Source organism: Perissodus microlepis, chromosome 18 (assembly GCF_051167445.1).
Source record: "Perissodus microlepis isolate ML-2025 ecotype Zambia chromosome 18, ASM5116744v1, whole genome shotgun sequence".
In the NCBI taxonomy this organism is placed as follows: domain Eukaryota; kingdom Metazoa; phylum Chordata; class Actinopteri; order Cichliformes; family Cichlidae; genus Perissodus; species Perissodus microlepis.
The window spans coordinates 36,031,737-36,160,087 of record NC_140478.1 but is presented as its reverse complement, the minus strand read 5'-3'; the positions used below and the strand labels follow the sequence as shown (position 1 = coordinate 36,160,087).

The window sequence follows — 128,351 nt, the reverse complement described above, 5'->3', positions numbered from 1 at the left end:
GGGACTGCAATGGCCTTAAAAACCCTACACATATCTTCCCTACTTAAGTGCAGCCTTTTTTCTAATGGAATTACAATATCGGCATCTGGTCTCTGACTTCTCATCAATTGTGTGGGCGTCCTTTAGAGGACATTTCATCGGAATAAAGGCAAATACGGTGGTGCCTTTATCTGCAGAAATATGTGGCCTGTAGCCAGTGGGTGGGGCACCACATGCTCGCTCTCACTGTTAGATTGGATAGAAAAGTCTGCAGCAGGACAAGCGAATATTAATGACGTTTCTGAGTGTTTCGATTCCATCAAGAACAAAAACAAATCTTAGCTAACCAACACTCACTGGGTTTTAGTGGATTACTATATTTCACAGAAATATTACAGAAACAGTTTCTTTGGTACAATAATCCAGCTGTGCAGAAATCAGGGAGTCGGGAAGAAGCAGCTCATTAAATTCTGTGCTTGTTTAAGACTGAAGCACATATTATATTATCATAATACCAGAGCTGAACTGGATGACTCATTCCTCATTAAATTACTTCAGATGTTATTTAAAAAATATGTATATTTTATGCAAGTGAAGCTGCTTGTGCTGCCACCTAAACCAATCATAACGTGGCCTCAAATGTTAAAGTAACCTTATGAGCAGAATCTGATATAAGAGACTATCAGTTATGGAGACAAAGATAAAGGCAAAAAAAAAAAACTGTATTTAAATTAAATAAGCAAACTGATATGAATGAACCTTACATTTAGATAATACAAATCATCAGCAAGAATAATAAAAAACAAGCAAAAACAAATAATAAAACAAACCTCAGCTAACGTGGAAGCTACACTGCAAGGTGGTCTGTTTAATAAATAAAATCTGACAGGTCACATACAGGACCATTAACATCTCTGTAAACAGAACTCAGCTCCCACAAAGCTCCAAATGAAGAAAAACTGCCTCTGCATGCAGAGAACTGTTTGTGGAGACATCCAGCATGTCGACGCACAGTGAGTGAATGATGAAGAACAAACCATAATGAGGGGCAGGGCTACTACACTGCATTGTGTCTATCAGGTAAAAAAAAAAAGAAATCTGTTGGCTAATCTACACCATATCAATAACAGCTTCCTTAAGGTTTTAAAATGCACTGCAGCTGCATTTTAAAACATATCTACAAGCAATGCCAAAGAAACACACAGGTATGAGTACAGAGGTACTATGAAGGTAGCTCACTTCTTACTGGAGTATATCACCATAGTGACTTAAACTGTAGAGCAAACCTGCTTCAGAGCAGGTTGTGTTTGAGATTACGGATCAACAAGTATGAAATCACCACTTAGCTACCAATCAGTTCTCTGGAAAACTGCTTTACAACAAGTACCTGAAAGATCCCTATGGACTGCTGTGCCATGGATAGTGGGAGGATCTTTCCATTGATGAGCATCAGTAGTCTAATCAGTTTAGATTCTTAAATTCAACTTCATTCTTTGACTTTTCCCATTTGTCTGCAGAACAATTTCACAACATTTTGAATTCCTCTATAAACATTAATCTCGTTTTTTTCTTTTGTCTGCAACGCTTGTCCCTAGCATGTCCTCGTCCATGAAAGCATTTAATCTTATCTGAGCAATTCCTCTTGGTCTCCTGTATCACTGCTCATCATTCGACATGCTTTTCCCAGTATATCCACGGCCATTTTTGTATTTATGCTTGTATTTTCTCCCAGACTGGTAAACATCAACAGAGCTCAGCAAAAGAACTTTTAGTTCCTATTTGAACTTTATTAATACAAGTGTTTAACCTTTTCATGTTTATAGTTTTATCTTTCTTTGTAAAGTCAGCTGTTCTGCTGCTCTGTATGTGATTGGTCAGATGCCCCCAACGCCACCCCTTTCATGTAAACAGGCTAGTAGCTAAAATGGGAAACCCTGGGTTACCTTATAGAGTTGATAACTAGCGTCATGTGATCACTTAGTCTGATTGACAATGTTGGGATAAGTTAATCAAGATAACAGAAAGATTTCTTGAATATGATGAACAATGAATTTAACTCCTAAATATGACTTCCTAACACAGAATGTGATGACGTCATACGCTTTGTACTTTGATGTGTGGTGATTGGAAGTGTCTGTGTGGTGCAGCCTGGACAGACCAGACCAGCTGCACCACACAGACACTTCAAACCTCACCCGAGGACAAAAAGCACAAGAACAACAACAAAAAAAGAAAGAAAACAAACCTTAGAAACATGCAGGGTTACAGGAGAAGCCAGTCGTGCAGAGGTGAGCCTGTGCGAGTCTGAATTTAACTCCTATTTATGACTTCCTACCAAAGAATGATGATGGGAGAATTTGGATTTATTTATTAACAGATTTATTACGCATTAGTTTTATGGGTCTGTTCCACTTAAGGTCAGATTGGTGTCTATGAACCAAAATGAGTTTCACACCAAGACTAAACTCGTGTCATGGTTTGCATTATGCAGTGGTTACAGTGGTGACACTTATTAGACTCTGAAGTCTGTGCACCAGTTTTTCAGGGTCCTATAGGTGCAATTGTTGCGACCACTGTAAATGTGACACCATCACAGAAAAATTGTATAAAATCAGAAGAAGAAAGAGAACTCTAATATGATGGCTGCACACCAGCTGGATCATTATAACAACATCACATCACATGAGTAACTTCAACATGACGAGACTTCAAGGACTCCAACAATGTTCATACAGTGAGGATAAATAATGTTTTTTATTATTTATTATAAAAAGGACACAATATAGATATATAAAATGCAGCCAGAACTCCAATAACTAACATGTCCATTAATTTGACACGTTGGTTTATATATAATTTCTTTTTCTCTCTTAGCTTTTCAGCTCCACATTTTTGCCATTTCTTCCACACTCAACTCTTTTCTACAAGCTGAGCACACAGTGAAGGTAGGGGAGGGCTGGTGGCATTAAGAGATTTGATTGGGCAATCTAGGGGCCAGTTAGTTCTTTCCTTTGGTGAAAGTTGGGCTCTTCAATTCAGCATGGTACAACTCCAAAGATTCTGCAACATCAAACCCTCTGTCTGCTAATATTACATCCAGTTACAAGATGAGCTTCCCGACCCCCTGAACTACGGATGCCCTACATGACTGTTAGGACAACTTATGTATTGCAAGTATGCAGTACTAAGAATAACTTGATGTTTCTGACTTTGCATTATGAATTGTTTACCCACTGACAAACATTTCAAGTTCTACTAAATTAAAAAACAATTTGTGGTAACCTGATTATGATTCAAAAAGAATAATTAACAACACTTCTTGTAATGGTGTTAAAATCAGCCCAGCTTTTATTTTCATATGCAAAAAGTAAAAGAAAATCAGCCAACATACTGGACACATATAATTGTCAATATAATTGTTTATTGTTCAACACAATAAACAATTGTACTGTCACCATGGTTACTGGTATTGAAAGCTTATTGATAATTTGTCCAAGTAAAGAATGCCCTCTCACAAATGTCATGTGACCACCTCATTGGCTTACAGAATCGTGATGTCACACACATTTAGAATCTTACCACCACTGTGATCCTTTGATCCTTTGATCCTAAAACCCTTAAATAGGGGTGAGACGCAAGAACTTTCAGTCCGTTATTCGCAGCATTTATGTGTGCAGCATTTAAACGTTCGCCAGAGAAGCCTTTTTTTTGGATCCTTTTCAGAGTCACTGTTAACAGATTCCAACATGTCTCCAAGAAAACAGAAAAAAAGAGAAAACGTAAAGCCCAGCGCTCCTCTTTGCAATCGAGAAGACGATACTCAACTGCAGAAGATGTGCTCGGAAGAAATGCATGAGCAAAATCTCATGAGCAATCACAATACGCGACACCCGCCCCAGCCAGAGTACACCAGTTACATCTGGGAAAGTTTTTTTAAACAACGAGCGGAGATTATCAAACTGAGAGAGCACTGTGAGAGAAGGACCGCCGAAGTAGATAGACTGTTCAAACAGCTTCTTGATAAGGAGGATATTCAAAAGGAGAAAGAAATGGAACTCCTAGATATGCGGGGGAGGAACTTTGAGCTCCAAGCGAAGCTTAATAAAGTACAAGAAAAACCAACAGAAGAAATCCTCCAACAGAAGAAAAACGAGAAAGAGAGGGAAAAAAAGATTCAGGAGCTGCAAGTAAAGCTGGATGAAGCTCTGCAAAAAAATCAAGAACTCCTCCAAGAGAAGAAACAACTGGTCATAAAACTCCAAGGCACTGAGATAAATCAAAAAGTGCTGAAAGGAAGGGTTGAGTTTCTTCAAAAGAAAGCGCAACAGACCATGAAAAAGGAAGATATGGATTGCAAGCTTCAGGACAGCGAGAAACACAAGGAAGCCTTGCAAATAAAGCTTGATGAAGCTCTGCAAAAAAATCAAGAACTCCTCCAAGAAAAAGAACAAATGGACATAAAGCAGCGCAAACTGCAAGGCATGGAGGAAAAGCACAAAGGACTTCAGGCAAAGCTTGAAAAAACACTGAACAAAAATAAAGAGTTGCTTCAAGAAAAAAAGCAACTAGAAATTAAACAGAAAGAAACGGACTCCAAGCTTGAAGGTGTGGAGGAAAAATACACCGCGCTGAAAATAAAGCTTGATAAAACAGTGCAAAGAAATAAGGATTTCCTAAAAGACAAAGAACAGCATGACACGAAACAGAAAGATCTGGATTGTGAGCTTCAGAACATCAAGAAACACAACCAAGGTTTGCAAGTAATGCTTGATGAAGCTCTGCAAAAAAATAAAGAAATCCTTGAAGAGAAAGAAAAACTGGACATAAACCAGAGAGGCATGCAGGAAAAATACGGAGCGCAGCAGGTAAAGCTTGATGAAACGCTGCACAAATATCAAGAGCTGCTTCAAGACAAAGAACAACGGGAAATAAAGCAGAAAAAAGATAAACAAATTCTCCAGAACTTTGAGAGGAAAAACCAACAACTGCAAGACCGTTATAACAAACTGAACTCCAAAACAACTGAGCTGGAGGGGGAAAAGAAAAAAGTGCAAAAACAATGCTCAGAGATGCAGAGTAAGCTCAGTGACATGCTGAGAAAAAACACAGAACTGGAGAAACTTTCCAACAACTTGAAGTGCAAAAACACTGAGGTGCAGATGTTAAAGCAGCAACTAGAGAAAACAAGCAAAGACCTGCAGTGTACACTTCAAGAACTCGAGAGAAGTCAGCAGCTACAAGACGCACACAACAAATTACAACACAGTTATACAGAGATGCACGAGGCAAAGCTTATGCAGGAGGCCAAATGTAAAGAACTGAAAGAAAGGCTCGAAGAAAAACAAGCCAAATTAGAAGAAGTGGAGACAACATGCAGGAAACTCGAGAAGGAAAATACACAAACAATTGATGAGTTACGAACCCTCATCCTAGAGAAAAAAGTGCTCGTGGAAAAGATGATGGAAAAGAAGAAAAAACGCTTCCGCTTCTTCTGGAGAAAGAGCACTCCTGCTTTTTCTACTTTTTCTACTTTTCCTTCTGCTGATGTCACCCCGTCTTCCTCCTCCACCGTTGCATCGTAATTTTCACCTTAACTCCTAACACCTGTCCCATCTTCCCCCCCAACCCCCTCTTTCTCTTTCACCCTCACCCCCCAACCAGTCCCGACAGTTGACTGCCCCCTCTAGAGCCTGGTTCTGTCATAGGTTTCTTCCTTTAAAGGGAGTTGTTCCTATCCACTGTCGCACCCAGTGCTTGCTCAGAGGGCATAGTTGGGGTTCTCTCTCCTCTATCTCTTTCCTCCTTTCTATCCCTTTCCTTTACCCTCTTCTTTACCCCCCACCCCTCCCCCCTTTTCTATTCCCCCGCTTTTCTATTTCCTTAATAATTTAATAATAAACACAATTGGCTACATTTTAAATGTGTCTGATCAACGTCTTCATTCAAGAATGAATTGTCTTTCTCACGGAGTCATGTGTATTTTGTGTTTTCCTCGGGCTGGTGATCCCCGCGGTCGTTCAGCCCCGGAGTCCAGAGTTTTAGTGTTTTAATCACATTTAGTGTTACATTTCAGATCACCACAATAGGATATCCATAATTTAGGATTCAGGCATTTGTTTTAGTTCAATATCGTAATCATTCTATGACTGAGTAGTTTACAGAACCTTCAGTCTGCAGCAATAACTTCTGTTGGAGCTATTTGTTCTTATTTTTTATTATTTTGAAATTAGTTAAAGTTTGTTGTTAGTTTACTTATATTTTGGGGTTTATTTACAAGTTTATTTGTAGGTTAATATTTCTTTCAATGTTTTGTTTGTTTGATGTTACCTTGTTAAATTAGTCAGTAAAAGCTGTAGGGCCATTTTGTTTCTATAAATAAAGACACTGGTATAGGACCAGCATGCACTGGGGTGAGCCTATGGTTTTTTACTAGAGCAGGAGAAGCAGCAGGAAGTAACTAAAAATGGATCTTGTTATTGCTTGCCAAACTGGATAAAATAAACCATAAAAACGCAACTTTAAAGTTTGGACAGTGGACTTCTTTTGCCTGCGTACGAAATATTATCTCAGTGCAGCAGTGGCTTGTGGACCTTTAACTGTGGGATGTTTGGTTTGTCAAACAAAAGGAATTGCCACTACAAAAAGTAAAAAACCTGCCCGTGGACAAAGGAATAATCCTTCATTAATGGATATGTTGGATATATGGATTTCAAGGATCACCGTCGAACTCGAATAAAAGTTACTGGATCGTCTGTAAGTACTCCAGACGGATTTGATGTTGAAGCCTGGATCAACATGTCACTCGTTCATCAAAGCTGGTGAGTGATAATATTGTTTAAGCCGTAAAGGAAAACGGTGAAGCTATTGGAGTTTAAAGACATTATTTCACTACAAAGACTGATGAACTGAGTTTTGATGTACTAAATTTGTGCATAATAGGATCACTAATTGAAACATGCCAACGCCCTCTGTGGAAATGTTTGTTCACTGCAATCATGTTTGCGCTTTATGCTATGGATTCTCAGTGTGCTGTGCATCTTTATAATGTTTGAAATAATCCAAGAGGACAATAAAAATGTCGGATATTAAGAGTAAACAAGAGAGTAAACAAGAGGATGACACTCAGATGCAAGCAGAGAAAAGAAGCATCAAATTTACGCCAAAAGGTTTGGATTTGTATATAAAGACATGCCAAGAAAAGCGGAGTTCAATGTGTAAGCAAGCATCTAAGTACATGGGGAAAATTTCTGCTTTAATGACCTCACATGAGAAGGTTAAGGAAGTGTCTTCTGAATTTGGGAAGTTTATTAAATGCTATCAAGATGCAAACGCTTTGCAAGAATCCTTTTTAAGTTTGCCACTGCCAGAAGATGAAGTGAAAAGGCAAAGCGCACATTTTCAGTCTAAGGTGACAGCATTCTCTGTTTTTATGGACAAAGTAAAGGTTTGGTTGCAGCAAGCAGGCGAGCCGTATACTGAACAAAGCAATACTGCTCTTAATGATCAAGCTGTTGAAAGTTTGGATGAAATAAATCCTGAAGACAGTGTCTCTAATATCTCAAGTGTAAAGCCACCTTCGAAAACATTGTCACAGCAAAGTCGAATTTCATCAACATCTTCCGCACGCATTAAAGCTGCGGCTGACAAGGCAGCGCTCATGGAGCGACTCGCTGCATTAAAGAAAAACATTCTATTGAAGCGCAAGAGGAAAAACTGAGAAAAGAAAAGGAGAAATTATCCTTGGAAACAGAGTTGGCAGCAACTAAGGCAAAGCTTCGTGTCTTAAAAATAAACTCAGTTTGTAGCTCTGAGCGTTCTGATGGAATGAACTCTTATTTTGAAAGAGGGCACGTACAAGAAGCGCCTAATTTAAATCCTTGTGCTGATACATTTGTTCCGGCAGAAAGAGATTACTCTGGTACAAATTCTGCATCTGAATCACAAGTAATCATACCTAGACAAAGTCAAAACCAACATCAGGTGGATGAGGTGATGGTAAAAGTTGATGATTCAGCTCAAGTGACGCAGCAAACACAGCCTCAGTCTCCTACTTTGACTGAGAATTGCACGAAGGAGATTGTCAATATTATGCAAAAACAAAATGACATCACTACTTTGCTTGTAAAACAAAACTTATCTTCTGTCCTTCCAGCTAGAAACATCCCTATGTTTGATGGAGACCCTTTACAGTACAGATCATTTATGAATGCCTTTGAAAATGGAGTGGAAGCTAAAACTGATAACTGGAGCGACTGTTTGCATTTTTTAGAGCAGTTCACTAGGGGGCAGCCTAAAGACTTGGTGCATAGTTGTCAGCATTTACCTCCTGAGCAGGGCTATTCCACAGCCAAATATCTTCTTGAAGAACATTTTGGGAACGGAAATAAAATTGCCTCTGCATATATGGAGAGGATTGTGAGTTGGGCACCTATTAAAAGTGAGGATGTGAAAGGTCTACAGTCATTCTCTCTTTTTCTTCAAGGATGTTCGAATCTAACACAGCAAGTTGTTTATATGAAGGAGTTGGATTTGCCCTCAAATATGAGAATGATTGTTATGAAACTTCCATACAAATTGAGGGAAAAATGGAGAGTTGTTGCCTATGAACTGCAGGAACAAAATGGTCACAGAGCAGTGTTCACTGATCTGGTTGCCTTCATAATAAAACAGGTGAAAGTAGCATAAGATCCAGTGTTTGGCAACATCCAAGACTCACAATCTGGAAGCAGCTTTAAAGTTTCAAGTTCCACCAAGCAAAGAAAAAAGGGAAGTAGTTTTGCCACTAATGTCAGTACGGTTCCAGGAGTCGAAACTCAATCAACTGGAAGCAGAACAAATTCCACTGTTCTGCATAGTTGTTTGTTTTGTTCACACAGCAGTCATTTACTAGAGAATTGTAAGCAGTTTAAAGCTAAAATGCATCGAGATAAGCTGACTTTTATCAAGGAAAGGGGAATTTGTTTTGGTTGTTTAAAAGTTGGTCACATAAGCAAAGACTGTAGGAGTCGTTTGAGACACAGCAGCTGAGCAAATGATCATTTCATGCTGAAGACATCCTCAGACAGAATTAAACACATACATAAACACAGCCTGGTGCCAATAACACAGCTAATGACACTGCTGTATCACTGGCTTTACTGATTAAAGACCATATCTGAAGGAAATCTTTGAACACAACAGAAAGTGACCTTTTAAACCTGCGACACTGATGCTGCATTCAAGGACCATTAAAAACATCTGAAAGGACTTAAGAACATCAAGAAAATGTGACTTGTTTCTCTGTAATGAAGCTGTTTTAGTGAAGAAAGTTGAAAGGTCACAGAGCGACTGCTGAATCTTCTGCTCTAAACATGAACTCTGAACTTTGTGATGCTTCAGGAGGAAAACTGCTTCAGTTATTCTCTCAGATTAGTTTCATATTTTCTGCATCAGATTTGAGTGAGATCCTGGAATGAAGACAGAAGAAAAGACTTTGTTCAAAGTTTGATTTATAGTCAAACCTTCCAGTTTATTCACACAATAAAACATCAACACAATATATGAATTCATTCATTAAAATCACAGTTTTTCCTCATTTGTTTGATGATTTTGACAAAAACAAACACAAACACACACACATGGTCTGCCATACTCATAAAGAGAAATGTTGACATTTTTCAATACAAATATTCCAGAAACATTTAGAGGATAGAGAAGTTTACATTTTCATGTGGAGAAATATTTTAGTAAATCAAAATGATGATGAGCAGTGATAGCCTCCATAAACAGTCACAGGAAAGATCTCCTTTAAAAACTCAGAAACATCAAGAGAACAACTAGAAGATGTGGAGGTACCACCCATAATGTTTGACTGACAGCTGATCTCTGTGCAGAAATGATGGAGAGAAAATAAAATGAAACTAAAATACAGATTTAAACCCACAATATGAAAGACTTCAGTCTATTTCACTTTAATCAACTCAGCTGTGTCTCCATAATTTTGAAGCCAAAGTCCAGCATAGAGCGGCTGAGTGAATGTGGTCTGGACTCTGTGGAGGAGAGTCATGGTTTCAGAGACGCTGTAGAAGGACAAAATACCTGCTCTGTGATCCAGGTACACTCCTACTCTGGAGGAACGAGGACCTGAGACAGGAGTTTCAATGTTGTTGTACCGAAATGTATAACTGTTGTTGTTACAATCTAATGACCAAGATTTGGCATTATGTCCAAACCAGCATTCATTACCCCCTCCTTTTCTGCTGATATTCTTGTATGCGACTGCTACATCAACTCCTTCCCCTCTCCACTCCACCTCCCAGTAACAAGTCCAGTCCAACATGTTCTCACTCCCAACTCGTCAAACGTGTGACGCATGGCCAGGCTCCCTCTGCTTCACTTATGGACGCGCAGGGTACCCCCCTCGCGTCGGGAATTGACGTGAAGGGTCCTCCGATTGAAGAGATTGCCGCGGAAGTGCCTGTTGTCGGTATATTTAGACATTTTCCAAATCACATTGTAGTGACGTATACAGAACACAATAAATTATATAATGTAAACAACTACCTGAAAAACCGGTAGAACGATACTTTTGTATCGTTTATTGCATTTATGGAGGGAGTGGTGTATGCTGGGTAATGGCACAGCTAGCTACTGGGTGACTTTATTCACCCGCTTCGACCACCACTGAACAAGACACACAAGCTGAAACGTCAAGACTGGGCCAAGAAATATCTCAAGACTGATTTTTCTAAGGTTTTATGGACTGATGAAATGAGAGTGAGTCTTGATGGGCCAGATGGATGGGCCCGTGGCTGGATTGGTAAAGGCAGAGAGCTCCAGTCCGACTCAGACGCCAGCAAGGTGGAGGTGGAGTACTGGTTTGGGCTGGTATCATCAAAGATGAGCTTGTGGGGCCTTTTCAGGTTGAGGATGGAGTCAAGCTCAACTCCCAGTCCTACTGCCAGTTTCTGGAAGACACCTTCTTCAAGCAGTGGTACAGGAAGAAGTCTGCATCCTTCAAGAAAAACATGATTTTCATGCAGGACAATGCTCCATCACACGCGTCCAAGTACTCCACAGCGTGGCTGGCAAGAAAGGGTATAAAAGAAGAAAAACTAATGACATGGCCACCTTGTTCACCTGATCTGAACCCCATTGAGAACCTGTGGTCCATCATCAAATGTGAGATTTACAAGGAGGGAAAACAGTACACCTCTCTGAACGGTGTCTGGGAGGCTGTGGTTGCTGCTGCACGCAATGTTGATGGTGAACAGATCAAAACACTGACAGAATCCATGGATGGCAGGCTTTTGAGTGTCCTTGCAAAGAAAGGTGGCTATATTGGTCGCTGATTTGTTTTTGTTTTGTTTTTGAATGTCAGAAATGTATATTTGTGAATGTGGAGATGTTATATTGGTTTCACTGGTGAAAATAAATAATTGAAATGGGTATATATTTGTTTTTTGTTAAGTTGCCTAATAATTATACACAGTAATAGTCACCTGCACACACAGATATCCCCCTAAAATAGCTAAAACTAAAAACAAACTAAAAACTACTTCCAAAAACATTCAGCTTTGATATTAATGAGTTTTTTGGGTTCATTGAGAACATGGTTGTTGTTCAATAATAAAATTATTCCTCAAAAATACAACTTGCCTAATAATTCTGCACTCCCTGTATGTGTATATGTGTATATATGGTGTATTTATGGTTATATCCTTACTCTCATTCCCCTTAATGTATCTGTAACATGCTACTTCTTTCAGTGCTTTGCTACTGGAAACTGAATTTCCCGGAGGAACCCACCCAAGGGATTAATAAAGTTTCATCTCATCTAATCTAATCTAATCTAATCTAATCTAATCTAATCTAATCTAATCTAATACCAATTCTATGTGCAATAACTCAACTGTATATACATAACACTATTTATTACATATTACTTACGGCTTGTATATTGTACATTTTATATATATATATGTTTTTCCCTATGTTAATACTGTCCATATGTACATAGCGCTGCAGAACTGTACCCCCCCCAGCATGTTTACACTGAGTAGGAGATGCTCTGTATGTCATTGTACAACTGTATAGTGACAATAAAGGCATTCTATTCTATTCTATTCTATATTTTAAAAAAAACAACTATCTATCATGTACAAACTCTTTACAGGAATAAACCTGAAACCAATTGTTCTGCTGGGGAAGTTTTGTAAGCGGTACGAAGTTTAAAAAACAACATTCACCTGAGGGAGGCCCCCAGGAGCTCAGGTCTGACTGGTTTCAGCGACCAGAAACTGGAATGTACGGTGAGCAAACTGTGTTAAAATGCAGTGACTGATAAAAGACGGATGAGCACCATCACCATCACAATTAGTTGATCAATATTCTCAATAATTTAAAAAAAAAGGCTTTCTCACAGACTGTATTATAATACAAATACAAACCACACATGGATTATTGCATGGTCCTGAAGCCAGCAGCGCCCTTGGTCATGAGATTTGTTTTAAATGTTTGCTGTATTATTGTTTTTAAATCATTGGAGTATACAGATTTTAAAAGTGTTTTATGATTACAATAGTTCGTAAAGTAGCAGAAGTATTCACACATCACAGTGACGGAGGTTAAAGGTTAATTATCAACCTTCTGTGGAGGAAATAAGGTGCTTGTTGTGCATTACGTTCAACATTTTCCTAATGTACCTTCAAACAGCTAATACCGCTTGAGCATTCCTGTCTGTGCCTAATGTCAAGTCATAGTCATGTAGTTTCTCTTTTCAAGTTCTTCTTGATGAAAATCACACTTTAACCTTTGACTTTCATAAATGATGTGACAGACTTAACACCATGTTAAGTCTATTTGGCAAATTCTGATCAATTATGAAGGATTATCCAGAATATTCTGACCGGCTACCTTTGATAACGCAGAAACAGAAATCTTGAGTTGTGGTATCAGGGTGCTCAGCCCACAGATATTGAACTTCACATACCCCATCTGCCTCCATTTGGGACTGCAATGGCCTTAAAAACCCTACACATATCTTCCCTACTTAAGTGCAGCCTTTTTTCTAATGGAATTACAATATCGGCATCTGGTCTCTGACTTCTCATCAATTGTGTGGGCGTCCTTTAGAGGACATTTCATCGGAATAAAGGCAAATACGGTGGTGCCTTTATCTGCAGAAATATGTGGCCTGTAGCCAGTGGGTGGGGCACCACATGCTCGCTCTCACTGTTAGATTGGATAGAAAAGTCTGCAGCAGGACAAGCGAATATTAATGACGTTTCTGAGTGTTTCGATTCCATCAAGAACAAAAACAAATCTTAGCTAACCAACACTCACTGGGTTTTAGTGGATTACTATATTTCACAGAAATATTACAGAAACAGTTTCTTTGGTACAATAATCCAGCTGTGCAGAAATCAGGGAGTCGGGAAGAAGCAGCTCATTAAATTCTGTGCTTGTTTAAGACTGAAGCACATATTATATTATCATAATACCAGAGCTGAACTGGATGACTCATTCCTCATTAAATTACTTCAGATGTTATTTAAAAAATATGTATATTTTATGCAAGTGAAGCTGCTTGTGCTGCCACCTAAACCAATCATAACGTGGCCTCAAATGTTAAAGTAACCTTATGAGCAGAATCTGATATAAGAGACTATCAGTTATGGAGACAAAGATAAAGGCAAAAAAAAACAAACTGTATTTAAATTAAATAAGCAAACTGATATGAATGAACCTTACATTTAGATAATACAAATCATCAGCAAGAATAATAAAAAACAAGCAAAAACAAATAATAAAACAAACCTCAGCTAACGTGGAAGCTACACTGCAAGGTGGTCTGTTTAATAAATAAAATCTGACAGGTCACATACAGGACCATTAACATCTCTGTAAACAGAACTCAGCTCCCACAAAGCTCCAAATGAAGAAAAACTGCCTCTGCATGCAGAGAACTGTTTGTGGAGACATCCAGCATGTCGACGCACAGTGAGTGAATGATGAAGAACAAACCATAACGAGGGGCAGGGCTACTACACTGCATTGTGTCCATCAGGTAAAAAAAAAAAAGAAATCTGTTGGCTAATCTACACCATATCAATAACAGCTTCCTTAAGGTTTTAAAATGCACTGCAGCTGCATTTTAAAACATATCTACAAGCAATGCCAAAGAAACACACAGGTATGAGTACAGAGGTACTATGAAGGTAGCTCACTTCTTACTGGAGTATATCACCATAGTGACTTAAACTGTAGAGCAAACCTGCTTCAGAGCAGGTTGTGTTTGAGATTACGGATCAACAAGTATGAAATCACCACTTAGCTACCAATCAGTTCTCTGGAAAACTGCTTTACAACAAGTACCTGAAAGATCCCTTTGGACTGCTGTGCCATGGATAGTGGGAGGATCTTTCCATTGATGAGCATCAGTAGTCTAATCAGTTTAGATTCTTAAATTCAACTTCATTCTTTGACTTTTCCCATTTGTCTGCAGAACAATTTCACAACATTTTGAATTCCTCTATAAACATTAATCTCGTTTTTTTCTTTTGTCTGCAACGCTTGTCCCTAGCATGTCCTCGTCCATGAAAGCATTTAATCTTATCTGAGCAATTCCTCTTGGTCTCCTGTATCACTGCTCATCATTCGACATGCTTTTCCCAGTATATCCACTGCCATTTTTGTATTTATGCTTGTATTTTCTCCCAGACTGGTAAACATCAACAGAGCTCAGCAAAAGAACTTTTAGTTCCTATTTGAACTTTATTAATACAAGTGTTTAACCTTTTCATGTTTATAGTTTTATCTTTCTTTGTAAAGTCAGCTGTTCTGCTGCTCTGTATGTGATCGGTCAGATGCCCCCAACGCCACCCCTTTCATGTAAACAGGCTAGTAGCTAAAATGGGAAACCCTGGGTTACCTTATAGAGTTGATAACTAGCGTCATGTGATCACTTAGTCTGATTGACAATGTTGGGATAAGTTAATCAAGATAACAGAAAGATTTCTTGAGTATGATGAACAATGAATTTAACTCCTAAATATGACTTCCTAACACAGAATGTGATGACGTCATACGCTTTGTACTTTGATGTGTGGTGATTGGAAGTGTCTGTGTGGTGCAGCCTGGACAGACCAGACCAGCTGCACCACACAGACACTTCAAACCTCACCCGAGGACAAAAAGCACAAGAACAACAACAAAAAAAGAAAGAAAACAAACCTTAGAAACATGCAGGGTTACAGGAGAAGCCAGTCGTGCAGAGGTGAGCCTGTGCGAGTCTGAATTTAACTCCTATTTATGACTTCCTACCAAAGAATGATGATGGGAGAATTTGGATTTATTTATTAACAGATTTATTACGCATTAGTTTTATGGGTCTGTTCCACTTAAGGTCAGATTGGTGTCTATGAACCAAAATGAGTTTCACACCAAGACTAAACTCGTGTCATGGTTTGCATTATGCAGTGGTTACAGTGGTGACACTTATTAGACTCTGAAGTCTGTGCACCAGTTTTTCAGGGTCCTATAGGTGCAATTGTTGCGACCACTGTAAATGTGACACCATCACAGAAAAATTGTATAAAATCAGAAGAAGAAAGAGAACTCTAATATGATGGCTGCACACCAGCTGGATCATTATAACAACATCACATCACATGAGTAACTTCAACATGACGAGACTTCAAGGACTCCAACAATGTTCATACAGTGAGGATAAATAATGTTTTTTATTATTTATTATAAAAAGGACACAATATAGATATATAAAATGCAGCCAGAACTCCAATAACTAACATGTCCATTAATTTGACACGTTGGTTTATATATAATTTCTTTTTCTCTCTTAGCTTTTCAGCTCCACATTTTTGCCATTTCTTCCACACTCAACTCTTTTCTACAAGCTGAGCACACAGTGAAGGTAGGGGAGGGCTGGTGGCATTAAGAGATTTGATTGGGCAATCTAGGGGCCAGTTAGTTCTTTCCTTTGGTGAAAGTTGGGCTCTTCAATTCAGCATGGTACAACTCCAAAGATTCTGCAACATCAAACCCTCTGTCTGCTAATATTACATCCAGTTACAAGATGAGCTTCCCGACCCCCTGAACTACGGATGCCCTACATGACTGTTAGGACAACTTATGTATTGCAAGTATGCAGTACTAAGAATAACTTGATGTTTCTGACTTTGCATTATGAATTGTTTACCCACTGACAAACATTTCAAGTTCTACTAAATTAAAAAACAATTTGTGGTAACCTGATTATGATTCAAAAAGAATAATTAACAACACTTCTTGTAATGGTGTTAAAATCAGCCCAGCTTTTATTTTCATATGCAAAAAGTAAAAGAAAATCAGCCAACATACTGGACACATATAATTGTCAATATAATTGTTTATTGTTCAACACAATAAACAATTATACTGTCACCATGGTTACTGGTATTGAAAGCTTATTGATAATTTGTCCAAGTAAAGAATGCCCTCTCACAAATGTCATGTGACCACCTCATTGGCTTACAGAATCGTGATGTCACACACATTTAGAATCTTACCACCACTGTGATCCTTTGATCCTTTGATCCTAAAACCCTTAAATAGGGGTGAGACGCAAGAACTTTCAGTCCGTTATTCGCAGCATTTATGTGTGCAGCATTTAAACGTTCGCCAGAGAAGCCTTTTTTTGGGATCCTTTTCAGAGTCACTGTTAACAGATTCCAACATGTCTCCAAGAAAACAGAAAAAAAGAGAAAACGTAAAGCCCAGCGCTCCTCTTTGCAATCGAGAAGACGATACTCAACTGCAGAAGATGTGCTCGGAAGAAATGCATGAGCAAAATCTCATGAGCAATCACAATACGCGACACCCGCCCCAGCCAGAGTACACCAATTACATCTGGGAAAGTTTTTTTAAACAACGAGCGGAGATTATCAAACTGAGAGAGCACTGTGAGAGAAGGACCGCCGAAGTAGATAGACTGTTCAAACAGCTTCTTGATAAGGAGGATATTCAAAAGGAGAAAGAAATGGAACTCCTAGATATGCGGGGGAGGAACTTTGAGCTCCAAGCAAAGCTTAATAAAGTACAAGAAAAACCAACAGAAGAAATCCTCCAACAGAAGAAAAACGAGAAAGAGAGGGAAAAAAAGATTCAGGAGCTGCAAGTAAAGCTGGATGAAGCTCTGCAAAAAAATCAAGAACTCCTCCAAGAGAAGAAACAACTGGTCATAAAACTCCAAGGCACTGAGATAAATCAAAAAGTGCTGAAAGGAAGGGTTGAGTTTCTTCAAAAGAAAGCGCAACAGACCATGAAAAAGGAAGATATGGATTGCAAGCTTCAGGACAGCGAGAAACACAAGGAAGCCTTGCAAATAAAGCTTGATGAAGCTCTGCAAAAAAATCAAGAACTCCTCCAAGAAAAAGAACAAATGGACATAAAGCAGCGCAAACTGCAAGGCATGGAGGAAAAGCACAAAGGACTTCAGGCAAAGCTTGAAAAAACACTGAACAAAAATAAAGAGTTGCTTCAAGAAAAAAAGCAACTAGAAATTAAAAAGAAAGAAACGGACTCCAAGCTTGAAGGCGTGGAGGAAAAATACACCGCGCTGAAAATAAAGCTTGATAAAACAGTGCAAAGAAATAAGGATTTCCTACAAGACAAAGAACAGCATGACACGAAACAGAAAGATCTGGATTGTGAGCTTCAGAACATCAAGAAACACAACCAAGGTTTGCAAGTAATGCTTGATGAAGCTCTGCAAAAAAATAAAGAAATCCTTGAAGAGAAAGAAAAACTGGACATAAACCAGAGAGGCATGCAGGAAAAATACGGAGCGCAGCAGGTAAAGCTTGATGAAACGCTGCACAAATATCAAGAGCTGCTTCAAGACAAAGAACAACGGGAAATAAAGCAGAAAAAAGATAAACAAATTCTCCAGAACTTTGAGAGGAAAAACCAACAACTGCAAGACCGTTATAACAAACTGAACTCCAAAACAACTGAGCTGGAGGGGGAAAAGAAAAAAGTGCAAAAACAATGCTCAGAGATGCAGAGTAAGCTCAGTGACATGCTGAGAAAAAACACAGAACTGGAGAAACTTTCCAACAACTTGAAGTGCAAAAACACTGAGGTGCAGATGTTAAAGCAGCAACTAGAGAAAACAAGCAAAGACCTGCAGTGTACACTTCAAGAACTCGAGAGAAGTCAGCAGCTACAAGACGCACACAACAAATTACAACACAGTTATACAGAGATGCACGAGGCAAAGCTTATGCAGGAGGCCAAATGTAAAGAACTGAAAGAAAGGCTCGAAGAAAAACAAGCCAAATTAGAAGAAGTGGAGACAACATGCAGGAAACTCGAGAAGGAAAATACACAAACAATTGATGAGTTACGAACCCTCATCCTAGAGAAAAAAGTGCTCGTGGAAAAGATGATGGAAAAGAAGAAAAAACGCTTCCGCTTCTTCTGGAGAAAGAGCACTCCTGCTTTTTCTACTTTTTCTACTTTTCCTTCTGCTGATGTCACCCCGTCTTCCTCCTCCACCGTTGCATCGTAATTTTCACCTTAACTCCTAACACCTGTCCCATCTCCCCCCCCCCCCCCCCCCCCCCCACCCCCCCTTTCTCTTTCACCCTCACCCCCCAACCAGTCCCGACAGTTGACTGCCCCCTCTAGAGCCTGGTTCTGTCATAGGTTTCTTCCTTTAAAGGGAGTTGTTCCTATCCACTGTCGCACCCAGTGCTTGCTCAGAGGGCATAGTTGGGGTTCTCTCTCCTCTATCTCTTTCCTCCTTTCTATCCCTTTCCTTTACCCTCTTCTTTACCCCCCACCCCTCCCCCCTTTTCTATTCCCCCGCTTTTCTATTTCCTTAATAATTTAATAATAAACACAATTGGCTACATTTTAAATGTGTCTGATCAACGTCTTCATTCAAGAATGAATTGTCTTTCTCACGGAGTCATGTGTATTTTGTGTTTTCCTCGGGCTGGTGATCCCCGCGGTCGTTCAGCCCCGGAGTCCAGAGTTTTAGTGTTTTAATCACATTTAGTGTTACATTTCAGATCACCACAATAGGATATCCATAATTTAGGATTCAGGCATTTGTTTTAGTTCAATATCGTAATCATTCTATGACTGAGTAGTTTACAGAACCTTCAGTCTGCAGCAATAACTTCTGTTGGAGCTATTTGTTCTTATTTTTTATTATTTTGAAATTAGTTAAAGTTTGTTGTTAGTTTACTTATATTTTGGGGTTTATTTACAAGTTTATTTGTAGGTTAATATTTCTTTCAATGTTTTGTTTGTTTGATGTTACCTTGTTAAATTAGTCAGTAAAAGCTGTAGGGCCATTTTGTTTCTATAAATAAAGACACTGGTATAGGACCAGCATGCACTGGGGTGAGCCTATGGTTTTTTACTAGAGCAGGAGAAGCAGCAGGAAGTAACTAAAAATGGATCTTGTTATTGCTTGCCAAACTGGATAAAATAAACCATAAAAACGCAACTTTAAAGTTTGGACAGTGGACTTCTTTTGCCTGCGTACGAAATATTATCTCAGTGCAGCAGTGGCTTGTGGACCTTTAACTGTGGGATGTTTGGTTTGTCAAACAAAAGGAATTGCCACTACAAAAAGTAAAAAACCTGCCCGTGGACAAAGGAATAATCCTTCATTAATGGATATGTTGGATATATGGATTTCAAGCATCACCGTCGAACTCGAATAAAAGTTACTGGATCGTCTGTAAGTACTCCAGACGGATTTGATGTTGAAGCCTGGATCAACATGTCACTCGTTCATCAAAGCTGGTGAGTGATAATATTGTTTAAGCCGTAAAGGAAAACGGTGAAGCTATTGGAGTTTAAAGACATTATTTCACTACAAAGACTGATGAACTGAGTTTTGATGTACTAAATTTGTGCATAATAGGATCACTAATTGAAACATGCCAACGCCCTCTGTGGAAATGTTTGTTCACTGCAATCATGTTTGCGCTTTATGCTATGGATTCTCAGTGTGCTGTGCATCTTTATAATGTTTGAAATAATCCAAGAGGACAATAAAAATGTCGGATATTAAGAGTAAACAAGAGAGTAAACAAGAGGATGACACTCAGATGCAAGCAGAGAAAAGAAGCATCAAATTTACGCCAAAAGGTTTGGATTTGTATATAAAGACATGCCAAGAAAAGCGGAGTTCAATGTGTAAGCAAGCATCTAAGTACATGGGGAAAATTTCTGCTTTAATGACCTCACATGAGAAGGTTAAGGAAGTGTCTTCTGAATTTGGGAAGTTTATTAAATGCTATCAAGATGCAAACGCTTTGCAAGAATCCTTTTTAAGTTTGCCACTGCCAGAAGATGAAGTGAAAAGGCAAAGCGCACATTTTCAGTCTAAGGTGACAGCATTCTCTGTTTTTATGGACAAAGTAAAAGTTTGGTTGCAGCAAGCAGGCGAGCCGTATACTGAACAAAGCAATACTGCTCTTAATGATCAAGCTGTTGAAAGTTTGGATGAAATAAATCCTGAAGACAGTGTCTCTAATATCTCAAGTGTAAAGCCACCTTCGAAAACATTGTCACAGCAAAGTCGAATTTCATCAACATCTTCCGCACGCATTAAAGCTGCGGCTGACAAGGCAGCGCTCATGGAGCGACTCGCTAAATTAAAGAAAAACATTCTATTGAAGCGCAAGAGGAAAAACTGAGAAAAGAAAAGGAGAAATTATCCTTGGAAACAGAGTTGGCAGCAACTAAGGCAAAGCTTCGTGTCTTAAAAATAAACTCAGTTTGTAGCTCTGAGCGTTCTGATGGAATGAACTCTTATTTTGAAAGAGGGCACGTACAAGAAGCGCCTAATTTAAATCCTTGTGCTGATACATTTGTTCCGGCAGAAAGAGATTACTCTGGTACAAATTCTGCATCTGAATCACAAGTAATCATACCTAGACAAAGTCAAAACCAACATCAGGTGGATGAGGTGATGGTAAAAGTTGATGATTCAGCTCAAGTGACGCAGCAAACACAGCCTCAGTCTCCTACTTTGACTGAGAATTGCACGAAGGAGATTGTCAATATTATGCAAAAACAAAATGACATCACTACTTTGCTTGTAAAACAAAACTTATCTTCTGTCCTTCCAGCTAGAAACATCCCTATGTTTGATGGAGACCCTTTACAGTACAGATCATTTATGAATGCCTTTGAAAATGGAGTGGAAGCTAAAACTGATAACTGGAGCGACTGTTTGCATTTTTTAGAGCAGTTCACTAGGGGGCAGCCTAAAGACTTGGTGCATAGTTGTCAGCATTTACCTCCTGAGCAGGGCTATTCCACAGACAAATATCTTCTTGAAGAACATTTTGGGAACGGAAATAAAATTGCCTCTGCATAGATGGAGAGGATTGTGAGTTGGGCACCTATTAAAAGTGAGGATGTGAAAGGTCTACAGTCATTCTCTCTTTTTCTTCAAGGATGTTCGAATCTAACACAGCAAGTTGTTTATATGAAGGAGTTGGATTTGCCCTCAAATATGAGAATGATTGTTATGAAACTTCCATACAAATTGAGGGAAAAATGGAGAGTTGTTGCCTATGAACTGCAGGAACAAAATGGTCACAGAGCAGTGTTCACTGATCTGGTTGCCTTCATAATAAAACAGGTGAAAGTAGCATAAGATCCAGTGTTTGGCAACATCCAAGACTCACAATCTGGAAGCAGCTTTAAAGTTTCAAGTTCCACCAAGCAAATTAAAAAGGGAAGTAGTTTTGCCACTAATGTCAGTACGGTTCCAGGAGTCAAAACTCAATCAACTGGAAGCAGAACAAATTCCATTGTTCTGCATAGTTGTTTGTTTTGTTCACACAGCAGTCATTTACTAGAGAATTGTAAGCAGTTTAAAGCTAAAATGCATCGAGATAAGCTGACTTTTATCAAGGAAAGGGGAATTTGTTTTGGTTGTTTAAAAGTTGGTCACATAAGCAAAGACTGTAGGAGTCGTTTGAGACACAGCAGCTGAGCAAATGATCATTTCATGCTGAAGACATCCTCAGACAGAATTAAATACATACATAAACACAGCCTGGTGCCAATAACACAGCTAATGACACTGCTGTATCACTGGCTTTACTGATTAAAGACCATATCTGAAGGAAATCTTTGAACACAACAGAAAGTGACCTTTTAAACCTGCGACACTGATGCTGCATTCAAGGACCATTAAAAACATCTGAAAGGACTTAAGAACATCAAGAAAATGTGACTTGTTTCTCTGTAATGAAGCTGTTTTAGTGAAGAAAGTTGAAAGGTCACAGAGCGACTGCTGAATCTTCTGCTCTAAACATGAACTCTGAACTTTGTGATGCTTCAGGAGGAAAACTGCTTCAGTTATTCTCTCAGATTAGTTTCATATTTTCTGCATCAGATTTGAGTGAGATCCTGGAATGAAGACAGAAGAAAAGACTTTGTTCAAAGTTTGATTTATAGTCAAACCTTCCAGTTTATTCACACAATAAAACATCAACACAATATATGAATTCATTCATTAAAATCACAGTTTTTCCTCATTTGTTTGATGATTTTGACAAAAACAAACACAAACACACACACATGGTCTGCCATACTCATGAAGAGAAATGTCGACATTTTTCAATACAAATATTCCAGAAACATTTAGAGGATAGAGAAGTTTACATTTTCATGTGGAGAAATATTTTAGTAAATCAAAATGATGATGAGCAGTGATAGCCTCCATAAACAGTCACAGGAAAGATCTCCTTTAAAAACTCAGAAACATCAAGAGAACAACTAGAAGATGTGGAGGTACCACCCATAATGTTTGACTGACAGCTGATCTCTGTGCAGAAATGATGGAGAGAAAATAAAATGAAACTAAAATACAGATTTAAACCCACAATATGAAAGACTTCAGTCTATTTCACTTTAATCAACTCAGCTGTGTCTCCATAATTTTGAAGCCAAAGTCCAGCATAGAGCGGCTGAGTGAATGTGGTCTGGACTCTGTGGAGGAGAGTCATGGTTTCAGAGACGCTGTAGAAGGACAAAATACCTGCTCTGTGATCCAGGTACACTCCTACTCTGGAGGAACGAGGACCTGAGACAGGAGTTTCAATGTTGTTGTACCGAAATGTATAACTGTTGTTGTTACAATCTAATGACCAAGATTTGGCATTATGTCCAAACCAGCATTCATTACCCCATCCTTTTCTGCTGATATTCTTGTATGCGACTGCTACATCAACTCCTTCCCCTCTCCACTCCACCTCCCAGTAACAAGTCCAGTCCAACACGTTCTCACTCCCAACTCGTCAAACGTGTGACGCATGGCCAGGCTCCCTCTGCTTCACTTATGGACGCGCAGGGTACCCCCCTCGCGTCGGGAATTGACGTGAAGGGTCCTCCGATTGAAGAGATTGCCGCGGAAGTGCCTGTTGTCGGTATATTTAGACATTTTCCAAATCACATTGTAGTGACGTATACAGAACACAATAAATTATATAATGTAAACAACTACCTGAAAAACCGGTAGAACGATACTTTTGTATCGTTTATTGCATTTATGGAGGGAGTGGTGTATGCTGGGTAATGGCACAGCTAGCTACTGGGTGACTTTATTCACCCGCTTCGACCACCACTGAACAAGACACACAAGCTGAAACGTCAAGACTGGGCCAAGAAATATCTCAAGACTGATTTTTCTAAGGTTTTATGGACTGATGAAATGAGAGTGAGTCTTGATGGGCCAGATGGATGGGCCCGTGGCTGGATTGGTAAAGGGCAGAGAGCTCCAGTCCGACTCAGACGCCAGCAAGGTGGAGGTGGAGTACTGGTTTGGGCTGGTATCATCAAAGATGAGCTTGTGGGGCCTTTTCAGGTTGAGGATGGAGTCAAGCTCAACTCCCAGTCCTACTGCCAGTTTCTGGAAGACACCTTCTTCAAGCAGTGGTACAGGAAGAAGTCTGCATCCTTCAAGAAAAACATGATTTTCATGCAGGACAATGCTCCATCACACGCGTCCAAGTACTCCACAGCGTGGCTGGCAAGAAAGGGTATAAAAGAAGAAAAACTAATGACATGGCCACCTTGTTCACCTGATCTGAACCCCATTGAGAACCTGTGGTCCATCATCAAATGTGAGATTTACAAGGAGGGAAAACAGTACACCTCTCTGAACGGTGTCTGGGAGGCTGTGGTTGCTGCTGCACGCAATGTTGATGGTGAACAGATCAAAACACTGACAGAATCCATGGATGGCAGGCTTTTGAGTGTCCTTGCAAAGAAAGGTGGCTATATTGGTCGCTGATTTGTTTTTGTTTTGTTTTTGAATGTCAGAAATGTATATTTGTGAATGTGGAGATGTTATATTGGTTTCACTGGTGAAAATAAATAATTGAAATGGGTATATATTTGTTTTTTGTTAAGTTGCCTAATAATTATACACAGTAATAGTCACCTGCACACACAGATATCCCCCTAAAATAGCTAAAACTAAAAACAAACTAAAAACTACTTCCAAAAACATTCAGCTTTGATATTAATGAGTTTTTTGGGTTCATTGAGAACATGGTTGTTGTTCAATAATAAAATTATTCCTCAAAAATACAACTTGCCTAATAATTCTGCACTCCCTGTATGTGTATATGTGTACATATGGTGTATTTATGGTTATATCCTTACTCTCATTCCCCTTAATGTATCTGTAACATGCTACTTCTTTCAGTGCTTTGCTACTGGAAACTGAATTTCCCGGAGGAACCCACCCAAGGGATTAATAAAGTTTCATCTAATCTAATCTAATCTAATCTAATCTAATCTAATCTAATCTAATCTAATCTAATCTAATCTAATCTAATACCAATTCTATGTGCAATAACTCAACTGTATATACATAACACTATTTATTACATATTACTTACGGCTTGTATATTGTACATTTTATATATATATATGTTTTTCCCTATGTTAATACTGTCCATATGTACATAGCGCTGCAGAACTGTACCCCCCCCAGCATGTTTACACTGAGTAGGAGATGCTCTGTATGTCATTGTACAACTGTATAGTGACAATAAAGGCATTCTATTCTATTCTATTCTATATTTTAAAAAAAACAACTATCTATCATGTACAAACTCTTTACAGGAATAAACCTGAAACCAATTGTTCTGCTGGGGAAGTTTCGTAAGCGGCACGAAGTTTAAAAAACAACATTCACCTGAGGGAGGCCCCCAGGAGCTCAGGTCTGACTGGTTTCAGCGACCAGAAACTGGAATGTACGGTGAGCAAACTGTGTTAAAATGCAGTGACTGATAAAAGACGGATGAGCACCATCACCATCACAATTAGTTGATCAATATTCTCAATAATATAAAAAAAAAGGCTTTCTCACAGACTGTATTATAATACAAATACAAACCACACATGGATTATTGCATGGTCCTGAAGCCAGCAGCGCCCTTGGTCATGAGATTTGTTTTAAATGTTTGCTGTATTATTGTTTTTAAATCATTGGAGTATACAGATTTTAAAAGTGTTTTATGATTACAATAGTTCGTAAAGTAGCAGAAGTATTCACACATCACAGTGACGGAGGTTAAAGGTTAATTATCAACCTTCTGTGGAGGAAATAAGGTGCTTGTTGTGCATTACGTTCAACATTTTCCTAATGTACCTTCAAACAGCTAATACCGCTTGAGCATTCCTGTCTGTGCCTAATGTCAAGTCATAGTCATGTAGTTTCTCTTTTCAAGTTCTTCTTGATGAAAATCACACTTTAACCTTTGACTTTCATAAATGATGTGACAGACTTAACACCATGTTAAGTCTATTTGGCAAATTCTGATCAATTATGAAGGATTATCCAGAATATTCTGACCGGCTACCTTTGATAACGCAGAAACAGAAATCTTGAGTTGTGGTATCAGGGTGCTCAGCCCACAGATATTGAACTTCACATACCCCATCTGCCTCCATTTGGGACTGCAATGGCCTTAAAAACCCTACACATATCTTCCCTACTTAAGTGCAGCCTTTTTTCTAATGGAATTACAATATCGGCATCTGGTCTCTGACTTCTCATCAATTGTGTGGGCGTCCTTTAGAGGACATTTCATCGGAATAAAGGCAAATACGGTGGTGCCTTTATCTGCAGAAATATGTGGCCTGTAGCCAGTGGGTGGGGCACCACATGCTCGCTCTCACTGTTAGATTGGATAGAAAAGTCTGCAGCAGGACAAGCGAATATTAATGACGTTTCTGAGTGTTTCGATTCCATCAAGAACAAAAACAAATCTTAGCTAACCAACACTCACTGGGTTTTAGTGGATTACTATATTTCACAGAAATATTACAGAAACAGTTTCTTTGGTACAATAATCCAGCTGTGCAGAAATCAGGGAGTCGGGAAGAAGCAGCTCATTAAATTCTGTGCTTGTTTAAGACTGAAGCACATATTATATTATCATAATACCAGAGCTGAACTGGATGACTCATTCCTCATTAAATTACTTCAGATGTTATTTAAAAAATATGTATATTTTATGCAAGTGAAGCTGCTTGTGCTGCCACCTAAACCAATCATAACGTGGCCTCAAATGTTAAAGTAACCTTATGAGCAGAATCTGATATAAGAGACTATCAGTTATGGAGACAAAGATAAAGGCAAAAAAAAAAAACTGTATTTAAATTAAATAAGCAAACTGATATGAATGAACCTTACATTTAGATAATACAAATCATCAGCAAGAATAATAAAAAACAAGCAAAAACAAATAATAAAACAAACCTCAGCTAACGTGGAAGCTACACTGCAAGGTGGTCTGTTTAATAAATAAAATCTGACAGGTCACATACAGGACCATTAACATCTCTGTAAACAGAACTCAGCTCCCACAAAGCTCCAAATGAAGAAAAACTGCCTCTGCATGCAGAGAACTGTTTGTGGAGACATCCAGCATGTCGACGCACAGTGAGTGAATGATGAAGAACAAACCATAACGAGGGGCAGGGCTACTACACTGCATTGTGTCCATCAGGTAAAAAAAAAAAAGAAATCTGTTGGCTAATCTACACCATATCAATAACAGCTTCCTTAAGGTTTTAAAATGCACTGCAGCTGCATTTTAAAACATATCTACAAGCAATGCCAAAGAAACACACAGGTATGAGTACAGAGGTACTATGAAGGTAGCTCACTTCTTACTGGAGTATATCACCATAGTGACTTAAACTGTAGAGCAAACCTGCTTCAGAGCAGGTTGTGTTTGAGATTACGGATCAACAAGTATGAAATCACCACTTAGCTACCAATCAGTTCTCTGGAAAACTGCTTTACAACAAGTACCTGAAAGATCCCTTTGGACTGCTGTGCCATGGATAGTGGGAGGATCTTTCCATTGATGAGCATCAGTAGTCTAATCAGTTTAGATTCTTAAATTCAACTTCATTCTTTGACTTTTCCCATTTGTCTGCAGAACAATTTCACAACATTTTGAATTCCTCTATAAACATTAATCTCGTTTTTTTCTTTTGTCTGCAACGCTTGTCCCTAGCATGTCCTCGTCCATGAAAGCATTTAATCTTATCTGAGCAATTCCTCTTGGTCTCCTGTATCACTGCACATCATTCGACATGCTTTTCCCAGTATATCCACGGCCATTTTTGTATTTATGCTTGTATTTTCTCCCAGACTGGTAAACATCAACAGAGCTCAGCAAAAGAACTTTTAGTTCCTATTTGAACTTTATTAATACAAGTGTTTAACCTTTTCATGTTTATAGTTTTATCTTTCTTTGTAAAGTCAGCTGTTCTGCTGCTCTGTATGTGATTGGTCAGATGCCCCCAACGCCACCCCTTTCATGTAAACAGGCTAGTAGCTAAAATGGGAAACCCTGGGTTACCTTATAGAGTTGATAACTAGCGTCATGTGATCACTTAGTCTGATTGACAATGTTGGGATAAGTTAATCAAGATAACAGAAAGATTTCTTGAGTATGATGAACAATGAATTTAACTCCTAAATATGACTTCCTAACACAGAATGTGATGACATCATACGCTTTGTACTTTGATGTGTGGTGATTGGAAGTGTCTGTGTGGTGCAGCCTGGACAGACCAGACCAGCTGCACCACACAGACACTTCAAACCTCACCCGAGGACAAAAAGCACAAGAACAACAACAAAAAAAGAAAGAAAACAAACCTTAGAAACATGCAGGGTTACAGGAGAAGCCAGTCGTGCAGAGGTGAGCCTGTGCGAGTCTGAATTTAACTCCTATTTATGACTTCCTACCAAAGAATGATGATGGGAGAATTTGGATTTATTTATTAACAGATTTATTACGCATTAGTTTTATGGGTCTGTTCCACTTAAGGTCAGATTGGTGTCTATGAACCAAAATGAGTTTCACACCAAGACTAAACTCGTGTCATGGTTTGCATTATGCAGTGGTTACAGTGGTGACACTTATTAGACTCTGAAGTCTGTGCACCAGTTTTTCAGGGTCCTATAGGTGCAATTGTTGCGACCACTGTAAATGTGACACCATCACAGAAAAATTGTATAAAATCAGAAGAAGAAAGAGAACTCTAATATGATGGCTGCACACCAGCTGGATCATTATAACAACATCACATCACATGAGTAACTTCAACATGACGAGACTTCAAGGACTCCAACAATGTTCATACAGTGAGGATAAATAATGTTTTTTATTATTTATTATAAAAAGGACACAATATAGATATATAAAATGCAGCCAGAACTCCAATAACTAACATGTCCATTAATTTGACACGTTGGTTTATATATAATTTCTTTTTCTCTCTTAGCTTTTCAGCTCCACATTTTTGCCATTTCTTCCACACTCAACTCTTTTCTACAAGCTGAGCACACAGTGAAGGTAGGGGAGGGCTGGTGGCATTAAGAGATTTGATTGGGCAATCTAGGGGCCAGTTAGTTCTTTCCTTTGGTGAAAGTTGGGCTCTTCAATTCAGCATGGTACAACTCCAAAGATTCTGCAACATCAAACCCTCTGTCTGCTAATATTACATCCAGTTACAAGATGAGCTTCCCGACCCCCTGAACTACGGATGCCCTACATGACTGTTAGGACAACTTATGTATTGCAAGTATGCAGTACTAAGAATAACTTGATGTTTCTGACTTTGCATTATGAATTGTTTACCCACTGACAAACATTTCAAGTTCTACTAAATTAAAAAACAATTTGTGGTAACCTGATTATGATTCAAAAAGAATAATTAACAACACTTCTTGTAATGGTGTTAAAATCAGCCCAGCTTTTATTTTCATATGCAAAAAGTAAAAGAAAATCAGCCAACATACTGGACACATATAATTGTCAATATAATTGTTTATTGTTCAACACAATAAACAATTATACTGTCACCATGGTTACTGGTATTGGAAGCTTATTGATAATTTGTCCAAGTAAAGAATGCCCTCTCACAAATGTCATGTGACCACCTCATTGGCTTACAGAATCGTGATGTCACACACATTTAGAATCTTACCACCACTGTGATCCTTTGATCCTTTGATCCTAAAACCCTTAAATAGGGGTGAGACGCAAGAACTTTCAGTCCGTTATTCGCAGCATTTATGTGTGCAGCATTTAAACGTTCGCCAGAGAAGCCTTTTTTTTGGATCCTTTTCAGAGTCACTGTTAACAGATTCCAACATGTCTCCAAGAAAACAGAAAAAAAGAGAAAACGTAAAGCCCAGCGCTCCTCTTTGCAATCGAGAAGACGATACTCAACTGCAGAAGATGTGCTCGGAAGAAATGCATGAGCAAAATCTCATGAGCAATCACAATACGCGACACCCGCCCCAGCCAGAGTACACCAGTTACATCTGGGAAAGTTTTTTTAAACAACGAGCGGAGATTATCAAACTGAGAGAGCACTGTGAGAGAAGGACCGCCGAAGTAGATAGACTGTTCAAACAGCTTCTTGATAAGGAGGATATTCAAAAGGAGAAAGAAATGGAACTCCTAGATATGCGGGGGAGGAACTTTGAGCTCCAAGCAAAGCTTAATAAAGTACAAGAAAAACCAACAGAAGAAATCCTCCAACAGAAGAAAAACGAGAAAGAGAGGGAAAAAAAGATTCAGGAGCTGCAAGTAAAGCTGGATGAAGCTCTGCAAAAAAATCAAGAACTCCTCCAAGAGAAGAAACAACTGGTCATAAAACTCCAAGGCACTGAGATAAATCAAAAAGTGCTGAAAGGAAGGGTTGAGTTTCTTCAAAAGAAAGCGCAACAGACCATGAAAAAGGAAGATATGGATTGCAAGCTTCAGGACAGCGAGAAACACAAGGAAGCCTTGCAAATAAAGCTTGATGAAGCTCTGCAAAAAAATCAAGAACTCCTCCAAGAAAAAGAACAAATGGACATAAAGCAGCGCAAACTGCAAGGCATGGAGGAAAAGCACAAAGGACTTCAGGCAAAGCTTGAAAAAACACTGAACAAAAATAAAGAGTTGCTTCAAGAAAAAAAGCAACTAGAAATTAAAAAGAAAGAAACGGACTCCAAGCTTGAAGGCGTGGAGGAAAAATACACCGCGCTGAAAATAAAGCTTGATAAAACAGTGCAAAGAAATAAGGATTTCCTACAAGACAAAGAACAGCATGACACGAAACAGAAAGATCTGGATTGTGAGCTTCAGAACATCAAGAAACACAACCAAGGTTTGCAAGTAATGCTTGATGAAGCTCTGCAAAAAAATAAAGAAATCCTTGAAGAGAAAGAAAAACTGGACATAAACCAGAGAGGCATGCAGGAAAAATACGGAGCGCAGCAGGTAAAGCTTGATGAAACGCTGCACAAATATCAAGAGCTGCTTCAAGACAAAGAACAACGGGAAATAAAGCAGAAAAAAGATAAACAAATTCTCCAGAACTTTGAGAGGAAAAACCAACAACTGCAAGACCGTTATAACAAACTGAACTCCAAAACAACTGAGCTGGAGGGGGAAAAGAAAAAAGTGCAAAAACAATGCTCAGAGATGCAGAGTAAGCTCAGTGACATGCTGAGAAAAAACACAGAACTGGAGAAACTTTCCAACAACTTGAAGTGCAAAAACACTGAGGTGCAGATGTTAAAGCAGCAACTAGAGAAAACAAGCAAAGACCTGCAGTGTACACTTCAAGAACTCGAGAGAAGTCAGCAGCTACAAGACGCACACAACAAATTACAACACAGTTATACAGAGATGCACGAGGCAAAGCTTATGCAGGAGGCCAAATGTAAAGAACTGAAAGAAAGGCTCGAAGAAAAACAAGCCAAATTAGAAGAAGTGGAGACAACATGCAGGAAACTCGAGAAGGAAAATACACAAACAATTGATGAGTTACGAACCCTCATCCTAGAGAAAAAAGTGCTCGTGGAAAAGATGATGGAAAAGAAGAAAAAACGCTTCCGCTTCTTCTGGAGAAAGAGCACTCCTGCTTTTTCTACTTTTTCTACTTTTCCTTCTGCTGATGTCACCCCGTCTTCCTCCTCCACCGTTGCATCGTAATTTTCACCTTAACTCCTAACACCTGTCCCATCTCCCCCCCCACCCCCCCTTTCTCTTTCACCCTCACCCCCCAACCAGTCCCGACAGTTGACTGCCCCCTCTAGAGCCTGGTTCTGTCATAGGTTTCTTCCTTTAAAGGGAGTTGTTCCTATCCACTGTCGCACCCAGTGCTTGCTCAGAGGGCATAGTTGGGGTTCTCTCTCCTCTATCTCTTTCCTCCTTTCTATCCCTTTCCTTTACCCTCTTCTTTACCCCCCACCCCTCCCCCCTTTTCTATTCCCCCGCTTTTCTATTTCCTTAATAATTTAATAATAAACACAATTGGCTACATTTTAAATGTGTCTGATCAACGTCTTCATTCAAGAATGAATTGTCTTTCTCACGGAGTCATGTGTATTTTGTGTTTTCCTCGGGCTGGTGATCCCCGCGGTCGTTCAGCCCCGGAGTCCAGAGTTTTAGTGTTTTAATCACATTTAGTGTTACATTTCAGATCACCACAATAGGATATCCATAATTTAGGATTCAGGCATTTGTTTTAGTTCAATATCGTAATCATTCTATGACTGAGTAGTTTACAGAACCTTCAGTCTGCAGCAATAACTTCTGATGGAGCTATTTGTTCTTATTTTTTATTATTTTGAAATTAGTTAAAGTTTGTTGTTAGTTTACTTATATTTTGGGGTTTATTTACAAGTTTATTTGTAGGTTAATATTTCTTTCAATGTTTTGTTTGTTTGATGTTACCTTGTTAAATTAGTCAGTAAAAGCTGTAGGGCCATTTTGTTTCTATAAATAAAGACACTGGTATAGGACCAGCATGCACTGGGGTGAGCCTATGGTTTTTTACTAGAGCAGGAGAAGCAGCAGGAAGTAACTAAAAATGGATCTTGTTATTGCTTGCCAAACTGGATAAAATAAACCATAAAAACGCAACTTTAAAGTTTGGACAGTGGACTTCTTTTGCCTGCGTACGAAATATTATCTCAGTGCAGCAGTGGCTTGTGGACCTTTAACTGTGGGATGTTTGGTTTGTCAAACAAAAGGAATTGCCACTACAAAAAGTAAAAAACCTGCCCGTGGACAAAGGAATAATCCTTCATTAATGGATATGTTGGATATATGGATTTCAAGGATCACCGTCGAACTCGAATAAAAGTTACTGGATCGTCTGTAAGTACTCCAGACGGATTTGATGTTGAAGCCTGGATCAACATGTCACTCGTTCATCAAAGCTGGTGAGTGATAATATTGTTTAAGCCGTAAAGGAAAACGGTGAAGCTATTGGAGTTTAAAGACATTATTTCACTACAAAGACTGATGAACTGAGTTTTGATGTACTAAATTTGTGCATAATAGGATCACTAATTGAAACATGCCAACGCCCTCTGTGGAAATGTTTGTTCACTGCAATCATGTTTGCGCTTTATGCTATGGATTCTCAGTGTGCTGTGCATCTTTATAATGTTTGAAATAATCCAAGAGGACAATAAAAATGTCGGATATTAAGAGTAAACAAGAGAGTAAACAAGAGGATGACACTCAGATGCAAGCAGAGAAAAGAAGCATCAAATTTACGCCAAAAGGTTTGGATTTGTATATAAAGACATGCCAAGAAAAGCGGAGTTCAATGTGTAAGCAAGCATCTAAGTACATGGGGAAAATTTCTGCTTTAATGACCTCACATGAGAAGGTTAAGGAAGTGTCTTCTGAATTTGGGAAGTTTATTAAATGCTATCAAGATGCAAACGCTTTGCAAGAATCCTTTTTAAGTTTGCCACTGCCAGAAGATGAAGTGAAAAGGCAAAGCGCACATTTTCAGTCTAAGGTGACAGCATTCTCTGTTTTTATGGACAAAGTAAAGGTTTGGTTGCAGCAAGCAGGCGAGCCGTATACTGAACAAAGCAATACTGCTCTTAATGATCAAGCTGTTGAAAGTTTGGATGAAATAAATCCTGAAGACAGTGTCTCTAATATCTCAAGTGTAAAGCCACCTTCGAAAACATTGTCACAGCAAAGTCGAATTTCATCAACATCTTCCGCACGCATTAAAGCTGCGGCTGACAAGGCAGCGCTCATGGAGCGACTCGCTGCATTAAAGAAAAACATTCTATTGAAGCGCAAGAGGAAAAACTGAGAAAAGAAAAGGAGAAATTATCCTTGGAAACAGAGTTGGCAGCAACTAAGGCAAAGCTTCGTGTCTTAAAAATAAACTCAGTTTGTAGCTCTGAGCGTTCTGATGGAATGAACTCTTATTTTGAAAGAGGGCACGTACAAGAAGCGCCTGATTTAAATCCTTGTGCTGATACATTTGTTCCGGCAGAAAGAGATTACTCTGGTACAAATTCTGCATCTGAATCACAAGTAATCACACCTAGACAAAGTCAAAACCAACATCAGGTGGATGAGGTGATGGTAAAAGTTGATGATTCAGCTCAAGTGACGCAGCAAACACAGCCTCAGTCTCCTACTTTGACTGAGAATTGCACGAAGGAGATTGTCAATATTATGCAAAAACAAAATGACATCACTACTTTGCTTGTAAAACAAAACTTATCTTCTGTCCTTCCAGCTAGAAACATCCCTATGTTTGATGGAGACCCTTTACAGTACAGATCATTTATGAATGCCTTTGAAAATGGAGTGGAAGCTAAAACTGATAACTGGAGCGACTGTTTGCATTTTTTAGAGCAGTTCACTAGGGGGCAGCCTAAAGACTTGGTGCATAGTTGTCAGCATTTACCTCCTGAGCAGGGCTATTCCACAGACAAATATCTTCTTGAAGAACATTTTGGGAACGGAAATAAAATTGCCTCTGCATAGATGGAGAGGATTGTGAGTTGGGCACCTATTAAAAGTGAGGATGTGAAAGGTCTACAGTCATTCTCTCTTTTTCTTCAAGGATGTTCGAATCTAACACAGCAAGTTGTTTATATGAAGGAGTTGGATTTGCCCTCAAATATGAGAATGATTGTTATGAAACTTCCATACAAATTGAGGGAAAAATGGAGAGTTGTTGCCTATGAACTGCAGGAACAAAATGGTCACAGAGCAGTGTTCACTGATCTGGTTGCCTTCATAATAAAACAGGTGAAAGTAGCATAAGATCCAGTGTTTGGCAACATCCAAGACTCACAATCTGGAAGCAGCTTTAAAGTTTCAAGTTCCACCAAGCAAAGAAAAAAAGGAAGTAGTTTTGCCACTAATGTCAGTACGGTTCCAGGAGTCGAAACTCAATCAACTGGAAGCAGAACAAATTCCACTGTTCTGCATAGTTGTTTGTTTTGTTCACACAGCAATCATTTACTAGAGAATTGTAAGAAGTTTAAAGCTAAAATGCATCGAGATAAGTTGAATTTTAACAAGGAAAGGGGAATTTGTTTTGGTTGTTTAAAAGTTGGTCACATAAGCAAAGACTGTAGGAGTCATTTGAGACACAGCAGCTGAGCAAATGATCATTTCATGCTGAAGACATCCTCAGACAGAATTAAATACATACATAAACACAGCCTGGTGCCAATAACACAGCTAATGACACTGCTGTATCACTGGCTTTACTGATTAAAAACCATATCTGAAGGAAATCTTTGAACACAACAGAAAGTGACCTTTTAAACCTGCGACACTGATGCTGCATTCAAGGACCATTAAAAACATCTGAAAGGACTTAAGAACATCAAGAAAATGTGACTTGTTTCTCTGTAATGAAGCTGTTTTAGTGAAGAAAGTTGAAAGGTCACAGAGCGACTGCTGAATCTTCTGCTCTAAACATGAACTCTGAACTTTGTGATGCTTCAGGAGGAAAACTGCTTCAGTTATTCTCTCAGATTAGTTTCATATTTTCTGCATCAGATTTGAGTGAGATCCTGGAATGAAGACAGAAGAAAAGACTTTGTTCAAAGTTTGATTTATAGTCAAACCTTCCAGTTTATTCACACAATAAAACATCAACACAATATATGAATTCATTCATTAAAATCACAGTTTTTCCTCATTTGTTTGATGATTTTGACAAAAACAAACACAAACACACACACATGGTCTGCCATACTCATAAAGAGAAATGTCGACATTTTTCAATACAAATATTCCAGAAACATTTAGAGGATAGAGAAGTTTACATTTTCATGTGGAGAAATATTTTAGTAAATCAAAATGATGATGAGCAGTGATAGCCTCCATAAACAGTCACAGGAAAGCTCTCCTTTAAAAACTCAGAAACATCAAGAGAACAACTAGAAGATGTGGAGGTACCACCCATAATGTTTGACTGACAGCTGATCTCTGTGCAGAAATGATGGAGAGAAAATAAAATGAAACTAAAACACAGATTTAAACCCACAATATGAAAGACTTCAGTCTATTTCACTTTAATCAACTCAGCAGTGACTCCATAATCATAAAACAAAAGTCCAGCATAGAGCGGCTGAGTGAATGTGGTCTGGACTCTGTGGAGGAGAGTCATGGTTTCAGAGACGCTGTAGAAGGACAAAATACCTGCTCTGTGATCCAGGTACACTCCTACTCTGGAGGAACGAGGACCTGAGACACCAGTTCGGATGTTGTTGTACATAAATGTATAACTGTAGTTGATACAATCTAATGACCAAGATTTGTCATTACGTCCAAATAAACATTCATTACCCCCTCCTTTTCTGCTGATATTCTTGTATGCGACTGCTACATAAGCTCCTCCCCCTCTCCACTCCACCTCCCAGTAACAACGTCCAGTCAGACTCTCTCTACTCAGGATCTGCCACGATCCAGTGAATCTGTCTGGATGATCAGAATAAGACTGTTGTTTCATTACTGTTACTTTTCTGTTCCCCTCTGATAATAACAGCCAGTTGAATGCTGTGTTTGGATCCAGTGTGATTTCACATGAATATTTTAAGAATCCAGCTCTGGTCTTTGGCTACTGGTGGATCTGACAGTAAAACATCCACTTCAGTGACTGTCAGTGAGATGTTTGTCCATTCCTCTCTCAGAATGTCCTGTAGTTTATCTCTGACCTCTGACACAGCTGCTGTCACATCCTCAAAGTAGCTCAGAGGACGGATATTGATGCTGGATGAGTCTGTAGACTCACTGAGTGCTGACAGTGAGGGGTAGTTGTGTAGAAACTGGATGTGATCCTCTGTGTGTGAGAGCTGCTTCAGCTCAGCATCTTTCCTCTTCAGCTCAGTGATCTCCTGCTCCAGCTTCTCCTGAAGCTCTTTGACTCGACTCACTTCAGTTTCCTGCTGGGATCTGATCTGCTGCTTCACATCAGAGCTTCTTTTCTGGATGAGATGGATCAGCTCAGTGAAGATCTTCTCACTGTGCTCCACTGTTTGATCAGCAGACTGATTGATGGCCTCCACCTCCTGTTGAAGCAGCTTCACATCTTTCTCTCTGTCCTGGATTCTCTGCTGGATGTTTTGTCGACTCACCTCCAGCTCTCTCTGCCTCTCAGTCCTTTCTGCTGCAGCTGAGACTGTGTCGTGGCCTTTATGTTCATCCACAGAGCAGAGATAACAGATACTCTGCTGATCAGTACGACAGAACATCTTCATCACCTCATCATGACGAGAGCAGATGTTCTCCTGGAGCTTCTTGGAGGGCTCCACCAGCTTGTGTTTCTTTAATGGAGCCGCATCATAATGAGGCTGAAGGTGTTTCTCACAGTAAGATGCCAGACAGACTAAACAGGACTTGAAGGCTTTCATTTTTCTTCCAGTGCAGACATCACAGGCCACATCTTCAGGTCCAGCATAGCAGTGATCAGCAGGAGCAGCTTGGAGTCCAGTCTTCTTCAGCTCCTCCACTAAATCTGCTAACATGGTGTTTTTCTCCAGGACAGGCCTCGCTTTGAAAGTCCTCCGGCACTGAGGGCAGCTGTAGATTTTCTTCTTTTCCTCTTCATCCCAGAAGCTTTTAATACAGTTCATGCAGTAGCTGTGTCCACAGGGAATAGTCACCGGATCCTTCAGTAGATCCAAACAGACTGAACAGCAGAATTTTGTTTGGTCCATTTGATTCATGTGCTGTGCCGTTTCACCGTCTCTCAGTGACTGTCAGACAGTTTCACTTCCTCTGAACAGAAACAACCTCTGTGCTCTGAAGGGAAACAGATCTCTGCTCTTGTTCACCTCCTACAGGAAATGAGGCTCACCAGCAACTGCATTTACACCATGTTGTTTAGACCCATCCTGATACAGACACATCTGTGAAGGGAGGCACTAAAGAAATATTCTTACAGAGCGACCAAGAGCCAATCACATGATGCAGGGTGTGGTATGTTTGGTTACATCATGCAGTAACAAGTCTGACCCAGTTAAAGTTTAATAGTTTATCTTTACTTGGTGTTTTGAAATGTGACAGTCAACAATCAGCGAGTTAATTTTATATTTCTAAAAGTTCAGCAAAGTTTAGGATGCTGTGATGAATAAAAATAAATGACACTTTATATTTTGACATTTTCTAATCTTAGTTCATTCTCACACTTACAGAATGATGCATGGGAACAACTGACTCCACTAAATCAAACCTATGTTCAAATGAGATTATGATCATTAAATAGTAACAAATAGATGTTCTCCTGGAGCTTCTTGGAGGGCTCCACCAGCTTGTGTTTCTTTAATGGAGCCGCATCATAATGAGGCTGAAGGTGTTTCTCACAGTAAGATGCCAGACACACCTGACACGATTTCACAGCTTTTAGCTTCATGCCAGAGCACAGATCACAGGCCACATCTTCAGGTCCAGCATAGCAGTGATCAGCAGGAGCAGCTTGGAGTCCAGTCTTCTTCAGCTCCTCTACTAAATCTGCTAACATGGTGTTTTTCACCAGGACAGGCCTCGCTGTGAAAGTCTGTCTGCACTGAGGGCAGCTGTAGATTTTCTTCTCTTCCTCTTCATCCCAGAAGCTTTTAATACAGTTCATGCAGTAGCTGTGTCCACAGGGAATAGTCACCGGATCCTTCAGTAGATCCAAACAGACTGAACAGCAGAATTTTGTTTGGTCCATTTGATTCATGTGCTGTGCCGTTTCACCGTCTCTCAGTGACTGTCAGACAGTTTCACTTCCTCTGAACAGAAACAACCTCTGTGCTCTGAAGGGAAACAGATCTCTGCTCTTGTTCACCTCCTACAGGAAATGAGGCTCACCAGCAACTGCATTTACACCATGTTGTTTAGACCCATCCTGATACAGACACATCTGTGAAGGGAGGCGCTAAAGAAATATTCTTACAGAGCGACCAAGAGCCATTCACATGATGCAGGGTGTGGTATGTTTGGTTACAGCATGCAGTAACAAGTCTGACCCAGTTAAAGTTTAATAGTTTATCTTTACTTGGATGTTTTAAATTTGACAGTCAACACCCAGAAATTTCATTTTATATTTTAAAAAGTTCAGCAAAGTTTAGGATGCTGTGATGAATAAAAATAAATGACACTTTATATTTTGACATTTTCTAATCTTCGTTCATTCTCACACTTACAGAATGATGCATGGGAACAACTGACTCCACTAAATCAAACCTATGTTCAAATGAGATTATGATCATTAAATAGTAACAAATATTTAAATTTAGCAATAACAAATGCAGATCGGTCCACAGTGTTTACAAAAACAAACAAACAAACATCTTTTTGCAGTCTTTCCTGTGTACACAGTCACAGTGGATTTTAAAAGAAAATATCAAGATGTGCTTGAAATTCAAACTTTCAAGTTGAATTCAAGGTTTTAGTAAAATTTTGCCTGAACTGTTTAGTAATTTTTCACAAAGTGTCCATGTCAGTAATTCATTCAAATGTATTTTGGTCTTAAACTGATCCAGTAAATGTAACTTTTTCTCACCTACTTAATCGAGTATTTTAGTTGTTTAACTGTCATTATAACTAAACTGAGCATCCAAAGCTTTTCTCACTGCAGTTTTGTTGTGCAGTTATAGCAGCACTTTGAATCATCCACAGTTTTATAGAACTGTCTGTTGAATTGTTGTTTTGTTTGGTGCGATGCTTGCTTTTATTTAAATATTGATGATAATTTGATATATTTGATTATTTATTACTGGTGCAAACAATTCATTTATTCATGGTGCAAATATATAGTAGACTCAGGAGTTTAACTCAGTTTTCTTGGCCTTTGTTTATCGTTCATTTAAAATCTTAATGGGTAAATCAGAATCAGAATCAGAATACTTTATTAATCCCGAAGGAAATTAGGGTTACAGCAGGCAGCACGCTAATGGTGCATGCGCACTTGCAAAGGAACCTTCTGACCAACTTTACACAAACATCACATTGGGGAGACATGTCAGAAAGGTAGGCTGATAGGAAAAAAACAACGAAAATACATAACATGAGGTAAGAGGAGGAGAAAAAAACCTCCACTCAGACTGAGCTCCTAGTGGGAGAACAGTTTGATAACAGAAAAAACACCTCAGCACAAAAAGCACATGACTATCAATACACCATAGAAACACAAGACAGGCAACAGGGGCGGGTAAAGGGTGAATGAGAGCCGGTGTAGACAGCGCATCCGGTCCTGCAGCATGTCTGCGCTGGTCCAGTCGACTGCCATCTGCCCCAGTAGGGCACAAGCATCGAAGGCGTTTGGAAAGGGAGGGGGGATCAGTGTGTGCATATCAGTGTATGTGTGTGTGTGTGTGTGTGTGTGTGTGTGTGTGTGTGTGTGTGTGTGTGTGTGTGTGTGTGTGTGTGTGTCCAGAGTTCAGCGGAGACAGTGTCCTTCGCCCTGCTAGGCTAAGTAAACAGTCTTCCAGCCAACCCAGGTGGCCTTGCATGGAATGGGGGGAACAGTCTAAACAGTCGTTATCAGGGTGTTTTGTTCAGCTCCAGCCTTGAGACTGCAGCTGGCGCCGAAGGGGTCTCCGCATGAAGTGATGATGGTTTTTACTTTAGTGCGAACAACTCATATGAATTTCAAAGCTGTTCTAACAGTCCAACACTGGTCTCTCAATCTCCCGTTGGAGAGCCGCGAGCTTCTCCATGATGTTATCCAAACTTACGTTTCGTGATGTTGTCATTCTTTTTGCTCAAAGAGCAGGTTCTGAGAACTCATGACTGCAGTGCACTTCCCCAAGATGTGATCAATTTGCGCTCAAAGGTGTTAGTCGAGCTAGCCCCTCCAGATGTAATCCAGTTTTCCACTCAGAGGTCTTGTTCTGAGTATTCACGGCAGCCGTGCGTTCTCCAAGATCTTCTCCGTGCTGCACTCAATGAGCCCATTTTGAGAAACTCACGCCTCGTCCCATCATTTCAATCCCAGCGGGCAGCCTTGTGGGGGTTTGAACAGCCGGTTCCGCTTCCTTAATTCTTCGATAAGCCAGGGCCAAGCCAGCTCCGATCAGCAAGAACCCTGTTATTATGGTTCCGAATAGGTAGATATCTTCAGCAGTCAGGCTCACCCGAGCCCAGACTTCTCGTTGAGAAGGGGTGTCAATTGCATTCAGAGACCAGTTGATCAAATCCATAATTCCTCTTTTAGGTTTTAGAGAACAGACTGTGAGAGAGTGTTCCAGGGAGAAGTAAGTAAAAACACAAGACAAGACAAGGACATAAGAAGCTAAGTAGGGAAGATAAGGGAGAGGAGAGGAGAAAAGTGCGACCGCCTTCGCTGAGAGCCCTGTAAGTCTCTCTAAAGATCATCATAATTACATATGAAATTATATGTACAAATTATATGTTCCATTACACTATTAACAGCACAGATTATACAGCAAACATCAGATTCATGGATGGAGCCAGAGGCTGAATGACTGTTCAGTCCTCTTTAGGAAACGATCTTCATATGACGACAAACACGACAACAATCAGCTGTCAAACTGTACAAGAAGTTCACAGTAATGTAAAAGAAGTTATATCACTTTATTTTTAAATGTACGCACTCAGGGTCAGGACTGAAGACACTGATCGAGAAAATACTCTAAATATAAATATTCACCTAAACATTCAAAATTATTCAATTGCATGAAAAGAAATATGAACTCTCTACAATACTGGCTTCTGATTGGTTGAAAAAGCAGGTGCTGAACTTCAGAAGAGCTAAACCTGCAAAACTGTGTAAAACCAGAGTGGATGCTGCCCTCTGACCTTTCAGAAGTACGATCTTTTTATGAAGACACAGAGGCAGAGTTATTATTCATCACTTTAAAGATGATATTCGTTATCTGTTCTTCACTCGTTGTCTAGTAAAGTCCAGAGCAGGGGTCCCCAAACTTTTTCCTTCTCTGATGGGGGGCCAGGGTCAGTTTGTAACAGAAAAAGTGTGACGATCGCAGGTTTGCCGAAATGTAAACATTTATTGTTTTCCAGAAAGCCACACATAACCAAATATTAATAACCCTTTCCGAGATCAAATAACCCTCTCTGGGTTCTTAACAGAAAAAATTAACTTAGGAAATACTTAATAACACTATTTATGACATCAATAAATAATCAAATAACCCTCTCTGGGTTCTTCACAGAAAGAAAGTTTCTGTTGTGCCGTGCACAATCTTACGCTTCAGTTGTCAGAGCAGAATCTCTTAAATGACTCATATGAGCAGTCTCTCAAAGTTCTTGTGTTCTTTCCTTATAATCCAGTTTTGTAGGTTCCAGTAGGGTAGCCTAGTAGACACCACTGTTTGCTCTCTCTCACCAACTTCCCTCTGAAAACCACAAAGCAAGCAGGCTGAGAAACCGAACTAAGTGATACAGCACCTACACAGCACAAAACATTTTCACAAGCTTTTTTCAATGGTTGTGGAGATGGATTTTATCCCAGTAGATTTTATTATGATTCTATTTGTTTATACTCAGAATAACTCATTCAAGTCACAAAAGTGAGCTTACCTATGTACTGTATGTTCATCAGTGTGAACTGTGGGCCTGCATCTGGCCGGTGAGAAGTTGAGTGTCCGGTTCCATTCTAGTCACAGCCAGTCTCAAACACTGATGCAGATGTTCATCTGTCAATCTTGATCTCATCGGAGTTTTCATGAGTTTCATGCGTGAAAAGGTTTGCTCGCAGATATACGTGCTGCCAAAAAGTGTGGACATCTTCATTGCGTGTTTTTTATGTTAGGGTACGTGTCATTTGGGAGGGCGGCATAGAAGTCAAGGAGACTGTTGGGCTTGAATGCGTCTTTCAGAACATCAGAGTTCTGTAACTCGGCCAGCTCAAACTGATAAAAAGTAGGGTTGGGTATCGTCACTGATTTCTAGAATCGATTCAATTCCGATTCACAAGGTCCCGAATCGATTCGATCCCCAATTCGATTTGATTCTATTCGATTCAATTCGATTTGAATCTGGGAAATTTTGACAGTCAGAAATATTATAATTCAGATCAGTACATTTACATATTTTTGTATCTATAGGAAGGAAGCTGACACTTTCCAGACTTTATCAAAGGTGTGAGCATCACAGCAGATGCCTTTGTGTCAAAGTAGCTGAAGATAAAACACAGAAAAACATGAAGGTGATTTTCCTGGCCTGGGATTTTATAAAAATATTCTGCAGTACATCAAAAACGAAAGAAAACCATTAATCAACATATGAACATCACCTCTGAAGTTACAGAGGTTTTATTAGAGACACGCTAAGCGTTTTGCATTTTGCATAATTTTAAGTTTAAGTTTGTTCAGTATTGAACGGCAGAAATTAGGTTTTCTTTTCGGAAGTATGTAAAACGAAAAAAAAAAAAACAGCGTCCGACAGCGCTGTAAACAACGGTAGATTCGTGCCTAACAAGCAAGCGAATAATGAAGAAAACAGATTTTTAGGGGAAACTTTTCTTGAAGTACAGAGACAGAGAGAGAGAGCTGTGTATGAGGTGTGATTTTATTGTGGTGGAAGCAAAACAGTAAAAGTCAGAGTGAATTCATGACGATGTTTATGTGAAGCGTAGTTTGGATCTTCTTTTACTGCTGGTTCGGTCAATATTGTTTGGAGAGAGATAAAACTAACAGCTTCAGAATCAGCGCAAAAAGGGCGTAAACACAAAGCGCGGACCGCCGAAACGTCAGAATCAGCAAGCTGTCGGCTTTCAGCCCTGACCGTGTCCGTGCAGTCGGTGAGAAAGGCGACATCTCACTGATTCTGATCCGACGGCGGGTCCGAGTTTTGTGTTTACGTCTTTGTGCAGAATCCGTGTTCTTGCTCTCATTTACTGTCTTAGCTGTTTGGTGGTTGTTGAAATTTTGTGAGGTTTCACCTGAGATTCTGGAATTTCGGGCAAAATAAATTTATATTGAAAAATCGATTCAGGATTTTAATGAATCGATTTCACGTTATCCAAGTCAGAATCGATTTTAATCGATAAATCGATTATAAAAACCCACCCCTAATAAAAAGGCTGGGCTTCATCGATGTCGGCAACAAAGGGGTTTTGGAAAAGACGGATTTCTTTTGCATGAACATGTAGTTGACGGAATCGCACACTGACCTCCGCCTTCAGCATTTCCAGTGCTTCCACACACTTTTCAGCTGGGAACAGGACCGCTGGGTTCTCTGCAGAAAGGTTTTGGGTAGCAGGGAGATGGGTGAAGTTGTGCTTTTTCACTTGTTCCAAAAGCAGCGCTAGTTTCAACTCAAATGCTTTTATGTGGGAATACATGTCGCAAATGAGTTTCCCCTGGCCTTGTAGCTGCAAATTAAGGCCGTTCAGCATTTCCGTCACGTCTGTTAGAAATGCGAGGTGCCACTTCCATTCTGGGTCGATCAGCTCTGGGACCGTTTTGCCTTTTGAATGAAGAAATGCGTTAATTTCGGGTAGCAGTTCGTAAAAACGCCTCAAAACTCTGCCGCGGCTCAACCATCGGACCTCTGTGTAGTGCAGCACATCTCCGTACGCAGATTCCAGTTCAGACAGGAATTGTTGGAACTGCCTGTGTTTAAGTCCATTTGCTCTGATGAAGTTTATGCATGATACCACAGCCTTCATGACAGAATCCCACTTCCACACTTTGCAGCAAAGCGCTTGCTGGTGAATTATGCAGTGGACTTGTAGAGGGGCGGTGAGACCCCGTTCTTCCATCTCGCGGTTCATGCGTCCTATTAGGCCCCGAGATGCGCCCACCATACAAGGAGCCCCGTCAGTCGTGATGCTAGCAAGCTTTGCCCAGTCCAGATCCAACTCTTCCATTGTTTGACATACTTTGTCGAAAATATCCTCCCCCGTCGTAGTGCCTTTCAGACTTTGGAGGGCTGCCAGCTCCTCACACATGTCAAAGTTTGCGCTAACTCCACGAACAAAAATAAGAAGCTGCGCTGTGTCCTGCACGTCCGTGCTCTCATCCAGTGCTAATGAAAAAAAGTCAAATTCTTTCGTCTTTTGCTGCAGCTGGGCATATACATTACCCCCTATTTCTTCCACGCCTCTGGTGATTGTGCTCGCCGATAGACTCACAGCATTAACGACATCTTTCTTATCGGGACACACCTCCTCCACAACAACATTCAAACATTTCTTGACAAACTCTCCCTCAGTGAAAGGTTTACCGTAGCTTGCTATCAGTTGAGCAACACGAAAGCTGGCCCGAACTGATGACTGGTTCAGCTGAGTTTGGCGTACAAATGCAGTCTGCTGAGCTAACAGTCCACTTTTTAGCTTTGAGATTTTGTCTGTTCGCATTTGGCCTTGCAAGCTATCATACTTGTCTTTGTGAGGGCATTCATAATGTCGGCGCAGATTGTATTCTCTGAATACCGCCACGTGTTGGATGAGACAAACAGCCTTTTCTTTGCATTGAACAAAAAAATAATCGTGTGTCCACTGCAGGTTAAATACCCTGCATTCTGAAGCAATTTTTCTCTTACCTAACATTATTGCGTTCTGGGGGGGGGGGGTCACGTTCACGTTCTGGGCAAAGTGAGGTCATAATAGCAGAAAAATTTTTTTGGTGTGGTTCACAATTCAAATCAAATGAGCTTTATTAACATGAAGAAACATTTCCAGAGATTCAGTCGGTCAGGCCCACTACACCCCAGTGTGCTATGGGTGCATTAGTGTCGATCACGTGGCCAGACTGAAAAAGTAATAATGCATCTCTAATATTGTTCAGGGGGCTGGGTCAAATGTGGAGGCCGTAGTTTGGGGACCACTGGTCCAGAGAATGAGACACATAATTTCAAAACATACAGCTGCATGTTAGAGATCACAGAGTTCTTCAGTCTCATGAGAACTCATGGAGACTAAATGTCAGACACATCAACAGTAAATGTCGTTCCTCCCCCCGTGAGTTTGTGTCCTCCACACTTGTTTACACAAACATCTGAGGTTTGAACAGTGTGCAAAACCACATGTTACAAAGCTGCTGAGCTACTGAATACTGGAATATTTCATTCAATATCACCATCTGACCAAAGGACAAACACAGAGAGGATTAGAGCGCCAAACTTTGTTTCAAACTGTTTCAGATTTTAGAGGCAAAAAGCAGAATTTCTACCTGGACAAAGAAATCAAAGCAGGAGAAAAACAAGCTTTTTACATTTATTCAAAGGCATTATGTGAATGTACTCTGAGCAAAAGCCTCCTAAAGTAAAGACATTTTATCATCTAAACCAGACAGAGTCATGTTTTCAGCAGTGTCTGTATCCTCCATATAGACCATGCCATGGTCCACCTAGGGTGACCAGGTGTCTGGCTTTATGTGGGACTACACAGCGCTCAGTCCTTGTTTCCCTGTGCCACACACACATTGAGCCAATGTCCAGTTTTTTTATTGACTCTAGTTTCTGTCGATCGGTAGGCCCACAAAAAAACCCTGTACAGGAAGTAGATTTCACCTCTCTGATAAAAGGAGTTCTAATCCCTGATCCTATGAGTCTGACCCAGTAGATAATATTTATATGATCATATTTATGCCTTTGTTGTTTCACAAAGGGTTAAAAACGTTCACAGGTTGGACTGTGGTTCTCCTTTTAGCGTCTCTGCTGGAATTTGAACTGTGAACCTCTTAGATCCAAACTTCTGAACTGCTCATCTCACAGAGGACAAAAGGGAAGAACCCCGAATCTCTTCTTCACCTCACTTTTATACCTGCTCACCCTTTCTCCCCCCTTCCCTCACTGGACGTCACATCTTCACACTTGGGCCAATCAGGTTGTTGACATTTGATCATCTGATCTCTCTCTCTCAAAAAATGTGTCAAAAAATCAACACACTGCTTCAGAAACGCTGTGCTGAGGCTTGGTTTGACCGAACAGAGTCACGTGATCAATGACGTCTGAAGCTTCATTCAGCACGTCACTGCTTCAGTACCTGATTCAATGATTTATAAGGAATTGAACCATTGGTGGGATTTGTGCTGTGTTTTGGTGATTTTGTGAGAGCGAATCAGTGTGTGACATAATTATAGACATGGAGCCAGGAAGAGAGGACGCTCTGCCTGTTCCTGAATAAAAACCAGTTCATCAGCATTTCTGCTCCCAGGTCTAAAATGTACATAAGAAATATGATATACACATAATTATAATGATATAACTTATAGTATATTATATATAAACGTACCAGTCTGCTGGTTAATTACATAATCAGGTGGAGGCAGTGACCTCACAACCTCCTATAAGCTTTAAGTTAAGGTTACTTTATTTATACCCACAGGTAAATTTGCTTTACAGAACAATGATAGCATTTGGCCTCCCTTCACAAACACACACACCTAATGAAACCTGACAAAACACATATTTAGTAATTAAACAAAATGAATCAAATCAAAAACAATTCTTATTGAGTTCAGTGACAGCAGCAGGGACAAAGCTGTTTTTATAATGCTTTGTCCTGCATCTTGGAACTAGAAACCTCCGTCCTGAAGAAAGAAGCTAAATCCACCCCGTAGAGGATGGGAACCATTTTTAAGGATTGATTAAGCCATCTGTGGGACCTGTTTAGAGTACAGGGAGTCTAAACAGGCCTGTGACTCATCTATCAGACGACTGGACCATCTCACTAACTAATTCAGTCAATTTTTCTCTGTGACAGAGGTCTGACTGAACCATGCCACCAAACAAAAAGATAAAACAGACTCAATAAAAGAACAATAAAACAAAGTTAAAATCTTTCGGTCAATGTGGAAATGAGCAAGTTTCCTGAGGCAGTAAAGGCACTGGTGACCCTTTTTACAGACCGATTTGCAATAAAAGTTCAGTTTTTCATTGATTATGGTCCCAAGATATTTCTATGATTGCACTTGCTCTATTTTCTGACCTTTAATTAAAGTGACTCTGTGCCCATTTTGTTGTTTCCTAAAATCAATAACCATATCTTTTGTTTTAGATATGTTCAATTGGAGATAAGACTCCTCCCACCACTGAACAAAGTCATCAATGATTGGACCGTGGTGAGTTTCACCCTCTTTCAGTAAGCTGACAATAACAAAGTCATCTGTAAATTTAATGATGGCCCTGTTTTCATATCTGCTCTGACACATGTTTGTAAAGAGAATGAATAATAAGGGCGATAAGAGACACCCTGGAGGAGAAGCTGTGGAGGAGAACACTGGGTCAGACAGAACCCCATTTATTCTCACTCTTTGTGACCTGTCAGTTAAAAGATCTAAAATCCAGCAAACCAGGTTTTTCCTGATTTCAAACTCTTCTAAAAGTCTTTTCATTAAAATATGGGGCTGTATTGTATTAAAAGCTGAAGAAAAATCAATGAAAAGAAGTCTTGCAAAAGTCCCTTTACTCTCTACATGTTTAAGAATCAGATTTAGTCGAGTCAAAAGCGCGTCCTGCACTCCTCTGTTGGGCCTGTACGCAAATTGCATTGGATCCAGCTGATATTCAATCTCTTCCATAATCACATTTCTGATGATGTTTTCAAAGACTTTCATGACAACTCAGGTGAGGCAACAGGCCTGAAGTCATTCAGGACGTTTGGACGACTAGATTTAGGGACATGAACGACGACAGCTTCCTTCCAAAGCGAGGGCACATTTTGTATTTGAAAGGATTTATTAAAAATAACCTGAAATTTAGGACTGAGCTCTTTATCGCAAGATTTAATTAGGTGGCACTAATGTTATCAGGGCCCTGGCTCTTGTTCACATTAACTGTATGAAAGGCCTTTTGGACATCGCTGAGTTCAGTGATGAAGTGTTGAGTATCTTTCAGTTTCTGTTTCAGTTCAGAAGAACTAAAACGAGCATAAAGCATATTCAAATCTCTGTCTGACTTAAAACCGTCTACAATGATCTGACTGCTGCTCTGGGGATTTTGAAACCCTGATATGGTTTTCATACAAGTCCAGGGAGACCCAATTTTTGCAGCAAATTTGTTTGATGTTTCACCTCTCATCTGAGAAGCTTCTTCAGTTCAGAATTTCTTCAGAGAACTGAAGAAGCTTCTTGAATGAGAGGTGAAACGCTCTTCAAGAAACTTAAAGAAGTCCAGATGCTTTTCTTTCCAAGCTCCTTAGACTACGATGACCTGAACGACTGAGAACCTTAACAGACAGTTCTTCCCTTCATTCATCATGCCTGATTTCAAAACACCAAGATGGCAGTCGTGAAAACACTCATCTTGAGTCTTCATGGGACTACGGTGAGATCAGTTATGCCTCTTATGATGCTGTCCCAGACTTCAAAGCAGTATAAAACATGTTTGCATCCTGTAACAACTCCAACTTCCCTCATTACCTTCTGTGTATTTATGTCAGAGTGTCCCTTTGTTCTGTGTTGCGTCGTCCCTCTAGGTTGTGTGCATTTCCCGTGTCTTCCCAGCGCCTCAGCTTTAGTTTCTCCCAGTATAGTTTTGTATGACTTCTTATGTTCCTGTTAATAAAGACCTGCCTTTGAGTTCATTCCCGTGTGTCTAGAGCCGTGCATTTGGGTCCTCTCTTGCCTTCACACAGCCGCCGCATGACAGTTAATACTTCTCATGGATATATCAGATCTCCATCACAAATAAAATAATAAAGGGCCATAATAAGAGTTAGAAATCCATTGTTACAGCTCAAGCTCCAGTCTGGCCCTCTCCTCCTCCAGCCGAGCCTGGATCTCCATATTAAGGGCAACTTCCAGCTGCTGCTGTGTCAGCTCCAGCTCCCTGATCCTCTTCTTCTGTTGTTCAGCCTCCTTTTCCTTCACCTGCATCTCAGCCTGCATGCTGTCTTTTATCTATGCACACACACAGCTACATAAACAGATGCACCAACAGAGCGGTATAAACTGACCTATTCCTGAATCACCTTTTCCTGGACTGTCATAACCATTTTTCCAAATCATTAAAGACTAGGTGTGAATTTTATGACAGTCAACATTTTGCTGCAGTTCTCAAAGATCAAAGTCAAGGAGAAAAGACTCTGTACATAATTGGTGTCAAGTGGAAAACTTTTTTTTTACCATCTCAGCCTCTTTCAGCTGTCTTTCCAGTTCCATCTGCACCTCCCTCTGCTTCCTCCGCTCTCTCTCCTCTGCCTCCCTTCGGCGAGTTTCCAGTTCCCGTGCATGCTGTGAAACAGATGAAAGAGCCATTGTTTGGTTTGTGTTTTCACCTCTATCCAGCAGGTGACACTAGGCCATCAGCTTCGAGGTTCAACGTATTGTGCTTTCAGCGGTGCTCTTCTTGATAACTTGGTTGAAGTAAGTGGGTATTTGAGTTCATGTTGCTTTCCTTACAGCTGTAAATAATCTGCTCATTCCGCTTTTGATCTTTGGCACCAACAAGTGATTTTTTCCCAGAGAAGTGCTGCTCACAGGAGATTTCCTCCATTTCAGACCATTTTCTATAAACTGGTTAGATGGTTGTACAGTTTCTGAAATACTCAGACAAGCCTGTCCGACACAAACAACAATGCATGTTCAAAGTCATTTAAATCCCCTTTGACCTTTGACCTTCAGCAGGTCGTCTTATTAACGTATACATGCCTAAATGCACTGAGCTGCTGCCATGTGATAGGCTGATTAGGTATTTGACCTAATGAGCAGCTCAACAGGTGTATCTAACAAAAATGTGGCCAGTGAGTGTACATGGTACTTTTTAAATGGACAAAATGAACTGCACTGGCAGCTGCCCAGTGCCACTATGAATTAGTTAAATAATCACTACCATGGATAGTTTGGTGCATGATGTAATTAAATAAATATTACAAAAAAAGATTCTTATAGCCCTCACTTACCTTGATAATGTTTTCAATCTCTAAGTCCTGTTTGTCTTTCTCTTTTTCTGTCTTCTCCGTCTCATGGATAGTCAAGTCATCAGATTGGCTGCCCCTGCTGCTGCAGCTGCTGCGGGCGCTCCGGCTGCGTTCCCGCTGACTGTTTTCCCGCTGGATCCGTCTCTTCAGTTTGAGTTCATGGTGAAGGGAAGACTTTCCCTCACTCTGAAGATGGAGGGCAGTTTGAATGGCTGAATACCAGATGTAAAATCTTGGGTGTACTTTCCATTTAACTTTCCGAGTCAGACTGAATAGGATGGGTTATCTTAAAAAAATGAGGACTGGTGTAGCTTTACAGAGTAACTGAATGCATGTTTCAGAAAATATGTTAATCCCTTTTGGATAAAGTGGCTGACTGACCTCCACCTGCCGGAGCACCTCTCTGAGGGGTTCAGTAGCCGATGCCATCAGCTCAGTGTGGAACGCACCACTGACTGGGAGAGTTTTGGTCCGCATGAACTTTAGGCGCCGAGAGTTTTCCTGGAGGAAATCCAGAGCCTGAGAAGTCAAAGAAGACAGCAGAAATGACAAGAGCAGCTCTAACAACTTTTTTGATGGTTGAGAGAAGACAGAAAAGAGAACACAATAGATTCACGGTATATTAAAGCAGCAAGAATATATGAATGCATTACCTGCTGGTGCCCTGCAATAACCCTGCCATCTGGAAACAGGTAGTTGGCCACAGAGCACACAGGATTCTCCATCCCCAGACTCTTGCAGTGCTCTTTTGCCTGCAGACAGGCATAATTATACTGAGCCTGAGGTCTACCAATGACTGACAGCATCCCACTGGGAACCAGTTCTGAGGCCTTCTGCATAGTCTCCGCTCGCACCTTCACTGCATACAAAGCTAGAAGATGCATAAGGAGTAAATACAGAATATTAACCAAAGTTGTGATTAAAACACCTTTTACAAATGCACAAAAAAACCCAAAAAAGAAATCTTTCTACCTTCTGCAAAGTTCATCGCCCCAGAAAAGACAAGAGCAGCAAATTCTCTGACACTGAAACCTGCAGCAGCGAAACACATCTCAATGGCCTGTGTACAGCAGGAAACAAGTCAAAAAAAAATAAAAATGAAAATGTAACAGCCTCCCAATTATGACCGATATATCATTTACGTCACTGATACATCCGTAACTGAAATTAACTCAGAACAATTTGTTTATTTTTTTAAATGGTCATTCAGAATCCGAAGATTATTTACGGTGATGTTTTTGGTGGGAGTGAAACAACAATCTACTGATAAAAACAATAAAAACAAGATGTGATAATAAGAAATAACCACTGTTGGAAGCCTTATTTACTCTATCGCCTTAATCAGGTGCAGTAATTAAAGTTGAAATTAGAAACTTTGCATTTGAAAGATGCAAAGTAAAAAAGTAAAAAAAAACTTCCTTGCTGTACTTAATTTTTACTCCCTACATTTTTAAACAAATATCTGTAGTTTCCTCTCCGTATATTTTCAAAACAAACTCGTTACTTTGGGTTTAACGCATTTGGGGGAAGTTAATATTTCAAGTCACTGCAGGCCTTCAAACAATGAGATTTGAGCCTAAACAGTGACACATGAAAGGCAGTCGCGTTTTAATCAGTAGAGATGAAAGAGCAAACCATGTACCGTAGTTTTGATTTATTTATTTTTAGCACAACACCAGAACAACCCCACGTGCCCATAATTTGCGGTACTTCAGAAAAAAAGGAGTGAACATAAAAGGGAGTAAAATGTTGTGTCAGGTAATTTCAAATGCAGCATTTCTATCACCTCAACAAACACTAACTGTGTCACAGTGTGTTGCTAGCTAAAGCTCCACTTGCTGTATTTCACAGGAAGAGAAAGAGTGAGAGCTAACTTCACTCAGAGATATAGAAAGAAAGAGAAAGAAACCAGGCTGTATTTAAAGGTAAGGACTGCTTAGTGATATTTGATAAAATGTAATTGTATTTTAACAGGGACATAAAGTGCTTGTCTTACTCCCTTCTTCTAGCTCGAAATTACTTGCCAAGTGGTAAGGACCGTTCATGGTCACACGGTGAGAACATTGGTGTTGACTATGAAGAGATATGGTCAGACAGGGGAGGGGCCAGTCAGATTTATCAACTCAACCTCCTTAAAGCATGGAGAGAGGCTGAAACCAATCTCTGGTGAGCCCGGTTAAGGAAAGAGATGAGTTGGTGCCTGAGATGCCAAATTCCAACATCCTCATTCCCGCCATTGAGATAACACTCTCACACAGGCCCAGAGAGCAGATGTTGCTGCATTGCAGATGTGTTATACCCCCTGCCCAGCCGAATGACTCTCAAAAAGAAAATTTTGCAGAAAATCAATGTGATCGCTTGGATCACTGGAATTATCATCTCGATATCTCTTGTCCTTCTTTCATTTCAGACGTCTTGAAAACAAGTTTTAACAAAGTCCTGGAGAAGTGCCCAATGCTGGAGGACCTCCTGCTTTACCCCTGGCTCAGATAAACTCCTCTCTGACACAAACACACACGCATACTGAATTCACATCTTGCCATACAAATGTGATACAGTAACCAACTTTCTTTCTTTCAGAAAAAAAGAAAATTGGGAGATTCAAAATTTTCCTCACAGTAATGTTTGCATCAGTCTATCAGATGAATCCCCTCCAAGTCCAATATTTACATCAGTTACAGTGATAATGCTTGGTGTCTACTTTCAGCCACCGCAGTAGAATGCCAGGAATGAATCTCATTGAAATTGTAGTTGCATTTGCTATTTAATTTAATTGTCATGGATGATACACAGACAACTCAACAGCAAACAGAGGAAAACAATGGGCTTAAATACACAGAGGGATAAATGAGGGAATAAGACACAGGATGAGAGCACAGCTGCGAGAAATCACAAACAACAAGACCATGGGGAAGGAAAACTGAAAACACTAACATAGTCTAAGGAGCTTAGAAAGAAAACGTCTGGACTTCTTTAAGTTGCTTGAAGACGTTGAAGCAAAGTTTAAGTTCTTTTCATCTGAGAAGGTGAAACATCTTCAAGCAACTTCAAGTCCAGACGCTTTCTTTCCAAACTCCTTAGACTACGATGACCTAGATGACTGAGAACCTTCACAGACATGAAAACACTAACATAGCACACAAGACCATCAAAGTAAAACAGCAAACAAGAGACTTTTACAAAGACACAGAGTTGACACAGAGACATGACTGACTGGGGAGAAATTGGGGAACATGGAAAGAAGAGTGACTAGACATGACACGTGGGACACAGGGGCAAGGCAAAGTAACAGAAACCTAAAGCCTAAGAATATAACACAAGAAGAAAACAATAAAGAGAACCAAAAACATACATAAGAATAATCAATGAATATAAATGAACAAACACAAAACACTGGGTCACAGACTCAGTACCATGACAGTTAAATGTACATAATAAATACTTTAAATCAGATGACAATGTAGCTGACACTGTGTTTATTAGTGTGTGGTCAACCACAAATCTTCATACTGTCATCCATACATGAGGTCTTTATACAAACGATGAAAGATAATGAAAGAAACTGTTTAATTGATATGAAATGATTGAATTATATGAAATATTATGGCTTTGTCTGCCAGAGTGTTTTTCTGTGAACTACTTTGAACTACTGGCAGTCAGTGAAGTCACTGAAAGGCAAGATTCTATGTTGTGTTGCCGTAGTTTCCAGAGTTTACTTATAAAGCTCACTTACAGAATTCAGTTAGAAAAGTCAAGCATTTGAAGGGCGCACATTTGAAGGAATATTAACTCAATATTAACTCATTACGGTTTACATTTTCGAGTTTAAAAGTTCTCCGAAATTACAATGAAAAAGGAAACAAGAAAAATTACCACTCCAGCCGATAAGAAAGATTCAGGAGATCAAGGTAAGTAAAATAATAAAATCAAATCCTGGTAAAATCCAAATCCTAGAAATGTTGACACTGTGTGAATCATTTTTGGAGCAATTGAATCATATGTTTGATTGAAAATAGCTTTAATACAAGATGTCTAATCAAAGAAAGGTTACCGGTCTTTTGGTAAAATAATGTAATAAGTTTATTCTTGGACTCAACAGTAAAAACAGACCAACAAGTGTCATCAAGATCTAAGACTTAGTAAACCTAGTATCAATTCGCACTGGTCAGTTTTTTTATCCCAAGAATAAACTTGTGATAATTTAAGCAAAAGCAATTTCAAATTCTTTGCCAAACTGCTTCCAGTCCTGATGTCGGGGACTCTTTTTCACCACTGTGTTGTTGTCGTTTATAGATTGTAAGAGCAGGACTGCTAAAAGAAAGGCCAGTCCTGAAAAGAAGACCCCAATAAAAAGGAGGAGGGTCGCTGAGCAGGCTGGTCCTTCCACCAGCTCAGATGTGGTCAGAGGAGTGAAGCGCAAGGTTGTGCAAGATGAAGAGGGCACAACAAAGAAAGCAAAGAAGGCTAAACTTCTCGACCATATGAGGGGTGACAAGGAGCAAGCATCCTCCTCGTTGGACTCTGGTAAAGGTAGGCTAATTAGTTGAATAAGGGGGTAGATTAAGTGTGCTTGCTAGGTTTAAGATATTAGTGTTTAGTGTTTGTGTCTATCATCCAGTGAGCTGATGTGCTTTTGGTGTTTTCCACATCTCCAGACTTGAACAACAAACAGGTGTGCGCAAAAAATGGCAAAAGAAAGGCCGCGGGAGACAACAGAGAGTCACCCAAGAAAAAAAAAAGGAATGTGGACCAGGACAAAAAATCAGTGGCAGACCAAAAACGTAAGTAGCAAGCAGCTTGGGTTTTATATTCAGGGGAAGGGCAAAAGGAACATTTAGGCTACAGAGGAGAGTAATTTGTGTCACAGCTGTAATAAAACAAGATTTGTTGTTTTGTCTGTTCAGGTGAATTCCAAGCCAGATATGTGGAGGAGCACCAGCTCGGAGAAGGAGGCTGCGGAGCAGTGTTTGCTGGCTACCGGATAGAAGATCGTTTTCCAGTAAGTGTTCAGATGATGGTAGTAAGACAGGCAGTAACGCAGATAATGGATAATATCGTAAACTGAGACGTCTGCTGTGTTTCCACCTTTCATTATGTCATACTGAGGAAATGCTCACCAATGCTCTGTGTCTTCTAGGTTGCCATCAAACACATTCCCAAAAATAAAGTCTACTGCAAAGTGGCGGTAAGCGTCCAACACTTGAATTAGTTTTACATTACTGGATTGAATGCGGCGTTCCTCATCATCCACTTTGTTGTAATATTTCAGGATGAAAGCGGGAAGAAGCTCTCAGTGGAAGTGGCCATTATGGTTAAACTTGCAGGTGAAGCAGAAGGGTCAGTGGGAATATCTGCACCTGTGTCCTTGCTGGAGTGGTTCAACCTTGGCAAAGAGCTGATCCTGGTGCTGGAGAGACCTGTCCCCGCTGTGGACCTGCAAAAATACAAAGCAGAAAATGGAAGAACTTTACCAGAGGACAAGGCCAAGGTAGGTTGACTGGGAGAACCTTAGACTGTACAGCATTCAATCAAGGCAGAAAAGCATTAACTCATTATTGTGTTTTTCATCTTTTCCAGGTCATTCTGAAGCAACTAGTTGATGCTGTAAAGGAACTTGAGGATAAACACATCTTTCATCGGGACATCAAGGGAGAAAACATTCTGATTGAGACCGGCTCAGATGTGCCTCGAGTTCGCATCATTGACTTTGGACTGAGCTGCTTTGTTAAGCAGCGATCTCTGTATCGCATCTTCTATGGTAACATATTCTGCTCCTGCTTTTCACAGATGTAACAATTTGTGTCTTTTGTTTTAGAAGAAATTGCAATTGTGTCTGTTTGTTAGGCACGCCTCTTCACACCCCTCCCGAGTGGTACAGGAGGAGCTGCTACAGGTGTGGACCCACCACGGTGTGGCAAATGGGAGTGGTGTTGTATGAAGCGCTTCATGCACGGGACTTTAGTACCGAGAGGTTCCTCACAAAGAAACTGAGCATCAAAAAGCGTCTGTCCACAGGTAAGAAAACTTCACACTTCCAGATTCACTGATGCCTTGGATCACTAGAACTATCATCTTCATCTTTTTGATCTTTTCTTTCTTTCAAGAATGCCGGAATTTCTTGGACGCATGTTTAACTACAGTCCCGGAGAAGCGCCCAACACTGGAGGAGCTCCAGCTTCACCCCTGGCTAAGATAACACACACAAACACACAATTCACACCTTATCATATAAGTATGATACATTGTAGTAACTTCCTTTCTTTTTTCTGTTGGACAGGAATAGATAGAATGGGTCAATCTTAAAAAATAAATAAATAAAAATTTAGCTTTTTTGGAGTTCCTGTAACCCCCCCAGCCATCCCAGGAAAGGGGATCTCTCTTTGAATGGGCTTTCCCGAGGTTTCTTCCCATCGATCTGGCCCCCTGGGGAGTTTTTCCTCGTCTTCATAGAGAGCTTGGGCTGGGTCAGGAGCTCCATCAAAACTGTCTTTATTTGATGACTTTAATGTCATCAAATAAAGATGTGTTTTACTTAAAGTAAAATTTGATCAAAATAAAACTTGTTTAATTCATCTTTGCTGAGGATTCTCCTTCATTACTATTTTGTTTTGTTTTTTTGTTTTGTTTTTTTTTTACCCATGGTGCATTTTGACAAATAAGAAAACTGAATCAGGTTAAAGTGTGCACAAAGACAGTCACACTGCAAATGATCTGAAGACTTGCATCTGTTGCTCTAACCCCCAACTAGTTTAGACAGATTTCCTGGTTCTACCAGAGGTTTTTTCCTTCAAGAAGGGAGTTTTTCCTTCCCACTGTTGCTGAGTGTTTGCTCATAGTGGGTTGTAAAAGCATAAAAGTTAATAAGAGGCATTCATAGCAGAGTTATCACAGCGGGAACTATATAGCTTAAATGTACAATTTCTACAGGACGAATTATAACTTCATTATGTATAAAAGCTCCTGTGGATAATTACTCCTATTTGTAACTTTACACAAGAGAAAGTTTGCTGTCACACTATTTATAACAGGTTGGATTTTGTCCTCTGAGTTGAGCCTTTGGTTGCAGTTTATTGAAGAATTTCCTCTAAAGTAGCTGTTGATAAAGATTTAAAGTCCTGTTTATATACAGAAATATGCTTTAGTTCATGTTTTTTTACATGTCTGCCTCAGTGGATCAGTAGAAGATCTGGCACAGGAAACTAGATGATGAAAAAAGGGTACGAATACACATATATATCTATATCTATATAGATACAGATATATATACACACACACACACACAGGTTGCAACGTAGTATTTTTATTTTTTCTTAGCATTTCTTTAACGTCTTGGTGCAAAAGAATACCTGCATTTGTGTGTAAAGAAATGTTACATATATACTAAAAACAGTTGGAAAAAAGAACTACAAATTTGGAAAGGAATTTATTCATGTTCTTACTCATAGATGGAGTACATGGTTTAAAAAACACTGAGGAAACAGATATGAGGCGGCTGTATCAACATAAAAACATTAATACAGTTAAAAATGAATAAAAATTTGCACGCTTAAACTTATTTCTCTACAGTTTGTACAATTAATCCATGTAACAATAGGTTCTCTCTTAATATAGTAGTTAATTAAAATATCTTTACATAAAAATACATTTTTAAGTACTCTCCGGTGGAAGTCTGTTGTGGCTTATGTTTCTAAATGACACAACCATAAAGCAGCCCACAGAATATACAAATATGTCTTTGATAAGTGAATGGTGGCTCCCACAATGGCCTGTTAAGTTATTGCAAAAATAATTTACTGCATAATATGTCAGATTAGAACATGTTATAAGCACAAAACTGAAGGGGAAACAATAAAAACAAAAATTAAAAAACAAATACTAAATTAAGTTAAAGGATATTTCTTACTATACTATATAATTGTATAATGTTGCGTTTGATTGCAAAAGAAAACCCACCAAGAAAAAAAGAAAGAAAGAAAAAGAGAGAATAGAGTTTGATTTATTCAAAACACATTCTTTTCTTTTATTTAAGCTGTAGCGAGATTCAAATGGACAAAAGAGAAAGAAAAATATTACAGATTTGTTTTATTAATCATGAATAAACTTTATTATACACAACTCTAAATTTCAGTTGGTCTTAGTCAGATGTGTTTTTAATTAAATCCTGCAACACTGTGCTCGCTGCCATCACTTTATATCTTAGTGTGCAATTCAAATATATACTTATTACAATATTTTTCCCCCTTAACTCTCAACTCGCGTTTTTAAAATGTCTGTGATCATATTTGTCCGTTGACTTCTGTCTGGGCCTCGAACGATTCATCAGACAGGTTGGCAGCCTCCAGCTGATGCTCCAGACTTTCATCATCGCCTCTATTCTGATCAACTCTTATCTTAAACTTAGTGATGAACTCATTACTGGCCAGCGCGCCCTCCTTTTTAGGGCACGTGGGCTTTGATAACAGCCGGCTTTCCAGTCGCTCTGCAAAGAAAATTCACAACACATTTCTTATTTGGTAAGCTTGTTAACAAATTTTAGTTCAGTTTTGCTGAAAGTTATAGCATGCATCAGGTAAGAAGCAATTGGTTTTTAAAAAGCATATACATTCCCCAAAACATTTTTATTATGTGCATTTTGGAGAATAAAAGATTGTACACAATTTCCCTTTTTAAAGTAAAAAGATTATTAAGTCTAATTCTTACTTATTCAGTAGATTAAAGTATTGAAACATCATTATTCATAAAATATGCACATTACAAAATTAAAGTTATTCAAAAATTACTCAAGTACTTACTCCAATACTCACATTATTCAAGTAAATTTAATTTTTGCCAATGTAATGTCACATAAAATCTTAATCTGAATAAGGGATTTGAACCCCACTGTCACGGCCAGGGGATCAGCAGGCCGCTGACTAGTAGTGTTCTCTCTCTTGCTCTCTCTCTCTCTCTCTCTCTTGCTCTCTCTCTCGCTCTCTCGCCAGGGCGGAACTCATGGTGGGTTCACGCCCTCGGCCCACGCCCCTCTGAAGAGGAAACACCTGGGCCTCATCAGTGCAGCCAGCATTTAAGCCAGGGAGTGGCTTCTACTCATCGCTGGATCGTTGTGTGTGACTCGCGTCAGTGCAGCCCGGCTCTGAGCAAGTTCTCTTTTGCTTCCCTGTGCAAAACCTCTAACGTGTGTTTCCTTCTGTACATAGATGCCCTGGACCCGACTCTGCATTCCCCGAGCGGATTCCCTTTTTGTGTGAGTGTTTGGAGAGAGAGTCAGAAGAGGAGCAAGTGTCTTTTCCCTACCTGGATTTCCCCGGAGCCTTTTCCCTGTCACCGCTTTGTATATAGCACTATCCCCTGCACTGTTTGTATATACACCTGGTGGAACTGTAATAAATACTGACTGTGCCTCTGAGTCCTGCGTGTGAGTCCTCAAGCGAACCGTGACACCCACACAGATGAGAGCTTAGCAGTGAAGCTCTCTCTTAAAATTTGAGTTATAAAGTCAGAAGTTATCACTGACAGAGATCCATGTTCTTTTAACATAAGAAAGAATATTTGCTGTATTGACATTAATCCAAGCCCTTAAAACGCCATTTTGGATTAAGCATTTCCTTTTAGAAAAGTCTTCAATGAGCAGGAAGCTCCAGTACTGAAAAAAGAAGCCAACATCAACTGCTAAACGTGCTAAAAGTAAGTAAGTCCCCGTAGACTCCTATGATCAAAACACATACAGTATAAAAGTTATAGGTTACAGATCTGAAAAGTAAAACAAATGTCAAAGTGCAAAAAGACTTATGGTCCCATAGAAGTCTATTCCATTTGCCTGGAATTAGGTGAACACCTTTGTGACAAATTTAATGGCTCAGTCATTTGTTTCATGTCATATTTAATAAAAGACTGACATGGTGGCATGTTGAATTGTCCATTTTGCACATATTTGGTCATTCTAAGCGTCAGAAGGGGAAAGATCATTCTGGGAATGCCTACTGGCGAAGGACGTGTGACTGACAAGTCCAGTGTGTGAAGTTTAACTACAGTCTAAGGAGCTTGGAAAGAAAAGCATCTGGACTTCTTTAAGTTTCTTGAAGATGTTTCACCTCTCATCTGAGAAGCTTCTTCAGTTCAGAATTTCTTCAGAGAACTGAAGAAGCTTCTTGAATGAGAGGTGAAACGCTCTTCAAGAAACTTAAAGAAGTCCAGATGCTTTTCTTTCCAAGCTCCTTAGACTACGATGACCTGAACGACTGAGAACCTTAACAGACAGTTCTTCCCTTCATTCATCATGCCTGATTTCAAAACACCAAGATGGCAGTCGTGAAAACACTCATCTTGAGTCTTCATGGGACTACGGTGAGATCAGTTATGCCTCTTATGATGCTGTCTCAGACTTCAAAGCAGTATAAAACATGTTTGCAGCCTGTAACAACTGTGCATGCGGTTATTTTTCGTTTTAAGATTTCCGTGTTTAAATCATAATAAGATTTAGTTTTCATTTTAATTAACTTGAGGTGAGTCAGATTCTTTCATTCAAGTCACTGAATGAATCTCTTGACATGTTTGGGGGTAGGTGCCTTTTGTAGCATTTTAATGCAATTATCTGACAGATTATATGGTCTACACTGTTATTAACTATACTAACACTCTGTTCCAGAAGTCTGTGCTGCAAAGAGGCAAAGTGAATACGGCACCTGCAGGAGTAATGGGGGTCATCAGTCGGTTCAGCTGGATGTTCCAGTGCCGTACATGTTGACTGGCATTCCTCAGCCTCTCCTGAACCTCCTGGAAACAAAAATCATGCAGGCATCCTCATCAGTGTTGTTTTAGAAGAGCACTAAATACGATGCTGCTCACAAAGCCAGTCAAAACAAACTTGTTCACCTCCAGACGCTGGTGGCTTCTTTGGCGAGATGCCTGCAGATCCTGGAGCTCCTGAGAGGCAGAGTTGAGGGCTGAGGGGGTGTCCTCATCGGGACTGCCATCTGACAGCTCCTGTATGGGGCTGAGGTTTTGCATTGTACGTTGCTGCTCCTGGAGGAGCTGGAAATGTTTCTTCTTTTCATCTTCAGCCTGCAGCAACCTGAAGGAGGGGAAAAAGGGAAGAAGCAACTGAAAATTTTAATACTTCTCATGGATATATCAGATCTCCATCACAAATAAAATAAGTTAGAAATCCATTGTTACCGCTCAAGCTCCAGTCTGGCCCTCTCCTCCTCCAGCCGAGCCTGGATCTCCATATTAAGGGCAACTTCCAGCTGCTGCTGTGTCAGCTCCAGCTCCCTGATCCTCTTCTTCTGTTGTTCAGCCTCCTTTTCCTTCACCTGCATCTCAGCCTGCATGCTGTCTTTTATCTATGCACACACACAGCTACATAAACAGATGCACCAACAGAGCGGTATAAACTGACCTATTCCTGAATCACCTTTTCCTGGACTGTCATAACCATTTTTCCAAATCATTAAAGACTAGGTGTGAATTTTATAATGACAGTCAACATTTTGCTGCAGTTCTCAAAGATCAAAGTCAAGGAGAAAAGACTCTGTACATAATTGGTGTCAAGTGGAAAACTTTTTTTTTACCATCTCAGCCTCTTTCAGCTGTCTTTCCAGTTCCATCTGCACCTCCCTCTGCTTCCTCCGCTCTCTCTCCTCTGCCTCCCTTCGGCGAGTTTCCAGTTCCCGTGCATGCTGTGAAACAGATGAAAGAGCCATTGTTTGGTTTGTGTTTTCACCTCTATCCAGCAGGTACACCAACAGTCCAGCATAGAGCGGCTGAGTGAATGTGGTCTGGACTCTGTGGAGGAGAGTCATGGTTTCAGAGACGCTGTAGAACATAGGTGTCAAACTCTGGCCCGTGGGCCAAATTTGGCCCGCAGCCTACTTACATTTGGCCCGCGAATACATACCAAATTACTATCAGAGCTGGCCTACTGGTATTATACAGCTAATATATATATTGTTTAGTATTAAGCTTTGCTTGTTCCATATTCAGTTTTTCAGCAAAACGTGTTTGAGTCCATAAGAAAAGATTCATTCTTATATCTGGAGGAATAAATATATTTCAATAAATATTAACGTTAGCCCGCGACTTTGTTCCAGTTTTGAATTTTGGCCCACTGTGTATTTGAGTTTGACACCCCTGCTCTAAAAGAACAATAAATGTTTTTCCACAAAAAAGCAAAACCAAAGGCTCTGAGCCTGGCCTTTTAACGGCTTCACCTACTTTGGAGTTTTTTAAAAACTTCAATACTAGCGTTTTATCTTTCCTGACTTTGTTTAACTTTACTTTTAAATAACCCTTTAATCTCTGGGAAATAATAAAATCATCTTCAGTTTTAGTTTTTTCTTGAGCAAAATACATAGAAGACAGCAGATGCATCCAATAAATTTCTCCCGAGTAGGCTGGCTCAGTCAAAAAGGCTCACTGTCTGGTGATATATCTTAATCTCGTGTGGTTTTACATTGCTGTAAAAACTTTATTACTACAGATATCTAATAAAAAAACAAAACTGCTGTCACAGCCACTACAAACACAGACTTACATTGAGTTCTATGATCCAGAGCATGGTGATGAACAAGAGGTCAAAGGTGACAAAGAGGCAGAAAGTCCTCCTCACATCCGAGATGCATTTCTTCTCTCCGATGTCGTACGCCTCCAATCTCACAGAAACGGCCGGGGAGTTGACAGACCCCATGCCTGTTCTGACAGGGATCTGTGAGTAGCTACCGCTGCTGCTGCCTCCACCACGTCGGCCTTCCATCGCTGGCCACCCCACCTGGGCAGGGCTGGCCCCACCTACTGGTCAATTTTAGGAAAGAGTCAGAGGTGGAAGATCATTGGAGCTGGAAGCGAGGCTGGTGTTGGTGATGTGGAGTCACTGTGTGGAGGTTAAAAGCATCACTGCATCTGTAGAAAAGAAGATGAAGAAGGTAAAGAAATGGCAATCTCCTCTCAGGGAGTAAACCTCAGCGATTTTCTAAAGCATCTAAGTCTTTGTAGACATAATAAAAATTCTGACAATCGTCTGCTTCTTTTTTTGAACAACATAGTAAAGCAGAATAAGCTCCATCAGGCTGTGGATTTACATTGTTGAGTTAGATTTTATAACGATTTGTTCATAATACAAAGCTTTTAGAGATCTTTGGGCTTTGCAGTGCTAAGAGTGTTTATGTTTCTGGTTGCTGAGAGCAGAGCTAAAAACAAAACAAAACAAAACACAAAACAAACAAAAAAACAAGCACAACACAACCCCCCCCAAAATCTAATTCAAACCACTAGTCATGCACAAAACCAACCATATATATGCAAAGTTGTTGATGCTCTCTGTATGGTTGCCACTCAAACTCTTCACCGTATCTCAAAGACTGAACCCTTCAGGAGAAACTCATTTCTGCTGCTTGCGTCTGTGATTTCTTCACTACTCAACGGTTCTGAGATCTGGAATGCAGATCGACTAGTAAATCAAAACGTTCACCTTCTGGCTCAGTTCTCCCGTCACCACCACAGTCTAGTGCAACACCTGAGGTGTCGGATGTCATCCCAGCCTGTTCACATCCAGCAGTAAACTCTCTACTACATGGTGATTGTTCGGATGAAGCCAACAGAAACACAATGTCTGAAAAAAACGTTGTATTACATCTTTTTCTTCATGTAAACGAACGAAACTTCTCTCAAATCCATCAGTCTTTTCACTTACTCTTGAGTTAATTAATCAATGTTTGCATTTCTTACCATTTCCTGCATGAAGAGATTACAACAGCTGCAACTCATTATTTTACAGTACTGAAGTGAGCAGCTTCAAATTGCTCTTTCACTTATAACTGAGCTTAAATTGGACTTTTCTACTAAAAAAACCCTGTAAAAATCACTGTCACATGACCCAGAAAAAGATTTCCGTTATCATCTAGCTTCAATGACTTTTGGACCTCATACCATTAAACACTGTTTACACTGTCTTTGTTTTAAGGAACTGAAACCAGTTGTGCTTTTGCTTTAACTGTCAGCTGCTCTGATACACAGAAAAAAAAGGCAGGATGGAAACGTGATTTGTACAGTCTGGTCCCAGCAGGTTTTCTCTGGTGATGTGGTTTCACAGTCTTGTGACTTTCATGTTTTACATGAATTAGTCTTTTTGGTTCACAAAATGCATCTATTTTAGGGCTTTAGTCAGGTTTAAATGACTGTTAATTACCTGAAAAATAAATCTGTTAAAAGAACCATTCAGTCACTTTGTAATGGGACGTATCTTCAGCACAATCGTATGTACTGTGCACCTGAAACTAATATCGTTCACCATTTGGCGCTTCCTTCTCACATGCCAGAGAGCTATTACAGTTACACCGCAGATGGTGTCTAAAACAATTTCACCCTCAACTTCCTAGCAGTTGCATCATTACATTATTTCAGCATTTGCAGTTATTCCAACTGTTTTATTAATCCTTAACATACTTTTCATTTACTTGTTCAACTTTACAAAATGCCAGTCAAAAAAAAAAAAAACCCAGAAAGTATACGGGACATTGACTGTCATTCAAACCTGAACTTTACCCAGTATTTTCCACATAAATCAGCTAGCACCAACATTAAAACCAATTACATTTGCCATGCTGCAATGGATCCTGGTTTTTATGTGGATGTTGTTTTCACACAGACTGCCCTACTTAAACATTATTACAGCCAAATTACACCTCCCATATGGCAATGGCACTCCCTGACAGCTGCAGCTTCCCTTGGAAGTCTAATGCGTCAGACCGGAGCTTAATTACTCAGGAACAACAACAACAACAACAACAAAAGATAAATCCACATATATATTAGCGTCTGAGTTGCAAGGGCCAGCAGTCAAAGCAATTTTAAATGACATTTTATTTAAACATATGGGATCCCAGCACCACCCTCTCCCCAGCCACCTACTCCACCTCTTCCAAAGTGAAGGTGTGGTATCAGGGTGCTCAGCCCCGCCGTGAGATGTAATGTCTCCAGCACGTCCTGGGTCTGCACCAGCTTACAAAACAAAGAAACAGATTAGAGCTGGGGACCTGTCGCTGTTCTAAATGTCTTTGAGTGGTTACAATTTCCACTGCTTCAAATCTGTTAACTAACACGTTTTCATTTAAATATGTGTATGAGACTCCAACGTATTTACAAGTAGTAACCTCCAGGTCTGAAAAATTAATCCAGAATGGAAGTGCAAACAACTAACAGGAGCAGTTCCTCTGAAAGACACCAAGGCTGGTGCCAATTCCCGCAGTTAGAGCAACAAATACTGAGGCAGCAGTTTGAACAGGCTTGCCAAAGCTGGACACAGCGGAAGACTGAAAAGATGTTGCTGGTCTGATGACTGCTGTGACATTCAAATGGTAGGGTTAGAATTTGGTGTAAACGACATAAAAGAATGAACATCTTGCCTTGTATTAACATTTCAAGTTGCTGATAGCGGTGTGAGAGTGTGGAGAATATTTTCTAGGCATACTTTGAGCCAATTAGTACCAGCTTAGCATTGTTTAACCACCACAGCCCAGCTAATGCTGACCATGTCTATCACTTTATAACCACACTGTACCCATTTTTTGATGGCTGCTTCCAGCTCAAATCATCTCAAACTGGTTTCTTGAACATGAAGATGAGTTCACTGTACTCCAATAGAGCATCTTTGGGATGAGGTGGAACGGCAGATTCAAGTCAACAATTAATGAACATGACTTCATGACGCAGTTCTGTCAGCAACAGGGGTCATACCTGCTATAAACAAGGTGTACCTAACAAAGTGGCCAGTAATTGCATATATGCTGTTATGATGGATGTTTATAATAAATATTAACTGAGAGAGAAAAGATACACCAAAGCTACTCTAGGGTAATAACAAAACGAGGGAAATTAACAAACTACATCTAACTGTTTTGGATTCAGAACAATTATTTTCAGCCTTTTATAAGGATTAAAATTTATTTCTGGATTAATTTTGGCAGCTTGAACTAGTTAAAGAAGATGCTGCCTATCCTGACATTTACATGAAAAGTCAAAACTACTATTTAAACACAATGACGACAGACTCTAGGCAGACAATCCTGTAAAACATGGAAATATGAAGCATCTCTGATGGCTCAACACAGTAAGAAGAAGGGATGGAAATGATGTATAACTAGTTGAATACTGGAATCAGTGTTTTAAGCTGTGATGTAATAAACTAGTGCTGGGAAAATGAAAAAGAAAGATATTTTTTTTTGATATTGAACTTCACATACCCCATCTGCCTCCATTTGGGACTGCAATGGCCTTAAAAACCCTACACATATCTTCCCTACTTAAGTGCAGCCTTTTTTCTAATGGAATTACAATATCGGCATCTGGTCTCTGACTTCTCATCAATTGTGTGGGCGTCCTTTAGAGGACATTTCATCGGAATAAAGGCAAATACGGTGGTGCCTTTATCTGCAGAAATATGTGGCCTGTAGCCAGTGGGTGGGGCACCACATGCTCGCTCTCACTGTTAGATTGGATAGAAAAGTCTGCAGCAGGACAAGCGAATATTAATGACGTTTCTGAGTGTTTCGATTCCATCAAGAACAAAAACAAATCTTAGCTAACCAACACTCACTGGGTTTTAGTGGATTACTATATTTCACAGAAATATTACAGAAACAGTTTCTTTGGTACAATAATCCAGCTGTGCAGAAATCAGGGAGTCGGGAAGAAGCAGCTCATTAAATTCTGTGCTTGTTTAAGACTGAAGCACATATTATATTATCATAATACCAGAGCTGAACTGGATGACTCATTCCTCATTAAATTACTTCAGATGTTATTTAAAAAATATATATATTTTATGCAAGTGAAGCTGCTTGTGCTGCCACCTAAACCAATCATAACGTGGCCTCAAATGTTAAAGTAACCTTATGAGCAGAATCTGATATAAGAGACTATCAGTTATGGAGACAAAGATAAAGGCAAAAAAAAAAAACCTGTATTTAAATTAAATAAGCAAACTGATATGAATGAACCTTACATTTAGATAATACAAATCATCAGCAAGAATAATAAAAAACAAGCAAAAACAAATAATAAAACAAACCTCAGCTAACGTGGAAGCTACACTGCAAGGTGGTCTGTTTAATAAATAAAATCTGACAGGTCACATACAGGACCATTAACATCTCTGTAAACAGAACTCAGCTCCCACAAAGCTCCAAATGAAGAAAAACTGCATCTGCATGCAGAGAACTGTTTGTGGAGACATCCAGCATGTCGACGCACAGTGAGTGAATGATGAAGAACAAACCATAACGAGGGGCAGGGCTACTACACTGCATTGTGTCCATCAGGTAAAAAAAAAAAAGAAATCTGTTGGCTAATCTACACCATATCAATAACAGCTTCCTTAAGGTTTTAAAATGCACTGCAGCTGCATTTTAAAACATATCTACAAGCAATGCCAAAGAAACACGCAGGTATGAGTACAGAGGTACTATGAAGGTAGCTCACTTCTTACTGGAGTATATCACCATAGTGACTTAAACTGTAGAGCAAACCTGCTTCAGAGCAGGTTGTGTTTGAGATTACGGATCAACAAGTATGAAATCACCACTTAGCTACCAATCAGTTCTCTGGAAAACTGCTTTACAACAAGTACCTGAAAGATCCCTTTGGACTGCTGTGCCATGGATAGTGGGAGGATCTTTCCATTGATGAGCATCAGTAGTCTAATCAGTTTAGATTCTTAAATTCAACTTCATTCTTTGACTTTTCCCATTTGTCTGCAGAACAATTTCACAACATTTTGAATTCCTCTATAAACATTAATCTCGTTTTATTCTTTTGTCTGCAACGCTTGTCCCTAGCATGTCCTCATCCATGAAAGCATTTAATCTTATCTGAGCAATTCCTCTTGGTCTCCTGTATCACTGCTCATCATTCGACATGCTTTTCCCAGTATATCCACGGCCATTTTTGTATTTATGCTTGTATTTTCTCCCAGACTGGTAAACATCAACAGAGCTCAGCAAAAGAACTTTTAGTTCCTATTTGAACTTTATTAATACAAGTGTTTAACCTTTTCATGTTTATAGTTTTATCTTTCTTTGTAAAGTCAGCTGTTCTGCTGCTCTGTATGTGATTGGTCAGATGCCCCCAACGCCACCCCTTTCATGTAAACAGGCTAGTAGCTAAAATGGGAAACCCTGGGTTACCTTATAGAGTTGATAACTAGCGTCATGTGATCACTTAGTCTGATTGACAATGTTGGGATAAGTTAATCAAGATAACAGAAAGATTTCTTGAGTATGATGAACAATGAATTTAACTCCTAAATATGACTTCCTAACACAGAATGTGATGACGTCATACGCTTTGTACTTTGATGTGTGGTGATTGGAAGTGTCTGTGTGGTGCAGCCTGGACAGACCAGACCAGCTGCACCACACAGACACTTCAAACCTCACCCGAGGACAAAAAGCACAAGAACAACAACAAAAAAAGAAAGAAAACAAACCTTAGAAACATGCAGGGTTACAGGAGAAGCTAGTCGTGCAGAGGTGAGCCTGTGCGAGTCTGAATTTAACTCCTATTTATGACTTCCTACCAAAGAATGATGATGGGAGAATTTGGATTTATTTATTAACAGATTTATTACGCATTAGTTTTATGGGTCTGTTCCACTTAAGGTCAGATTGGTGTCTATGAACCAAAATGAGTTTCACACCAAGACTAAACTCGTGTCATGGTTTGCATTATGCAGTGGTTACAGTGGTGACACTTATTAGACTCTGAAGTCTGTGCACCAGTTTTTCAGGGTCCTATAGGTGCAATTGTTGCGACCACTGTAAATGTGACACCATCACAGAAAAATTGTATAAAATCAGAAGAAGAAAGAGAACTCTAATATGATGGCTGCACACCAGCTGGATCATTATAACAACATCACATCACATGAGTAACTTCAACATGACGAGACTTCAAGGACTCCAACAATGTTCATACAGTGAGGATAAATAATGTTTTTTATTATTTATTATAAAAAGGACACAATATAGATATATAAAATGCAACCAGAACTCCAATAACTAACATGTCCATTAATTTGACACGTTGGTTTATATATAATTTCTTTTTCTCTCTTAGCTTTTCAGCTCCACATTTTTGCCATTTCTTCCACACTCAACTCTTTTCTACAAGCTGAGCACACAGTGAAGGTAGGGGAGGGCTGGTGGCATTAAGAGATTTGATTGGGCAATCTAGGGGCCAGTTAGTTCTTTCCTTTGGTGAAAGTTGGGCTCTTCAATTCAGCATGGTACAACTCCAAAGATTCTGCAACATCAAACCCTCTGTCTGCTAATATTACATCCAGTTACAAGATGAGCTTCCCGACCCCCTGAACTACGGATGCCCTACATGACTGTTAGGACAACTTATGTATTGCAAGTATGCAGTACTAAGAATAACTTGATGTTTCTGACTTTGCATTATGAATTGTTTACCCACTGACAAACATTTCAAGTTCTACTAAATTAAAAAACAATTTGTGGTAACCTGATTATGATTCAAAAAGAATAATTAACAACACTTCTTGTAATGGTGTTAAAATCAGCCCAGCTTTTATTTTCATATGCAAAAAGTAAAAGGAAATCAGCCAACATACTGGACACACATAATTGTCAATATAATTGTTTATTGTTCAACACAATAAACAATTATACTGTCACCATGGTTACTGGTATTGAAAGCTTATTGATAATTTGTCCAAGTAAAGAATGCCCTCTCACAAATGTCATGTGACCACCTCATTGGCTTACAGAATCGTGATGTCACACACATTTAGAATCTTACCACCACTGTGATCCTTTGATCCTTTGATCCTAAAACCCTTAAATAGGGGTGAGACGCAAGAACTTTCAGTCCGTTATTCGCAGCATTTATGTGTGCAGCATTTAAACGTTCGCCAGAGAAGCCTTTTTTTTGGATCCTTTTCAGAGTCACTGTTAACAGATTCCAACATGTCTCCAAGAAAACAGAAAAAAAGAGAAAACGTAAAGCCCAGCGCTCCTCTTTGCAATCGAGAAGACGATACTCAACTGCAGAAGATGTGCTCGGAAGAAATGCATGAGCAAAATCTCATGAGCAATCACAATACGCGACACCCGCCCCAGTCAGAGTACACCAGTTACATCTGGGAAAGTTTTTTTAAACAACGAGCGGAGATTATCAAACTGAGAGAGCACTGTGAGAGAAGGACCGCCGAAGTAGATAGACTGTTCAAACAGCTTCTCGATAAGGAGGATATTCAAAAGGAGAAAGAAATGGAACTCCTAGATATGCGGGGGAGGAACTTTGAGCTCCAAGCAAAGCTTAATAAAGTACAAGAAAAACCAACAGAAGAAATCCTCCAACAGAAGAAAAACGAGAAAGAGAGGGAAAAAAAGATTCAGGAGCTGCAAGTAAAGCTGGATGAAGCTCTGCAAAAAAATCAAGAACTCCTCCAAGAGAAGAAACAACTGGTCATAAAACTCCAAGGCACTGAGATAAATCAAAAAGTGCTGAAAGGAAGGGTTGAGTTTCTTCAAAAGAAAGCGCAACAGACCATGAAAAAGGAAGATATGGATTGCAAGCTTCAGGACAGCGAGAAACACAAGGAAGCCTTGCAAATAAAGCTTGATGAAGCTCTGCAAAAAAATCAAGAACTCCTCCAAGAAAAAGAACAAATGGACATAAAGCAGCGCAAACTGCAAGGCATGGAGGAAAAGCACAAAGGACTTCAGGCAAAGCTTGAAAAAACACTGAACAAAAATAAAGAGTTGCTTCAAGAAAAAAAGCAACTAGAAATTAAACAGAAAGAAACGGACTCCAAGCTTGAAGGCGTGGAGGAAAAATACACCGCGCTGAAAATAAAGCTTGATAAAACAGTGCAAAGAAATAAGGATTTCCTACAAGACAAAGAACAGCATGACACGAAACAGAAAGATCTGGATTGTGAGCTGCAGAACATCAAGAAACACAACCAAGGTTTGCAAGTAATGCTTGATGAAGCTCTGCAAAAAAATAAAGAAATCCTTGAAGAGAAAGAAAAACTGGACATAAACCAGAGAGGCATGCAGGAAAAATACGGAGCGCAGCAGGTAAAGCTTGATGAAACGCTGCACAAATATCAAGAGCTGCTTCAAGACAAAGAACAACGGGAAATAAAGCAGAAAAAAGATAAACAAATTCTCCAGAACTTTGAGAGGAAAAACCAACAACTGCAAGACCGTTATAACAAACTGAACTCCAAAACAACTGAGCTGGAGGGGGAAAAGAAAAAAGTGCAAAAACAATGCTCAGAGATGCAGAGTAAGCTCAGTGACATGCTGAGAAAAAACACAGAACTGGAGAAACTTTCCAACAACTTGAAGTGCAAAAACACTGAGGTGCAGATGTTAAAGCAGCAACTAGAGAAAACAAGCAAAGACCTGCAGTGTACACTTCAAGAACTCGAGAGAAGTCAGCAGCTACAAGACGCACACAACAAATTACAACACAGTTATACAGAGATGCACGAGGCAAAGCTTATGCAGGAGGCCAAATGTAAAGAACTGAAAGAAAGGCTCGAAGAAAAACAAGCCAAATTAGAAGAAGTGGAGACAACATGCAGGAAACTCGAGAAGGAAAATACACAAACAATTGATGAGTTACGAACCCTCATCCTAGAGAAAAAAGTGCTCGTGGAAAAGATGATGGAAAAGAAGAAAAAACGCTTCCGCTTCTTCTGGAGAAAGAGCACTCCTGCTTTTTCTACTTTTTCTACTTTTCCTTCTGCTGATGTCACCCCGTCTTCCTCCTCCACCGTTGCATCGTAATTTTCACCTTAACTCCTAACACCTGTCCCATCTCCCCCCCCCCCACCCCCCCCCCCCCCTTTCTCTTTCACCCTCACCCCCCAACCAGTCCCGACAGTTGACTGCCCCCTCTAGAGCCTGGTTCTGTCATAGGTTTCTTCCTTTAAAGGGAGTTGTTCCTATCCACTGTCGCACCCAGTGCTTGCTCAGAGGGCATAGTTGGGGTTCTCTCTCCTCTATCTCTTTCCTCCTTTCTATCCCTTTCCTTTACCCTCTTCTTTACCCCCCACCCCTCCCCCCTTTTCTATTCCCCCGCTTTTCTATTTCCTTAATAATTTAATAATAAACACAATTGGCTACATTTTAAATGTGTCTGATCAACGTCTTCATTCAAGAATGAATTGTCTTTCTCACGGAGTCATGTGTATTTTGTGTTTTCCTCGGGCTGGTGATCCCCGCGGTCGTTCAGCCCCGGAGTCCAGAGTTTTAGTGTTTTAATCACATTTAGTGTTACATTTCAGATCACCACAATAGGATATCCATAATTTAGGATTCAGGCATTTGTTTTAGTTCAATATCGTAATCATTCTATGACTGAGTAGTTTACAGAACCTTCAGTCTGCAGCAATAACTTCTGTTGGAGCTATTTGTTCTTATTTTTTATTATTTTGAAATTAGTTAAAGTTTGTTGTTAGTTTACTTATATTTTGGGGTTTATTTACAAGTTTATTTGTAGGTTAATATTTCTTTCAATGTTTTGTTTGTTTGATGTTACCTTGTTAAATTAGTCAGTAAAAGCTGTAGGGCCATTTTGTTTCTATAAATAAAGACACTGGTATAGGACCAGCATGCACTGGGGTGAGCCTATGGTTTTTTACTAGAGCAGGAGAAGCAGCAGGAAGTAACTAAAAATGGATCTTGTTATTGCTTGCCAAACTGGATAAAATAAACCATAAAAACGCAACTTTAAAGTTTGGACAGTGGACTTCTTTTGCCTGCGTACGAAATATTATCTCAGTGCAGCAGTGGCTTGTGGACTTTTAATTGTGGGATGTTTGGTTTGTCAAACAAAAGGAATTGCCACTACAAAAAGTAAAAAACCTGCCCGTGGACAAAGGAATAATCCTTCATTAATGGATATGTTGGATATATGGATTTCAAGGATCACCGTCGAACTCGAATAAAAGTTACTGGATCGTCTGTAAGTACTCCAGACGGATTTGATGTTGAAGCCTGGATCAACATGTCACTCGTTCATCAAAGCTGGTGAGTGACAATATTGTTTAAGCCGTAAAGGAAAACGGTGAAGCTATTGGAGTTTAAAGACATTATTTCACTACAAAGACTGATGAACTGAGTTTTGATGTACTAAATTTGTGCATAATAGGATCACTAATTGAAACATGCCAACGCCCTCTGTGGAAATGTTTGTTCACTGCAATCATGTTTGCGCTTTATGCTATGGATTCTCAGTGTGCTGTGCATCTTTATAATGTTTGAAATAATCCAAGAGGACAATAAAAATGTCGGATATTAAGAGTAAACAAGAGAGTAAACAAGAGGATGACACTCAGATGCAAGCAGAGAAAAGAAGCATCAAATTTACGCCAAAAGGTTTGGATTTGTATATAAAGACATGCCAAGAAAAGCGGAGTTCAATGTGTAAGCAAGCATCTAAGTACATGGGGAAAACTTCTGCTTTAATGACCTCACATGAGAAGGTTAAGGAAGTGTCTTCTGAATTTGGGAAGTTTATTAAATGCTATCAAGATGCAAACGCTTTGCAAGAATCCTTTTTAAGTTTGCCACTGCCAGAAGATGAAGTGAAAAGGCAAAGCGCACATTTTCAGTCTAAGGTGACAGCATTCTCTGTTTTTATGGACAAAGTAAAGGTTTGGTTGCAGCAAGCAGGCGAGCCGTATACTGAACAAAGCAATACTGCTCTTAATGATCAAGCTGTTGAAAGTTTGGATGAAATAAATCCTGAAGACAGTGTCTCTAATATCTCAAGTGTAAAGCCACCTTCGAAAACATTGTCACAGCAAAGTCGAATTTCATCAACATCTTCCGCACGCATTAAAGCTGCGGCTGACAAGGCAGCGCTCATGGAGCGACTCGCTGCATTAAAGAAAAACATTCTATTGAAGCGCAAGAGGAAAAACTGAGAAAAGAAAAGGAGAAATTATCCTTGGAAACAGAGTTGGCAGCAACTAAGGCAAAGCTTCGTGTCTTAAAAATAAACTCAGTTTGTAGCTCTGAGCGTTCTGATGGAATGAACTCTTATTTTGAAAGAGGGCACGTACAAGAAGCGCCTAATTTAAATCCTTGTGCTGATACATTTGTTCCGGCAGAAAGAGATTACTCTGGTACAAATTCTGCATCTGAATCACAAGTAATCATACCTAGACAAAGTCAAAACCAACATCAGGTGGATGAGGTGATGGTAAAAGTTGATGATTCAGCTCAAGTGACGCAGCAAACACAGCCTCAGTCTCCTACTTTGACTGAGAATTGCACGAAGGAGATTGTCAATATTATGCAAAAACAAAATGACATCACTACTTTGCTTGTAAAACAAAACTTATCTTCTGTCCTTCCAGCTAGAAACATCCCTATGTTTGATGGAGACCCTTTACAGTACAGATCATTTATGAATGCCTTTGAAAATGGAGTGGAAGCTAAAACTGATAACTGGAGCGACTGTTTGCATTTTTTAGAGCAGTTCACTAGGGGGCAGCCTAAAGACTTGGTGCATAGTTGTCAGCATTTACCTCCTGAGCAGGGCTATTCCACAGCCAAATGTCTTCTTGAAGAACATTTTGGGAACGGAAATAAAATTGCCTCTGCATATATGGAGAGGATTGTGAGTTGGGCACCTATTAAAAGTGAGGATGTGAAAGGTCTACAGTCATTCTCTCTTTTTCTTCAAGGATGTTCGAATCTAACACAGCAAGTTGTTTATATGAAGGAGTTGGATTTGCCCTCAAATATGAGAATGATTGTTATGAAACTTCCATACAAATTGAGGGAAAAATGGAGAGTTGTTGCCTATGAACTGCAGGAACAAAATGGTCACAGAGCAGTGTTCACTGATCTGGTTGCCTTCATAATAAAACAGGTGAAAGTAGCATAAGATCCAGTGTTTGGCAACATCCAAGACTCACAATCTGGAAGCAGCTTTAAAGTTTCAAGTTCCACCAAGCAAAGAAAAAAGGGAAGTAGTTTTGCCACTAATGTCAGTACGGTTCCAGGAGTCAAAACTCAATCAACTGGAAGCAGAACAAATTCCACTGTTCTGCATAGTTGTTTGTTTTGTTCACACAGCAGTCATTTACTAGAGAATTGTAAGCAGTTTAAAGCTAAAATGCATCGAGATAAGCTAAATTTTATCAAGGAAAGGGGAATTTGTTTTGGTTGTTTAAAAGTTGGTCACATAAGCAAAGACTGTAGGAGTCGTTTGAGACACAGCAGCTGAGCAAATGATCATTTCATGCTGAAGACATCCTCAGACAGAATTAAATACATACATAAACACAGCCTGGTGCCAATAACACAGCTAATGACACTGCTGTATCACTGGCTTTACTGATTAAAGACCATATCTGAAGGAAATCTTTGAACACAACAGAAAGTGACCTTTTAAACCTGCGACACTGATGCTGCATTCAAGGACCATTAAAAACATCTGAAAGGACTTAAGAACATCAAGAAAATGTGACTTGTTTCTCTGTAATGAAGCTGTTTTAGTGAAGAAAGTTGAAAGGTCACAGAGCGACTGCTGAATCTTCTGCTCTAAACATGAACTCTGAACTTTGTGATGCTTCAGGAGGAAAACTGCTTCAGTTATTCTCTCAGATTAGTTTCATATTTTCTGCATCAGATTTGAGTGAGATCCTGGAATGAAGACAAAAGAAAAGACTTTGTTCAAAGTTTGATTTATAGTCAAACCTTCCAGTTTATTCACACAATAAAACATCAACACAATATATGAATTCATTCATTAAAATCACAGTTTTTCCTCATTTGTTTGATGATTTTGACAAAAACAAACACAAACACACACACATGGTCTGCCATACTCATAAAGAGAAATGTTGACATTTTTCAATACAAATATTCCAGAAACATTTAGAGGATAGAGAAGTTTACATTTTCATGTGGAGAAATATTTTAGTAAATCAAAATGATGATGAGCAGTGATAGCCTCCATAAACAGTCACAGGAAATATCTCCTTTAAAAACTCAGAAACATCAAGAGAACAACTAGAAGATGTGGAGGTACCACCCATAATGTTTGACTGACAGCTGATCTCTGTGCAGAAATGATGGAGAGAAAATAAAATGAAACTAAAATACAGATTTAAACCCACAATATGAAAGACTTCAGTCTATTTCACTTTAATCAACTCAGCTGTGTCTCCATAATTTTGAAGCCAAAGTCCAGCATAGAGCGGCTGAGTGAATGTGGTCTGGACTCTGTGGAGGAGAGTCATGGTTTCAGAGACGCTGTAGAAGGACAAAATACCTGCTCTGTGATCCAGGTACACTCCTACTCTGGAGGAACGAGGACCTGAGACAGGAGTTTCAATGTTGTTGTACCGAAATGTATAACTGTTGTTGTTACAATCTAATGACCAAGATTTGGCATTATGTCCAAACCAGCATTCATTACCCCATCCTTTTCTGCTGATATTCTTGTATGCGACTGCTACATCAACTCCTTCCCCTCTCCACTCCACCTCCCAGTAACAAGTCCAGTCCAACACGTTCTCACTCCCAACTCGTCAAACGTGTGACGCATGTCCAGGCTCCCTCTGCTTCACTTATGGACGCGCAGGGTACCCCCCTCGCGTCGGGAATTGACGTGAAGGGTCCTCCGATTGAAGAGATTGCCGCGGAAGTGCCTGTTGTCGGTATATTTAGACATTTTCCAAATCACATTGTAGTGACGTATACAGAACACAATAAATTATATAATGTAAACAACTACCTGAAAAACAGGTAGAACGATACTTTTGTATCGTTTATTGCATTTATGGAGGGAGTGGTGTATGCTGGGTAATGGCACAGCTAGCTACTGGGTGACTTTATTCACCCGCTTCGACCACCACTGAACAAGACACACAAGCTGAAACGTCAAGACTGGGCCAAGAAATATCTCAAGACTGATTTTTCTAAGGTTTTATGGACTGATGAAATGAGAGTGAGTCTTGATGGGCCAGATGGATGGGCCCGTGGCTGGATTGGTAAAGGCAGAGAGCTCCAGTCCGACTCAGACGCCAGCAAGGTGGAGGTGGAGTACTGGTTTGGGCTGGTATCATCAAAGATGAGCTTGTGGGGCCTTTTCAGGTTGAGGATGGAGTCAAGCTCAACTCCCAGTCCTACTGCCAGTTTCTGGAAGACACCTTCTTCAAGCAGTGGTACAGGAAGAAGTCTGCATCCTTCAAGAAAAACATGATTTTCATGCAGGACAATGCTCCATCACACGCGTCCAAGTACTCCACAGCGTGGCTGGCAAGAAAGGGTATAAAAGAAGAAAAACTAATGACATGGCCTCCTTGTTCACCTGATCTGAACCCCATTGAGAACCTGTGGTCCATCATCAAATGTGAGATTTACAAGGAGGGAAAACAGTACACCTCTCTGAACGGTGTCTGGGAGGCTGTGGTTGCTGCTGCACGCAATGTTGATGGTGAACAGATCAAAACACTGACAGAATCCATGGATGGCAGGCTTTTGAGTGTCCTTGCAAAGAAAGGTGGCTATATTGGTCGCTGATTTGTTTTTGTTTTGTTTTTGAATGTCAGAAATGTATATTTGTGAATGTGGAGATGTTATATTGGTTTCACTGGTGAAAATAAATAATTGAAATGGGTATATATTTGTTTTTTGGTAAGTTGCCTAATAATTATACACAGTAATAGTCACCTGCACACACAGATATCCCCCTAAAATAGCTAAAACTAAAAACAAACTAAAAACTACTCCCAAAAACATTCAGCTTTGATATTAATGAGTTTTTTGGGTTCATTGAGAACATGGTTGTTGTTCAATAATAAAATTATTCCTCAAAAATACAACTTGCCTAATAATTCTGCACTCCCTGTATGTGTATATGTGTATATATGGTGTATTTATGGTTATATCCTTACTCTCATTCCCCTTAATGTATCTGTAACATGCAACTTCTTTCAGTGCTTTGCTACTGGAAACTGAATTTCCCGGAGGAACCCACCCAAGGGATTAATAAAGTTTCATCTAATCTAATCTAATCTAATCTAATCTAATCTAATCTAATCTAATCTAGTCTAATCTAATACCAATTCTATGTGCAATAACTCAACTGTATATACATAACACTATTTATTACATATTACTTACGGCTTGTATATTGTACATTTTATATATATATATGTTTTTCCCTATGTTAATACTGTCCATATGTACATAGCGCTGCAGAACTGTACCCCCCCCCAGCATGTTTACACTGAGTAGGAGATGCTCTGTATGTCATTGTACAACTGTATAGTGACAATAAAGGCATTCTATTCTATTCTATTCTATATTTTTAAAAAAAACAACTATCTATCATGTACAAACTCTTTACATGAATAAACCTGAAACCAATTGTTCTGCTGGGGAAGTTTTGTAAGCGGTACGAAGTTTAAAAAACAACATTCACCTGAGGGAGGCCCCCAGGAGCTCAGGTCTGACTGGTTTCAGCGACCAGAAACTGGAATGTACGGTGAGCAAACTGTGTTAAAATGCAGTGACTGATAAAAGACGGATGAGCACCATCACCATCACAATTAGTTGATCAATATTCTCAATAATATAACAAAAGGCTTTCTCACAGACTGTATTATAATACAAATACAAACCACACATGGATTATTGCATGGTCCTGAAGCCAGCAGCGCCCTTGGTCATGAGATTTGTTTTAAATGTTTGCTGTATTATTGTTTTTAAATCATTGGAGTATACAGATTTTAAAAGTGTTTTATGATTACAATAGTTCGTAAAGTAGCAGAAGTATTCACACATCACAGTGACGGAGGTTAAAGGTTAATTATCAACCTTCTGTGGAGGATATAAGGTGCTTGTTGTGCATTACGTTCAACATTTTCCTAATGTACCTTCAAACAGCTAATACCGCTTGAGCATTCCTGTCTGTGCCTAATGTCAAGTCATAGTCATGTAGTTTCTCTTTTCAAGTTCTTCTTGATGAAAATCACACTTTAACCTTTGACTTTCATAAATGATGTGACAGACTTAACACCATGTTAAGTCTATTTGGCAAATTCTGATCAATTATGAAGGATTATCCAGAATATTCTGACCGGCTACCTTTGATAACGCAGAAACAGAAATCTTGAGTTGTGGTATCAGGGTGCTCAGCCCACAGATATTGAACTTCACATACCCCATCTGCCTCCATTTGGGACTGCAATGGCCTTAAAAACCCTACACATATCTTCCCTACTTAAGTGCAGCCTTTTTTCTAATGGAATTACAATATCGGCATCTGGTCTCTGACTTCTCATCAATTGTGTGGGCGTCCTTTAGAGGACATTTCATCGGAATAAAGGCAAATACGGTGGTGCCTTTATCTGCAGAAATATGTGGCCTGTAGCCAGTGGGTGGGGCACCACATGCTCGCTCTCACTGTTAGATTGGATAGAAAAGTCTGCAGCAGGACAAGCGAATATTAATGACGTTTCTGAGTGTTTCGATTCCATCAAGAACAAAAACAAATCTTAGCTAACCAACACTCACTGGGTTTTAGTGGATTACTATATTTCACAGAAATATTACAGAAACAGTTTCTTTGGTACAATAATCCAGCTGTGCAGAAATCAGGGAGTCGGGAAGAAGCAGCTCATTAAATTCTGTGCTTGTTTAAGACTGAAGCACATATTATATTATCATAATACCAGAGCTGAACTGGATGACTCATTCCTCATTAAATTACTTCAGATGTTATTTAAAAAATATGTATATTTTATGCAAGTGAAGCTGCTTGTGCTGCCACCTAAACCAATCATAACGTGGCCTCAAATGTTAAAGTAACCTTATGAGCAGAATCTGATATAAGAGACTATCAGTTATGGAGACAAAGATAAAGGCAAAAAAAAAAACTGTATTTAAATTAAATAAGCAAACTGATATGAATGAACCTTACATTTAGATAATACAAATCATCAGCAAGAATAATAAAAACCAAGCAAAAACAAATAATAAAACAAACCTCAGCTAACGTGGAAGCTACACTGCAAGGTGGTCTGTTTAATAAATAAAATCTGACAGGTCACATACAGGACCATTAACATCTCTGTAAACAGAACTCAGCTCCCACAAAGCTCCAAATGAAGAAAAACTGCCTCTGCATGCAGAGAACTGTTTGTGGAGACATCCAGCATGTCGACGCACAGTGAGTGAATGATGAAGAACAAACCATAACGAGGGGCAGGGCTACTACACTGCATTGTGTCCATCAGGTAAAAAAAAAAAGAAATCTGTTGGCTAATCTACACCATATCAATAACAGCTTCCTTAAGGTTTTAAAATGCACTGCAGCTGCATTTTAAAACATATCTACAAGCAATGCCAAAGAAACACACAGGTATGAGTACAGAGGTACTATGAAGGTAGCTCACTTCTTACTGGAGTATATCACCATAGTGACTTAAACTGTAGAGCAAACCTGCTTCAGAGCAGGTTGTGTTTGAGATTACGGATCAACAAGTATGAAATCACCACTTAGCTACCAATCAGTTCTCTGGAAAACTGCTTTACAACAAGTACCTGAAAGATCCCTTTGGACTGCTGTGCCATGGATAGTGGGAGGATCTTTCCATTGATGAGCATCAGTAGTCTAATCAGTTTAGATTCTTAAATTCAACTTCATTCTTTGACTTTTCCCATTTGTCTGCAGAACAATTTCACAACATTTTGAATTCCTCTATAAACATTAATCTCGTTTTTTTCTTTTGTCTGCAACGCTTGTCCCTAGCATGTCCTCGTCCATGAAAGCATTTAATCTTATCTGAGCAATTCCTCTTGGTCTCCTGTATCACTGCTCATCATTCGACATGCTTTTCCCAGTATATCCACGGCCATTTTTGTATTTATGCTTGTATTTTCTCCCAGACTGGTAAACATCAACAGAGCTCAGCAAAAGAACTTTTAGTTCCTATTTGAACTTTATTAATACAAGTGTTTAACCTTTTCATGTTTATAGTTTTATCTTTCTTTGTAAAGTCAGCTGTTCTGCTGCTCTGTATGTGATTGGTCAGATGCCCCCAACGCCACCCCTTTCATGTAAACAGGCTAGTAGCTAAAATGGGAAACCCTGGGTTACCTTATAGAGTTGATAACTAGCGTCATGTGATCACTTAGTCTGATTGACAATGTTGGGATAAGTTAATCAAGATAACAGAAAGATTTCTTGAGTATGATGAACAATGAATTTAACTCCTAAATATGACTTCCTAACACAGAATGTGATGACGTCATACGCTTTGTACTTTGATGTGTGGTGATTGGAAGTGTCTGTGTGGTGCAGCCTGGACAGACCAGACCAGCTGCACCACACAGACACTTCAAACCTCACCCGAGGACAAAAAGCACAAGAACAACAACAAAAAAAGAAAGAAAACAAACCTTAGAAACATGCAGGGTTACAGGAGAAGCCAGTCGTGCAGAGGTGAGCCTGTGCGAGTCTGAATTTAACTCCTATTTATGACTTCCTACCAAAGAATGATGATGGGAGAATTTGGATTTATTTATTAACAGATTTATTACGCATTAGTTTTATGGGTCTGTTCCACTTAAGGTCAGATTGGTGTCTATGAACCAAAATGAGTTTCACACCAAGACTAAACTCGTGTCATGGTTTGCATTATGCAGTGGTTACAGTGGTGACACTTATTAGACTCTGAAGTCTGTGCACCAGTTTTTCAGGGTCCTATAGGTGCAATTGTTGCGACCACTGTAAATGTGACACCATCACAGAAAAATTGTATAAAATCAGAAGAAGAAAGAGAACTCTAATATGATGGCTGCACACCAGCTGGATCATTATAACAACATCACATCACATGAGTAACTTCAACATGACGAGACTTCAAGGACTCCAACAATGTTCATACAGTGAGGATAAATAATGTTTTTTATTATTTATTATAAAAAGGACACAATATAGATATATAAAATGCAGCCAGAACTCCAATAACTAACATGTCCATTAATTTGACACGTTGGTTTATATATAATTTCTTTTTCTCTCTTAGCTTTTCAGCTCCACATTTTTGCCATTTCTTCCACACTCAACTCTTTTCTACAAGCTGAGCACACAGTGAAGGTAGGGGAGGGCTGGTGGCATTAAGAGATTTGATTGGGCAATCTAGGGGCCAGTTAGTTCTTTCCTTTGGTGAAAGTTGGGCTCTTCAATTCAGCATGGTACAACTCCAAAGATTCTGCAACATCAAACCCTCTGTCTGCTAATATTACATCCAGTTACAAGATGAGCTTCCCGACCCCCTGAACTACGGATGCCCTACATGACTGTTAGGACAACTTATGTATTGCAAGTATGCAGTACTAAGAATAACTTGATGTTTCTGACTTTGCATTATGAATTGTTTACCCACTGACAAACATTTCAAGTTCTACTAAATTAAAAAACAATTTGTGGTAACCTGATTATGATTCAAAAAGAATAATTAACAACACTTCTTGTAATGGTGTTAAAATCAGCCCAGCTTTTATTTTCATATGCAAAAAGTAAAAGAAAATCAGCCAACATACTGGACACACATAATTGTCAATATAATTGTTTATTGTTCAACACAATAAACAATTATACTGTCACCATGGTTACTGGTATTGAAAGCTTATTGATAATTTGTCCAAGTAAAGAATGCCCTCTCACAAATGTCATGTGACCACCTCATTGGCTTACAGAATCGTGATGTCACACACATTTAGAATCTTACCACCACTGTGATCCTTTGATCCTTTGATCCTAAAACCCTTAAATAGGGGTGAGACGCAAGAACTTTCAGTCCGTTATTCGCAGCATTTATGTGTGCAGCATTTAAACGTTCGCCAGAGAAGCCTTTTTTTTGGATCCTTTTCAGAGTCACTGTTAACAGATTCCAACATGTCTCCAAGAAAACAGAAAAAAAGAGAAAACGTAAAGCCCAGCGCTCCTCTTTGCAATCGAGAAGACGATACTCAACTGCAGAAGATGTGCTCGGAAGAAATGCATGAGCAAAATCTCATGAGCAATCACAATACGCGACACCCGCCCCAGTCAGAGTACACCAGTTACATCTGGGAAAGTTTTTTTAAACAACGAGCGGAGATTATCAAACTGAGAGAGCACTGTGAGAGAAGGACCGCCGAAGTAGATAGACTGTTCAAACAGCTTCTTGATAAGGAGGATATTCAAAAGGAGAAAGAAATGGAACTCCTAGATATGCGGGGGAGGAACTTTGAGCTCCAAGCAAAGCTTAATAAAGTACAAGAAAAACCAACAGAAGAAATCCTCCAACAGAAGAAAAACGAGAAAGAGAGGGAAAAAAAGATTCAGGAGCTGCAAGTAAAGCTGGATGAAGCTCTGCAAAAAAATCAAGAACTCCTCCAAGAGAAGAAACAACTGGTCATAAAACTCCAAGGCACTGAGATAAATCAAAAAGTGCTGAAAGGAAGGGTTGAGTTTCTTCAAAAGAAAGCGCAACAGACCATGAAAAAGGAAGATATGGATTGCAAGCTTCAGGACAGCGAGAAACACAAGGAAGCCTTGCAAATAAAGCTTGATGAAGCTCTGCAAAAAAATCAAGAACTCCTCCAAGAAAAAGAACAAATGGACATAAAGAAGCGCAAACTGCAAGGCATGGAGGAAAAGCACAAAGGACTTCAGGCAAAGCTTGAAAAAACACTGAACAAAAATAAAGAGTTGCTTCAAGAAAAAAAGCAACTAGAAATTAAACAGAAAGAAACGGACTCCAAGCTTGAAGGCGTGGAGGAAAAATACACCGCGCTGAAAATAAAGCTTGATAAAACAGTGCAAAGAAATAAGGATTTCCTACAAGACAAAGAACAGCATGACACGAAACAGAAAGATCTGGATTGTGAGCTTCAGAACATCAAGAAACACAACCAAGGTTTGCAAGTAATGCTTGATGAAGCTCTGCAAAAAAATAAAGAAATCCTTGAAGAGAAAGAAAAACTGGACATAAACCAGAGAGGCATGCAGGAAAAATACGGAGCGCAGCAGGTAAAGCTTGATGAAACGCTGCACAAATATCAAGAGCTGCTTCAAGACAAAGAACAACGGGAAATAAAGCAGAAAAAAGATAAACAAATTCTCCAGAACTTTGAGAGGAAAAACCAACAACTGCAAGACCGTTATAACAAACTGAGCTCCAAAACAACTGAGCTGGAGGGGGAAAAGAAAAAAGTGCAAAAACAATGCTCAGAGATGCAGAGTAAGCTCAGTGACATGCTGAGAAAAAACACAGAACTGGAGAAACTTTCCAACAACTTGAAGTGCAAAAACACTGAGGTGCAGATGTTAAAGCAGCAACTAGAGAAAACAAGCAAAGACCTGCAGTGTACACTTCAAGAACTCGAGAGAAGTCAGCAGCTACAAGACGCACACAACAAATTACAACACAGTTATACAGAGATGCACGAGGCAAAGCTTATGCAGGAGGCCAAATGTAAAGAACTGAAAGAAAGGCTCGAAGAAAAACAAGCCAAATTAGAAGAAGTGGAGACAACATGCAGGAAACTCGAGAAGGAAAATACACAAACAATTGATGAGTTACGAACCCTCATCCTAGAGAAAAAAGTGCTCGTGGAAAAGATGATGGAAAAGAAGAAAAAACGCTTCCGCTTCTTCTGGAGAAAGAGCACTCCTGCTTTTTCTACTTTTTCTACTTTTCCTTCTGCTGATGTCACCCCGTCTTCCTCCTCCACCGTTGCATCGTAATTTTCACCTTAACTCCTAACACCTGTCCCATCTCCCCCCCCACCCCCCCCTTTCTCTTTCACCCTCACCCCCCAACCAGTCCCGACAGTTGACTGCCCCCTCTAGAGCCTGGTTCTGTCATAGGTTTCTTCCTTTAAAGGGAGTTGTTCCTATCCACTGTCGCACCCAGTGCTTGCTCAGAGGGCATAGTTGGGGTTCTCTCTCCTCTATCTCTTTCCTCCTTTCTATCCCTTTCCTTTACCCTCTTCTTTACCCCCCACCCCTCCCCCCTTTTCTATTCCCCCGCTTTTCTATTTCCTTAATAATTTAATAATAAACACAATTGGCTACATTTTAAATGTGTCTGATCAACGTCTTCATTCAAGAATGAATTGTCTTTCTCACGGAGTCATGTGTATTTTGTGTTTTCCTCGGGCTGGTGATCCCCGCGGTCGTTCAGCCCCGGAGTCCAGAGTTTTAGTGTTTTAATCACATTTAGTGTTACATTTCAGATCACCACAATAGGATATCCATAATTTAGGATTCAGGCATTTGTTTTAGTTCAATATCGTAATCATTCTATGACTGAGTAGTTTACAGAACCTTCAGTCTGCAGCAATAACTTCTGTTGGAGCTATTTGTTCTTATTTTTTATTATTTTGAAATTAGTTAAAGTTTGTTGTTAGTTTACTTATATTTTGGGGTTTATTTACAAGTTTATTTGTAGGTTAATATTTCTTTCAATGTTTTGTTTGTTTGATGTTACCTTGTTAAATTAGTCAGTAAAAGCTGTAGGGCCATTTTGTTTCTATAAATAAAGAGACTGGTATAGGACCAGCATGCACTGGGGTGAGCCTATGGTTTTTTACTAGAGCAGGAGAAGCAGCAGGAAGTAACTAAAAATGGATCTTGTTATTGCTTGCCAAACTGGATAAAATAAACCATAAAAACGCAACTTTAAAGTTTGGACAGTGGACTTCTTTTGCCTGCGTACGAAATATTATCTCAGTGCAGCAGTGGCTTGTGGACCTTTAACTGTGGGATGTTTGGTTTGTCAAACAAAAGGAATTGCCACTACAAAAAGTAAAAAACCTGCCCGTGGACAAAGGAATAATCCTTCATTAATGGATATGTTGGATATATGGATTTCAAGGATCACCGTCGAACTCGAATAAAAGTTACTGGATCGTCTGTAAGTACTCCAGACGGATTTGATGTTGAAGCCTGGATCAACATGTCACTCGTTCATCAAAGCTGGTGAGTGATAATATTGTTTAAGCCGTAAAGGAAAACGGTGAAGCTATTGGAGTTTAAAGACATTATTTCACTACAAAGACTGATGAACTGAGTTTTGATGTACTAAATTTGTGCATAATAGGATCACTAATTGAAACATGCCAACGCCCTCTGTGGAAATGTTTGTTCACTGCAATCATGTTTGCGCTTTATGCTATGGATTCTCAGTGTGCTGTGCATCTTTATAATGTTTGAAATAATCCAAGAGGACAATAAAAATGTCGGATATTAAGAGTAAACAAGAGAGTAAACAAGAGGATGACACTCAGATGCAAGCAGAGAAAAGAAGCATCAAATTTACGCCAAAAGGTTTGGATTTGTATATAAAGACATGCCAAGAAAAGCGGAGTTCAATGTGTAAGCAAGCATCTAAGTACATGGGGAAAATTTCTGCTTTAATGACCTCACATGAGAAGGTTAAGGAAGTGTCTTCTGAATTTGGGAAGTTTATTAAATGCTATCAAGATGCAAACGCTTTGCAAGAATCCTTTTTAAGTTTGCCACTGCCAGAAGATGAAGTGAAAAGGCAAAGCGCACATTTTCAGTCTAAGGTGACAGCATTCTCTGTTTTTATGGACAAAGTAAAGGTTTGGTTGCAGCAAGCAGGCGAGCCGTATACTGAACAAAGCAATACTGCTCTTAATGATCAAGCTGTTGAAAGTTTGGATGAAATAAATCCTGAAGACAGTGTCTCTAATATCTCAAGTGTAAAGCCACCTTCGAAAACATTGTCACAGCAAAGTCGAATTTCATCAACATCTTCCGCACGCATTAAAGCTGCGGCTGACAAGGCAGCGCTCATGGAGCGACTCGCTGCATTAAAGAAAAACATTCTATTGAAGCGCAAGAGGAAAAACTGAGAAAAGAAAAGGAGAAATTATCCTTGGAAACAGAGTTGGCAGCAACTAAGGCAAAGCTTCGTGTCTTAAAAATAAACTCAGTTTGTAGCTCTGAGCGTTCTGATGGAATGAACTCTTATTTTGAAAGAGGGCACGTACAAGAAGCGCCTAATTTAAATCCTTGTGCTGATACATTTGTTCCGGCAGAAAGAGATTACTCTGGTACAAATTCTGCATCTGAATCACAAGTAATCATACCTAGACAAAGTCAAAACCAACATCAGGTGGATGAGGTGATGGTAAAAGTTGATGATTCAGCTCAAGTGACGCAGCAAACACAGCCTCAGTCTCCTACTTTGACTGAGAATTGCACGAAGGAGATTGTCAATATTATGCAAAAACAAAATGACATCACTACTTTGCTTGTAAAACAAAACTTATCTTCTGTCCTTCCAGCTAGAAACATCCCTATGTTTGATGGAGACCCTTTACAGTACAGATCATTTATGAATGCCTTTGAAAATGGAGTGGAAGCTAAAACTGATAACTGGAGCGACTGTTTGCATTTTTTAGAGCAGTTCACTAGGGGGCAGCCTAAAGACTTGGTGCATAGTTGTCAGCATTTACCTCCTGAGCAGGGCTATTCCACAGACAAATATCTTCTTGAAGAACATTTTGGGAACGGAAATAAAATTGCCTCTGCATAGATGGAGAGGATTGTGAGTTGGGCACCTATTAAAAGTGAGGATGTGAAAGGTCTACAGTCATTCTCTCTTTTTCTTCAAGGATGTTCGAATCTAACACAGCAAGTTGTTTATATGAAGGAGTTGGATTTGCCCTCAAATATGAGAATGATTGTTATGAAACTTCCATACAAATTGAGGGAAAAATGGAGAGTTGTTGCCTATGAACTGCAGGAACAAAATGGTCACAGAGCAGTGTTCACTGATCTGGTTGCCTTCATAATAAAACAGGTGAAAGTAGCATAAGATCCAGTGTTTGGCAACATCCAAGACTCACAATCTGGAAGCAGCTTTAAAGTTTCAAGTTCCACCAAGCAAAGAAAAAAGGGAAGTAGTTTTGCCACTAATGTCAGTACGGTTCCAGGAGTCAAAACTCAATCAACTGGAAGCAGAACAAATTCCACTGTTCTGCATAGTTGTTTGTTTTGTTCACACAGCAGTCATTTACTAGAGAATTGTAAGCAGTTTAAAGCTAAAATGCATCGAGATAAGCTGACTTTTATCAAGGAAAGGGGAATTTGTTTTGGTTGTTTAAAAGTTGGTCACATAAGCAAAGACTGTAGGAGTCGTTTGAGACACAGCAGCTGAGCAAATGATCATTTCATGCTGAAGACATCCTCAGACAGAATTAAATACATACATAAACACAGCCTGGTGCCAATAACACAGCTAATGACACTGCTGTATCACTGGCTTTACTGATTAAAGACCATATCTGAAGGAAATCTTTGAACACAACAGAAAGTGACCTTTTAAACCTGCATTCAAGGACCATTAAAAACATCTGAAAGGACTTAAGAACATCAAGAAAATGTGACTTATTTCTCTGTAATGAAGCTGTTTTAGTGAAGAAAGTTGAAAGGTCACAGAGCGACTGCTGAATCTTCTGCTCTAAACATGAACTCTGAACTTTGTGATGCTTCAGGAGGAAAACTGCTTCAGTTATTCTCCCAGATTAGTTTCATATTTTCTGCATCAGATTTGAGTGAGATCCTGGAATGAAGACAGAAGAAAAGACTTTGTTCAAAGTTTGATTTATAGTCAAACCTTCCAGTTTATTCACACAATAAAACATCAACACAATATATGAATTCATTCATTAAAATCACAGTTTTTCCTCATTTGTTTGATGATTTTGACAAAAACAAACACAAACACACACACATGGTCTGCCATACTCATAAAGAGAAATGTCGACATTGTTCAATACAAATATTCCAGAAACATTTAGAGGATAGAGAAGTTTACATTTTCATGTGGAGAAATATTTTAGTAAATCAAAATGATGATGAGCAGTGATAGCCTCCATAAACAGTCACAGGAAAGATCTCCTTTAAAAACTCAGAAACATCAAGAGAACAACTAGAAGATGTGGAGGTACCACCCATAATGTTTGACTGACAGCTGATCTCTGTGCAGAAATGATGGAGAGAAAATAAAATGAAACTAAAATACAGATTTAAACCCACAATATGAAAGACTTCAGTCTATTTCACTTTAATCAACTCAGCTGTGTCTCCATAATTTTGAAGCCAAAGTCCAGCATAGAGCGGCTGAGTGAATGTGGTCTGGACTCTGTGGAGGAGAGTCATGGTTTCAGAGACGCTGTAGAAGGACAAAATACCTGCTCTGTGATCCAGGTACACTCCTACTCTGGAGGAACAAGGACCTGAGACAGGAGTTTGGATGTTGTTGTACCGAAATGTATAACTGTTGTTGTTACAATCTAATGACCAAGATTTGGCATTATGTCCAAACCAGCATTCATTACCCCATCCTTTTCTGCTGATATTCTTGTATGCGACTGCTACATCAACTCCTTCCCCTCTCCACTCCACCTCCCAGTAACAAGTCCAGTCCAACACGTTCTCACTCCCAACTCGTCAAACGTGTGACGCATGGCCAGGCTCCCTCTGCTTCACTTATGGACGCGCAGGGTACCCCCCTCGCGTCGGGAATTGACGTGAAGGGTCCTCCGATTGAAGAGATTGCCGCGGAAGTGCCTGTTGTCGGTATATTTAGACATTTTCCAAATCACATTGTAGTGACGTATACAGAACACAATAAATTATATAATGTAAACAACTACCTGAAAAACCGGTAGAACGATACTTTTGTATCGTTTATTGCATTTATGGAGGGAGTGGTGTATGCTGGGTAATGGCACAGCTAGCTACTGGGTGACTTTATTCACCCGCTTCGGCTGTTATCAGTCCATACAGTGGGCGTTATTAGCACAAATCAGTCCCATAGATATGGGCCATCTCCTGCTAGATTGTTCAGAAGGTTGTTATCATTCATCCAGATGGAGGATCACTAACAGGAGCGTGGAAGACTCCAGAATCCACTCTGGCTGGAATCCAGTGGATATGCAGTGTGTACAGGTAAGACCATTTAAACGGACAGCATTTATAGAATGACTATTAAAAGTCAGCGAGTGTCAATAATGTTAATGTGGTTATCTTAGTAATACACAGAGTGCTAATATAACAGCTTTAAGATGCATTTGTAGATATTATTACGTGTTTTACCGTCTTTATGGTGCTAGCTTAAAGTTACGGTGTAAACGTTAGCTTATATTGGAGGAAAGCTGTTACTGTTTAAACGATGTTAGCACAGAAATATTAGCTTCTGTCATGACTGATGAAGTTACTAGTTAATAAAGTTTCCAGTAAAGTGTTTAATCGCAGCCACAGATTGACAGCAAATATCTTGATTAGCTTCAGTGCATCTATAATACATATGTGCAAGTTTCAGTGCTTCGTTTAAACTGTATGATACTTATACTGACCCAGGGTCAGTGTAAAATACAATCCTAGCTGTGTGAACAAAGCCACTGTAAATTTAATCCTGCATGACAAACCTCAGGATGCAGGTTATTATTACTCTTTCCTGCTGGCACACCTGTCACACCTGAGAGTCAGCTAGAAACTTACAGTGATGTGGACATCATGCAAAGACTGCCAGATTCTGTAATACTGCAAATGATCAGTGACTCAGGTTATCACTAAACTTTAAACGGTACCTCTGTGTCTCTGTGTGCTGAACATCTAGGTTTGAGTCAGGCTGCATTGACTGTGGGACTTTAATGTGTTAAAAGCAGCTTGAAGACTGCTCAGAAACATTTGAAGATTAATATTTAGCATTATGGCTGCTGGTGGTTTGTAAAGCCTCTACTCAGCTGTATTTTTGTTACTAATTTATGTTTGTTGTTGTTTAACACAGATTTCAGAAGAGCAAAGATGCTTAATAGTTTAACTAGATTTCATTTGTCAGTGTGGGACTGCTGAGTCACCTGAAGAACTCATTTCATTCATTCTCCACATGATGTTCATTTACAGAAATGTTTCACAGGAACTGATTCCTCCCAAAGGTTGAACTAGTGTGTTTCCATAGATTACCTCTGTATGAATGTACTTCTTAAATGAAGGCAAGTGTTTGTCCTTTTTTGTTCCTCAGGTACAGTACGTGATATCAAGGGCAGGCGGTCATCACTGGGGGAAGACAAGAAGCAGACGTACTTCCAAGAGGGAGCTGCAGTGAGGACACAGCCAGGTCACTGAGGTCAGAGGTCAGAATCTGAAACAGCTCAGGTTTATATTTTAGAGGTTATAAAAAATCAAAATGTATTTATAAAGAAACCTTTAAATAATAGTCATAATTATGATTATTATAAGAAATATCAAACATTTAAGTGGATTTTCTGTTACACATATTGTGTTAGCCCTGCAATAAACTGGCAGCCTGTCTTTGTCCTGTATCAGCTGGGATAGGCTTCATCCTCCCGCAACCCTGAATTGGATACATTGTATTCCAATTATGTAATCTGATCATTTACAAACTCAAGGTATCTAATCAAAATGTAAGTAATAATTATAAAATGGGAAAGTAGAAATAAGTGTGACATGAATGTAAATGTGTGAGCTGACATAGAGGACAGCTACATGTAGTCTGAAAAACCTTTGTTGTCAAGTTTGCAGGTATATCAGCACGAGACATTCTTACATAGAAGAGACTGTTAAAGTCTCTAACTCAGTGAAGCATTATTGGTCCCGTCTGTTTGGATAAATATAGTAAGTTGATGTACGTCCATTTATTGACACATTTTCTTAAGTGCTTATCCAGTTCAGGATCACAGTGGAGCTGTAGCTGGATATGTTCACTAAATAAACCTTACAAAAGTTAACAATAAACCTGCATCCATGTACGTTGTTGTCCACAGGATGAGAAAATCAAACTGGAAGACTGTGGAACATGTTAATAAATGTTTGTGTGTTTATGCCTGTGTCTTTCACAGGAGGCGCTGGAAGGTTTCCCTAATAGTTCCTGGTGAATCAAAGCAGAACCATAAAGGTTGCTGGACTGCATGATGGCCTTACCCCTGAGCAGTCATCCTGTTAAAGGAGGAACCAGTTAGAAGCTGTTTTCAAAGTAGCTGAGCAGATTTCATCTCAAGTAAGCAATTAACTGTTTGTTCGTTTGTTCTGCCACTTAAAGAGCATTTAAGGACGTCTTTTGAGTGTCCAGTTGAATTAATTCTACTGGCTCTCATGGTCATTTGTGATTATGGACATATTTTTCATGTTCATCCAGCTATTTAGTAAATTCTATCTATTTAGTAATATCCGTCAGCTATAAAATGTAATATAAATATAAAAATATCTAAATATCTCCTGCCCTTTATATTTTAATGATGTAAGTCTGTTATCGTGTTACATTAGCATTCCTCACATATCAATGAGATGCTGTACAGTACAATCCTACTGACACAGCAGAGGGATAACAACGGCTATTCAACATTGTTACACGACACATTCAAGCTGCATGATGCAGACAAAGTGACTAAATCATCTTTTTTGTGGTCTATTGTCTTCAAACCAGCAGACAAAGCCGATGGCAGAAGATGTCAGAGAAGAACTTCAGGCCGTGGACTGAAAAGGTATTTTTTTCTTGTTATCAAAAGACATTTGGAGTGGCAGCTTCTACAAGTGGTTGCGCTAAAGTAAAGCTTACAGTCTAAGAAATCACAGTGTTGATATTCAGCACAAAGAGAAAAGCTCACTTGTTTGAATTTATTTACAATCATAGTTTTATAAATTCTGACTGTAAACAGCTTTTACAGCTTTGATATTGTTTGACACTCGATATCAGGTGATAGGGTTTAATTTAAAGGTTTCTGTGTCCCAATGAGCCATTTACACTGACCAGTGTTTCACTTTAACTGTAACACATTCATTATTTAGTTCCAACAGAGAAATAACTGAATGTAAAAATGGCAGCCCTCAGGCCAGGTTTATAGAGATATATGCATGCATTATGAAATTTATGTATCCCAGATAATTGTTATACATCTAGTCCTGGCAGACCCACCCCTTCCTCCCAAGTTAACTGCAACCCTAGTGGTACTAGTGGTATTTACACACTCACAACCAGTGTGGGGTAAAAAGAGCAAAGCTGTCAGCCACAGATGTGCTATAAGAGTTAGAAACTCTACTTATGGAGAAACTTTCTAAGTCTAACAGGGGACAGGTACTCCTGCCCAAATAACATGATATAACCCCACATACAGCCCAGCCATAAAATGAACCAAGTCATTTAGTTAAAGACAGCATGGGACCAAATGCATGTAACCAGCCTGCACCAACCTGACATTTCTTCCTCCTGAATTAAATGAATGAATGGATGAAAGTTAAATGACTACAAACCTAAAGCCACTAGTTCCCACACTGGAGCTCCCTGACACTGTGTGTTAACCGTATTTAGCTTGTATCAACAGTTGTAACAGGCTAAGATACGTGAGACACTGCATTGAATGATTGTTTCTATCTTAATGATTTCAGCTGACTGCTTTCAGCTCAGATGTTCTGCTTTTTCCTTTCAGTAGATCACAGCACCTCGTGCTCCTTCTGCTTCCATTTTAATGGCAAGAAGAAGAAGAAGAAGAAGAAGAATGCTTCAGCGAAGTGGCGTTCATGGTCTCAGTGAACAGTCATGGTCACACACTGCATGTGGTTTTAAAAGCAACATGTCTGTTCACCACAACAATGGAGATGTGTAATATTAGTGCAGCTACGGTTTGTTCTTGAACATCAGTTCTGTTTTCTACTTTGATCACTTAGACCAAAAAAGTGTTGTTTTCAGATTCTTTCTTTTACATCTATAAACCACCTGTTCATTTTTTATTACAATTAGTTTCACATGAATGTTAGTGTTTCCTTTATGATCTTTTAATGCTTACACTACACTGTACATGTCTACATTAGAGACATTTCTGTTACCTGTTTCTGTTGACTCAGAGTTGTGAAATGTTCTTTTATTTGATACACAATATGAAGTTCATAATTTTCTTACAAATAAAACTCTAATGACAAACATGAACAGCTGTGCTTATTTCTGAGACATGAGTTTTTGAATGTGTTGATATTTAGACAGTGTGCATCTGTATGCTGAAACTGTAATGGTGAACCTGAGGTGATGGTCAACAGAAGGCAAATATATATCAATATAAAACAATATTGAAGTAATGTCTTTACCCTCTGCAGCGTGTGGACGCTGTGCACGCAATCACCTTATTCACTGTAGTAAACATGCACCGCTAGCTCACGTGACTGACTGTCTCCATGGTTACATCGTATATTATTAGCTATGTAAACAGCTTCCAAAGATACCGTCATAGCTCTCTGCAGCTGTAACACTTAAACACTTTGCAAATCATTTCACGTTTTTGATAGTTATGAAGACAGAATATGTTTTTAAGGTCATGCTAGGCGGTTGCTATGGTGGTTGCTGTGGACTTGGGTGGACCGCGTCCGATTCCTGTTATTAGCTGTCCGCCGTAGGAAGGCTGCGTTCCATTTACAAGTAGTGACAGTCTGCCGTAACTCGAACTCAAACCCCGCTTTGTTCTTTAATTATAGGCCTTTTATAGCCGTTCATGACACGCGCACACACACACATAAAGCACTTTGCCTCACCATGAGAATGCAAGTTTACCTAACCTAACCTTAAAGTATCTGATATAGGATAGAAAAATGAAGCAACCAGAGATTTAATGATGAAGACTCTGGGTTCTGTAGTTCACGTTTTACAGTCCTGAATGACTCTTTGCATATGATTTATTGAAGAGGAGTTTAGAATGCACTTTACATTTAGACTGTTGCTGTTTAATTTTTTACATTGTTGCCGTGTTATGTCATGAATAAGGTTCACCTGCTGGGGGTTTGATGGATCAGCTGGACAATACAGTCAAAGACAGACTTCATTCATCATATGCAAGAATCCTAGTTGGATTTTTGTTGTCACTCATGTTTTTGAACCAAATATTGAAAACAATTCTGACAGACTGGATACCTGGTCAGGGTGTACATTACCTTGTACTCAAGCATCCCAGGACAGAGCCCTGCCCCACCATGAGCCTGGGTGGATACATGGTTATTAATATAAAAGGACCAATACTGAATATGAATATTTCATGAAAATTGAATTATAATACAAATTAGTAATAAGGGTTTCTCTGTGCCCTTATCTACCCCATACTCAAAGAGCTGCGGGCAGAGAGGGTGACAGGAGAGGATGGCACTGAAGAGAAGATGCTCGGTTTCTGGAGTCTCCTGGTCCTGTCAGTATTAGTAGGATGCATCTGCTGTGTCTTCTCGTGGATGCTCACCTACCTTGACTCGTTCCAGCCTGGTATGGATTTCCCAACACTGCGGACAGTGGCCCACGTCAGAGACATTTAATATTGATTACATATGTCTGAATTGCTAACCCTAACCCTAGCTCAACAGACCACAATGCCCTGGACTGTCAGTATTATTACATGCTGTGAACATAAGTACCTTTGATCACAGTTTATGTTGTAAAAGAGAAGGAATATTGGAAAGAAAGATCAACATTGTGATATTATTTCTTCCAAACTGACCAGAAACATGCTTGTCAGACTCTCACAGTTCAAAGGATCAGACTCACTGTGCATGACAGCTCAGGCCAATGATGTCTGTTAGATTGTCAGTTGTTTAGTGCTTCTGTACAGTTAGGGTCACCGTCTCTATTTCAGAATTAATATGCGGAAAACACTAAAAGTTGATTGTCTTCCAATATTCTAGCATAATTAAAAACTTTGACTTTGTAAGTACATATTATTAGTCCTAATGCCAGTATGATTCTTCATAACTCCTGCTTTGAAATACTGAACTTTAAAATTTACCTGATGAAAGATCATTTACAGTGGCAGTCTGTCAGGATAATTCTGACTGTAGGATCACTGTATTAATCTGAATCCTTCTGAAATGTGCTGTGAATGAATGCTGATGCAACTCACTGTGGGAAAGCTGTTAATAAAATGAATCTGTGACACATGCAACACATTCACAGAGGAAGAGGACACAAAGGGAGGACACGCAGAGGCTGTGTTGAAGTCAGAAATCCAAATCTTTATTCAAAAACAGGCAGCGGTAACAAACAGGAAGACAAGCAGTCCATCAAACAGTCTACAGGGTCAAACATACAGAGAATTCAAACAGCAGTAAGAACTAACTGGACACTGAAAAACTTAAAGCAATGTGTGACGCAATAAAAGGAAGCAGCGCAGTATATTCACTGAATTATCATCAATTACAAAAGAGAAAAACAACAATTTCTAAGGATTATTTTCTTAAATGCAGTTAGAGTGTGGCTGGTAAAGATGGAAACATACAGAATGTAAACTGTGTGAGTTTGGTGAACTTTGTTAGTAACAAATGAGGTAAAAAAAAAAAAAAAAAAAACAAAAAAAAAAAAAAAACAACCAACCCCAAAACAGACAAAACACAGAAAGAGGCTCTCAGTATTCATTAATAATTAGAAAGAAAAATTCTGGTCGTGGATTTTTACAGTCTTAGTTCCGCTCGCTGTCATCATTATAATCATCATGATCAATGGCGAGGTCCTGAGGTGGGTGGGGCTGTCTCTGGTGATGTCACCATGAAGGAACAGCATCTGGCACGTGTTGGTGAAACATCCCAGTACACTGGTGTAGTTTCCTCTCCAGCTGTTTGACATGTGACACTTGAACATTAAGGGGAAGAAGAAGAAACAGTGTTAGGTCAGGTGACCACATGGTTTCTGAAGTAACTGACAGGAAGTAACTGTAGCCGCTAAGACTGGTGGACCTAAATCTTCACCACCACGCCTGTATACATACAAGCGAAAAGGGGAGTGAGTGGGTCAGCGCTCAGAGTATAGAAACTTAGCTGGCTTCAAACACACCATTTATTTCCATAAAAAAACAAAAAACAAAAAAAAAAAAAACCACACACAGCCAGAATCACAAATACAAGTTAAAATTCCCCGTATACAATAAAAATAGTGTTTGCAACCCGCTAAAAACCCTGCCGGCAGAAATAACTATACACTATTAAAACAAGGCTAAAAAATGTTTTCCATATGCTAAAATTACCCTCCCACAGTCCCATAATCCCACAGTCCAGCCACACATGGGCGAATGGTCCTTATCTGAAAGAGACAGGAGAGGAACTTCTCTTCCGGTATGGTAAAACTCGCCAGCAGCAGACCAGGGAGGAGGCTCCTATCGCAGACCTGTCCCCTCCTGACAGCGCGTCGCCGCACAGTCCCGTCCCACTCCACACCTGAACACGGCCTCCCTTGTCTCACCGTCAGATGCAGGCAGAGGGGCATCCCTGCCCTGTTGTGAATTGCGGCCATCGCCACCCACTGTTGCCGTTCCTGCCGTTGGGACTGGATCGCCGAACGACTCGCGGCACCCCACAGTCAGGCAGCAGTTCCTTCCACACACGTGCGGGCTTGCACGCGTTCCTTTTTCTCCTGCTCACCTTTCGTGCGTCGCTTTTTTTGTCTCTGCGCTCACTATCCCCTTTAACAGGTCAACCTGGCGGCTGATAGGCCACCTTGGGGAACGCCCCCACCTCACAGGTGCCTACAATTGTCTGTTTAGTCCACAATGGATTAAAGGAATATGGTACAACATTAACACACACAATATAAATATGAGGATAAAACCATGCAATATAAATATCACAATAAAATCAACACTATGTACCAATACACAGATTGATAAAACATAAAAACACAAATTTCCACTGTGTGACATAACCAGGCCGTTAGAAATGGATGGCATGTGTTTAGAGTTACTGGAGTTGGGTAACTCTACTTACCAAAAGCAGAAGCACACAGATGAAGGATCAGATGCTGAATGTTGCAGGAACATGCTCATGTGTGGTGGTCATTCAGTGCTGCAGGTTAGACAGTCCAAGACTGATATGCTGCCCATCTGAGAGTTTGAAAACACACATGCAAAGATTTATTTTGTATTACAGTCAAAGTTGGATGTTCATTTTTGTCCTTTAAAAATGTTTGTGTATTTGAAAGCACTAACATTTAAGGATGACTTGGATCGTCTCCTTTAAAGGGGAGACAAGTGTATCCACTGATCTACGTCACTTTACCTGGATGATGACTCCTCTCCCCCTCACTCAGAAACACTCCTAATATAACCAAGCAAATAAATAATATTGAAGATTTACTTACATCATTACAAAAACATCTCCCTTTGATTCTATTTCTCCATTCCTGCTGAACATCAGGCAACAAATATCTCAATAAATCACAGTAAAATGTAAAGCACGTTTTCTCTGCTTTGTCTAACCTCTGCAGAGCCTCTGTCAAGAAAAACATAACTGTAAGCATAAAACAAATATACATTTCATAACATGTCACTGGACAAACCTCGGTCAGTTGATTTCCTCTGTGCAGTGCAGACGAACATCAGTTAGCAAGTGACTCTGCTGGTTCTCCTGAGGAAACACCATCGTCTCTCCACACCGTCACCATCTGTGAGCACAAACTGCTGCTCTGCTCTGCCAGCATGTAGGAAATCACATATCACACACACACAAGGGTGAAGAAACATCAGAGCTCAACTTTGGATACTTTAGATCTTAACAGATCAAAGTAGCTCTTAGTTTCAACAATCGGTGAGCAGACAAACAATGATACCAAACTGATTCTGTATGAATACAATATGGTATTTTCAATACAGGTGTCAAATTAATTTATTAAAACTAATACAGATATGTGTATATTTTGTTTTGATAAATTAGTTTGCTAAATTATAAGAATATATTTTTAATTTTTTTTCATTTAACAATTGCAACTGAAAGAAATTAAATATTGAACAAAAATATATTGTCACATTCTGAGCATGCTCAGCACGCTGACAGACTTGAAGTTGCTACAGATTTTAAGAAGTGATAATTATAGGGAAGAAACTTCTCTTTTTCATCCGTTTAATCAAACATTTGATGCCTCAGCTGTCTCAGTCCTATAGCGTTCTGCAACTACAACTAACCTGAAGCTTGGATTTGGCTGCAGGTGCCCCTGTACATCCTTCTCAGCAGCACACATGTGGGTACCATTTAATCCCACTTCTTCCTGAGCTTTGCTTCATCACAAGACCAAAGGTGGCATCCCGTGTCACAGTCTTATCATCATCCAGAAGAAACATTTGAAGAAACATCATGGAGAAGAAACATTTACGCGCCTCCTGGTTTTGTTTTCTGATCCTGCGAAAAGACTGAGGACAACAAAGCCCAGAGAACACGAGATACACAACATCCAACATTCAGACTCAACAGCCTCCATAAATGAAGAGCACCAGGTTGGTTCAGTTATAGTAGATATAAGCATACTTCACATTACTGGGTATGAATAATAATGAGGAGGCAAACTTTGAAGATGCAGAGCATGATGTCCCATCATCAGACTGTAAACAAACATCCACCAGGCTTCTTTGTTGCCAAAATTGATGATTCTCCTATCAGGGATCAGTAGCGTGTATTAACCTGTGGTATAAGCAGCAGTCACTGAAATATTACTCTTTCAGATAAGAAATCTAGGACATAAAAGCCAGGGTGGGAGGGATCTCTGCAAACTGACTTACCTCTGCAAGTGTTAAGCTCAACAAAAATCTGACTCTCCCATCACAGACAAACAAAAAACTCCAGCTGGGAGATAGAAAACGCTGTCTGGGCCTTGCTGGATGTTGCTGGTCAGAGTCCACACATTAGCAGAGTGCTTCTTGGTCCCACTGACCCATGTGGACAGTGACTGTGGAGAACTGTTCTGGAAAACAGAGAAGAGAATTAAAATAACAAAAAGCCAAACAGGATTTCCACAAAGACTCTCTTGGAATCAGCAATCAAAAAAATCACTGGTTCATATTTCAATTAAATATGAACAGGTTCCTTAAATGTACGCAGTTCAGATCTGATTTAATTTAATTTCCTTCACACAGCACATTTGTCCAGGCTGACAGGTAAACATAGAATTAATCTCAGGTAACATGACTCATAGTAGAGATTCAGTAAGAAAGATTGCTAGCTCTAATATTATTACCACACAATCCAAGGACACACCAACAGCTCAGATTTGTAGAACTATTTAAACAAATGTCTTCTGAATATTCAATTCAGGTTCACAGTGGGAGGGTGGGAGGTGTCGTGGAATTTTTTAAATAAAGTCTGCAACACAGAAAGAGCTGTGATCAAGCTATTTATTACTGCGCCAACACACATCAAACATCACAGTTCAGTCATGTCAGCGCTGCCACAGAAGTTGTGCTCCTACTCCTTTATGCATTCCAAGGAAGAGGGAGGAAGTTACAAACTGATCGCACCACACTTCACGTGTCTCGCTATGAAACCTAACGGATCAATGGTTAAGCTGTTTTGTGCCCTTGGCCTTATCAGCACCTGTAAAGGGAGTTGTTTTCTCAAACTGCTGACGCTGAAGTAAGTTCATCTAGTTTTAGAAACTTTCACTGAACAGTAACAGTGTCACAACTAAGCATATGCATAAGCACTTAAATACTTTAAATGAGAATAACAGAAAACTTCTATTAAAAAAGGCTAGAGCCTGTCCCAGTAGTCATAGGTAGAGCACACCTGGACAGGTCACCAGTCTGTCAGAGGACTAACACAGAGACAGACATCAGAGTAACAAATCTATTAAAAATTAATGTAAGTTTGCTGCAGCTGTATGTATGAACATGTGTTTCTGTGCTCACAGTCCACCTCTCAGGAACCTGGAGTTCACTTTTAGTCAACTTTAAACAGACCTCACAAAAGGCTGATGTGGCTGGATCAGTAGTCTGATTTAAGTACGATACCTTTGGCCAGAGATTAATCTGGTGCATCGCTTCACTGCAGTCTTACGTATTTTCCCCACACCTGAATAAAAAAAATACTGATATATACAAATAACAGCTTCAGCTGATGCAGCCTGACTCAATCCTAAATGTTCAGCACACACACAGAGACACAAAGGTGCCGTTTAAAGTTTAGTGATAACCTGAGTCACTGATCATTTGCAGTATTACAGAGTCTGGCAGTCTTTGCATGATGTCCACGTCACTGTAAGTTTCTAGCTGACTCTCAGGTGTGACAGGTGTGCCAGCAGGAAAGAGTAATAATAACCTGCATCCTGAGGTTTGTCATGCAGGATTAAAGGAGCCAGGCTTTGTTCACACAGCTAGGATTGTATTTTACACTGACCCTGGGTCAGTATAAGTATCATACAGTTTAAACGAAGCACTGAAACTTGCACATATGTATTATAGATGCACTGAAGCTAATCGAGATATTTGCTGTCAGTCTGTGGCTGCGTTTAAACACTTTACTGAAAACTTTATTAACTAGTAACTTCATCAGTCATGACAGAAGCTAATATTTCTGTGCTAACATCGTTTAACCAGTAACAGCTTTCCTCCAATATAAGCTAACGTTTACACCGTAACTTTAAGCTAGCACCATAAAGACGGTAAAACACGTAATAATATCTACAAATGCATCTTAAAGCTGTTATATTAGCACTCTGTGTATTACTAAGATAACCACATTAACATTACTGACACTCGCTGACTTTTAATAGTCATTCTATAAATGCTGTCCGTTTAAATGGTCTTACCTGTACACACTGCATATCCACCGGATTCCAGCCAGAGTGGATTCTGGAGTCTTCCACGCTCCTGTTAGTGATCCTCCATCTGGATGGATGATAACAACATTCTGAACAATCTAGCAGGAGATGGCCCATATCTATGGGACTGATTTGTGCTAATAACGCCCACTGTATGGACTGATAACAGCCGAAGCGGGTGAATAAAGTCACCCAGTAGCTAGCTGTGCCATTACCCAGCATACACCACTCCCTCCATAAATGCAATAAACGATACAAAAGTATCGTTCTACCTGTTTTTCAGGTAGTTGTTTACATTATATAATTTATTGTGTTCTGTATACGTCACTACAATGTGATTTGGAAAATGTCTAAATATACCGACAACAGGCACTTCCGCGGCAATCTCTTCAATCGGAGGACCCTTCACGTCAATTCCCGACGCGAGGGGGGTACCCTGCGCGTCTATAAGTGAAGCAGAGGGAGCCTGGCCATGCGTCACACGTTTGACGAGTTGGGAGTGAGAACGTGTTGTCTCAACAAGTGATCAATATATGCATTTTTTTTTCTTTCTCTCTGCTTATTCTGTTGTTTTTTGCCCTTCTCCCCCGTCCCTCTTCTCAGCTTTTTTTTCTCCCTCTTTCTTTCTCCCCTTCTTTCCCCCAGTCAAGTCTGTCCCGTATTCAGCAAGTGAAAATAAAATAAACAATAAAAGGTGAATCAAATGGACCATTACGGCAAGGCTGGGATGGTCAATTTGGTAAAGTAAATCCGTTGGGCATCTTTCTTTGCCTTTAGACAATAATTCTGATGGCAAAAGAGCCAAACGGGACAGGCAAAAAAAAAAAAAAAAGTCCCCAACTATGAGCACCCTAGACAGCTTCATAGTAGCGGATAAGAAGTCACTGAGCTCTGATAAAAATAACCTATTAGAGCTATCAGAACCTATTAGGTGGACGATACACCACAGCACAGTAGAAAGGATCCTTGTTACCAATTTTAAGCAGCTGCAGCTCAAATGAAAGAAAATGTCCAATTTTAACGGAGCGGCAGGAGAAATGGTCCTGGAAAGCCACGGCAAGCCCACCACCCCAACCAGATAACCGAGGCCGGGTAATAAAAGTATAGCCATCCGGGCAGAGTTCAACAAGTGACGAGTAGTCTACATCCCGCTGCCAGGTCTCAGTCAGGAATAAAAAAATCCAGTTTTTTAGATAATATAAAACCATTCAACAAGAATGATTTATTAGACAGAGATCGAGCGTTAAAAAGCGCCATATTCAGTGAGCTAGAAGCCTCATTATCTGCAGAGGCTCGAGTTAAGGGACATAAATACACAGGGTTCGAGCAGTCACGCTCCTAGAATCAGCTCACCGAGGGAAGAAAATGCCAGCCCGAAGAAGAGTCTGGATAAACCCTCCTAAGGTGGCACGGTCTCAAAGAGCCGGGCCCAGCGTATCCAAACAAGGCTGTGGAAAACAAGTCCCCCTCCATGGAGCTTTTCTGAACACAGGAGACAACGCACACTCGACGTCGCTTACCAGCCAAACCCCGCCGCCAGTAAAGCCTGAGCTTTACCTGAATACCTCCTCTTCTCCCTCTCCTTCTCCGTGGTCTAGAGGAACCACCGAAATCGCCTGACGAGGATCCAGCTAATGGAGGAGGGTGGAAAATGCCGGAGGATGACGAGACATCGTGAGGCATCATAGAGGATCGGATGGATAGCAAAGCCAGGCGATCATACACCAGGGCAGCTAATACATCATTAAAACTGAGTGAGCACAGAAGAGCAGAAAAAAATAACACAACAGTAGTAGAGCGTGACAAACTGCACCCAAATACCAATCATTCCTTCTCAGTTTGAGTGTAAATGACACTCACTCTCTGTCATGAATCTGGATGCGTAGGCTATAAGTTTCCAGTGCTCACCTTCGGCTTGCAGAAACACTGCACCAAGATGCAATCCATCTTTTAAGGCATTAGTCAATGGGAACTTTTTTGTGGAAAACTGATTTGCAGTCTGTCCATACAGAGAGACCAAAACAAGCAAACACAACACACACACAAAAGCCCAAAGAAACAGCCCAAATTCTATCATCAAAAATGTGCAATGGCAACAACGTTTATGGTTTAGTGCAGGGGTAGGCTACTCCAGGCCTCGAGTGCCGGTGTCCTACAGCTTTTAGATGTGTTCTTGATCCAACTCAGCTGATTCAAATTGCTAAATTAGGATCAGAATCCCTGAGCCAAGTCTCTGTGAATGCCATCAGACATGTGTCCCTGTAGTCACATAAATGTGCGATATTCAGATTCAGTTCATCCAATTTACTCCTCAGAGACTGCACATTAGCCAGGATTATTGATGGCAAAGAATTGCGATTGTATCATATTTGCTTCCTCAGTCCTCAAAAGTGTTCCTGTGATTAGAGGATGATCCAGGGCTGGAAAACACTGAAGGGTAAAAAGAATCCAGAGATGGGCAGTTCCACAGAAGGTTCAAAAGAAACTCCCGTGAGTACGTAATTGTTTGTGAGTGTCAATAACACCAAACAACTGTTAGGATTGCCAATAAAACCATGCAAAATAAAAACCCCATCTTCGATAAAAGATGCGTGGACTCAGCACCCAGTCCATGAGTCATTGGAAAGTGGCTTAGGCTCCCAGCAAGCCAAGCAAAAGTGTGATAAATTGGTACAAACCATTCAGAGTGGAGAAATATCTTTTTTCCTTAGACTCTGGAGACAAAGGCATCTGTCAGTAGCCCTCGGTTAAATCCAGTGTCTTGAGAAAGCAAGCAGTGCCTAACCGTTCCAGGAGTTTCTTGAGTCGGGGCATTGGGTAAGCATCAAACTGAGACACACTCATTCACCTTGTGGTAGTTGACAGAAACAAACAGACCCATCTGTCTTCACTTACAAGAACTATGGGGCTATACCACTCACTGTGCGGCTCTTTTATTACTCCCAGCATCAGTATTTCAGCCAATTCTCTCTAAATAATTTGACTTTTAAGGTCAGGTAACCAGTAGGGCCGTGAACGCAGCGTCACACCAGGGCGGGTTATAAAACCGTACAGCTCTCACAGCTGTACGGTCGGGCAGGGGGAGAACACATCTGCAAAAAGCTGCTGCAATGCAGCAACATCTGCTCTCTGGACCTGCGTGAGATGGTCATCACAATGGACAACGCAACTGAAAAATTACAACACATATTAAAAATGTATGTAGCAGTCTCATCTGCCATATGTTTGTTTATATACTGACCAAGAAACTCTCTCAGTGTTTCTGTTTATTTCCATCCTCACAGTCAGTCACAGCCATCACGCAGCATCAGGAAACATCTCTATGATTTAGAAAAGAAAACAGTCATTCTAAACACAGTGACAGAGGACTGATGACTTCACAAATTGTACACACATGTACATGCACTGTGTTGCAGAGCACAAAAAAGACTCAACTTATAAAATGTATATTTCATTGGAATGAAACAATTTCTGACTTTGGGACTGAAATTGAAGGCTTTCACATCCACGGTTGATTACAGAGTCAAAGTCCTTTATACACAGTCCTTCAAGTACAGATAATACAGGAAGATAGAGATCCTAAAAACACAGTTAAAGTAGCCAATAATGTGTTACATATAATTCATTTTAAGTTTATGTTGAGTTTTAAAATGTTCTCTGTAATAAAAGTTGTTACTCTCTGAAAAACCATCAGAGCTTCAACACCTGGTATATTACTCAGTAAACAAAACCAAAAAGTTAAAGGCAGACATCTGAAAACAAGACGTCACTGATCAACAACGTGACAGAACGAGAGTCAACAGTTTACTGTCAGTCAGAGTTTGATCATTAACAGGGAGCAGCAGGGTACAAAAGTCACGCAGAGTAGCTGAAAGTATCCAAGTACATGTAAAACTGTCCTTTATACTTTCAGGGACTTTAATCAATAATAATTTTTTCTATTTATGTGCTGTTTTGCACTTCTTGCAGCTGAAATTGTGGCACAACCTTCAGATTAAGTTTTAAATAAAGAAACAACAACAACTTGTTTTTCCCTCTCACAAAAAGCAGCTGTTGCTCAGCGCCACTTCAGATGTAAATGAATTTTTAGAAACTCAAACAAACTCAAGTTTCCAGAAACTGTAGCATTTTTTTCACTCCCATTAAAAATCTCACAGCCGCTGATATTCATATGTGAACATTTGCTAACCAGTAAAAATCTAACTACACATGCTGCTGGTGAGTTCAGCTCCATCTTCACCAGTTGTGACAGTTAAAATGATACTTAGAGGTCAGATATGACACAATTTATCACATCCAGGCATGATTTTTGCTGTGGTGAGCAAATCCACACTGTAATTGAATCTGTTCTTTTAGAGAAAGGGTATAAATGAGGGGTGTCAAACATAAGGCTCGTGGGTCACATTCGGCATGAAAAATTCTCCATCTGACCCGCTGGATGGCTCTTTCAGTCAAGCATATTGCATTAACTGATTAAAGATACACAACTATCACCTTTCAAAAGACACGGACAAGTCAGCCAGTAATGGGAATCACATGATGCATTTAAAGTTTATGTTCAACTGTAAAATATTCTCTGTAATGTAAATTGTTCTGCTCTCTGACAAACCATCAGAGGTGCAGCACGTGTATCATTTGGTGTTTGAAGCAGAAACAAAAGCAAAGAGTTAAAGGAAGACACATTTGAAGAAGAAGTAAAAATGAAAACAAGACATCACTGAGCAACAACCTGACAGAACGAGAGCCAACAGTTTACTATCAGAACTGAGGCTGATCATTAACAGGGAGCAGCAGGTAACAAGGTCATCAGCAGTGGAGCAAAGTATGGAAGTAATACTCAGCTTCATATTTGAAGATACTCGAATATCTTAGCTGCAGGTCTGGAACAATGGTTTTATTTCCTTTCCCATTAAACATCTCACACAGCCCCTCATCTGTGACCCTTAGCAAACCCACTGGATATCTACCTGTACATAAAGGAGATCAGATCAGTTCCATCTAGACCAGCTGTAACAGGAAAATGCTGCTTACACTTTGATGCATCAGTTTCAGTTTGTCATATAAGACAATATATCAGATTGAGGCATTATTTTCCTGCAGTGAGTAAATCTACTTTGTACTTTACTCTTTTCTTTTAGGTAAAGGGTCTAAACAGTACTTGTACACTGTGGAAATCCCATAAGAACGTCTCCTGAACTCTGAAAAATAACAAAACAAAGACTAAAAGGAGGTCATGGGTGCTGATGATGATAATGATGATGATGATGAGGAGTAGCATGCATTTAAAAAGTGACTGATGTCCTAGAATACAACAGAACAGTGTCTCTACAAACTTATGAAAACATGACAGTCTTGCATTAGTTTGTATTCTTATGATTTCAAAAAACGAGGGAAAAATCTCCTTGAAATCCACAATTCCTTTTTGTTATTTCTTAGTGTGTGACGTATTTTATTGCCTTTATGATTGGTGCAAACAGTTTCCTGATTCATAATGGAAATAGATTTTAGACACAGGAGGAACACGCAGTGATCAGCAGGAGCAGCTTGGAGTCCAGTCTTCTTCACATTGAGGAGGGACATATATGCAGGAACAGTTATAGTTGCTCGGCATGACACCTCACAGAGAGACGCCATGTTGTTTATACGGAGTTTATTCTCGTCTTCTTCCGGTTGACGTTCAGGCTCTTTCACGCTGCAGCGCCACCTCAGGTCAAAGTATGTCATGCTCTAATGTATCGTGTTTTTCTTTTCTGTGCTTTAATTTGTCTACAAAGTGAAAATAACTATAAGAGCTTTTAAGTATACACAGACATGCGCTTCTTAAATTTAGCTTAATTGGCTCCAGAGGTAGGAAGTAAAAAAGTTAAAAAAAAACTTCCTTGCTGTACTTAATTTTTACTCCCTACATTTTTAAACAAATATCTGTAGTTTCCTCTCCGTATATTTTCAAAACAAACTCGTTACTTTGGGTTTAACGCATTTGGGGGAAGTTAATATTTCACGTCACTGCAGGCCTTCAAACAATGAGATTTGAGCCTAAACAGTGACACATGAAAGGCAGTCGCGTTTTAATCAGTAGAGATGAAAGAGCAAACCATGTACCGTAGTTTTGATTTATTTATTTTTAGCACAACACCAGAACAACCCCACGTGCCCATAATTTGCGGTACTTCAGAAAAAAAGGAGTGAACATAAAAGGGAGTAAAATGTTGTGTCAGGTAATTTCAAATGCAGCATTTCTATCACCTCAACAAACACTAACTGTGTCACAGTGTGTTGCTAGCTAAAGCTCCACTTGCTGTATTTCACAGAAAGAGAAAGAGTGAGAGCTAACTTCACTCAGAGATATAGAAAGAAAGAGAAAGAAACCAGGCTGTATTTAAAGGTAAGGACTGCTTAGTGATATTTGATAAAATGTAATTGTATTTTAACAGGGACATAAAGTGCTTGTCTTACTCCCTTCTTCTAGCTCGAAATTACTTGCCAAGTGGTAAGGACCGTTCATGGTCACACGGTGAGAACATTGGTGTTGACTATGAAGAGATATGGTCAGACAGGGGAGGGGCCAGTCAGATTTATCAACTCAACCTCCTTAAAGCATGGAGAGAGGCTGAAACCAATCTCTGGTGAGCCCGGTTAAGGAAAGAGATGAGTTGGTGCCTGAGATGCCAAATTCCAACATCCTCATTCCCGCCATTGAGATAACACTCTCACACAGGCCCAGAGAGCAGATGTTGCTGCATTGCAGATGTGTTATACCCCCTGCCCAGCCGAATGACTCTCAAAAAGAAAATTTTGCAGAAAATCAATGTGATTGCTTGGATCACTGGAATTATCATCTCGATATCTCTTGTCCTTCTTTCATTTCAGACGTCTTGAAAACAAGTTTTAACAAAGTCCTGGAGAAGTGCCCAATGCTGGAGGACCTCCTGCTTTACCCCTGGCTCAGATAAACTCCTCTCTGACACAAACACACACGCATACTGAATTCACATCTTGCCATACAAATGTGATACAGTAACCAACTTTCTTTCTTTCAGAAAAAAAGAAAATTGGGAGATTCAAAATTTTCCTCACAGTAATGTTTGCATCAGTCTATCAGATGAATCCCCTCCAAGTCCAATATTTACATCAGTTACAGTGATAATGCTTGGTGTCTACTTTCAGCCACCGCAGTAGAATGCCAGGAATGAATCTCATTGAAATTGTAGTTGCATTTGCTATTTAATTTAATTGTCATGGATGATACACAGACAACTCAACAGCAAACAGAGGAAAACATTGGGCTTAAATACACAGAGGGATAAATGAGGGAATAAGACACAGGATGAGAGCACAGCTGCAAGAAATCACAAACAACAAGACCATGGGGAAGGAAAACTGAAAACACTAACATAGTCTAAGGAGCTTAGAAAGAAAACGTCTGGACTTCTTTAAGTTGCTTGAAGACGTTCAAGCAAAGTTTCAGTTCTTTTCATCCGAGAAGGTGAAACATCTTCAAGCAACTTCAAGTCCAGACGCTTTCTTTCCAAACTCCTTAGACTACGATGACCTAGATGACTGAGAACCTTCACAGACATGAAAACACTAACATAGCACCCAAGACTATCAAAGTAAAACAGCAAACAAGAGACTTTTACAAAGACACAGAGTTGACACAGAGACATGACTGACTGGGGAGAAATTGGGGAACATGGAAAGAAGAGTGACTAGACATGACACGTGGGACACAGGGGCAAGGCAAAGTAACAGAAACCTAAAGCCTAAGAATATAACACAAGAAGAAAACAATAAAGAGAACCAAAAACATACATAAGAATAATCAATGAATATAAATGAACAAACACAAAACACTGGGTCACAGACTCAGTACCATGACAGTTAAATGTACATAATAAATACTTTAAATCAGATGACAATGTAGCTGACACTGTGTTTATTAGTGTGTGGTCAACCACAAATCTTCATACTGTCATCCATACATGAGGTCTTTATACAAACGATGAAAGATAATGAAAGAAACTGTTTAATTGATATGAAATGATTGACTTATATGAAATATCATGGCTTTGTCTGCCAGTGTTTTTCTGTAAACTACTTTGAACTACTGGCAGTCAGTGAAGTCACTGAAAGGCAAGATTCTATGTTGTGTTGCCGTAGTTTCCAGAGTTTACTTATAAAGCTCACTTACAGAATTCAGTTAGAAAAGTCAAGCATTTGAAGGGCGCACATTTGAAGGAATATTAACTCAATATTAACTCATTACGGTTTACATTTCCGATTTTAAAAGTTCTCCGAAATTACAATGAAAAAGGAAACAAGAAAAATTACCACTCCAGCCGATAAGAAAGATTCAGGAGATCAAGGTAAGTAAAATAATAAAATCAAATCCTGGTAAAATCCAAATCCTAGAAATGTTGACACTGTGTGAATCATTTTTGGAGCAATTGAATCATATGTTTGATTGAAAATAGCTTTAATACAAGATGTCTAATCAAAGAAAGGTTACCGGTCTTTTGGTAAAATAATGTAATAAGTTTATTCTTGGACTCAACAGTAAAAACAGACCAACAAGTGTCATCAAGATCTAAGACTTAGTAAACCTAGTATCAATTCGCACTGGTCAGTTTTTTTATCCCAAGAATAAACTTGTGATAATTTAAGCAAAAGCAATTTCAAATTCTTTGCCATCAAACTGCTTCCAGTCCTGATGTCGGGGACTCTTTTTCACCACTGTGTTGTTGTCGTTTATAGATTGTAAGAGCAGGACTGCTAAAAGAAAGGCCAGTCCTGAAAAGAAGACCCCAATAAAAAGGAGGAGGGTCGCTGAGCAGGCTGGTCCTTCCACCAGCTCAGATGTGGTCAGAGGAGTGAAGCGCAAGGTTGTGCAAGATGAAGAGGGCACAACAAAGAAAGCAAAGAAGGCTAAACTTCTCGACCATATGAGCGGTGACAAGGAGCAAGCATCCTCCTCGTTGGACTCTGGTAAAGGTAGGCTAATTAGTTGAATAAGGGGGTAGATTAAGTGTGGTTGCTAGGTTTAAGATATTAGTGTTTAGTGTTTGTGTCTATCATCCAGTGAGCTGATGTGCTTTTGGTGTTTTCCACATCTCCAGACTTGAACAACAAACAGGTGTGCGCAAAAAATGGCAAAAGAAAGGCCGCGGGAGACAACAGAGAGTCACCCAAGAAAAAAAAAAGGAATGTGGACCAGGACAAAAAATCAGTGGCAGACCAAAAACGTAAGTAGCAAGCAGCTTGGGTTTTATATTCAGGGGAAGGGCAAAAGGAACATTTAGGCTACAGAGGAGAGTAATTTGTGTCACAGCTGTAATAAAACAAGATTTGTTGTTTTGTCTGTTCAGGTGAATTCCAAGCCAGATATGTGGAGGAGCACCAGCTCGGAGAAGGAGGCTGCGGAGCAGTGTTTGCTGGCTACCGGATAGAAGATCGTTTTCCAGTAAGTGTTCAGATGATGGTAGTAAGACAGGCAGTAACGCAGATAATGGATAATATCGTAAACTGAGACGTCTGCTGTGTTTCCACCTTTCATTATGTCATACTGAGGAAATGCTCACCAATGCTCTGTGTCTTCTAGGTTGCCATCAAACACATTCCCAAAAATAAAGTCTACTGCAAAGTGGCGGTAAGCGTCCAACACTTGAATTAGTTTTACATTACTGGATTGAATGCGGCGTTCCTCATCATCCACTTTGTTGTAATATTTCAGGATGAAAGCGGGAAGAAGCTCTCAGTGGAAGTGGCCATTATGGTTAAACTTGCAGGTGAAGCAGAAGGGTCAGTGGGAATATCAGCACCTGTGTCCTTGCTGGAGTGGTTCGACCTTGGCAAAGAGCTGATCCTGGTGCTGGAGAGACCTGTCCCCGCTGTGGACCTGCAAAAATACAAAGCAGAAAATGGAAGAACTTTACCAGAGGACAAGGCCAAGGTAGGTTGACTGGAAGAACCTTAGACTGTACAGCATTCAATCAAGGCAGAAAAGCATTAACTCATTATTGTGTTTTTCATCTTTTCCAGGTCATTCTGAAGCAACTAGTTGATGCTGTAAAGGAACTTGAGGATAAACACATCTTTCATCGGGACATCAAGGGAGAAAACATTCTGATTGAGACCGGCTCAGATGTGCCTCGAGTTCGCATCATTGACTTTGGACTGAGCTGCTTTGTTAAGCAGCGATCTCTGTATCGCATCTTCTATGGTAACATATTCTGCTCCTGCTTTTCACAGATGTAACAATTTGTGTCTTTTGTTTTAGAAGAAATTGTAATTGTGTCTGTTTGTTAGGCACTCCTCTTCACACCCCTCCCGAGTGGTACAGGAGGAGCTGCTACAGGTGTGGACCCACCACGGTGTGGAAAATGGGAGTGGTGTTGTATGAAGCGCTTCATGCACGGGACTTTAGTACCGAGAGGTTCCTCACAAAGAAACTGAGCATCAAAAAGCGTCTGTCCACAGGTAAGAAAACTTCACACTTCCAGATTCACTGATGCCTTGGATCACTAGAACTATCATCTTCATCTTTTTGATCTTTTCTTTCTTTCAAGAATGCCGGAATTTCTTGGACGCATGTTTAACTACAGTCCCGGAGAAGCGCCCAACACTGGAGGAGCTCCAGCTTCACCCCTGGCTAAGATAACACACACAAACACACAATTCACACCTTATCATATAAGTATGATACATTGTAGTAACTTCCTTTCTTTTTTCTGTTGGACAGGAATAGATAGAATGGGTCAATCTTAAAAAATAAATAAATAAAAATTTAGCTTTTTTGGAGTTCCTGTAACCCCCCCAGCCATCCCAGGAAAGGGGATCTCTCTTTGAATGGGCTTTCCCGAGGTTTCTTCCCATTGATCTGGCCCCCTGGGGAGTTTTTCCTCGTCTTCATAGAGAGCTTGGGCTGGGTCAGGAGCTCCATCAAAACTGTCTTTATTTGATGACTTTAATGTCATCAAATAAAGATGTGTTTTACTTAAAGTAAAATTTGATCAAAATAAAACTTGTTTAATTCATCTTTGCTGAGGATTCTCCTTCATTACTATTTTGTTTTGTTTTTTGTTTTGTTTTTTTGGTGCATTTTGACAAATAAGAAAACTGAATCAGGTTAAAGTGTGCACAAAGACAGTCACACTGCAAATGATCTGAAGACTTGCATCTGTTGCTCTAACCCCCAACTAGTTTAGACAGATTTCCTGGTTCTACCAGAGGTTTTTTCCTTCAAGAAGGGAGTTTTTCCTTCCCACTGTTGCTGAGTGTTTGCTCATAGTGGGTTGTAAAAGCATAAAAGTTAATAAGAGGCATTCATAGCAGAGTTATCACAGCGGGAACTATATAGCTTAAATGTACAATTTCTACAGGACGAATTATAACTTCATTATGTATAAAAGCTCCTGTGGATAATTACTCCTATTTGTAACTTTACACAAGAGAAAGTTTGCTGTCACACTATTTATAACAGGTTGGATTTTGTCCTCTGAGTTGAGCCTTTGGTTGCAGTTTATAGAAGAATTTCCTCTAAAGTAGCTGTTGATAAAGATTTAAAGTCCTGTTTATATACAGAAATATGCTTTAGTTCATGTTTTTTTACATGTCTGCCTCAGTGGATCAGTAGAAGATCTGGCACAGGAAACTAGATGATGAAAAAAGGGTACGAATACACATATATATCTATATCTATATAGATACAGATATATACACACACACACACACACACAGGTTGCAATGTAGTATTTTCATTTTTTCTTAGCATTTCTTTAACGTCTTGGTGCAAAAGAATACCTGCATTTGTGTGTAAAGAAATGTTACATATATACTAAAAACAGTTGGAAAAAAGAACTACAAATTTGGAAAGGAATTTATTCATGTTCTTACTCATAGATGGAGTACATGGTTTAAAAAACACTGAGGAAACAGATATGAGGCGGCTGTATCAACATAAAAACATTAATACAGTTAAAAATGAATAAAAAGTTGCACGCTTAAACTTATTTCTCTACAGTTTGTACAATTAATCCATGTAACAATAGGTTCTCTCTTAATATAGTAGTTAATTAAAATATCTTTACATAAAAATACATTTTTAAGTACTCTCCGGTGGAAGTCTGTTGTGGCTTATGTTTCTAAATGACACAACCATAAAGCAGCCCACAGAATATACAAATATGTCTTTGATAAGTGAATGTTGGCTCCCACAATGGCCTGTTAAGTTATTGCAAAAATAATTTACTGCATAATATGTCAGATTAGAACATGTTATAAGCACAAAACTGAAGGGGAAACAATAAAAACAAAAATTAAAAAACAAATACTAAATTAAGTTAAAGGATATTTCTTACTATACTATATAATTGTATAATGTTGTGTTTGATTGCAAAAGAAAACCCACCAAGAAAAAAAGAAAGAAAGAAAAAGAGAGAATAGAGTTTGATTTATTCAAAACACATTCTTTTCTTTTATTTAAGCTGTAGCGAGATTCAAATGGACAAAAGAGAAAGAAAAATATTACAGATTTGTTTTATTAATCATGAATAAACTTTATTATACACAACTCTAAATTTCAGTTGGTCTTAGTCAGATGTGTTTTTAATTAAATCCTGCAACACTGTGCTCGCTGCCATCACTTTATATCTTAGTGTGCAATTCAAATATATACTTATTACAATATTTTTCCCCCTTAACTCTCAACTCGCGTTTTTAAAATGTCTGTGATCATATTTGTCCGTTGACTTCTGTCTGGGCCTCGAACGATTCATCAGACAGGTTGGCAGCCTCCAACTGATGCTCCAGACTTTCATCATCGCCTCTATTCTGATCAACTCTTATCTTAAACTTAGTGATGAACTCATTACTGGCCAGCGCGCCCTCCTTTTTAGGGCACGTGGGCTTTGATAACAGCCGGCTTTCCAGTCGCTCTGCAAAGAAAATTCACAAAACATTTCTTATTTGGTAAGCTTGTTAACAAATTTTAGTTCAGTTTTGCTGAAAGTTATAGCATGCATCAGGTAAGAAGCAATTGGTTTTTAAAAAGCATATACATTCCCCAAAACATTTTTATTATGTGCATTTTGGAGAATAAAAGATTGTACACAATTTCCCTTTTTAAAGTAAAAAGATTATTAAGTCTAATTCTTACTTATTCAGTAGATTAAAGTATTGAAACATCATTATTCATAAAATATGCACATTACAAAATTAAAGTTATTCAAAAATTACTCAAGTACTTACTCCAATACTCACATTATTCAAGTAAATTTAATTTTTGCCAATGTAATGTCACATAAAATCTTAATCTGAATAAGGGATTTGAACCCCACTGTCACGGCCAGGGGATCAGCAGGCCGCTGACTAGTAGTGTTCTCTCTCTTGCTCTCTCTCTCTCTCTTGCTCTCTCTCTCGCTCTCTCGCCAGGGCGGAACTCATGGTGGGTTCACGCCCTCGGCCCACGCCCCTCTGAAGAGGAAACACCTGGGCCTCATCAGTGCAGCCAGCATTTAAGCCAGGGAGTGGCTTCTACTCATCGCTGGATCGTTGTGTGTGACTCGCGTCAGTGCAGCCCGGCTCTGAGCAAGTTCTCTTTTGCTTCCCTGTGCAAAACCTCTAACGTGTGTTTCCTTCTGTACATAGATCCCCTGGACCCGACTCTGCATTCCCCGAGCGGATTCCCTTTTTGTGTGAGTGTTTGGAGAGAGAGTCAGAAGAGGAGCAAGTGTCTTTTCCCTACCTGGATTTCCCCGGAGCCTTTTCCCTGTCACCGCTTTGTATATAGCACTATCCCCTGCACTGTTTGTATATACACCTGGTGGAACTGTAATAAATACTGACTGTGCCTCTGAGTCCTGCGTGTGAGTCCTCAAGCGAACCGTGACACCCACACAGATGAGAGCTTAGCAGTGAAGCTCTCTCTTAAAATTTGAGTTATAAAGTCAGAAGTTATCACTGACAGAGATCCATGTTCTTTTAACATAAGAAAGAATATTTGCTGTATTGACATTAATCCAAGCCCTTAAAACGCCATTTTGGATTAAGCATTTCCTTTTAGAAAAGTCTTCAATGAGCAGGAAGCTCCAGTACTGAAAAAGAAGCCAACATCAACTGCTAAACGTGCTAAAAGTAAGTAAGTCCCCGTAGACTCCTATGATCAAAACACATACAGTATAAAAGTTATAGGTTACAGATCTGAAAAGTAAAACAAATGTCAAAGTGCAAAAAGACTTATGGTCCCATAGAAGTCTATTCCATTTGCCTGGAATTAGGTGAACACCTTTGTGACAAATTTAATGGCTCAGTCATTTGCTTCATGTCATATTTAATAAAAGACTGACATGGTGGCATGTTGAATTGTCCATTTTGCACATATTTGGTCATTCTAAGCGTCAGAAGGGGAAAGATCATTCTGGGAATGCCTACTGGCGAAGGACGTGTGACTGACAAGTCCAGTGTGTGATGTTTAACTACAGTCTAAGGAGCTTGGAAAGAAAAGCATCTGGACTTCTTTAAGTTTCTTGAAGATGTTTCACCTCTCATCTGAGAAGCTTCTTCAGTTCAGAATTTCTTCAGAGAACTGAAGAAGCTTCTTGAATGAGAGGTGAAACGCTCTTCAAGAAACTTAAAGAAGTCCAGATGCTTTTCTTTCCAAGCTCCTTAGACTACGATGACCTGAACGACTGAGAACCTTAACAGACAGTTCTTCCCTTCATTCATCATGCCTGATTTCAAAACACCAAGATGGCAGTCGTGAAAACACTCATCTTGAGTCTTCATGGGACTACGGTGAGATCAGTTATGCCTCTTATGATGCTGTCCCAGACTTCAAAGCAGTATAAAACATGTTTGCAGCCTGTAACAACTGTGCATGCGGTTATTTTTCGTTTTAAGATTTCCGTGTTTAAATCATAATAAGATTTAGTTTTCATTTTAATTAACTTGAGGTGAGTCAGATTCTTTCATTCAAGTCACTGAATGAATCTCTTGACATGTTTGGGGGTAGGTGCCTTTTGTAGCATTTTAATGCAATTATCTGACAGATTATATGGTCTACACTGTTATTAACTATACTAACACTCTGTTCCAGAAGTCTGTGCTGCAAAGAGGCAAAGTGAATACGGCACCTGCAGGAGTAATGGGGGTCATCAGTCGGTTCAGCTGGATGTTCCAGTGCCGTACATGTTGACTGGCATTCCTCAGCCTCTCCTGAACCTCCTGGAAACAAAAATCATGCAGGCATCCTCATCAGTGTTGTTTTAGAAGAGCACTAAATAAGATGCTGCTCACAAAGCCAGTCAAAACAAACTTGTTCACCTCCAGACGCTGGTGGCTTCTTTGGCGAGATGCCTGCAGATCCTGGAGCTCCTGAGAGGCAGAGTTGAGGGCTGAGGGGGTGTCCTCATCGGGACTGCCATCTGACAGCTCCTGTATGGGGCTGAGGTTTTGCATTGTACGTTGCTGCTCCTGGAGGAGCTGGAAATGTTTCCTCTTTTCATCTTCAGCCTGCAGCAACCTGAAGGAGGGGAAAAAGGGAAGAAGCAACTGAAAATGTTAATACTTCTCATGGATATATCAGATCTCCATCACAAATAAAATAAGTTACAAATCCATTGTTACCGCTCAAGCTCCAGTCTGGCCCTCTCCTCCTCCAGCCGAGCCTGGATCTCCATATTAAGGGCAACTTCCAGCTGCTGCTGTGTCAGCTCCAGCTCCCTGATCCTCTTCTTCTGTTGTTCAGCCTCCTTTTCCTTCACCTGCATCTCAGCCTGCATGCTGTCTTTTATCTATGCACACACACAGCTACATAAACAGATGCACCAACAGAGCGGTATGAACTGACCTATTCCTGAATCACCTTTTCCTGGACTGTCATAACCATTTTTCCAAATCATTAAAGACTAGGTGTGAATTTTATAATGACAGTCAACATTTTGCTGCAGTTCTCAAAGATCAAAGTCAAGGAGAAAAGACTCTGTACATAATTGGTGTCAAGTGGAAAACTTTTTTTTTACCATCTCAGCCTCTTTCAGCTGTCTTTCCAGTTCCATCTGCACCTCCCTCTGCTTCCTCCGCTCTCTCTCCTCTGCCTCCCTTCGGCGAGTTTCCAGTTCCCGTGCATGCTGTGAAACAGATGAAAGAGCCATTGTTTGGTTTGTGTTTTCACCTCTATCCAGCAGGTACACCAACAGTCCAGCATAGAGCGGCTGAGTGAATGTGGTCTGGACTCTGTGGAGGAGAGTCATGGTTTCAGAGACGCTGTAGAACATAGGTGTCAAACTCTGGCCCGCGGGCCAAATTTGGCCCGCAGCCTACTTACATTTGGCCCGCGAATACATACCAAATTACTATCAGAGCTGGCCTACTGGTATTATACAGCTAATATATATATTGTTTAGTATTAAGCTTTGCTTGTTCCATATTCAGTTTTTCAGCAAACCGTGTTTGAGTCCATAAGAAAAGATTCATTCTTATATCTGGAGGAATAAATATATTTCAATAAATATTAACGTTAGCCCGCGACTTTGTTCCAGTTTTGAATTTTGGCCCACTGTGTATTTGAGTTTGACACCCCTGCTCTAAAAGAACAATAAATGTTTTTCCACAAAAAAGCAAAACCAAAGGCTCTGAGCCTGGCCTTTTAACGGCTTCACCTACTTTGGAGTTTTTTAAAAACTTCAATACTAGCGTTTTATCTTTCCTGACTTTGTTTAACTTTACTTTTAAATAACCCTTTAATCTCTGGGAAATAATAAAATCATCTTCAGTTTTAGTTTTTTCTTGAGCAAAATACATAGAAGACAGCAGATGCATCCAATAAATTTCTCCCGAGTAGGCTGACTCAGTCAAAAAGGCTCACTGTCTGGTGATATATCTTAATCTCGTGTGGTTTTACATTGCTGTAAAAACTTTATTACTACAGATATCTAATAAAAAAACAAAACTGCTGTCACAGCCACTACAAACACAGACTTACATTGAGTTCTATGATCCAGAGCATGGTGATGAACAAGAGGTCAAAGGTGACAAAGAGGCAGAAAGTCCTCCTCACATCCGAGATGCATTTCTTCTCTCCGATGTCGTACGCCTCCAATCTCACAGAAACGGCCGGGGAGTTGACAGACCCCATGCCTGTTCTGACAGGGATCTGTGAGTAGCTACCGCTGCTGCTGCCTCCACCACGTCGGCCTTCCATCGCTGGCCACCCCACCTGGGCAGGGCTGGCCCCACCTACTGGTCAATTTTAGGAAAGAGTCAGAGGTGGAAGATCATTGGAGCTGGAAGCGAGGCTGGTGTTGGTGATGTGGAGTCACTGTGTGGAGGTTAAAAGCATCACTGCATCTGTAGAAAAGAAGATGAAGAAGGTAAAGAAATAGCAATCTCCTCTCAGGGAGTAAACCTCAGCGATTTTCTAAAGCATCTAAGTCTTTGTAGACATAATAAAAATTCTGACAATCGTCTGCTTCTTTTTTTGAACAACATAGTAAAGCAGAATAAGCTCCATCAGGCTGTGGATTTACATTGTTGAGTTAGATTTTATAACGATTTGTTCATAATACAAAGCTTTTAGAGATCTTTGGGCTTTGCAGTGCTAAGAGTGTTTATGTTTCTGGTTTCTGAGAGCAGAGCTAAAAACAAAACAAAACAAAACACAAAACAAACAAAAAAACAAGCACAACACAACCCCCCCCAAAATCTAATTCAAACCACTAGTCATGCACAAAACCAACCATATATATGCAAAGTTGTTGATGCTCTCTGTATGGTTGCCACTCAAACTCTTCACCGTATCTCAAAGACTGAACCCTTCAGGAGAAACTCATTTCTGCTGCTTGCGTCTGTGATTTCTTCACTACTCAACGTTTCTGAGATCTGGAATGCAGATCGACTAGTAAATCAAAACGTTCACCTTCTGGCTCAGTTCTCCCGTCACCACCACAGTCTAGTGCAACACCTGAGGTGTCGGATGTCATCCCAGCCTGTTCACATCCAGCAGTAAACTCTCTACTACATGGTGATTGTTCGGATGAAGCCAACAGAAACACAATGTCTGAAAAAAACGTTGTATTACATCTTTTTCTTCATGTAAATGAACGAAACTTCTCTCAAATCCATCAGTCTTTTCACTTACTCTTGAGTTAATTAATCAATGTTTGCATTTCTTACCATTTCCTGCATGAAGAGATTACAACAGCTGCAACTCATTATTTTACAGTACTGAAGTGAGCAGCTTCAAATTGCTCTTTCACTTATAACTGAGCTTAAATTGGACTTTTCTACTAAAAAAACCCTGTAAAAATCACTGTCACATGACCCAGAAAAAGATTTCCGTTATCATCTAGCTTCAATGACTTTTGGACCTCATACCATTAAACACTGTTTACACTGTCTTTGTTTTAAGGAACTGAAACCAGTTGTGCTTTTGCTTTAACTGTCAGCTGCTCTGATACACAGAAAAAAAAGGCAGGATGGAAACGTGATTTGTACAGTCTGGTCCCAGCAGGTTTTCTCTGGTGATGTGGTTTCACAGTCTTGTGACTTTCATGTTTTACATGAATTAGTCTTTTTGGTTCACAAAATGCATCTATTTTAGGGCTTTAGTCAGGTTTAAATGACTGTTAATTACCTGAAAAATAAATCTGTTAAAGAACCATTCAGTCACTTTGTAATGGGACGTATCTTCAGCACAATCGTATGTACTGTGCACCTGAAACTAATATCGTTCACCATTTGGCGCTTCCTTCTCACATGCCAGAGAGCTATTACAGTTACACCGCAGATGGTGTCTAAAACAATTTAACCCTCAACTTCCTAGCAGTTGCATCATTACATTATTTCAGCATTTGCAGTTATTCCAACTGTTTTATTAATCCTTAACATACTTTTCATTTACTTGTTCAACTTTACAAAATGCCAGTCAAAAAAAAAACCCCAGAAAGTATACGGGACATTGACTGTCATTCAAACCTGAACTTTACCCAGTATTTTCCACATAAATCAGCTAGCACCAACATTAAAACCAATTACATTTGCCACGCTGCAATGGATCCTGGTTTTTATGTGGATGTTGTTTTCACACAGACTGCCCTACTTAAACATTATTGCAGCCAAATTACACCTCCCATATGGCAATGGCACTCCCTGACAGCTGCAGCTTCCCTTGGAAGTCTAATGCGTCAGACCGGAGCTTAATTACTCAGGAACAACAACAACAACAACAAAAAAAGAAAAATCCACATTTATATTAGCGTCTGAGTTGCAAGGGCCAGCAGTCAAAGCAATTTTAAATGACATTTTATTTAAACATATGGGATCCCAGCACCACCCTCTCCCCAGCCACCTACTCCACCTCTTCCAAAGTGAAGGTGTGGTATCAGGGTGCTCAGCCCCGCCGTGAGATGTAATGTCTCCAGCACGTCCTGGGTCTGCACCAGCTTACAAAACAAAGAAACAGATTAGAGCTGGGGACCTGTCGCTGTTCTAAATGTCTTTGAGTGGTTACAATTTCCACTGCTTCAAATCTGTTAACTAACAAGTTTTCATTTAAATATGTGTATGAGACTCCAACGGATTTACAAGTAGTAACCTCCAGGTCTGAAAAATTAATCCAGAATGGAAGTGCAAACAACTAACAGGAGCAGTTCCTCTGAAAGACACCAAGGCTGGTGCCAATTCCCGCAGTTAGAGCAACAAATACTGAGGCAGCAGTTTGAACAGGCTTGCCAAAGCTGGACACAGCGGAAGATTGAAAAGATGTTGCTGGTCTGATGACTGCTGTGACATTCAAATGGTAGGGTCAGAATTTGGTGTAAACGACATAAAAGAATGAACATCTTGCCTTGTATTAACATTTCAAGTTGCTGATAGCGGTGTGAGAGTGTGGAGAATATTTTCTAGGCATACTTTGAGCCAGTTAGTACCAGCTTAGCATTGTTTAACCACCACAGCCCAGCTAATGCTGACCATGTCTATCACTTTATAACCACACTGTACCCATTTTTTGATGGCTGCTTCCAGCTCAAATCATCTCAAACTGGTTTCTTGAACATGAAGATGAGTTCACTGTACTCCAATAGAGCATCTTTGGGATGAGGTGGAACGGCAGATTCAAGTCAACAATTAATGAACATGACTTCATGACGCAGTTCTGTCAGCAACAGGGGTCATACCTGCTATAAACAAGGTGTACCTAACAAAGTGGCCAGTAATTGCATATATGCTGTTATGATGGATGTTTATAATAAATATTAACTGAGAGAGAAAAGATACACCAAAGCTACTCTAGGGTAATAACAAAACGAGGGAAATTAACAAACTACATCTAACTGTTTTGGATTCAGAACTATTATTTTCAGCCTTTTATAAGGATTAAAATTTATTTCTGGATTAATTTTGGCAGCTTGAACTAGTTAAAGAAGATGCTGCCTATCCTGACATTTACATGAGAAGTCAAAACTACTATTTAAAGACAATGACGACAGACTCTAGGCAGACAATCCTGTAAAACATGGAAATATGAAGCATCTCTGATGGCTCAACACAGTAAGAAGAAGGGATGGAAATGATGTATAACTAGTTGAATACTGGAATCAGTGTTTTAAGCTGTGATGTAATAAACTAGTGCTGGGAAAATGAAAAAGAAAGAAGACAATTGTTTCCCTTTTGTGTTTTCCCGATTATGTGTCCGATATTTTAAAAAAAACAACAACTACAAACTCTTTACAGGAATAAACCTGAAACCAATTGTTCTGCTGGGGAAGTTTTGTAAGCGGTACGAAGTTTAAAAAACAACATTCACCTGAGGGAGGCCCCCAGGAGCTCAGGTCTGACTGGTTTCAGCGACCAGAAACTGGAATGTACGGTGAGCAAACTGTGTTAAAATGCAGTGACTGATAAAAGACGGATGAGCACCATCACCATCACAATTAGTTGATCAATATTCTCAATAATATAACAAAAGGCTTTCTCACAGACTGTATTATAATACAAATACAAACCACACATGGATTATTGCATGGTCCTGAAGCCAGCAGCGCCCTTGGTCATGAGATTTGTTTTAAATGTTTGCTGTATTATTGTTTTTAAATCATTGGAGTATACAGATTTTAAAAGTGTTTTATGATTACAATAGTTCGTAAAGTAGCAGAAGTATTCACACATCACAGTGACGGAGGTTAAAGGTTAATTATCAGCCTTCTGTGGAAGAAATAAGGTGCTTGTTGTGCATTACGTTCAACATTTTCCTAATGTACCTTCAAACAGCTAATACCGCTTGAGCATTCCTGTCTGTGCCTAATGTCAAGTCATAGTCATGTAGTTTCTCTTTTCAAGTTCTTCTTGATGAAAATCACACTTTAACCTTTGACTTTCATAAATGATGTGACAGACTTAACACCATGTTAAGTCTATTTGGCAAATTCTGATCAATTATGAAGGATTATCCAGAATATTCTGACCGGCTACCTTTGATAACGCAGAAACAGAAATCTTGAGTTGTGGTATCAGGGTGCTCAGCCCACAGATATTGAACTTCACATACCCCATCTGCCTCCATTTGGGACTGCAATGGCCTTAAAAACCCTACACATATCTTCCCTACTTAAGTGCAGCCTTTTTTCTAATGGAATTACAATATCGGCATCTGGTCTCTGACTTCTCATCAATTGTGTGGGCGTCCTTTAGAGGACATTTCATCGGAATAAAGGCAAATACGGTGGTGCCTTTATCTGCAGAAATATGTGGCCTGTAGCCAGTGGGTGGGGCACCACATGCTCGCTCTCACTGTTAGATTGGATAGAAAAGTCTGCAGCAGGACAAGCGAATATTAATGACGTTTCTGAGTGTTTCGATTCCATCAAGAACAAAAACAAATCTTAGCTAACCAACACTCACTGGGTTTTAGTGGATTACTATATTTCACAGAAATATTACAGAAACAGTTTCTTTGGTACAATAATCCAGCTGTGCAGAAATCAGGGAGTCGGGAAGAAGCAGCTCATTAAATTCTGTGCTTGTTTAAGACTGAAGCACATATTATATTATCATAATACCAGAGCTGAACTGGATGACTCATTCCTCATTAAATTACTTCAGATGTTATTTAAAAATATATATATTTTATGCAAGTGAAGCTGCTTGTGCTGCCACCTAAACCAATCATAACGTGGCCTCAAATGTTAAAGTAACCTTATGAGCAGAATCTGATATAAGAGACTATCAGTTATGGAGACAAAGATAAAGGCAAAAAAAACCAAAACTGTATTTAAATTAAATAAGCAAACTGATATGAATGAACCTTACATTTAGATAATACAAATCATCAGCAAGAATAATAAAAAACAAGCAAAAACAAATAATAAAGCAAACCTCAGCTAACGTGGAAGCTACACTGCAAGGTGGTCTGTTTAATAAATAAAATCTGACAGGTCACATACAGGACCATTAACATCTCTGTAAACAGAACTCAGCTCCCACAAAGCTCCAAATGAAGAAAAACTGCCTCTGCATGCAGAGAACTGTTTGTGGAGACATCCAGCATGTCGACGCACAGTGAGTGAATGATGAAGAACAAACCATAACGAGGGGCAGGGCTACTACACTGCATTGTGTCCATCAGGTAAAAAAAAAAGAAATCTGTTGGCTAATCTACACCATATCAATAACAGCTTCCTTAAGGTTTTAAAATGCACTGCAGCTGCATTTTAAAACATATCTACAAGCAATGCCAAAGAAACACACAGGTATGAGTACAGAGGTACTATGAAGGTAGCTCACTTCTTACTGGAGTATATCACCATAGTGACTTAAACTGTAGAGCAAACCTGCTTCAGAGCAGGTTGTGTTTGAGATTACGGATCAACAAGTATGAAATCACCACTTAGCTACCAATCAGTTCTCTGGAAAACTGCTTTACAACAAGTACCTGAAAGATCCCTTTGGACTGCTGTGCCATGGATAGTGGGAGGATCTTTCCATTGATGAGCATCAGTAGTCTAATCAGTTTAGATTCTTAAATTCAACTTCATTCTTTGACTTTTCCCATTTGTCTGCAGAACAATTTCACAACATTTTGAATTCCTCTATAAACATTAATCTCGTTTTTTTCTTTTGTCTGCAACGCTTGTCCCTAGCATGTCCTCGTCCATGAAAGCATTTAATCTTATCTGAGCAATTCCTCTTGGTCTCCTGTATCACTGCTCATCATTCGACATGCTTTTCCCAGTATATCCACGGCCATTTTTGTATTTATGCTTGTATTTTCTCCCAGACTGGTAAACATCAACAGAGCTCAGCAAAAGAACTTTTAGTTCCTATTTGAACTTTATTAATACAAGTGTTTAACCTTTTCATGTTTATAGTTTTATCTTTCTTTGTAAAGTCAGCTGTTCTGCTGCTCTGTATGTGATTGGTCAGATGCCCCCAACGCCACCCCTTTCATGTAAACAGGCTAGTAGCTAAAATGGGAAACACTGGGTTACCTTATAGAGTTGATAACTAGCGTCATGTGATTACTTAGTCTGATTGACAATGTTGGGATAAGTTAATCAAGATAACAGAAAGATTTCTTGAGTATGATGAACAATGAATTTAACTCCTAAATATGACTTCCTAACACAGAATGTGATGACGTCATACGCTTTGTACTTTGATGTGTGGTGATTGGAAGTGTCTGTGTGGTGCAGCCTGGACAGACCAGACCAGCTGCACCACACAGACACTTCAAACCTCACCCGAGGACAAAAAGCACAAGAACAACAACAAAAAAAGAAAGAAAACAAACCTTAGAAACATGCAGGGTTACAGGAGAAGCCAGTCGTGCAGAGGTGAGCCTGTGCGAGTCTGAATTTAACTCCTATTTATGACTTCCTACCAAAGAATGATGATGGGAGAATTTGGATTTATTTATTAACAGATTTATTACGCATTAGTTTTATGGGTCTGTTCCACTTAAGGTCAGATTGGTGTCTATGAACCAAAATGAGTTTCACACCAAGACTAAACTCGTGTCATGGTTTGCATTATGCAGTGGTTACAGTGGTGACACTTATTAGACTCTGAAGTCTGTGCACCAGTTTTTCAGGGTCCTATAGGTGCAATTGTTGCGACCACTGTAAATGTGACACCATCACAGAAAAATTGTATAAAATCAGAAGAAGAAAGAGAACTCTAATATGATGGCTGCACACCAGCTGGATCATTATAACAACATCACATCACATGAGTAACTTCAACATGACGAGACTCCAAGGACTCCAACAATGTTCATACAGTGAGGATAAATAATGTTTTTTATTATTTATTATAAAAAGGACACAATATAGATATATAAAATGCAGCCAGAACTCCAATAACTAACATGTCCATTAATTTGACACGTTGGTTTATATATAATTTCTTTTTCTCTCTTAGCTTTTCAGCTCCACATTTTTGCCATTTCTTCCACACTCAACTCTTTTCTACAAGCTGAGCACACAGTGAAGGTAGGGGAGGGCTGGTGGCATTAAGAGATTTGATTGGGCAATCTAGGGGCCAGTTAGTTCTTTCCTTTGGTGAAAGTTGGGCTCTTCAATTCAGCATGGTACAACTCCAAAGATTCTGCAACATCAAACCCTCTGTCTGCTAATATTACATCCAGTTACAAGATGAGCTTCCCGACCCCCTGAACTACGGATGCCCTACATGACTGTTAGGACAACTTATGTATTGCAAGTATGCAGTACTAAGAATAACTTGATGTTTCTGACTTTGCATTATGAATTGTTTACCCACTGACAAACATTTCAAGTTCTACTAAATTAAAAAACAATTTGTGGTAACCTGATTATGATTCAAAAAGAATAATTAACAACACTTCTTGTAATGGTGTTAAAATCAGCCCAGCTTTTATTTTCATATGCAAAAAGTAAAAGAAAATCAGCCAACATACTGGACACACATAATTGTCAATATAATTGTTTATTGTTCAACACAATAAACAATTATACTGTCACCATGGTTACTGGTATTGAAAGCTTATTGATAATTTGTCCAAGTAAAGAATGCCCTCTCACAAATGTCATGTGACCACCTCATTGGCTTACAGAATCGTGATGTCACACACATTTAGAATCTTACCACCACTGTGATCCTTTGATCCTTTGATCCTAAAACCCTTAAATAGGGGTGAGACGCAAGAACTTTCAGTCCGTTATTCGCAGCATTTATGTGTGCAGCATTTAAACGTTCGCCAGAGAAGCCTTTTTTTTGGATCCTTTTCAGAGTCACTGTTAACAGATTCCAACATGTCTCCAAGAAAACAGAAAAAAAGAGAAAACGTAAAGCCCAGCGCTCCTCTTTGCAATCGAGAAGACGATACTCAACTGCAGAAGATGTGCTCGGAAGAAATGCATGAGCAAAATCTCATGAGCAATCACAATACGCGACACCCGCCCCAGTCAGAGTACACCAGTTACATCTGGGAAAGTTTTTTTAAACAACGAGCGGAGATTATCAAACTGAGAGAGCACTGTGAGAGAAGGACCGCCGAAGTAGATAGACTGTTCAAACAGCTTCTTGATAAGGAGGATATTCAAAAGGAGAAAGAAATGGAACTCCTAGATATGCGGGGGAGGAACTTTGAGCTCCAAGCAAAGCTTAATAAAGTACAAGAAAAACCAACAGAAGAAATCCTCCAACAGAAGAAAAACGAGAAAGAGAGGGAAAAAAAGATTCAGGAGCTGCAAGTAAAGCTGGATGAAGCTCTGCAAAAAAATCAAGAACTCCTCCAAGAGAAGAAACAACTGGTCATAAAACTCCAAGGCACTGAGATAAATCAAAAAGTGCTGAAAGGAAGGGTTGAGTTTCTTCAAAAGAAAGCGCAACAGACCATGAAAAAGGAAGATATGGATTGCAAGCTTCAGGACAGCGAGAAACACAAGGAAGCCTTGCAAATAAAGCTTGATGAAGCTCTGCAAAAAAATCAAGAACTCCTCCAAGAAAAAGAACAAATGGACATAAAGCAGCGCAAACTGCAAGGCATGGAGGAAAAGCACAAAGGACTTCAGGCAAAGCTTGA

At 39.6% G+C, this 128,351-nt stretch overlaps 5 protein-coding genes, 2 long non-coding RNA genes and 6 pseudogenes across 18 annotated transcripts; 8 read left to right on the top strand and 5 right to left on the bottom strand.

The window, feature by feature from the left end:
* The first annotated feature begins 6,324 nt into the window (after positions 1–6,324).
* On the top strand, positions 6,325–8,476 carry LOC146368863 (uncharacterized; annotated as a pseudogene).
* An 11,221-nt stretch (positions 8,477–19,697) lies between these two features.
* LOC146368862 (uncharacterized) lies at positions 19,698–21,364 on the top strand (annotated as a pseudogene).
* Positions 21,365–32,755: 11,391 nt separating this feature from the next.
* LOC146368861 (uncharacterized) lies at positions 32,756–34,346 on the top strand (annotated as a pseudogene).
* A 1,115-nt stretch (positions 34,347–35,461) lies between these two features.
* Positions 35,462–38,681, bottom strand: LOC146368860 (tripartite motif-containing protein 16-like; annotated as a pseudogene).
* Positions 38,682–49,462: 10,781 nt separating this feature from the next.
* LOC146368859 (uncharacterized) lies at positions 49,463–51,666 on the bottom strand. Its single transcript, XM_084913597.1, has 6 exons — positions 51,625–51,666; positions 51,306–51,523; positions 51,034–51,171; positions 50,635–50,838; positions 49,859–49,966; positions 49,463–49,633 (listed from the first exon to the last, which is right to left on the bottom strand). The coding sequence occupies exons 1-6, from the start codon at positions 51,638–51,640 to the stop codon at positions 49,463–49,465; spliced, it is 855 nt and encodes a 284-aa protein (XP_084769723.1). The 5' UTR covers positions 51,641–51,666.
* Positions 51,667–54,295: 2,629 nt separating this feature from the next.
* On the top strand, positions 54,296–57,913 carry LOC146368858 (serine/threonine-protein kinase pim-2-like). Its single transcript, XM_084911385.1, has 9 exons — positions 54,296–54,560; positions 54,946–55,182; positions 55,308–55,433; positions 55,557–55,651; positions 55,790–55,837; positions 55,922–56,140; positions 56,230–56,410; positions 56,497–56,667; positions 56,757–57,913. The coding sequence occupies exons 1-9, from the start codon at positions 54,500–54,502 to the stop codon at positions 56,846–56,848; spliced, it is 1,230 nt and encodes a 409-aa protein (XP_084767511.1). The 5' UTR covers positions 54,296–54,499; the 3' UTR covers positions 56,849–57,913.
* A 713-nt stretch (positions 57,914–58,626) lies between these two features.
* On the bottom strand, positions 58,627–65,131 carry LOC146368857 (uncharacterized). The gene is made up of 7 exons (XM_084911376.1): positions 64,118–65,131; positions 63,185–63,549; positions 62,223–62,330; positions 61,828–61,994; positions 61,525–61,723; positions 61,335–61,425; positions 58,627–59,131 (listed from the first exon to the last, which is right to left on the bottom strand). Exons 2-7 carry the CDS (start codon positions 63,401–63,403, stop codon positions 58,929–58,931), a joined length of 987 nt encoding a protein of 328 aa, XP_084767502.1. The 5' UTR covers positions 63,404–63,549; positions 64,118–65,131; the 3' UTR covers positions 58,627–58,928.
* An 8,108-nt stretch (positions 65,132–73,239) lies between these two features.
* On the top strand, positions 73,240–75,391 carry LOC146368856 (uncharacterized; annotated as a pseudogene).
* A 10,818-nt stretch (positions 75,392–86,209) lies between these two features.
* Positions 86,210–88,267, top strand: LOC146368855 (uncharacterized; annotated as a pseudogene).
* A 3,204-nt stretch (positions 88,268–91,471) lies between these two features.
* LOC146368854 (uncharacterized) lies at positions 91,472–93,654 on the top strand. Its single transcript, XR_014797520.1, has 3 exons — positions 91,472–91,874; positions 92,601–92,758; positions 93,185–93,654. It is a non-coding gene; the product is annotated as an uncharacterized LOC146368854 (long non-coding RNA).
* Positions 93,655–97,122: 3,468 nt separating this feature from the next.
* LOC146368853 (uncharacterized) lies at positions 97,123–104,343 on the bottom strand. 12 transcript variants are annotated; one of them, XR_014797503.1, is made up of 8 exons: positions 104,204–104,343; positions 103,816–104,045; positions 102,284–102,362; positions 100,260–100,436; positions 99,669–100,161; positions 99,047–99,177; positions 98,476–98,805; positions 97,123–98,247 (listed from the first exon to the last, which is right to left on the bottom strand). It is a non-coding gene; the product is annotated as an uncharacterized LOC146368853 (long non-coding RNA). The 12 variants fall into 12 exon arrangements; XR_014797497.1 differs by having other exon boundaries at positions 100,260–100,441; positions 104,204–104,342; XR_014797499.1 differs by lacking the exons at positions 103,816–104,045; positions 104,204–104,343 and adding an exon at positions 103,649–103,753 and having other exon boundaries at positions 100,260–100,441.
* Positions 104,344–110,395: 6,052 nt separating this feature from the next.
* LOC146368852 (serine/threonine-protein kinase pim-2-like) lies at positions 110,396–113,331 on the top strand. The gene is made up of 9 exons (XM_084911388.1): positions 110,396–110,661; positions 111,050–111,286; positions 111,412–111,537; positions 111,661–111,755; positions 111,894–111,941; positions 112,026–112,244; positions 112,334–112,514; positions 112,601–112,771; positions 112,861–113,331. Exons 1-9 carry the CDS (start codon positions 110,601–110,603, stop codon positions 112,950–112,952), a joined length of 1,230 nt encoding a protein of 409 aa, XP_084767514.1. The 5' UTR covers positions 110,396–110,600; the 3' UTR covers positions 112,953–113,331.
* A 1,435-nt stretch (positions 113,332–114,766) lies between these two features.
* On the bottom strand, positions 114,767–120,360 carry LOC146368851 (uncharacterized). The gene is made up of 7 exons (XM_084911369.1): positions 120,207–120,360; positions 119,274–119,638; positions 118,312–118,419; positions 117,917–118,083; positions 117,614–117,812; positions 117,424–117,514; positions 114,767–115,227 (listed from the first exon to the last, which is right to left on the bottom strand). The coding sequence occupies exons 2-7, from the start codon at positions 119,490–119,492 to the stop codon at positions 115,025–115,027; spliced, it is 987 nt and encodes a 328-aa protein (XP_084767495.1). The 5' UTR covers positions 119,493–119,638; positions 120,207–120,360; the 3' UTR covers positions 114,767–115,024.
* Positions 120,361–128,351: the final 7,991 nt, after the last annotated feature.

Bases quoted from the DNA above. Each gene is read 5' to 3' on its own strand.
- LOC146368859 (XM_084913597.1), bottom strand. The intron at 50,839-51,033 runs GTCAGTCAGCCA...CTCCATCTTCAG, and splicing joins AGGTGCTCCGGCAGGTGGAG to AGTGAGGGAAAGTCTTCCCT. The intron at 49,634-49,858 runs GTAAAAAAAAAG...GTGTGTGCATAG, and splicing joins AGCTGAAAGAGGCTGAGATG to ATAAAAGACAGCATGCAGGC.
- LOC146368858 (XM_084911385.1), top strand. From the start codon at position 54,500: ATGAAAAAGGAAACAAGAAAAATTACCACTCCAGCCGATAAGAAAGAT. The intron at 55,183-55,307 runs GTAGGCTAATTA...CCACATCTCCAG, and splicing joins CTCGTTGGACTCTGGTAAAG to ACTTGAACAACAAACAGGTG. The intron at 55,652-55,789 runs GTAAGTGTTCAG...TGTGTCTTCTAG, and splicing joins GGATAGAAGATCGTTTTCCA to GTTGCCATCAAACACATTCC.
- LOC146368857 (XM_084911376.1), bottom strand. From the start codon at position 63,403: ATGGAAGGCCGACGTGGTGGAGGCAGCAGCAGCGGTAGCTACTCACAG. The intron at 62,331-63,184 runs GTAAGTCTGTGT...TCTGTTTCACAG, and splicing joins TCTGGATCATAGAACTCAAT to CATGCACGGGAACTGGAAAC. The intron at 61,995-62,222 runs GTAAAAAAAAAG...GTGTGTGCATAG, and splicing joins AGCTGAAAGAGGCTGAGATG to ATAAAAGACAGCATGCAGGC.
- LOC146368852 (XM_084911388.1), top strand. From the start codon at position 110,601: ATGAAAAAGGAAACAAGAAAAATTACCACTCCAGCCGATAAGAAAGAT. The intron at 111,756-111,893 runs GTAAGTGTTCAG...TGTGTCTTCTAG, and splicing joins GGATAGAAGATCGTTTTCCA to GTTGCCATCAAACACATTCC. The intron at 112,515-112,600 runs GTAACATATTCT...TCTGTTTGTTAG, and splicing joins TCTGTATCGCATCTTCTATG to GCACTCCTCTTCACACCCCT.
- LOC146368851 (XM_084911369.1), bottom strand. From the start codon at position 119,492: ATGGAAGGCCGACGTGGTGGAGGCAGCAGCAGCGGTAGCTACTCACAG. The intron at 118,420-119,273 runs GTAAGTCTGTGT...TCTGTTTCACAG, and splicing joins TCTGGATCATAGAACTCAAT to CATGCACGGGAACTGGAAAC. The intron at 117,813-117,916 runs GTAACAATGGAT...CCCCTCCTTCAG, and splicing joins GCCAGACTGGAGCTTGAGCG to GTTGCTGCAGGCTGAAGATG.